Source organism: Sinohyriopsis cumingii, unplaced genomic scaffold (assembly GCF_028554795.1).
Source record: "Sinohyriopsis cumingii isolate HCF-2022 unplaced genomic scaffold, ASM2855479v2 utg001510l, whole genome shotgun sequence".
NCBI lineage: Eukaryota > Metazoa > Mollusca > Bivalvia > Unionida > Unionidae > Sinohyriopsis > Sinohyriopsis cumingii.
The window spans coordinates 2,046,390-2,190,568 of NW_028316007.1; the positions used below are offsets into that span (position 1 = coordinate 2,046,390).

At 35.3% G+C, this 144,179-nt stretch overlaps 3 protein-coding genes across 3 annotated transcripts in view; 1 reads left to right on the top strand and 2 right to left on the bottom strand.

Annotated features, from left to right (window-relative positions):
- Positions 1-4,043, bottom strand: part of LOC149772416 (sex peptide receptor-like) — a 6,494-nt gene extending 2,451 nt beyond the window's left edge. Inside the window, exon 1 of the mRNA XM_089947854.1 lies at positions 3,122-4,043. Within this exon, the coding sequence (XP_089803980.1) occupies positions 3,122-3,906 (785 nt within the window). The 5' untranslated portion in view covers positions 3,907-4,043. The remainder of the gene's footprint in view (positions 1-3,121) is intronic.
- Positions 4,044-25,380: 21,337 nt separating this feature from the next.
- Positions 25,381-86,277, bottom strand: LOC149772417 (telomeric repeat-binding factor 2-like). The gene is made up of 10 exons (XM_089947847.1): positions 86,121-86,277; positions 85,345-85,574; positions 79,780-79,869; positions 73,599-73,745; positions 70,267-70,355; positions 63,747-63,855; positions 50,010-50,136; positions 44,935-44,974; positions 34,221-34,351; positions 25,381-30,776 (listed from the first exon to the last, which is right to left on the bottom strand). Exons 1-10 carry the CDS (start codon positions 86,275-86,277, stop codon positions 30,508-30,510), a joined length of 1,389 nt encoding a protein of 462 aa, XP_089803973.1. The 3' UTR covers positions 25,381-30,507.
- Positions 86,278-112,434: 26,157 nt separating this feature from the next.
- On the top strand, positions 112,435-130,099 carry LOC149772418 (uncharacterized). Its single transcript, XM_089947870.1, has 3 exons — positions 112,435-113,371; positions 127,037-127,172; positions 129,104-130,099. Exons 1-3 carry the CDS (start codon positions 112,873-112,875, stop codon positions 129,366-129,368), a joined length of 900 nt encoding a protein of 299 aa, XP_089803996.1. The 5' UTR covers positions 112,435-112,872; the 3' UTR covers positions 129,369-130,099.
- Positions 130,100-144,179: the final 14,080 nt, after the last annotated feature.

The window sequence follows — 144,179 nt, forward strand, 5'->3', positions numbered from 1 at the left end:
TACTAGCAAGCTTTCTCACATACCCAAATTAGCCAAATACGAGACTAGAACTCACGCAGACAGAGGTGAGATGGCAGTGATCCGTAACGGAGAGCGCTTTAGACCACTCGGCCACTCGGGCCCCCCAAAATACCCGAATGTCAGACCCGATATCAAAGTTCATATCTCCAGTACTATGAAGTATTCCAATGAATCTAGATTATGGTTGGCTACTCAATTTCTTGCTGGGTATTATAATTTTGCATAGTGAATAAATGTGCATAGCATGTATTCAAAGGTCTGACTCGGACATACTTTTGATCCCGCTTATTGCATAATGTGTCTCTCATAAATAAAGTGTCAAGAGTCTCTGGGATTGTTGTATTACACGGTGTTAGAAATAAAGTACCATACGGTCATGGCCATTACAGAATATTTGGATTTCGTTGCGGCGTAAGCCTTACCAGAGGGTAGTTTATATTTTGGTTTACCCAACTGCTTATCGCGCAAAGAGCATGCAGTGAAAAACCCATATACCTCGGCTTCACTAGTAATTGATCTCTATCACAACCAGGGAATGTTACAAAGTAAATTCCCACTGTATTATCACAACGGATATTGTCAAGAAGCCGTCCACATTACGGAAGCAATCTTCAGATGTACGGGTATTTAAAATATAAAATTGTTTTCTTTCCGGTCATCTATTTAAGATCATATAATTGTTTTGTATACTTAATGTTACATAATTTATCCTAAATTTTACGGAGTCATAGCCTTGTCACACAACGCCATATTGTTCAATTGCCTATTGTCTGTTTCAAGTTAGCTATGTTTAAAACTGAACAGACTAAATTAGAGCATTCCTTGCGTGCATTAAAGGTTGAGTAATGTTCAAGTTCTAATAATCCAAGAACGTTATTCTTGTCAGACACAGATTCATGTACGAATGTGATTATAACAATAATCTCGTACAGTAGCTTTGATGATTAATTCGCCATGAGGGACCAACGGGCCGTCAGGGAATAAGAAGGTTCTTGAGGGGTTCTTCGGCACACTGGGAGGAACGGGTCATGTGTGGTTGCTCCTTGAAAATTAGACCGGAGCTCTGGAACCGGAAATACGCCGTGTTCATGAACTAGACGCTATGAGATACATATGATCCATTTTTAAAATTAATATTATTCAATATCAATATGGGAAAATCAATATTATTCAATATCAACATGGGAAAATCAATATTATTCAATATCAATATGGGCAAAATCAATAATTTAATATCGCTACTTGATTGAGTCAATTATACATACATTTATTTGCAGAGAAACATATACGTTGGTCATATTTTTATATAAATTCTATACCTTTGATCATCCTTATTAATGAATCATACATTGTACATACTTCGTGTATACATTCTATGCAATGAAGATCCATGTTGTCAGATCCTATATCATATGTTTGTATATAAATGCTATACATGTATCATTCATTGTGATAGTGATAGATCCATATATCAATCATATTTGTTTATAAGTTCCATCCGTCGATTCCAGTTTGATTGCTGGCTGATTGATCTGAATAGTTCCATTTAGGAACGATATCATTTACTTCTCTCTGTTGTTGAACTTATCATTCTGTTAAATCCATTGCTGGGCTTTATGCGGAAGAGTATGGTATAAGATTCATTCATCGTTCAATTACGTAAGAAATGAACATCCTACTCACGAAATTGCTTCAGTGTCTTCGCTAAAATCCAAGCCGGCTTCATCACGTTACTTAGTAACGGAAATGAGACTACCGAAATAAAATTGTGCAGTGATGCAGGTTTCATGTATGGAAAGCACAATCAGCAGTTAATAAATGTAAAAAAAATACAACAGTGGTCAACTGATAGCTGCAAGAGAAAAACCAAATTGAAAGTAAAACTGAACAATGCTATTAGTTGCGACGTAATCTTATTATTATCGAGTGACAGAGTAATCAAGATGGTTAGCACTGTCACAATAATTTGCAGAAATTTAGTGACTAATTTAATCTGGGGTTAAACCTTTTACATCACTACCAAGACAACAAAAAGCAGTATTCCTAACGACGACAGACAATCCATAACAATACGACAATAACTTGCAGGGGATATAAAAGAAGACCAAGTGATTAAAATTGTGTTGAGAAGAAATGTTATGATGACGGTATTTGTACTGTCAGATCTACCAACGCATGTTTTCTATCCAAACAAGTTTTGTCTCGATTATTCGACGTTGAAGTACACGTGGCAATTAAGAAACACAGACACGTATTTATCAAGAAATACCAATTATGATGACACGAATGGCTACGGGAGCTGCAATGCTTTATTTGTGAAAGAAATTATGTTCTTTCGAGACAAACTTCAAATACGTTGCCGAATCTCTAAAGCTGATACATGTTTTGATTACACCTTTCACCAAACATAAAAATAATAAACCCACATGCCAAGAAAAATAAAATGCTATATTCGGCAAGAATAGAAAAAAAGTTGTTGAATAGTCCTAAGTTCATGTTGTCCAATTAATCTTGCCATACTTGTGAATGTTCTACCCTTTGCATTTTATCAACCTATTCCTCTATTAACAGTCTCAAATCGTCTAAAGTCAGTTTAAGCCTGTTGATTGTACGACCAATAACAAACAGCAGCTAACGGACGACTAAAACGCTGCTTCTAAAAATGCACCAGAAACAATTCATGACAATTAAACTAAATGACTTCCGGCACACTAGTTGTCATTTACAGTTACGATTTTCTTTTGCCTCGGAATGAATAACAACATGATGAAGGCTCTGCGGCTTCCTTATCTTCCTACATTGCAATATGTCGCAGAAATCTGCCCTGAAAACCGAACTCATGCAACAATAAATTATAAATATACATGGGTATGATACGTACTTCACAAGCATGATGAAAATGCTGATTTTATTTGAAAATGTTCTTGTCAACAGTTCTGGAAAATGCGTCAAGTAAACAACCCAGAATATGGCGTAAGGAATTTCCACAACGCAAAATATTGTTACCACTGCCATTATCGCAATCGACACCCGATAAATTTCGTTTTCTTGGCGTTGATAGGATAACATTTGTTTTAACCCCTTCCTCACTAGGCTGTACGGAACATGTTCTCCTGCATGGCCTCCCAGTGAGATTATTCGAAAATGTTCTGCTCTTTTAAGTTTCAAAATTATTGCAGCATCCAGAAAGATCAATAATGGGCATGGAATGAACGCAACAATGCAGAGTTCGATCCAGATATGAATTTTCAGATATGAATCTAGATCGTCCATGAGACTCGGAAGCCTTCTGAATTCGCACACCTCAACGACTTCGTTTTCGCTGACTATAGAGGGAAGGAAAGCGATGGCAAAGTCAAATTCGAAGAAGGAGACAAAATTTATTGCAAAAGAAACTGTATACACTAGCAATATAACACATGTAGTTCTTGTTGTTGTAAACGTCACTCCAGCTTTCATCGGATTTGTAACACAGTACCATCGCATGAAGGCTAGAACGACCGAAAGCCAGATTGATGCCATGTTGGTTATCGATGGAATCACGTGGACGGTGTAGAAAAACATTCTGCACCAGTTGAACGGAACGAAATCAAAACATTTCTGAAAAGTATAGAAATTGATGAAGGCAGCCGCTGGAACCAATATTGTCAACGTGTCGGTGACTGCAATCGCGATCAGGACGTTATGCGTGGGAGAGCGCATATGTTTTCTGGTCAATATGAACACCACGATGGAGTTGGTGACGACGACAAATAAAGCCAGGAGCGGTACAATATATCCGAACACGGGAATAGCTATTCCGGGATCAAAAATGTCAGAGAGATGACCAATACGCACAGCAGCCAAACTTGAATTCTGTGTTGTCATAGTGCATGTTTGAACCATTATATCTTCTTTTTATTTTCCATTTTTTGTGTTCGATTATAATGAAAACAAGAAAATCAATTTCATCTAATTATTATCAGAATTCATGAACAATTTGCTGGTCCTGGAACTCGTTGAGTGTTCAATAAATCAAGGTAAGAAAAATAAATCATTGAGATTGTGACGATAGCGACGATGTAATGGAAACCACAAATACTGCAGTTGAACATCTTTGAAAATTCATCGGCGCAAAATTTCGGTATCCATAATCCATTTTCGAAACCATATCACATACAATGAACACTGGAAATTCTCATCATAGCAAACATATATTTGTAAAATGCCACACTGTCTCTTTCCCGATCTAAAATAAAGAAAACATCTGGCGGTTGTTTCAGTGAGTAGAGGTGAATACGTTTCTATGAAACAGGACTATATGACGTTTCATACACTGTCATAAGACTATTAAATGTTATATTTGTTCAACATCTGCAATCAATTGAACAATATAAATATTTTTTGTATAATGAATGCTGGTAACACATCTAATAAAGGCGAAACCCTGTCGGAAAAAACCTGTCCTAATGAATACAGTATCTTGTTTGTCAGATATTAACCTTATTTCGACGAAAAAGGCCACGCCATATAGAAAGATATTATTTGGGGCAAAAATCCAGTTTTTCGCAAAGTATGTTTTGCTGGACCATTCCACTAGAAAAATTTCCATCGAACAGAGCTTGCTGAGTAGCGAAATATCTGTATAAGTAATTTTATGAAAAGTAAGGAATCTGGCTTGGCGACGATTATGTTTATTCGCACGAAGAAAAAAAATCAAATTTAGATTACATGTATTTCTTTGGTACAGAAGTCCAATTATCTGCTTGGCACTTTCTTATATCCAACAGTTAATATAGGGAACTGGCGGTCTAATAACAGTCTACCGGACAGATAATATGGATAATTCCATACCAACAGTAATGAAAAGGAAACGAACTGACCGTCCATAAGAAATATTAGTTTCATTAAAATAAAATCGATATAACTATACTTGGATATAATCTAACGTAGTGGTCACAATTATTCAACGAAATTCACGAATTTTCTTTGATCCAACGCTTTGGGAACATGTTTTGATGACATCATAGCATTGTGATATTATGCTACACTTTCCTAAAGCGAGTGTGTCTCGACAGTACGAGTGATATCACACAGAATGATCATGAAGTCAAACGAAATTTACAGCAATTTCAGTCTCACTATGTGAGTTTAATTTGACTGAGTGTATGGCAGAGGTGAACCAAATTATCCACTTTTTCAATCGATGCACATGGAAGAACCAAGAAGCAAAACGTGGTAGAGAAAATTAGTCCAATCTCACAGAATATTTTGCCCAATCTCACATGCTGGCGCCTTGAAATATCACAACTACACTCCTCAAAACAACACGTCTGTCTATTTAGAATTGAAATGCTTGGAAAACAACATCAAATATACGTAAAGCCCGATATAGTTTTGTGACAGTCATATTTATGTCAGCCCTGTTAATGGAACTCAAAAACATTGTTAAGACAGAACCGCAATATTCTAGTCTTTAATATAGTATCGCATGACACCCATTTTGTATTTCTTGATTTAACAGTGAATCTAATTAATTTTCCCTCGTAATTCATGTCAACAAAACAGAAATTGTTTTGCCAAAAAATAAACGTTTACATTAATAATCTGATAGCAGATAAAACAATTCTGTTAATTTTACCCTCCGCCCCAAAATTAACTCCACATTTATGAAGGTTTATTGTATTACAATCTTCAAAACATCGAAGTTTATATTCCCCTATGATTAGTCCGACTGACTGTTTTCCAAAAATCAATTTACATGTTCCATTAGGAACTATTATCCCCCATTAGTGAATAATTTCTTTTAAGCAGTTACACTGAATCGATCAAGCTTGTTCCATGGATTACGTGCCATCATGCCACGGAATTTTCAAGGGAGTAGTACTTCTTTTGCACTGCTGGAAGGGTTAAAGACAATAGTAGTATTAAATCATATATTCTCCTCATTTGGCCCTTTAAAACCGAGAGTATGGTTCAGTCAGACATGAAGAGCGAGATCCATATATTTGTCCCAAGATAGAATGACAAATCGAGACATGCGCTGTTCATTCAATTTATGATTAGTGTAACCATATCCACTCGTTCAGTGATAATATGATGCTATATGTGAAATAAATAAGTAGATACATTGGCCAGTAAATCATCTGGCTTCTTTCAAATCAGGATTTTTTTACTTTCCGCACAATATAAGTTATACTATTATCAAGTAATATAGTGGATATAATGATATTTTTTTCTTTTCATTTACAAAAATGACAAATGAAAACAATAACGTTTTCTCTTCAGACTATTTATGGGCCCGAAATACCCCACCCCTAAAAAAGTAAAATAGTCAACCCCTTAAAGAAATATAGAAAAAAAGGGTTTGTAACTGGTGAAATTGCATTTTCACAACAGGAATTCGGTTGCTTAATGGCATGTGCATTTACAGTGGCACTTGTTTCTAATCTACGTATCATTTTAAGGTGGGAGAAAATTTCAAAGAACAATGCGCATCTTTACGAGACGTGAACGTTTCGCAATGTTTTTTTTTCTGGTCAAACATAATTATGTTCGCCCCAGATCACTGATATTTTCAAGACCGTGCAGTCTTTGGTTCTTGATACATTGACACAGCAAAGCTATGGCAGCATATACTATACAACTTTAAAGACTTACAGCTATACCGTATATGTAGGTAGGTTCTCTCCTGTACAGTGACAGGATTTTCGTTCTGTACGAGTTTTAATATCGTCTGACCTCTTGAAATACCTACAAGTATTGTTTTAAAAAGGTTGCCGTCGTTTAGACGAATCAATAATTGGCCGTTTTCCAACCCGCTGATACATATGGTATTGGCATAGTACCAGGATGTGTTTCTGAGAAAGGTCATTAGAATGTCTATACTTATTATCATCTTCTCAATCCAAGAGTAATGAACCGCTCCGCTTTTTTATCACCCGTGGCCTACCGTACTGAGATTTCCTCTTTTTTTTTTAGCGATTATGCATACACCTGTTTAACCAATCACTGCATATGCCAGTAGATGTTGTTCGCCACTGTGACCCAACATGCACTTTCATGCTCTTTGAATGAGCCAATCCAAGTTTCTATTCCAAACACGGTCACTTGTTGATTGATAAAACGGGCATTTTCAATACTGTTGTAGGAGATTGTAACATTGTGTTGTTAATGAAGAAATGTCATTTATGCGTACTCGTGAGAAACGAGTAGCACCCAGCACATGCAGCCACAGGTCACAAGAGTGCTTAGTAGTATCACCCGTGGTTTGCGGCGATATACATTTGTGTTGTGATGTGATTTGGATTTTTAACGTAGCTTTAACAATTTTTCAGTCATATTGCTACGATGTCTGCAATGTGGCAGTTTATAGTGATGTCTAGCACTGGGGCATCATGCCTCAGACATGTAACATGATGTCCCACCCAGTCACATTATCCTGACACCAGGCCGACCAGTCCTAACACTAACCTATTAATGCTGAGCGCCAAGCGAGGCAGCTGTTAGTACCATTTTTTGGTAAGTCTTTGGTATGACTCGGCCGGGGATCGAACCCACGACCTCCCGCATCCGAGGCGATATACATTTGTACAGAATGTCAGTAGTTATGTGTCATATTATTATCATTATACAGGTACCCATAGGTTTAGATGCTGGAGGCGATATGAGGTCATATAAGAAATCTTATGTTAAATTGGTCCATGTGTTTAACATGGGGATGGTCAAATGTATTTATATGATCGAAAGGTTAAACTTTGTATTTACAATTCAACACACAACATAGAGAATCCAGTACCTGCTTTTTGGTTACTGTCCAAACACATACCATTACATTTCAACGAAAACGGTAAGAAGTGTTGAAACACACGGTTTCACACACATAAACATACAAAACATCCTATCACAAACAATGGTAGGAGGTGTTTATAAACACACTACTATACATTTCATGCAAACATATTGTCACAAAGGTAGGTAAGTGTTTATGAAAACATTACTACACCCTTACATACAAACAAACATTATGACACGAAAGAAGCAAGAGGTGAAGCTCATTCTTACGTCTCTTCTGGCATCAACTGGATGACACAATCTTCGGAATTCCTTTGGATTGTCATCCACAAGAGATTTAGTCTGTCAAATAACTTTCTCTTCCTCTTCTCTCCTCTTCCCTATCCATCTTCTGCCACCCCTTCTCTGCCCACTCTGTTTTAAAATTATCCACTTCATAGGACATCACATTTTGCAGTATCTCTTTGACGATTCTAATGGAAGTCTTGTCTCTCTTCAAATGACTCTTATGGGAGTAACTATCAAATTCTCCTACCTACCAAGGAGGTGCCCCACTCTTTTCAGCAGACTTATGGTTATTTGCAATTAGCCCAGCTTGCAGTGTGATGCCATTCTTCGTGTAAGCACGAGTCAATTATAAAATGCATGATGGATCTAACGCTAATTTTGGATTATAGTCGCGCTCGACTAACTGACCATGTGCGACTGGTTAATGTATGTACAGCGTACGTCTTAAATAATCATCATACTGGTGTCAAGCACTCGCAAGACGCTTTTATGTGTGCACTGCACATTTCTCGATGGTCATGTCTGGAACAAAATTCCTTTACTGGAGTTATCTTTCTGGTATTGTTTCGTGGTTAGGAAAGTATAAATTTCATACACTTTTAACAGCTGGTATCCATGATTGAGAGCATAAAACAATTTTACACTCATTCATGTTCCTATCGAGTGCGTTTTTCATCCTTGTGACAACAGGGATGATATTGATTAAATGTTTCAGCAAATAAATGGCATAAAGGAAACGTCAGTTTTCCTTGGTAATGATATGGTAAGACAGGATGATAAAAGTAAGTTGGAGGTAAGACTTTGTATTTGATCAACCCTTCATGTTGATGAATATATTCCACATAAATATGTTCTGTCATCATACATTTTAGAGTGACCGGTAGGAAATTTAGCATATTAGCACACCCAAAGATGCAAAGAACACACATCAACATAAATGATTTATTCTCCTTGAGATTTGTCTATAGAGTATACGTGGTGTGCTGGTTCATCCTCCAAGCAAATTGTTGTGTGGATTCAAAGGCTTGATGTCACCACATCATAACTTAAACTCTGAGAAAGGGCTTTTCAGGTTTCGCTGAGTGAAGCAAGTGTCCATAAATATTCCTGGAAATGATAGATCATCTGGGGATTTTCTAACTCACAGCCACAGAAAGACTTCCAATTTTCTTGCATGCACTGTTTCCACTATGTTGTATCCATCTGGCTTCGCTTTCAAACAAGTAATGCAGTCAGTGCAAAGCTTTAGCAGAATATCAACATCTGACCGAGATGTAGGACTGAGGGGGTGGCTTGTTTATGGGCATGAACTTCTTTTGATACAAAGTTTTATTCCTCTTCCTCTTCTTTTCACTTTCTTCTTTCCTCTTTGTTGAGCTAATAAACATTTCTTCTGCTTCTTTCTCTTGCAAAAATTCCCCCGTTCTTCCTTTTATCTCTTTTTGAAATCATCCACCAATGATAGCGATGCTGATGGAGGCGAAGTTAGTACCACCATTGCAGCAAACATTCTTGCAGAGACGATAGAAAATCAGCCAAAGCTTTATTGTAGTCATCCTCTTCTGGAAGGAGAATAGTGCTTACAGATGCATTGGTAGTCATAGTCATCATATTATCACTCCAAGTGCACCCTGATACATTACTCTCATTAACTCAGCCATGGGTTTGGTACTCGAACTATGCTGCAATAGTAAACTGTAGGAATAGAGGTGCACATTCTGTCTTCTGATTGGAATTTGCCTGAATTTTGTAACATGCCTTTGGATTGGTGGAACACTTCATTCCATTTTGATCCGGTCATAGGTTATATATATATATATATATATATATATATATATATATATATATATATATATATATATATATATACACACACACACACACACACACAAGTATACTGTCCCAATGTTTCATCTATTCATAAAGCCAAATCAACATGTATGCCATATGTACCACTGTAGAATCTTCTGTGCTTGTTTCAAACATGCTGTTTAACCCAGATTACCTAGTCTATGTGAAGGCGATTATGAAGATCATGGACGTGGCTATCTGGAAGAGAACACTTTATGTGGAAAGGCAGGGATGTCTGAACAGGGTATGGTTGTATGTACCGGCAGTACGAAGAAGTTGGAGGAGAACAACATTGTAGTAGTGCTGCATGTGTTAACGAACTTTGGTTACCAATCCCAACAGCCCTTTTCAGGGCCACCTAGACCACTAGAAAGAGAGATACTAATCCTATTTGCCACAAGCATTTTTGTGTTTAATATGCAATGTACATATGTGTTTGTATGTGTCTGTATTCTTGACAAACTAAAACTTAAAACCTCCTTGACTCCTTCTCTCTTCTGTGTGAGTGTGTGCTTGTATTTAAGGGTACAGTACATGTATTGTGTATTAACACTTCCTACCATTGTGTCTGATAGTGTTTTTTATGTGTAAGGGTTTAGTAGTGTGTATAAACACTTCCTACCATTGTGTGCGATAGTATGTTTTGTATTTAAGGGTATAGAGAGTGTTAAAACACTTCCTACCATTGTGTGATAGTGTGTTTTATACATAAGGGTACAGTATTATGTATAAACACTTCCTACCATTGTGTGTGATAGTGTTTTGTGTGTAAGGGTACAGTATTATGTATAAACACTTCCTATCCTTGCGTGCCATAGTATGTTATGCATGATTGTTCGTGTCAACATTTCTTACCCTTTTCGCTGGATTGTAGCGGTGTATCTGTTTGACTATTAATCAAAAAGTAGGTAATGGATTGTATATGTGTGCTTGGATAGTAATCAAAAAAGTAGGTGATGGATTGTATGAGTCGTTTTTCTTGGATAGTAATAAAAAAAGTAGGTGATGGATTGTATATGTCGTGTTCTTGGATAGTAATAAAAAAGTAGTTGATGGTTTGTATATGTCATGTGCTTGGATAGTAATCAAACAAGTAGGTGATGAATTGTATGAGTCGTTTTTCTTGGATAGTAATCAAAAAAGTAGGTGATGGATTGTATATGTCGTGTGCTTGGATAGTAATCAAAAAAAGTAGGTGATGGATTGTATATGTCGTGTTCTTGGATAGTAATAAAAAAAGTAGGTGATGGTTTGTATATGTCGTGTGCTTGGATAGTAATCAAAAAAGTAGGATTGTATATGTCATGTGCTTGGATAGTAATCAAAAAAGTAGGTGATGGATTGTATATGTTGTGTGCTTGGATAGTAATCAAAAAAGTAGGTGATGGATTGTAAATGTCATGTTCTTGGATAATAATAAAAAAAGTAGGTGATGGATTGTATATGTCGTGTGCTTGGATAGTAATCAAAAAAGTAGGTGATGGATTGTATATGTTGTGTGCTTGGATAGTAATCAAACAAGTAGGTGATGGATTGTATATGTCGTGTGCTTGGATAGTAATCAAACAAGTAGGTGATGGATTGTATATGTTGTGTGCTTGGATAGTAATCAAAAAAGAAGGTGATGGATTGTATATGTTGTGTGCTTGGATAGTAATAAAAAAGTAGGTGATGGATTAAATATGTCGTGTGCTTGGATAGTACTCAAAAAAGTAGGTGATGGATTGTATATGTCGTGTGCTTGGATAGTAATCAAAATAGTAGGTGATGGATTGTATATGTTGTGTGCTTGGATAGTAATATAAAAGTAGGTGATGGATTGTATATGTGGTATGTTAGGTTGTACATACAAAAACTGTAAACCCTTTGGCCCTATAGCCACCTTTAAACCCATGATGCCATTCCCATGTTAAACCTATGGATCATTTTAACATAGGATTTCCTGTTTGACCTCATATTGCCTCCTGCATGTTAAACTATGGGGTCTACATGATTTTGATATGACCCCCAATACACTCATATAACTACTAATGGCAGTATTTGCAATATTATATATGCCGACTGAAAGACTTTCTGATGTAAGCAATAACAGAGCACCTCTAATATGCATTTTTAAAACATATAAACAAAGTGAAATATTAATTGCAAAGTCTAAGAATTTAGACAAAAGCTGGAAGCAGTGATTCCTCATGTTGATATTGAAATTCTATACAATATCAAGCTTGGCTTGCCCTCTAAGTCCTATTTAATTCACGTTTGCCTTGTTTTTTTTATTCATCCATCATGTTCTATTCCCAAATGACGAGCAGGTGAACAAAAGTAATCAATAAAAAAAAATCATTAAATTAATGTTATATCAATGGCTAGATGTACTTTAGCAATCATTAAACTAATGTTATATCAATGGCTAGATGTACTTTGGAAATCATCCAATTAATGTTATATCAATGGCTAGATGTACTTTGGAAATCATCCAATTAATGTTATATCATAGGCTAGGTGTACTTTAGCAATCATTAAACTAATGTTATATCAATGGCTAGATGTACTTTGGAAATCATCCAATTAATGTTATATCAATGGCTAGATGTACTTTGGCAATCATTAATGTTATATCAATGGCTAGATGTACTTTAGCAATCATTAAACTAATGTTATATCAATGGCTAGATGTACTTTGGAAATCATCCAATTAATGTTATATCAATGGCTAGATGTACTTTGGCAATCATTAATGTTATATCAATGGCTAGATGTACTTTAGCAATCATTAAACTAATGTTATATCAATGGCTAGATGTACTTTAGCAATCATCTAATTAATGTTATATCAAAGGCTAGATGTACTTTAGCAATCATTAAACTAATGTTATATCAATGGCTAGATGTACTTTGGAAATCATCCAATTAATGTTATATCATAGGCTAGGTGTACTTTGGCAATCACTAACTTAAAGTTATATCAATGGCTAGATATATTTTGCACATTATGCTTTCTCAAAATGAAAGTATTGTGAACTTTATGTTTATAGACCTGCCCCAAATTTAATAGTCCTTTACATAGGCATTACTAATGTATGGTTGACTGGAGATTACTGACCAATGGGTATAAATGACCTGGATCTTTGGTCAATGTATCTGGTCTTTAACTAAACACATTCCACATAAACCATTATTTTCTGATTAGATTACTATGATTATTATCTATAGGTGTTTTCATTACTTGAAATGCATGCCATCCACTTAGTCTGGTCTTAAAGCTTACTTTAGAACAAAAGCTACCATGTAAAATCCCTTTTTCTTCTTGAAACAATGACCATGACCTTTAACCCCATCAGGCTTCTTCCATACCATAAGTGCAAATCTACACACACTTGGCCTACATACCTTAATAGAACTTGCAAGTCATTATGTAAATAAATCTTCTTGCAGTCACTGTGTCCTAGACCTTTGACCTTTTGCTCCCCAAATCAAAATGTTTTCATTTCTTACCCAAAATGTAAGCCATTCACAATCATAGGTGAAGGTATAAGGTCAAGAACTGAAATTTTCTGCGGAAACTATTTCTTCAGCCAGAGGTCATGACCTTTGAACTTTTGATCCTAAATCAATATCATTCTTCCTATACTCCAAGTGCAAACTATATACAAAGTTTATTGCAGGTCTGTGATGTAGAACTAAATTTACTGTGCCCAAACAAGTCTTCAGTCACAGTGATCTTGGTGTTGGACCTTTGTACCCCCAAATTCAAAGGCTTCTTCCTTAACACAAGTGCAAGCCATACACAAATGTTTGATCTAGGTCAATGATATTTAATTACTGTTCCTGTTCTGAAACCATTTTCTTTTCTTTTAGCCACAGAGGCACTGACCCTTAATTTTTGACCCCCACAGTGATAGGCTTCTTCCTCACCCAAAGAATAAGCCATTCATAAAGCTTGGTACAAGTCTGTGATTTAGATCTACTATTATTACGTAAAAATTAATTATGTTCTTTCAGTGGCTTTGACTTTAGACCTTCAAATCAATAGGTTTCTTCCTTATCCCAATTGTATGTTATTTATGAAATCATTACAAGATGTACTCTGCCATATGGCAGACACATAAAAACTCATACTTGTAAATCATGTATAGGCATTACTCAACACCTCTTGAACAACAAAGTAAGAACACTGTTACTGGTGAACTTCAAAATGGGAGATAATCCAGCCTTGTATACAGCAGAATGAGTGACCGATGACTTAAACCTATTTAACCAATCATCACTTAGGTATGAAATAGTCCAGGCATTCTAAACATAGTTTTGCTAAATAATATGCAATGGGATTGAACAGAACTTCTTTCAAACGACAACGTCCTCTCTGCAATGACACACAGACTAATAAATGAGGGAAATGATGACACATAATACACCATAGTAAAAATATAAATCAATACAGGAACATTTTTTGAAAGAATTTGTGTACTAAATGATAATTTAAATCAATTAGTACCTTTAATATATCTCTGATTATAAGAAAAAATAATGTTTTTGTCATCTCAATATCATTACTTCACAATTACTGGGACATATAAGTAATTTCCAAGGTCTTGCATCTGTGCCAAAAAGTTTGGACAATACAAACTCAAATTTGATTCAATCTAGTAAATCTGTGATTCTCCAAGGCCTAAACTGCTAAACATCATAAAAGCTATTTTCCTGGAAAGACTGCAGTAATGTGAAAAAACTCAATTCTACGATTAATTTTCTGGTTTTTTTTATTGTTTTGTTTCTGTTCAGTTCATCGATTATTAAAAGTACAAATACTTGATGTTAAATGAAACTCAACAAAATATTTTATAAAACAAGGAACACAATAATCATAAACACAAGTTCTTCAAAAGGTCTGATGCTCTACTGGGAGAAAATAATTTCCAGTAATTTAAGATAAAACAATTTCTTTCTTTTGATTGCTACGTGTTGAAGCCATTTCTGCTGTTCTTCAGTTATAACATGATTTTCAGATTAGCTGTGATGAAAATACTGGGTGTCAGATAGCACTGTTTTCATTTAGAACAAAGTTGACATCATTCAAAATCTTTTGGTGACTACAAGATATTTGAGTCATGATGGTATCATTTTCATTTGGGACCAACTAGGTATCATAAGAAGTTTTGGTGGTGTTAATATAGCCATCATTTTGGCCATAGTGAGTGTTGGTCATTTTCCTTTAGGTCCAACTAGACACAATAAAAACACTACTGATGAAAATCCTATGTCCAATGGATTTCCATTTGAGAAGCTAAAACAAGATTTTCAATATGACCACATACTGGATGATGGATCAGCACCATTCTAATTTAGGATTAAGAAAACATTACAAGAAATCTTTAAGTGAAATACGCATGCTGGTATGGCCATTAATTTAATAGCAGTGATAACATTAGACATTAGATTGGCACCATTTTGATTTAGGACTAACAAGACATCATAAGAAGTCTTTTGGTGAAAACAAGATGTCAATATGAATTTGCATTCAGGAGAAGTCATAAACAGATTTTCATGATGGCGAATGTGGTGGCCATATTGGACCTCAAATTGGCACATTTTTTTATTTTGGACCAACTAGACATCATGAGAAGTCTTTCAGTGAAAACCCCATGGCAATATGACCATCCATTCTGGGTAAGCAGTGATAATAATATTTTCAAGATCAGCACCAATGGATCAACTAGACATCATAAGAAGTCTTTCAGTGAAAACCCCATGGTAATATGACCACCCATTCTGGGTAAGCAGCGATAATAATATCTTCAAGATCAGCACCATTGAATCAACTAGACATCATGATAAGTGTTTTAGTGAAAACTCCAAGTTGATATGACCATCCATTCAGGAGGTGTAGCAATAACAGATTTGAGGTGACCATACTGAATGTCCAAAAAGCACTGTTTTCAATCAGGACCAACTAGACTATGGATGAATGTGTGTATAGTTTCATGGCAATCCTTCAAGTTGTTTAGTATGAGTCACAATAACAAACTTGTGCTAACATATGGGCAGACAAAAGACCATTCATAAGCTCTTGATCATTGACTAGTAGAGTAAAACAAAGCATGTAATCATCAACAAAAAAAATTTAAAAACTTAAATATGTACTGAATTACATGGAAGTCAATTACAAAAACAAACCCATGACCACATGTGTGAACAAGTATCAAAATAAAATCAATAGTATATAAAGTCCAACATGTAAAGCTTGTATTTGACACTGCTCATGTATAACCTGTACTTGACCCTGCCCCTGTATAACCTGTACTTGACCCTGCCCCTGTATAACATGTACTTGACCCTGCCCCTGTATAACCTGTACTTGACCCTGCCCCTGTATAACCTGTACTTGACCTTGCCCCTGTATAACCTGTACTTGACCCTGCCCCTGTATAACCTGTACTTGACCCTGCCCCTGTATAACCTGTACTTGACCTTGCCCCTGTATAACATGTACCTGACCCTGCCCCTGTATACCATGTACTTGACCCTGTCCCTGTATAACCTGTACTTGACCCTGCCCATGTATAACATATACCTGCCCCTGCCCAATCTCAATTTCATATTGATAATCATAAAATACTGACATTCCATACATGATGAATTCCATGGAACCATTGAGCTCCAAAAGAAGGAGCAGCCACAGGATAACTCTGTTCAAAGAATGTGGAATTTTAAACTGTAAATTTTGAGTTTTTGAGCTGTGAAGTTTGAATTTTGAACAATGCATCTGGTTATATGAGCCACCCACACATATACAATACTGCATGACCTTTGGGTGTGAAGTATGTCTGAGAAAATGAGTTCATATTTTCCGATACAAATGCAGTAACCTTTTTATTATATACTCATTTTCTGATTCTACCTAAGGCTTAATTATAAAAATACCTAATCAACCAAAATCTAAAGTGCCTCCTACATGAGTGTACATGTTTTGTTTACAAAGTAGTTCCTAATATACAATACTAGTTTTAGGCACATGTGTCATGCATGTGCATGCAATATCAGTGTGTTCAGTATCATAAAATACTGCACAATTCTAACAATGTAAAGTTAACAAGACAAAAATGAACATATAAAAGCATATTTGCATTAAAGTGAATGTCTCACTACATTAGCTGTACACAAGATCAATATCATTTTACATATCATAATATCATGTTTTTTTCTTCTTCATTATTTTTGTCCATTTGTTTATTGTATTAGTATTGGTCTGTCTTTATAGAGACTTGTTACACATATTGTGACGAATGTTAAACAAATGATATTTACACAGATCAGAATTTTTACATGCATTGTGTGAGTACTATTTCAATCATTGGAACAAACAGACAGAATGAAGTTTCACTGATGGGATTGTTGTACAATGCATACAAAATAACAATCTCATTCAAACAAGTTTACTATTTGCATCAACAGACTAGAACAGAACAAAGCTGATTCAGCACTTTAGGACTCTGGTCTATAATACCAAACATATCAAAGTGAGATTAGCATACTCTGTGTCATGGACAGTATGGTAAAATACATTAGATTTGGTGTTTATATCAATACTTCTTGAGTATAAATTAAGCTAGAATTATATTCATAGAACACTAATGCTGCACCACCCTCTTTTGCTCAGCATATGCAAAGCCAATGGAACATGAAATGCTGATCACAATGACCTAATTTATATTGTTACTGCACTCACCAAGCTTCATCTAGTGTTGCACGAATCTAAAAAATACTCAAGAAACTGACCAAAACAGAACTTCACTAAGGCACTAAACCATGAAATATAGGTTGAAGTGTCCTAAATTTTATTCAGAAGGGTTGTACTGATCAAGAAATCAAAACACAAAGTTGTATGCATCTTTGTAAATTGTAGTATGGAATATGGGTCAGAGAGACTTAATTTTGACAGTTCAATGGCAATTTACTTAAAAAGATGCATCCACAAAAAAATCTGTATACATGTTGCCAACAGTTTTAAAGAAAATGATGTTATACTCAACAACATATGAACATAGCTGCATGGTTCTGGGGCTAATAATTCCCAGTTTAAATACATAACCAAGGTATGATAGATGGATGGATGGACTGACAAGGGTAGCAATGTATTGGTTGAGATTTCCCCAAATCTTTTCTTTGCAAGCGAATCAAGATGGACTCAGAAGTCTTCCAATTATAGTCCCTACACCAAAACAAGAACGGTCGGTATTGATGTTTTAGATGCCAGCAGTAGATGATGGGGCTAGTTATACAACCTAGAATTAAACTGTGTTGAAGTAATGACTACATATATACAGTAAACCTAATGCAAGAGCAGTATTTATCACTACCAATTTAGTTCCTGTTTCACACAATATTTAACAGTAAATTCTGTGTAAACCACTAACATTTAATTTTCTCTGAAAAAAGTACAAGTAAAAATGGAAAAGGCCAGAACTGTAAATACTGCTGATTAATTGGTGCCACCTGCAGAGGATTGGTGCCAATGATCAATGTGATTTCAAAATGTTACTGTACAAAATAGAATAATTATACACGCTATGAAACTATTTATTGTTAGTGTCCTGTTTTGTATGCAATTATTATTGTATAATTTACATGAAATTTCTTGAACAAGCGATTATCATTTAAACTGGGAGATAACGAAGATATGCAAAAGAAGATAAGTGAATTTTATGTTTTAATAGTACCTCCACCTAACTGAAAAGCATATACTGCCACGATTCTTTCACTGCAATGTATGGGAATGGACATTATTTTCAAGAAAATAAATAACATTTTTCTAAATAAAATATTTGTAAACAATAATACTTACCTGATTATAATACCTTACAGAACTACTACTGCCTCATAAATCCTGACTCCCCCCACCCCGGCAATAATGTTTTAGCTACAAAGCTCCAAGTTATTTGCCCACCTAGGTGACAGTTAGATAGTGATCTCTTGATATAGGGATTGGCGCCAAATCCCATGAATACTTCAGTTACCACTGGAGCGGGAGCTCTTTATACGGATGTTATTACAGGGTGGCTGGAATGTTGTATGTGCATTATTATCAGAACATTTTACTAGAAAAAATATAGGTTTTCCATCAAATATGTTACCCAATCATAATACCTTTGGAGAAGAGATAAGAGATGAATGGAATTACGTCTTCTTACCATGGAGAGGCCATCTCCAGTCCCTTGGTTATGTGCTTCTAGATTACCCAACTGGAACATAGACTCCATTTGTTGGCAAAGTGGCTTCAAATGGGAAAATCCAGCAGAAGACATTAACAAGCCTTGTCCTTCTGAAGCTGTCAAATGACCCGGGAAGGTAACCTGTTGTGCCATGGCTATTGGTCCTTTCTGGTTAGTTGAACCTTTAGAGAAGAAAGATCTCTGAAATAAAAGCTGGCAAACAGTGGACTCAAACTGCCATCTCAAGACATGGATAATGTCAGTTGGGTAACAGTTTCATTCAAAATGCAATGCCTGTGGCAACTGCCCTAAATTTGTGAGCTGAAATATGAAGAAAATTCATCTGATTTGGGATTATCTCCCTATATATTGACCAAATAAACCATTTTATCCAGGACAAGAGTGTCTGTGCTGATGAAAAGTCCTTAGCTCTCTGAGGGGTAAGAAGAGGTGTGATCTTGCTCGATACACTGGATAAAAAAGTCCTTTGAAGTACCACTTCAGAACTCACACTGGGTCTTGCAGACAACCTTGAGATGAAGTGTCCAGAGTGGAAAGTTTTTTCACAATAAAAAGTCTGATTCCCTGCAAATGGGAGCCTGTTTAGCAGCAGTTAAGGGGGCCATCTCAAATTATACTGTTCCATCCTGTTTGAATTGCAAGTAGTGCAGGTCAAATGATAAAGCATGCCTCTCTCTAATTCTGGCTGGCATCTGTATTGAAAGTAGGAAGCAGGTATTATATGGGAGGTGAACCAATGAAGTCTCTGAGAGCGGATCAAGCTTATTCAATCAGATTAAATTCCATGATTGATCAACTCTGGGCACAAAGCCAACACATTTGGACATATGAACTCAAAAATTTGAAATCAGATTGGATAGGTCTTGTTTGAGCTATCTTTCATGATGACAGCATGTTGAGGATCATGTAGCCATAGCCTTTTGTTGTGATTAGTGCCAACTTTTTCTCACCAAAGAGCCAAAGAAGAAAGTTTGCTATGGAAATATTGATGCAACCAGCAGCACAGTGTGTCCATGTTCAAGCCATTGTGCAAATATTCTCCTTTTTCCTTGTTTAATTCAGGTGGAGGGCTGTCTTGCTCAAGTGATTTTTTTTAAACACTTGATCTGCCTAGTGGTTAGAGCATCCGCCTCGGATGTGGGAGGTCTGGGTTTGATCTCTGGCTGAGTTTTAACAAAGACTTATAAAAATGGTACTAACAGCTGTCTAGCTTGGCACTGAGCATTAAGAGGTTAGTGTTAGGACTGGCCTGCCTGATGTCAGGATAATGTGACTGGGTGAGACATCGTGCTACATGTCTGCAGCATGATGCCCCGGTGCTAAACATCACTATAAACTGCCACACTGCAGACATCATAGTGATATGACTGAAAAAATGTTAAAGCTACGTTAAAAATCCAAATCACACACACACACACTCAAACACTTCATCTGAGCATAGTTTGTTCATGAGGGCTTGTTTAATATGACCCAGACATGAAGGTTCAACAACTCTGGATTGAGATGGAATGCTTGCTTGAGCAGATGAGGAAATATCTCTTTTTATGGAGATTTCAGCTTATATATTGATAAGTTGTTGATCCACAATTTTTCCCACATGAGTGAAGCAGTCAGGGTGAGGAAACACTCTGAATTTAGAAATCACATTCATAAACACGTGTTGGAGGGTAAGCGCATGTGTCCAAACCATTCCGATCTAAAGAAAGTTGTAGAATGTCAAGGTCTTCTTATCCAGGGCTGGAGACATCAGGGTTAGAATTTCTGCAATCCCCTTCTTGCAAATAGATCTGCCAGTGATTGATCACAGTAGGTAAACATTAAAGTAAAACCTGAGGGATGAAGAGACCATTCCGCAATCCCCTTCTTGCAAATAGATCTCACAGTAGGTAAACATTAAAGTAAAACCTGAGGGATGAAGAGACCATTCCGCAATCCCCTTCTTGCAAATAGATCTCACAGTAGGTAAACATTAAAGTAAAACCTGAGGGATGAAGAGACCATTCCGCTTGAATTAGTTAATACTGCTCGGACAGCAAGTTTACTAATACCTGTAGCTGGCCTGGAATTTGATGAATTTATCCATGGATATGTCATTAAAGACACCAACTTAAGAAATTCTCAAAGAAGAATGCAAAGGTCTGAGAACTTTGTTCCCCCTTACTTTCTATGATAATTCATTGGTGCAGATGTTGCACAAAAATGAGAACATCCTTCGATGCGGATTCTTCTGCAACCAATGGAATGCTTAGAGATGGCTTTCATCTCTAGAATATTGAAATGCAACAGACATTCCTGAGTAAGTCACTCACTGCCACTATCCTCCTGGATTGATGGAAGGAGATATCTAACCAAACCTTGAATCATTACAAACTGTCCACTCGGAGGTTATACCTGCATGGAGCCACACAATGTATGCCAAGTGAGGTTCTCCAATTCCTGAGATGGGAGGAACCTCACATGCATTGTTTGTTCCAAGCAGCAAAGTTTCAGCTGCCATTGGGACAACAGTATCATTGCCTCATAAATAGGCAGTGTAGGACAGTGATGTCTGCTGTCGCATTGATTAATCCCAGACGGCAAAGAACTCTCTGGCTGAGAGATGTTTTGTTGTAAAAATGAAGCTATTGGCTGCTCTGTGTCCTTTAGAGGAACAGGGCACTAAGTGGCCATAGAGTGGCATGAAACTATGATTTTACCATACCATATGTCTCCACCAACTGGATGTTTTGTATGTGTGCAGAGACGGAATATGTACATAAACAGTGTGATACAATTGGCCATGGAGCAAAGGTGTTGTAACTGTGGCACTATGGGTAGCCTGTGTCTTAAGAGTGCCAGTGTTCTGATGTTGGTACAGCATATAGGATGTTGATGAACATAAGCTGGCCCATAATTCAACATTATAGGCTAGATGGCTTTGTTACTGACCTCATGTGGTCTGATTCAGGTGACAGGGTCTGACAGTGACAGAACAGCTATTGGCTGCTCTGTGTCCATAACAGGAATAAGGTACTAAGTGGCCAAATAATGGCATGAAACCATCATGGTACTATATCATATGTCTCCACCAATTGAATATTTTGTATGTGTCTGGAGACGGTGTGTGTGTGTGTGTGTTTGTGTGTGTGTATGATTTGGATTTTTTATGTAGCTTTAATAATTTTTCAGTTATATTGGTGTGGTCTGCAGTGTAGCAGTTTATAGTGATGTCTAGCACTGGGGCATCATGCTGCAAGACATGTAGCATGATTTCCCACTCAGTCACATTATCCTGTCACCAAGCCAACCATTCTGAACACTAATGTCTTAACGTTGAGTGCCTAGCGAGGCAGCTGTTCGCAACATTTTTATAAGTCTTTTGGTATGTCTGAGCTGGGGTTTCGAACCCACAACCTCCCACATCCAAGGCAGATGCTCTAACCACAGAGCCACCAGAGCAGAGACGGAATATATAAGTAGTGTGACACAACTGGCCATGGAGCAAGGTGGGTGCATTGTGGCACTATGGGTAACTTGAGTCTTAAGAGTGCCAGTGCTCTGATGTTGGGACAGCATATAGTAAGGCTGACTAGGATTATTTCATTACTTTTTGTCTGTCTTGATTAATCTTATGATAATAGTGAACTTTTCATTTTTACCTGTTCACATCTGTATCTTTTTGCAAGCTATCTGCAGCATGAAATTCAGACAAGGTGTACTGTACCTACAATAGCTGTTTCAGTGACCGTTTCATGAAAGCTAGAACGTGTTTAAACATCGTTTAACATCTACGCTGACTTTTTTGGTGTAAACCCAACCTATTACACTCTATCTAAAGGTAAGGAAATCTTTAGTGAGTGTTTTGGTGTTGGAAAATTACACAAGTATTTACTCTATACATGCACCAATTTTACTTCAAACATCATTTTTCATTCAGAAATGTGAGAAAAAGAATCCTTCTTTATGCTTCATTGTAGGTTAGGTAAATTCCACCCCTGGGGTAAAGAATTTGCATTAAACTCTCAACAAAGCCTTGTGCCTGATACAAATTCTGATTCTCAGGTGCCATTTTCTTATTCTACACCAATGCATATGATTCAATTAATCTAAACCTTTGTCACTACTACACACTATGAGCTAAGCCAGTGTCTCTTTACACTGTATGAGCTAAACCAGTGTCTCTTCACACTGTATGAGCTAAACCAGTGTCTCTTCACACTGTATGGGCTAAACCAGTGTCTCTTTACACTGTATGAGCTAAACCAGTGTCTCTTCACACTGTATGAGCTAAACCAGTGTCTCTTTACACTGTATGAGCTAAACCAGTGTCTCTTCACATTGAATGAGCTAAACCAGTGTCTCTTCACACTGAGTGAGCTAAACCAGTGTCTCTTTACACTGTATGAGCTAAACCAGTGTCTCTTCACATTGAGTGAGCTAAGCCAGTGTCTCTTTACACTGAGTGAGCTAAACCAGTGTCTCTTTACACTGTATGAGCTAAACCAGTGTCTCTTCACACTGTATGAGCTAAACCAGTGTCTCTTCACACTGTATGAGCTAAACCAGTGTCTCCTCACACTGAATGAGCTAAACCAGTGTCTCTTCACACTGAATGAGCTAAACCAGTGTCTCTTCACACTGTATGAGCTAAACCAGTTGTCTCTTCACACTGAGCAAAACTTGTCTCATCACACTGTATGAGCTAAACCGGTCTCTCACACTGTATGAGCTAAACCAGTGTCTCTTCACACTGTATTATCTAAACCAGTGTCTCATCACACTGTATGAGCGAAACTTGTGTCTCATCACACTGTATGAGTAAAACCTGTCTCTTCACACTGTATGAGCTTAACCAGTGTCTCGTCACACTAAGCAAAACCCGTGTCTCATCACACTGTATGAGCAAAACCTGTGTCTCTTCACACTGTATGAGCTAAACCAGTGTCTCTGCACACTGAAAGCTGAATCTGTGTCTCATCACACTGCATGAACTAAACCAGTGTCTCTTCACACTATAGGAGATAAACCAGTGTCTCTTCACACTGTATGAGCTAAACCTGTACAGTAAATTTTGAATTACATAAAGCATCTTCAGTGAAATAAAGGAAAGAGGAAATCAATGAAGACTGACATACAGTAGCAGTCTAACTTGACCTGTTACCTAGTTATGACCCCAGTCTCATCATTTTGATTTGTAACTATCAAAGCTGTACTCTTTGAGTCTTGGTGTTATATCAAAGCTGTACTCTTTGAGTCTTGGTGTTATATCAAAGCTGTACTCTTGAGTCTTGGTGTTATATCAAAGTTGTACTCTTGAGTCTTGGTGTTATATCAAAGCTGTACTCTTTGAGTCTTGGTGTTATATCAAAGCTGTACTCTTGAGTCTTGGTGTTATATCAAAGCTGTACTCTAGAGTCTTGGTGTTATATCAAAGATGTACTCTTGAGTCTTGGTGTTATTTCAAAGATGTACTCTTGAGTCTTGTTATATCAAAGCTGTACTCTTGAGTCTTGTTGTTATATCAAAGCTGCACTCTTGAGTCTTGGTGTTATTTCAAAGCTGTACTCTTGAGTCTTGGTGTTATATCAAAGCTGTACTCTTGAGTCTTGGTGTTATATCAAAGCTGTACTCTTGAGTCTTGGTGTTAAATCAAAGCTGTACTCTTGAGTCTTGGTGTTAAGAGGCATATCATTTTCCCGGAGATGTATTTTGTTTTACAAATAAAGTGTATTTAGTGAATGGGAATGACTCCTGGTCAAAACTTTTTATTTCTTTTTAAATAAAGCTGTTATTTCTTTATTATTTAATATTTAGGTTAAAAACATCTTTTGATTAGCATTAATTGAGAATTATACAATAATAAAAATAATAATCATAATAATAATAATAATAAAAGATAATGATAAGAATCCATATTTATATTTATTTTGTTATTATGATTGCTACCATGATTGTTGTAAAGTGAATACAAAATGAATGCAGCCTTTGTCTGAATAATTCTCAATAATTACAGATAGTTGAACATTTAATTATTATTTATTGTTATTTTTCTTACTGATAATGATCCTATTTAAAAAGAAAATAATAGAAATAAAATTCTGAATGAATCTTATCACTTTTGTACTGGACAAGCGTTTCATTGCTTCTTATGGTAGCAGACACACATCAATTTTAAATATGTTGTGGTGAGATTTTTAAAAATGTTATCATCACCATCATCATTATCAACAACAAACAAGAATACAACTAAAAAGGATTTATTTCTGAAAGCAGCAACATACCCTCCCCCCTTCGCCAAAATTGTAAGGTCCATATTTCAGCCTTCCTCTCATTTGATGAAAACAGTTTCATACATTACAAAAGACTTCAGATGTGCCAAAAATAGAATAAATTTGATATCTGTACAAAAGGTTTATGTAAGAGGCCAAAAATCTTGGACCTCTCCTGAAAAAATAATTTTGTATTTTTAAAACCACTGAAAACTAATTAAGATGAAGTCAACAAAATAAAATAAACCAAATTAGAACATACTGCAAAATGGCAAGAAAATCTAAATAAGTGACCTATATTTCACTATAAAACAAATTTCTCCAATTTTATTTTTGCTAATTGGTGTAAGTAAGCTTTTTGTCAAAGGAGTTTTAAAAAAATGTGTAAAAAGATGGAATTACTTAAATGACCAAAAACCTAATCAAGATTATATACATGTGAATACAGCCTAATTATTGAACTTTATTTATCTACCTCAAGTTTTTCTTGTCAATCACAGTATCAAGCTTTTGTATTTTAAAAAAAATCGAGTTAAAAATTGTGCAGAGAAATTGAAAAACTGATGTAACTGCCTGAAAATCGAATCAGGTATCTATACAGTAATGCAAATAGCCCATCAGTTTTAATATGCCTACATTAAGTATTTTTTGCTCAACTGTGCTTACAAGATTCATGACACAAATGTCTAATTCCAAAAATTCCATAAATCTGTAGAACAAAAACCAATTTTTGTAAAAACAAGATTAAAAATTGTATAATGGTCTGTCAGTTTAATCAGGGTCAACTACATATTACTGCAAGTAAGCATACTAAATTTACCTTGTCCGTCTCAAGGCATATTTGATTTTAGTTACTTGAGAGGATTTGGTTAAACATCTAAGGAAAAAAAGTTCAATAATGGTAAAAATTTCAATAATGAGGTCACATTTTCCAGAACCTAATTAGGTTGTGGAACCCATCCAAAGTATGTAAATATCCAGTTTGATCTGGTTTGACTCATCAGACTTTAAAGTGCAATGGATAGAGGGATGGACAGATCAAAACGAATCTGTCTCCCTCCCTTGGGGGTGGATGAGACATAATAACAAAATTGCTTCAACTACTACTACTACTAATAATAATAACAATAACTGATATTGTTACTTCTAATGCTACTATTATAAGGATAATGCCAGATACAAAAATAATAATTACTACTATGAGCAATCAACAATAAAACCAGGGTCTCTATCTGGAGCCCACGTTCAATGTTTTGCTGTATAAACATACACCACTATGGAGATGGGCAATATGCCATACAATGCATTTTTCCTCTTTCATCTCACAACTGATCTAATAGGAGACAAATCTATTCTGATTCCAAGAGAGGCATCTGACAAATCTGTTGAGTATGTACAAAATGAATATTATCTTTCAAAGGCACTTTTGAAGTCCCTGAAGTACAACTATGTATTACTCATTCCACTGTGTAACAAAACTTTCCAGGTAATTCAAGATATGACCACTTTTTCCTTTTAACTATGAAATTTTTAAACCATCTTTGATATTCTTCAAGGATAACATGATATTCAAATCAGCTGCATGGTGAAAATATTGTATGTCAAATAGGCACCATTTTCATTTATGACATTGAAGGCATTACACAAAGTCTTTGGTGGAAAACCCATATTGATTTGACTTTCCAATTTTCTGGAGCAACAAGAACAAGATTCTCAAGATTGATGCCATTTTGGTCATATTCAATATCAGACTGGCACCATTTCCATTTAGTAGACATCAGAAGAAGTGTTTTAGTGAAAGCACAATGTCAACATGAGCAGCTATCTTATAAAAAATGCACATAATAAGATTTTCAAGACCACCACTGTGGCAGTCATTGCAAGAACACCATTGTGGCAGTCACTGCAAGACCACTACATTAGCAGGCATTTCATGAACACCACTGTGGCAGTCATTTCAAGACCACCACTGTGGCAATCATTTCAAGACCACCACTGTGGCAGTCATTTCAAGACCACCACTGTGACAATCATTTAAAGACCACCACTGTGGCAATCATTTCAAGACCATTACCATTGGCAGTCATTTCAAGATCACTACTGTGGCAGTCATTTCAAGGACACCACTGTTCTGTCAGGTGGAATATAAAGAAACTCCACATCCCTTTAGTGAGGAAATTCACCCCACATACATAAGTCCTGTGCATACTGTCCTCAAAATACTGGAGGATGGGTACCCCTAAAGATCTCAAATGTGTCACCTACTATCACCCTGGGAAAGGTTTTGGGAGCATAGGCAAGGTCAAACATTCAAAACTGAAATGTCTTTGTGCCCAAAAAATCAGAGGCATTCCTGTGAGATAGGAAAAAGGGGATGTGAAAAAACACATCAAGGAGATCTATTGTGACTGACCAGTGGGAAGACCTTTTGGCATTCCAGACTACGGCTGTCATCTCCATTTAAAGCATTCTTCCTGCACACTTTTGTTTAAAGCAGAAAGATCGATTCCAAACTGAAACATTCCACAAAGTTTTGGACACAAAAATGATCCAGGAGTAGAAACCCTGGCTTTGGTCTTTCATCTACCCTTTTGACTGCACCCTTCCATGGAGAAGGTGTTCACCTTTCCATTAGCTGAACCAGTTGGACTGGTGTAGGAGGAGAGTCTAACCATTCCTTCTGCTGCCTGGCAGATTCCTGACCACAGAAAATCTGTAGTGCAAGCTCTCAAACCTTTGCAGCAGAAGATCTGAGTGCGAGTGGGCTCCAGAAATCATTGAGACCAGAGAAAACACCAGTTTCATCAGGCTCAGAAAGTCTTGAGAAAGAAGTCAGTCAATTTCATTCACCACCTAATAATGCATCCTAGGTGGTTTGTCTTTGTATGACACCTGATCTGACACATGGGAAGAGCAGGCAACCATAAATGAGAGAAGGACCCAAACACAGCTGATTCTTCTGGGAATTAATTAGTGTCTGCTAGAGTGGAAAGAACATCATCCTTTCCAGTATCCCTCTCCAAAGAGGGTTATGTCAAATGTGTGTCATCATCATCTTGTAACTGTTCATAAGGGGTAATGGAACTACTTGTCCTCGGAAGTAAATGAGGTTGCTGATTATTTCTTGACACCTTTTATTTAGACAATGACAGACTGCCATTTCGTTTGTTGAATGAGGCCCTGTGACTGGGAAATGACCCATGCCTGGCAGAGTGGTGAAAATCTGACAGAAGAACCCACCTCGGATGTGTCTGAACAAGACTGCTGCTCTTCCCTATGATTGGGAATGCACAACTCGCTTATGTTGGTCACTGGTAATGTACTTATCTTGTCAGGCCACTGCTCATCCCTGTTGAGAAGGCATGACTCTCTCCTACTGAGAGAGTGCTGCTTGTCCCTTTCAAAATGGCACAACTGGCTCTCAGGTCTTTCCCCTCCAGTGGATCTCTCATTCACATACAATACTGGCATCAGATCAAGTTCATTGATCCTCAGTTCTTCTTTTGAACAGAGGGTCATCCTGAAACAACAAGATGGAACTGGGGCCTTTCTTCCTGCCCTGATAAGTGTGGTTGTGGCAACTTTCCTCCAAGTCCCACACATCACCTGACCAAAGTCAATCAGACTCCATCTGTGCATGCACAAGCAGTACATGATAGGGAGGTGAGGTCCGTGTTCCATGGGGTCTTGTTATGCTAACATTTACCCTCATCTAGAGGCATGTTATGGTCCTGAAAGAGAATAAATACAAAACAAGGAGAAAATAGAAAAGAGTAGACACTACCTACCCTGACACTAATTATAAGATGAAGAACAAAAGAAGCACTGAGCTAAATCCTTCATAATTGGAAGAAAACCACAGGAAAACACTCAAATATTGCAAGGACAGGAAAGAAAATGACTCAAAATACAAACGAATGACTGAAAATGTTTAACAATGAATTTTTTTAAATTCATTGGAAAGTCCTGACCTGGACTTGCATAATCAGTCTATTCACGCTGAAAGTGACTATGACCAAGGAATTAGACTTGGATCTTGTTCTTTTCAATTATGTGCCTTCATTTACAATAGAACTGGGGACTTAGCATCACAGGAAAGGAAATCAATGCAATAGTAGCACGTATTTAATTGATGTTATTAAAATCACAAATGAAATGAACAATAAAATAAACAATAATTAATGCAGCTGATCTCTCTGATAGTCTATTACACTAGTGTTCACCATACATCTGACCTTTAGTACAGTCAGAATATGATTTGATCAGCATTCAAGACTTTAAAAATCTAATTGAAAGAAACTTGAGATATATAAGAACATATCAAATTCTTGCTACTCTGGAGATGTGTGCAACTTCCTGAAGAAATAACAATGCCTTGAGTTAAGGGTAAATGTAATTGAAAATACAAGCTAAAAAACAACATAATTAAAACATCATTTTTGTACTGCATACAAAGTAAAATGAATGAACATGGAGATGTAGTTCTGCTGATAAAGTTGTCCTGGTCAACACAAAATTTATTTAAAATTCTGGTGGTGCTTGGTGTACCCAGAATTTAAACTTTTCAACAGTATATATGAAAGAAAACAGAAAATTTCTATAATGAAAATCAGTGGTTGATTTGCAACAATGCCAAAACTGCCATTACTGCCACCACTGGAACAGCAATATCTATGTCCATGGTTCATAAAACCCTGAGAAAAAAAATTTATGAGCTGCCTTGAAAACTCATTTAACTTCAAACATTCAAGCTGTTTTATCATGAAAAGTCCTTAAATAAGCTGAAAAGTTTGCACACAAAAAAAACCACTGAATTTATCTGATGGAATATAAAATTAATTTCACATATTGTCCAAAACTAATGAATGAAAAAAAAAATAGGATCAAATTTTGTGGCACTATTGACTTGCAACACCTGTAAGTAACAGTGGAAAAGCGGAAATGTTCAATTTCTCTAAGACAAAATATTCCTTGAAAAGACCCTGAAAAAACTCCAGGACTCTATGAACCATGTATATATAAGACAAGGGAGGAAAAAAAAAAAGAGTCAAAATCCAGAAAACTTTAATTGTCAAACTCTCCATTCATATCCATCACAATCATGTCAGATTGTCACTTTCTTTCCTTTTCTTTGCACTGCCCTGCTTCTCATGATCAAGCTCTTTAATTTTACCAGTTTTTTGAAGATTTCTCCATTTATCCTTCAAGTCCACACCAGACCTGTCAGTTTTCAAAACATTTCTAATTTCAGACCATTTGCCAACACCAATCCTGCAAACAGCATCATAGAATTCCCTTATTTCATCTTCGTTCCACTTTCTGCGCTTTCTGCTTGCTAAATGCATTTTAGATCCAGACACAGATGAAACTGAAAAAATATGGCACGTACATAAAAAATAAATGTACTAAACATACAGTGTCATTATATATACAAAGAGGATGCCATTTATTTCTTATATTAAGAATCAACTATAAGCACTATTAAAATCCTTTTGTTATGAAAGTAGTTTTCATATTCCATCAAGGTGTGCTGTAATTAGTGAATATAAATAATTAGTACTGTGCTGTAATTAGTGTATATCAATAATTAGTATTGTGCTGTAATTAGTGTATATCAATAATTAGTACTGTGCTGTAATTAGTGTATATCAATAATTAGTACTGTGCTGTAATTGGTGTATGTAAATAATTAGTACTGTGCTGTAATTAGTGTATATAGATAATGTATAATTAGTGCATGCGCGTGTGATTTGGATTTTTAATGTAGCATTGAAAAAATTTCAGTCATATCACTACGATGTCTGCAGTGTGACAGTTTATAGCGATGTCTAGCACTGGGGCATCATGCCACAGACATGTAGCATGATGTCCCACCCAGTCGCATTATCCTGACACTAGATCGACCAATCCTAACACTAACCTCTTAATGCTGAGCACCAAGCGAGGCAGAAGTTAGTACTATTTTTAGAAGTCTTTGTACGACTCAGCCGGACATCGAACCCACAACCTCCTGCATCCGATGCAGACGCTCTAACCACTAGGCTACTAGAATGGTCTTGTTTAATTAGTACTTGTACTTTAACCAAGAATTCTTACACAGTCTTGTTATTCCTTTGCATTAAAACTGTGTGGATAAAATCAAATGTGCTTTCTGGATTATTTTAATTTTAACAGGAATTACAATCATACACATTTGGGTTTTATCCAAGCTTTATGTAGATTATTAAATCTTAAATCACATCCAAAAATAAAACTGATGTAGTACCTTTATGATGTGATTTAACAGCTCTAATACAGTGGTGTCAATAAAATCACTTCAGTGAATTGCAGTTCCTAATATAACACAGGTACGATTGTGGATCCCGTTTTGGGGATAAATCAGTTTTCATAAGAATGATATTTCAGTAGTATAAGATATCTTCATTTATCAAACAGAACATATTTTATGACAACCTGATTGAGTTATCAATATATATATATATATGATGCACATTACAAATACAATGGCAAATAAGTCCTTTTAACTGCACTGGATCCAGCAGGGGGTCGTGTGCATGTAATAGATTAAGAAAAATGCACTTAAGTGACAAAGCAAGTCTTTGACTAGTCTAAGCAGTATAGATTCACAGGGTGTTTTGTTAAAGGAAAACACAAAACAGAGACAAGGTAATAAACACAAAGAAAGCACTTAAATTCCAAAAGTTTATATGACTACATCTGATGGAAGTACTGTCTGAAAATGTTTAATGTCACATCTGATTGGTTTCAACCTCACTGATATAATAGCAACCTAACTGGTACTGACTAAGCGAAGGAAAAACAGCACCATCTTTTTTATAAACGTAAAGTGGAATAACCATAGATATATTCAGGATAAGTCATTGTTTCTGTACTGACAGTAATCTCCATAACAATAATAATTCCTTCAAGAACTACAGAAACAAGCAGTAATTACATGCAAGAAGATAATAAATATAATGAATATAACAACTGAAAAAATGCATGATGTAAACAGATAATAATTTTATTCATATGTGGGTTCCCTTACGCAGTCTTCTCATTGTAAGCCACTTGGTTTCAGTGTTTTAAGATTCCTTTTTTCCTGGTTTTAGAATTCCAACTCCAGACAGTAAACCCTTACAGAAAATCCGGAGTGGAGCCCCTAAGGTGGCTGGGTGTCAACTATGACTTCCTTCTGGTAGCTCCTGCATCCATACTGGTGCCAAATGTCATGCTCAAGCATTCCTTTGGAGCCCACCAGACCCCACCAGCAAGGACGAAAAGGGGGATTCCTGACATCTAGGCAGCCCAGGATCTCCATACTCCACGTCCAGGCTTGTGCCCTGAAGAGGCCACTCCAACCTCACTTCTGAGTGAGGAAACAACATGGAAGCTGGCAGTCTACGAGTTATAAGTCCCATCTGATTGGCATTGGGAAGGAGTACCATGGGTCAGCTTTGATGGTGGGAGGGATCATCATGTCCCACTAGTTGACTACCGTCAGTAAGGTGTTGACCTGGCAATGTCTGCCTGCTCCATTGGGTGCCTGGAGCTCAGTGTATTGCTCACCAGACAAAAGAAACAAGAAACTAACAAAGACTGCAGCTCTTCAATTCTCAAGGTAGAACATACACACCATGTGCACAGGCATCTCTGACAACCTCAGAGAGGTGGACAACACCAGGCAGATGGCCATCATCAACAGAAAGCTCACCAGACAAATGTAAGCATAGCTACCCTCCAGGAAACCAGGCTTGCCTCCAGCAGCTCCCTCAGAGAGGAAAACTACACCTTCTTCTGGAAGGGTCGAGAACCTGAGGAGCCCCACCAGCACAGAGTGGGCTTTGCCATCAAAATCACCCTCCAGGCCTCAGTTGAGCCTCCCTCAAGGGGCACCGAGCACCTCTTGTCCATCTGCCTTGCCACTGATGGAGGTCCTGTCAACATCCTCAGTGTCTACGCCCCCACCCTCATGTCTTCAGAAGAGAAAGGATCAGTTCTAAGGTCAGGTGGATGAAAAGATCAAAGGATGCCACTATTCCTCCTTGGCGACTTTAATGCCAGAGTAGGTGTGGACAAGTCATGGCCTACCCGCCTTGGACATCATGGCACTGGAAAGACCAACGAAAACGGTCAGAGACTGCTGGAGCTGTGCACCTACCATGACCTGTGCATTACAAACACCTTCTTCAAGTGTATTCATATTATGTATTCATACTTTCAATATTAAACATACAAAGTATAATTTTTAAGTCAATTGCCTCCACCATTTTCGGCCTATGTACAATGCACCACTAATACACACTACTGGCTAGTTGGCATTACATACTAAGGGACACAACTGATGAAATCCAATATATGCTACTAGGACAAAGCATGAAAATATCTGTTCAATCCAACAAGGTTAGCGAAAGCACTTTAGCTACTTAAAAACTAGTTCTGCACCGTTTGTTATGTACACACACACACACAGACACAGACACACAAACACATGAAAAAAGAATGGGTACATGTTCATATATAGAAATAACATATAGAATCTGAACACTCAACAGGATACCAGTTATGTTCATCATATATTATTTCAAGCTTCATGATGAATGATGCTCTTCTGAGACATACATACATACATACATACATACATACATACACACATACGTACATACAAACATACATGCATACATGCATACATACTCAAACACACCTACATATATGTAATGTGGTAAATCTAATTATGTAGTAAAAGATACATCAGCTCAAGCTGGTTGACCACTGAGATGCAATATCTCAACCATTTAAATGTGATACCTACTGTCATCTCGATAATCACTTGAATTGCTGTCTGGGGAAATTGGCCTTTGCACAACTACAGGTGAAGAGGCCTTGTGTCTATCTTGTTGATTGGCATTTTTGCAGGCTCTGGGATGAGTCTTTGGTGAGAAACTGTAATACAGAGAGGATATGTGCATGGATTCTGTGAAGAATGGCTATACAGTCAAGCCTGTGTCAACAGTCACCTGAGTTCAGTGGTCACCTGGTCACAATGGCCATTAATTCCCCCCAGCAAATTTCCCATATAAATATCATGTAGTCAGCAGTCACCTGTCTTCTGTGGTCCATGGTCAGTGGTCATGTGTTTCTTAAAAAAGCAGTGGTTTCACCCTGCCTTCAGCAGTCCGGAGTCACTGAAGCATATCAACAGTGATGGCACCAAGTATGCAGATTAAACTGTCTTGTTTTATGAGCAAAAAGGCATGGTATACATAAAGGTATATTATGTGAATCAACGTTAAAACATTTCAAATTTCAGTCATACAGTAATGCAATGAAACCAAAAAAGAGGTTGACATGTCAGCTTTGAAAGCTTCGTCTGACCCTTCCCACCCAATTTTTGATGTATTTACATTTATGCTGGTGTTTAATTCCATCAGTCAATTTCCTATTTAAGAGTTGGAATTTGCCACTACTGTGTGGTGGTGGCATTGGGTAACCACTAGCCAGTGAACCTTGCAAACATAAATAATTTTACATCAAGTCATACTGCATGAAATTGATAAGAAAGTGATTTATTTTCTGAGAAATTCTGAGTATTATAATTGTTATATCTTTAATCTGCTGATAGATTAGAAGAAACTACAGCTATGATGAAATTTTACTTGGTACTTGCCATTTACGTTCCTTGTCACATGACCACACAACTCTCACAACTTACATGTACATGACATCATATGTCCAATAGTCACATGATATCAACAATAAACCCTTGTCCAATGTTGTACAAACATTTGAAAACCCTAAATGAAAGTCATGTAATGTTTGTAAAAGAATGAAAGGACACATAATTCTCAATAATATTTTATTCCAAGAACAATAACCAGAAACCTGTCGCTGTTGCAACAACTTCAAGAAAACTAGATTCATCAAGAATAGAGAGTGTGTCAACCATGTTTTTGTTGTAGCACATGAATACTGCACTGACATATTCTCTCTGCCTGATGAATCTGGCTTTGTGGTGGTGAATTCTAACTTATAGATAGGCAACTGATTCTGACCCAACACACCAATATAGATGTCCAAATATCAAAAATGAGGTGAGAATGGTTAGAGAAAATTCGCATTAATGTTTAGATGTTACTAATAATAGCCCCATGAAGCTTATTTACATCCCTTAATCATCAAGGTATACCAACAAAAGTTGACTGTTGTTTGATCTCAGTGAGTTTAAGCAACAGCCTAATCAATCAATTGTTTAGACAGTGAACACCTATTTTCATGCATAATTATTCCAAATTCCCTAACAAAAAGTCAGTTGCATGTTTCACAATTACAGGAAAGCTGTCAATTAGTAATTTTATTAAGGAAACATTTCTACTGATAATGAGATAAAAGCATTTGCATCTGAGAGAGAAATGTATAAATGAGTGCATGTACACAGTTGTAGTTTTCTTGATTTGCTAAATAGCTAAACTAAATACATGTATCTTGGTAGCATACTACTACTGCTAACTGTTAATAATAAAAGAATTGAAATGATAATGATAATTACTAGTAATCTTAATGCTATTTGTTTTATAGTACATAAATTGGTCTTGAACCAAGTTTGAGAGCTAAACCTGCTTTCAGCAGTTACCTGTCTACAAAAGCCACTTTGCCTTTTCCAATGGGTACCTGCTGTAGCCAGGTTTGACTGGATTTCATTGAGTGGTAAAAATACTTAAGTTTTACACTCATAAGTCAAGTTTTCATACTGTTTATAATGACAATGCCTTACTATGGTTTTCTCGTCCATCAAGTGTTTATTTTCTCATGTTCTGTGACAGCTACATAGTGTAAACATTACTGGTGATCACTACATTGTTGTTGTTGTTCTAGGGTTTAACGACATTTTTCGGCACAAGATAGGCTATACATGGCGGTCAGTATAACTGGTGGAGGAAGAACCCTGGAAAACCCAGGGAAGAACCACCGACCCACAAGAAGCTACTGGCAGGCTTTCCCACGTACCCACACTAGCCAAGCCTTGGACTCGAACCCACGCAGACAGATGTGAGATGGCAGTAATCCGGAACGGTGAGCGCTTTAGACCACTTGGCCACTTCAGGCCCCTCTACTGGTGACAAGAACATGGTGTAAACATCACTGATGATAGCTATGTAAACATTACAAGTGATAGCTATGTAATATAAACATATACCTATGTAGTGTAAGCATTAGTGGTGATAGCTATGTAGTGTAAGCATTAGTGGTGATAGCTATGTAGTGTAAGCATTAGTGGTGATAGCTATGTAGTGTAAGCATTAGAGGTGATAGCTATGTAGTGTAAGCATTAGTGGTCATAGCTATGTAGTGTAAGCATTAGTGTTGATAGCTATGTAGTGTAAGCATTAGTGTCGATAGCTATGTAGTGTAAGCATTAGTGTTGATAGCTATGTAGTGTAAGCATTAGTGTTGATAGCTATGTAGTGTAAGCATTAGTGTCGATAGCTATGTAGTGTAAGCATTAGTGTTGATAGCTATGTAGTGTAAGCATTAGTGTTGATAGCTATGTAGTGTAAGCATTAGTGGTGATAGCTATGTAGTGTAAGCATTAGTGTCGATAGCTATGTAGTGTAAGCATTAGTGTTGATAGCTATGTAGTGTAAGCATTAGTGTCGATAGCTATGTAGTGTAAGCATTAGTGTCGATAGCTATGTAGTGTAAACATTAGTGTCGATAGCTATGTAGTGTAAGCATTAGTGTCGATAGCTATGTAGTGTAAGCATTAGTGTCGATAGCTATGTAGTGTAAGCATTAGTGTTGATAGCTATGTAGTGTAAGCATTAGTGTCGATAGCTATGTAGTGTAAGTATTAGTGTTGATAGCTATGTAGTGTAAGCATTAGTGTTGATAGCTATGTAGTGTAAGCATTAGTGTCGATAGCTATGTAGTGTAAGCATTAGTGTTGATAGCTATGTAGTGTAAGCATTAGTGGTGATAGCTATGTAGTGTAAGCATTAGTGTTGATAGCTATGTAGTGTAAGCATTAGTGTTGATAGCTATGTAGTGTAAGCATTAGTGTTGATAGCTATGTAGTGTAAGCATTAGTGTTGATAGCTATGTAGTGTAAGCATTAGTGTTGATAGCTATGTAGTGTAAGCATTAGTGTTGATAGCTATGTAGTGTAAGCATTAGTGTTGATAGCTATGTAGTGTAAGTATTAGTGGTGATAGCTATGTAGTGTAAGCATTAGTGTTGATAGCTATGCAGAGTAAACATTAGCAGTGACAGCTACATAATGTAAGCACTACAGGTGATATATATGTAGTGTAAACATTACTGGTGATAAAAACATGGTGTAAACATACTGATGATAGCTATGTAAACATTACTGGTGATAGCTATATAGTGTATACACTACTGGTGATAGCTACATAGTGTAAATATTACTGATGATAGTTATGTAGTGTATACATTACTGGTGATAGCAATGTGAACATTACTGGTGATAGCAATGTAAACATTACTGGTGATAGCTACATAGTGTAAACATTACTGGTGATAGCTATGTAGTGTATACATTACTGATGATAGCTATGTAGTGTAAACATACTGATGATAGCTACATAGTGTAAACATTACTGGTGATAGCTATGTAGTGTATACATTACTGATGATAGCTATGTATTGTATACATTACTGATGATAGCAATGTAAACATTACTTGTGATAGCTACATAGTGTAACATTACTGGTGATAGCTATGTAGTGTATACATTACTGATGATAGCTATGTGGTGTAAACATTACTGGTGATAGCTACATAATGTAAACATACTGGTGATAACTATGTAGTGTATACATTACTGATGATAGCTATGTAGTGTAAACATTACTGGTGATAGCTACATAGTGTAAACATTACTGGTGATAGCTATGTAGTGTAAACATTACTGGTGATAGCTATGTAGTGTATACATTACTGATGATAGCTATGTATTGTATACATTACTGATGATAGCAATGTAAACATTACTGGTGAGAGCTACATAGTGTAAACATTACTGGTGATAGCTATGTAGTGTAAACATTACTGGTGATAGCTATGTAGTGTATACATTACTGGTGATAGCTACATAGTGTAAACATTACTGGTGATAGCTATGTAGTGTATACATTACTGATGATAGCTACATAGTGTAAACATTACTGGTGATAGCTATGTAGTGTAAACATTACTAGTGATAGCTATGTAGTGTATACATTACTGATGATAGCTACATAGTGTAAACATTACTGGTGATAGCTATGTAGTGTAAACATTACTGGTGATAGCTACATAGTGTAAACATTACTGGTGATAGCTATGTAGTGTATACATTACTGATGATAGCTATGTAGTGTAAACATTACTGGTGATAGCTACATAGTGTAAACATTACTGGTGATAGCTATGTAGTGTAAACATTACTGGTGATAGCTATGTAGTGTATACATTACTGATGATAGCTATGTATTGTATACATTACTGATGATAGCAATGTAAACATTACTGGTGAGAGCTACATAGCGTAAACATTACTGGTGATAGCTATGTAGTGTAAACATTACTGGTGATAGCTATGTAGTGTATACATTACTGGTGATAGCTACATAGTGTAAACATTACTGGTGATAGCTATGTAGTGTATACATTACTGATGATAGCTACATAGTGTAAACATTACTGGTGATAGCTATGTAGTGTAAACATTACTAGTGATAGCTATGTAGTGTATACATTACTGATGATAGCTACATAGTGTAAACATTACTGGTGATAGCTATGTAGTGTAAACATTACTGGTGATAGCTACATAGTGTAAACATTACTGGTGATAGCTATGTAGTGTATACATTACTGATGATAGCTATGTAGTGTAAACATTACTGGTGATAGCTACATAGTGTAAACATTACTGGTGATAGCTATGTAGTGTAAACATTACTGGTGATAGCTATGTAGTGTATACATTACTGATGATAGCTATGTATTGTATACATTACTGATGATAGCAATGTAAACATTACTGGTGAGAGCTACATAGTGTAAACATTACTGGTGATAGCTATATAGTGTAAACATTACTGGTGATAGCTATGTAGTGTATACATTACTGGTGATAGCTACATAGTGTAAACATACTGGTGATAGCTATGTAGTGTATACATTACTGATGATAGCTATGTATTGTATACATTACTGATGATAGCAATGTAAACATTACTGGTGAGAGCTACATAGTGTAAACATTACTGGTGATAGCTATGTAGTGTAAACATTACTGGTGGTAGCTATGTAGTGTATACATTACTGGTGATAGCTACATAGTGTAAACATTACTGGTGATAGCTATGTAGTGTATACATTACTGATGATAGCTACATAGTGTAAACATTACTGGTGATAGCTATGTAGTGTAAACATTACTAGTGATAGCTATGTAGTGTATACATTACTGATGATAGCTACATAGTGTAAACATTACTGGTGATAGCTATGTAGTGTAAACATTACTGGTGATAGCTACATAGTGTAAACATTACTGGTGATAGCTATGTAGTGTATACATTACTGATGATAGCAACATAGTGTAAACATTACTGGTGATAGCTATGTAGTGTAAACATTACTCGTGATAGCTATGTAGTGTATACATTACTGATGATAGCTATGTATTGTGAACATTACTGGTGATAGCTATGTAGTGTATACACTACTGTTTATAGCTCTAAAGTGTAAACATTACTGGTAATAACAATGTAGTGTATACATTACTGGTGATAGCTATGTATTGTATACATTACTGATGATAGCAATGTAAACATTACTGGTGATAGCTACATAATGTAAACATACTGGTGATAGCTATGTAGTGTATACATTACTGGTGATAGCTATATAGTGTAAATATTACTGGTGATAGCTATGTAGTTAATACACTACTTGTGATAGCTACATAGTGTAAACATTACTGGTGATAGCTATGTAGTGTATACATTACTGATGATAGCTATGTAGTGTAAACATTACTGGTGATAGCTACATAGTGTAAACATTACTGGTGATAGCTATGTAGTGTAAACATTACTGGTGATAGCTATGTAGTGTATACATTACTGATGATAGCTATGTATTGTATACATTACTGATGATAGCAATGTAAACATTACTGGTGAGAGCTACATAGTGTAAACATTACTGGTGATAGCTATGTAGTGTAAACATTACTGGTGATAGCTATGTAGTGTATACATTACTGGTGATAGCTACATAGTGTAAACATTACTGGTGATAGCTATGTAGTGTATACATTACTGATGATAGCTACATAGTGTAAACATTACTGGTGATAGCTATGTAGTGTAAACATTACTAGTGATAGCTATGTAGTGTATACATTACTGATGATAGCTACATAGTGTAAACATTACTGGTGATAGCTATGTAGTGTAAACATTACTGGTGATAGCTACATAGTGTAAACATTACTGGTGATAGCTATGTAGTGTATACATTACTGATGATAGCTATGTAGTGTAAACATTACTGGTGATAGCTACATAGTGTAAACATTACTGGTGATAGCTATGTAGTGTAAACATTACTGGTGATAGCTATGTAGTGTATACATTACTGATGATAGCTATGTATTGTATACATTACTGATGATAGCAATGTAAACATTACTGGTGAGAGCTACATAGTGTAAACATTACTGGTGATAGCTATGTAGTGTAAACATTACTGGTGATAGCTATGTAGTGTATACATTACTGGTGATAGCTACATAGTGTAAACATACTGGTGATAGCTATGTAGTGTATACATTACTGATGATAGCTATGTATTGTATACATTACTGATGATAGCAATGTAAACATTACTGGTGAGAGCTACATAGTGTAAACATTACTGGTGATAGCTATGTAGTGTAAACATTACTGGTGGTAGCTATGTAGTGTATACATTACTGGTGATAGCTACATAGTGTAAACATTACTGGTGATAGCTATGTAGTGTATACATTACTGATGATAGCTACATAGTGTAAACATTACTGGTGATAGCTATGTAGTGTAAACATTACTGGTGATAGCTACATAGTGTAAACATTACTGGTGATAGCTATGTAGTGTATACATTACTGATGATAGCAACATAGTGTAAACATTACTGGTGATAGCTATGTAGTGTAAACATTACTCGTGATAGCTATGTAGTGTATACATTACTGATGATAGCTATGTATTGTGAACATTACTGGTGATAGCTATGTAGTGTATACACTACTGTTTATAGCTCTAAAGTGTAAACATTACTGGTAATAACAATGTAGTGTATACATTACTGGTGATAGCTATGTATTGTATACATTACTGATGATAGCAATGTAAACATTACTGGTGATAGCTACATAGTGTAAACATACTGGTGATAGCTATGTAGTGTATACATTACTGGTGATAGCTATATAGTGTAAATATTACTGGTGATAGCTATGTAGTTAATACACTACTTGTGATAGCTATATAGTGTAAATATTACTGGTGATAGCTATGTAGTGTATACATTACTGGTGATAGCTACATAGTGTAAATATTACTGGTGATAGCTATGTAGTGTATACCTTACTGGTGATGGCTATGTAGCATATACACTACTGTTTATAGCTCTATAGTGTAAACGTTACTGGTGATAGCTATGTAGTGTAAACATTACTGGTGATAGCTATGTAGTGTAAACATTACTGGTGATAGCTGCATTGTTTAAACATTACTTATGATAGCTATGTAGTGTATACATTACTGGTGATAGCTATGTAGTGTAAACATTACTGGTGATAGCTATGTAGTGTATACATTACTGGTGATAGCTATGTAGTGTAAACATTACTGGTGATAGCTGCATCATTTAAACATTACTGGTGATAGCTATGTAGTGTATACATTACTGGTGATAGCTATGTAGTGTATACATTACTGATTATAGCTATGTAGTGTAAACATTACTGGTGATAGCTACATAGTGTAAACATTACTGGTGATAGCTATGTAGTGTATACACTACTGTTTATAGCTCTATAGTGTAAACATTACTGGTGATAGCAATGTAGTGTATACATTACTGGTGATAGCTACATAGTGTAAACATACTGGTGATAGCTATGTAGTGTATACATTACTGGTGATAGCTATATAATGTAAATATTACTGGTGATAGCTATGTAGTGTATACATTACTGGTGATAGCTACATAGTGTAAATGTTACTGGTGATAGCTATGTAGTGTATACATTACTGGTGATAGCTATTTAGCATATACACTACTGTTTATAGCTCTATAGTGTAAACATTACTGGTGATAGCTATGTAGTTAATACACTACTGGTGATAGCTACATAGTGTAAATATTACTGGTGATAGCTATGTAGTGTATACATTACTGATGATAGCTACATAGTGTAAACATTACTGGTGATAGCTATGTAGTGTAAACATTACTAGTGATAGCTATGTAGTGTATACATTACTGATGATAGCTACATAGTGTAAACATTACTGGTGATAGCTATGTAGTGTATACATTACTGGTGATAGCTATGTAGTGTAAACATTACTGGTGATAGCTATGCAGTGTAAACATTACTGGTGATAGCTATGTAGTGTAAACATTACTGGTGATAGCTATGTAGTGTAAACATTACTGGCGATAGCTGCATCATTTAAACATTACTTATGATAGCTATGTAGTGTATACATTACTGGTGATAGCTATGTAGTGTAAACATTACTGGTGATAGCTATGCAGTGTAAACATTACTGGTGATAGCTATGTAGTGTAAACATTACTGGCGATAGCTGCATCGTTTAAACATTACTTATGATAGCTATGTAGTGTATACATTACTGGTGATAGCTATGTAGTGTAAACATTACTGGTGATAGTTGCATCGTTTAAACATTACTGGTGAGAGCTATGTAGTGTATACATTACTGGTGATAGTAATGTAGTGTAAACCTTACTGGCGATAGCTGCATCATTTAAACATTACTTATGATAGCTATGTAGTGTATACATTACTGGTGATAGCTATGTAGTGTAAACATTACTGGTGATAGCTATGCAGTGTAAACATTACTGGTGACAGCTATGTAGTGTAAACATTACTGGTGATAGCTGCATCGTTTAAACATTACTTATGATAGCTATGTAGTGTATACATTACTGGGGATAGCTATGTAGTGTAAACATTACTGGTGATAGCTATGTAGTGTAAACATTACTGGTGATAGCTATGTAGTGTATACATTACTGGTGATAGCTGCATCATTTTAAGCATTACTGGCGACAGCTATGTAGTGTAAACATTACTGGTGATAGCTATGTAGTGTAAACATTACCGGTGATAGCTGTGTAGTGTAAACATTACTAATGATAGCTATGTTGTGTAAACATTACTAGTGATAGCTACGTAGTGTAAACATTACTAGTGATAGCAATGTATTTTGAATATTTGCAACTTTTATAAATAACAAACTACACAGTCTTGAACACTTTCAGCTGATGAGTTGACTCATTGATGATTGCTTAAATACATGACTTACGAGTCATACAATGATGACCAAGTTTACAGCTGGTTGCTATCCATAACTACAGTATTCAGAAACTGAGCCACAACTTTTGACTGGGAAAGCAGTGGATCTGTTGTTTCACCTGCATGGGGGATCAGAAGGATTTGTGCCCACAAAGTGACGAATCAAATAAGACTTGATCGTTGAAGTGAGCAATATACACATTTGAGTAATTGTTTCAAACTATCATTTGGATAGGAAATGTTCACATTACTATTTGAAGAATTATTTCAACTTATCATCTGGATAAGAAATGACTGCATTACTATTTGTGTAATGATCAATCTGTCTTTTAAATAGAATATTTCATGTTGCTGTTCATGTAATGTAAGCTGTCGCTTGAACTTGATTCTGACAATTAGACTTTCTGCTACAAGTCAGACATTTTGAATAATAAGTTCTACAGTCTATATTCCATAGACAATAAAACTGTTAGAGTACATTAAAAAAATGCAAGACTGGTTATTTTTGTTGTTGCTTGTTTTCCTTCTTGCAAACAAATCTGTGTCCCTTAACTAATCTTATCTCTTGTTCACTCCTGTGACAGATCTGTTGCTGATATCGAGCATTTTAACAGTAAAATCCCACTCAAAACAAAGGGAACATGTAACTACCTCAATTAGGTCATCTTAGGAATAAAAGTGAAAAAAATTCTTTTGAAGTTCATCAGTGACAAATTTACTCAATTCCCCTACTGCATCAATAATCTCAAAGGTGGAGAAAAATTGCAGAATTAGGATGATCACAAATCAGGAATTTAGAGTCTCTAAACAGCAGAGGACATTCAGTCTGAGGCAAGGCACTAAGCATGTGTCACTACCTTAAACTCTAACATTTGTGCAAACCTGGAGTAACTCACTTGAGCAAAAAATTACCTTGAGATTGCATTTCCTCCATTTTCTCTGACCCAAGAGCCTGCAAAAATTAGAAATCTCCTTTAATGTGTAAGACTGAGTAAATCCCATAACCTGAATTACCAGACAATAAATTTTCCAAGTCAGGCAAATCAAATTTTCCAAGTCACTAGTTCTTTATGTTTAAAAAGAATCAGGAAAATGAATATTTTTATGCTCTAATAACTTTATCTAATTTTATCTGCCTATCCATGCCCTCCTGGCATGATATATTCCACCATAATCCAATTATTCATTTGTATCCTGCATCACATGTACCAGTGGTAATTGATAACTGTTGCATGTGTGCACACACTATTACCGCCTGACTGCATAGTGACCAAATTATCAGCCAATCAAAACAAAGGTGGTATGATTAATTAGCAGAGTTTTAAATGACTTTGTTGTATTGTGTTTACTCAAATGCGATCCTTACAAATGAATCCCACTTTGATTTTAACCTGGTGAGTCAATCCAATTAAATTAATGAAAGGTAATTTACCAGCATTAGTGTCATTTTTCTTTACGAACTGATTAAATGGCAGTAATGATTCTTTAATCTTTGATTGATTATACAGAGGAGTAACTTCCACATCTCATGTTAATTTTGAAGTGAAATGTTTCTGCTAATCACGTAGCTGTTTCTGTTTTTATTTAATCAGGGTTTAACACCACATACAAATTGGGGTTAAATTATATGCAGTGTATCCCCCGGGGTGTAAATTAGAGGGTAAAATAAAAACCCTTGGTGTCAGAACTGGGGGTCAAATAGAAAATGTGGAGGTCAAAAATGTACTAACAAATTTTCATCTGACTCATACTTTTTCAGCTTGAAATAGGATATTGTAACTTGCACAACATACTCTCTCTTTCTCTCTCTCTCTCTAAACATACAAATAAACCAACATGCACAATTAACAAACAAATGCAATGTCCACTCAAAGAATGATTTGATCAGTTCATTTTTATTTTGAAGTCGTACTTTTAACAGTCTCCTTATAATCTTTTTGAAGCAATATTATAGACCAACACGTTACATACAAGCCAATACAAAAAACCAAATAAATCTTTTTAACCAAATGGCAGTGAATTTACTGCCTGTCATAAAATGTGTGCTATCATCAGTTTCATTGTACTTCATCCTAGAACACATTTATCCAAAACTCAAGGAGGCTAATGATGCAACTTCTTTCTAATAAGTTATATCTGATTTTTAATATCTTTCTTTAATTGCAGCAAAGTTAAAAACCAGCAAAATCTGCAATGACCCCCTGACTTTGTAATCCAAATAACGCATTTGTCCTGGCAAGTTTACTGATTTCCTTGTTGTGAAAGAATGTCTTGGGTTATAATGTATTCTCCAGACATCTTGTGGCAAACGAGGGCAGATTTTTTAAAATTCTTAAACCCTGTCACGAAAGGATTATTCACTTTTGCAGTCTTCGCAATCACGCGATCAGAAGTCACACCGGTAATCCTAATGGATGTGCCATATTCCAGTCAAGGGAATTAGTTTCTCCATTTTTCATTAAAGTCAGATCCACAGTTACTCTTTTGTGTTCTGCTTCTTTCACTTTCTTCACTAATGATTCTTAAAGCACAACGTTTTAATCTGGAGATCACTTTCTAGTGCAACAAGCACTGAGGTTAAACATCTAGATGACATCTTGCTAAGCCCAATGGAAATCGTGTGAGAGCTCGCAAGATATGGGGAAGCTACCCCATCATAACATTACCTGTGCTAGTCTGGTTCCTTGTTTTGTATGTTCCCTGCAATGCACTCTGTTATACGAACAGAGGAGTGCAACGCAGGGAGCAAACAAAGTGGGGAACCAGTCAATGCCTATGCTCGAAGTATACACGATGCCATCCCTCGTCCAATGCATTGGATATTAAATAAATCGCATTATGCAAATCATTTGCAACAAAAAATGCATGGCAACAAAATGTGTGCATCAATTTTTTCCAGCGTGTGTCCCTGATGCACAAATTTGGGAAACACCGCAGGTATTAACTGAAATTCACATACTACAATCTCTCTGGACCAGGAGTTCTAATTATGCATCAAATTTGCTATAAACAGGTAAGGCTGCAATGACACTTTTTTTAAAATTCCTGACTTCAGCAAGTCATTTTATTGTAAACTAGCAGTAAAGTATTGCAATTTGTCAGATTTTATCTTTATGCCTGCATGATAATAATGTAAAAATAGGCACAATATGAGGTACAGCAGAGATCTGAAAATAGCTGCTTACTACTAAATGACCAAGGTTGACATCCAGTTATTATATCACACTGCAACCAACACGGTATCAGCATCAGGTTGCTGCTTACTTATGAATTGATGCAATCAGCAACCACTTCTAATCTAAATCAGAGTGAATTGGAAAATGGTCAAGCATTATCAAAAATGGACAAAATGTATGTTACTATCAGATTAAAAGTAAGGCAAAGTGATATTTACCATGTGGATAAAATGAGTTTACTAAATTATTTCAGCAAGGAAGTTAATAACGAAGATTCAGAGAAAGGAAATTCATATGAAAGTGGTTTGGGGATGTAAGCTTACAACTGAGTGTAAATTAACTAATTCTTCAAAGATACATAAGCCAGACTCTGATGCAACATAAATGTTAAATATAATACTTCTAGGAGACTGAGAAATTTTCAGCTACATTGGGCTGATAGTTATCCTTGGCTTGAATTCACTGACTCAGAAGGGAAAATGTTTTGCAGTTATTGCAAGCAATATCTGAAACTGGCACAGGTTGGAAATTCATCCAGCATATTTGTCAATGGAACTAACAAATTCAGGATTGAAAAAATCAAGTCACATGACAACTCCGCAGTATCTGCATGACATTAGCCAGTATGTGCATGACACTAGCTAGTATGTGCATGACACTAGCCAGTATGTGCAAGATACTAGCCAGCATGTGTATGACACTAGCCAGCATGTGCATGACATTAGCCAGCATGTGCAAGACACTAGCTAGCATGTGTATGACACTGGCAGGTATGTGCATGACACTACCCAGTATGTGCATGACACTAGCTAGCATGTGTATGACACTAGCCAGCATGTGCAAGACACTAGCCAGCATGTGTATGACACTAGCCAGTATGTGCATGACACTAGGCAGCATGTGCAAGGCACTAGCCAGCATGTGTATGACACTAGCCAGTATGTGCATGACACTAGCAAGAATGTGCAAGATACTAGCCAGCATGTGCATGACACTAGCAGGTATGTGCAAGACACTAGCTAGCATGTGTATGCCACTAGCAGGTATGTGCATGACACTAACCAGTATGTGCATGACACTAGCTAGCATGTGTATGACACTAGCCAGCATGTGCAAGACACTAGCTAGCATGTGTATGACACTAGCCAGCATGTGTATGACACTAGCCAGTATGTGCATGACACTAGCAAGAATGTGCAAGATACTAGCCAGCATATGTGTGACACTAGCAGGTATGTGAATGACACTAGCCAGTATGTGCAAGACACTAGCCAGCATGTGTATGACTAGCCAGCATGTGCATGACACTAGCCAGTATATGCAAGACACTAGCCAGCATGTGTATGACACTAGCTAGCATGTGCATGACACTAGCCAGCATGTTTATGACACTAGTAGGTATGTGCATGACACTAGTCAGTATGTGCAAGACACTAGCCAGCATGTGCATGACACTAACCAGTATATGCAAGACACTAGCCAGCATGTGCATGACACTAGCCAGCATGTATATGAGACTAGTCAGCATGAGCATGACACTAGCCAGCATGTATATGACACTAGCCAGCATGTATATGACACTAGCCTGTATGTGCATAACACTAGCCAGTATATACAAGACACTAGCCAGCATGTGTATGACACTAGCTAGTATGTGCATGACACTAGCCAGCATGTATATGAGACTAGTCAGCATGAGCATGACACTAGCCAGCACATATATGACACTAGCCAGTATGTGCATGACACTAGCCTTTTTTTAAAAATGGAAATACTGTGTGCACTTCAGGAGAACAACCGTGTTGAACTATGTGCTAATTATAAGAACAGATTCAGGGCAAGTGACTTTGTTGTACAAGTTGATGAAGTCTTGAGAAGTTAAGGAATGTTTAAATTGGAGAAAATTCCTTTCCATTCTTTGCTGATGGAAGTACTAATGCCTCTGTATTGAAGCATAACATAGTTTTTATTAGATACCTGGACAGTGGAAAACTGAGAACCTCTCATTTAAGACAAACAATAACTTCAGCCCATGTTTGAAAAATTAAATTAAAAAAAACCACAACATTGTTTGATCTTTCTATGGAGTAAAGCACTTGCATCTTATCAAATACTGACAAGTGATTTTAAATTTTGGGACATGTGAAAAGCTAAGTGAGACAAGTGAATTTTCTGAAACTACTTGTTCAAAGTGGGTGGAGAAAAAAAATTCAACCCTGATATGACAGCATGTAATCATTTAACAGACATCTTTATCATGGTCCTATGTCTTACAAATCTGCTGCACAATTACACAATGCTCTTTATCATGGTCCTATGTCTTACACAATTACACAACAGACATCTTTATCATGGACCTATGTCTTACACAATTACACAACAGACATCTTTATCATGGTCCTATGTCTTACACAACATACTTGCTCTTTATCATGGTCCTATGTCTTACAAAATTACACAATTACACAATGCTCTTTATCATGGTCCTACGTCTTACAAAAGTACACAATTACACAATGCTCTAAATTGTTAAAATAATCAGAAAATAGGTATATAGTATCCGTAACCTATTCTGAAGCATTAACCTATTTTAACATGTAAAGTCTAATACAATAATACAAATATGAAATACATTAATTTACACAGGTACATTCTCTAGCTAATAGCATAAATATCAGAAATAAATATGAAAATTCAGATTCATTCCTTATATGTTTATAAATTCTGTAAAATTTGATAAATTCAACCAACAAAAAAAATTATCATACGTGTATATAGGATAGTTATGATTCAGCTTTGCATAAAACTTACCAGTGTACACAGATCTGTCTGGTGTTTTGAAAACACTGGTAATTGCTACTTTGGTAGGTGTAGGGCTGTGTGGCAGTTTCTCACATGTATTTGATTTGCTGATTGTTGACTGTATGTCACTTAGAGTCTATAAAAGAGAACTGGAATTTTAGAATCAAAAACTTAAACTGTTGCTTTCATGATAAATGAAATCCTATAAGCAAAATTAAGTAATCATCCACATTTACACAAACACAAAAATTCATTTATTTCTTTCTGTCTGAATGAGCATTTTATCCAGTCAAGAATACAAGCTATATTAATTTCTTTCTGATAATTTTGATGACTACAAATTTCCTCAAACAAGGCTGAAGCTACAAATACAAAACAGTTTAAAAATACTGCAACTTCTTAGGCACAACTGACAATGCTGAATAAACCCTGCAAACTACGTTAGAGTGACTCAATTTTGATACATATGGTTATCCCATTATTCAACCACACTCAAACTTAATGGCAACAGGTGAATAGATATTGTGATATAGCCCTGATAAATAAAACTTGGCAATCAGTCATTTTGGGTGTGTAACATACCTTCATCTATGACCCCATACTTTGTCTCAACAATGTATTGAGATAAGATACAGCATGATGAGGGATGAGAGAAGGACAAATATACTGTCATTGAAAATTTTTATAAACATACACTCACTTTTTTTCTCAATCTTTGGATGGGTGGTAGTTACAAAATGTATTATATGATAATCAACACTTTCAGGCAAGAACAAGAGGTCCAAGTGGGCATGAAATATTTCACTTGGCTGACATCTGCCTAGTAGCCAGAGTAACTGACCTTGAAATCTGGGTCATTAAGGTGATTTATGTTGAATGGTATTGACTGCACGTTATCAAAACAACTGTGTTAAGGTTTCTCTAGTGTTTATATTTTTATTTGATTTCATCATCATTTATTCCATTTTGAAAGGTCTCCATACCTGAATGCCAAAGTTGGTCCAATTCTGCTAAGCAATTTTTTTAAGATAATTATTTCTCTATTTTTAGTCATTGCAGCTATATCTGAAGGCAGATCAGTAACATCTGTATTAAATGTTACAATCTTCACACTAGGATACGTTTGGTCAAATCCTGAAAAGCAGCCGGTTTGAAGTTTTTTCTTCCATTTTTAGCACAGCGGCCTCAAAGCCATCTACCCCTTGTAAAAATCATGTGCAAATTGGTAAGGTGCGTTTGTTAAAATTATGCTGCAGCAACCACACACCAGGAGGACTGGAAATGTAAAGCCATACTATGGAAAGCTGAAAATCAAATTCCTTCAAGGCCTTATCAAGGTAAAACCATCGACCAATTTTGCTTGAAACACACCAGTTCTTGGTAAGTTACATAAACCAAAACTTTGGGAGAATGCTGGAAACTGATTTGTTCATGGTCTTATCAATAGACAGCTAGATATCAAATTTAGCTGACTTCCACTTATTCCCAGTATCTTGCAGAAACCAAATTGCTGATGAACAAACAGACAGATAGCCAGCCAAAAGGGCATGCAAAAAGACAACATAATTATTATAAGACTCTGCCTACTTTATCAAGCTTGACACTAACACTTATCACTGCCAAACTGCAAAAATTGCAAACTTTGAAAATGTTGAGATCCCAACTAATCTGTTTAAAGTCTGACATTCTATTGCTTCAGTGGATTGGAATATCAAATTGCAACTGGAAAAAAAAAGAAAAACTTAAACATATTGTTCTCAACTGCTCGAGGAATTCAATGTAGTGTCTAACGAGGTTATGACCAAACTGATTTCTTGATTAAGTCAATGATGAAATTGTAGGTCACTAAGACCTACCTTCTGAAGAATAGAAGATATTTAGTGACCGACATGCATCTGCACATAAAAGTGTATAACTCGGTGAACAAAAGATCATACTTCACTGCCTTTAATTGAAATAAAACTTAAAGATGTAAAAAGATGTGTCACAGTTAGGGCTGTTCAAGTAAAACATATACCCACAGGGGGAATGCACTTTCAAATTCAACCAACCCACAACAAAAGCAATTTTTAAAAAATTATGATCCACTATCAGATACGTTTTATTAGAAAAACACTGCCCCCTACAGAAGCATATTTTTAAAAACAATTTCTGGCTATGGGTTAGATAAACACTGCCTCCTACAGAAGCATTTTTTTAAATACATAATTTCTGGCTATGGGTTAGAAAAACACTACCCCCTACAGAGGCTTATTTTTTTAAACATAATTTCTGGCTATGGGTTGGTGGGTGGCAGAAGCAATTTTAATATTGGGTAGGGGACAGAAGTGATTTAAATGACAGCTGACTGGACGTAATCTACTGAATTCTTATAGATCATATAATCTACTGCATATTTTTATTTGTATTCATTCATTTAAATCAATCTTTTATCCTCTAGTTTGTTTGTCTGTCAGACATGTATGTCTGATACTGTGAAATCAAAAAATTTCTTGGTGGCTTACTATTTGTAGATGTAATTGATCAGACCCTTAATACCTACTAATTTATTGTAGATGTCATTGATCAGACCCTTAATACTTACTAATTTATTGTAGTTGTCATTGATCAGACCCTTAATACCTACTAATTTATTGTAGTCGTCATTGATTAGTCCCTTAATACCTACTAATTTATTGTAGTTGTCATTGATCAGACCCTTAATACCTACTAATTTATTGTAGATGTCATTGTTCAGACCCTAAATACCTACTAATTTATTGTAGATGTCATTGTTCAGACCCTAAATACCTACTAATTTATTGTAGATGTCATTGATCAGACCCTTAATACCTACTAATTTATTGTAGATGTCATTGATTAGTCCCTTAATACCTACTAATTTATTGTAGATGTCATTGATTAGTCCCTTAATACATACTAATTTATTTGTAGATGTCATTGATCAGACCCTTAATACCTACTAATTTATTGTAGATGTCATGATCAGACCCTTAATACCTACTAATTTACTGTAGATGTCATTGTTCAGACCCTAAATACCTATTAATTTATTGTAGATGTCATTGATTAGTCCCTTAATACCTACTAATTTATTGTAGATGTCATTGATCAGACCCTTAATACCTACTAATTTATTGTAGATGTCATTGATTAGTCCCTTAATACCTACTAATTTATTTGTAGATGTCATTGATCAGACCCTTAATACCTACTAATTTACTGTAGATGTCATGATCAGACCCTTAATACCTATTAATTTATTGTAGATGTCATTGATCAGACCCTTAATACCTACTAATTTATTGACGATGTTATTGATCAGACCCTTAATACCTACTAATTTATTGTAGATGTCATTGATCAGACCCTTAATACCTACTAATTTATTGTAGATGTCATTGATCAGACCCTTAATACCTACTAATTTATTGTAGATGTTATGATCAGACCCTTAATACCTACTAATTTATTGTAGATGTCATTCATCAGACCCTTAATACCTACTAATTTATTGTAGATGTCATTGATCAGACCCTTAATACCTACTAATTTATTGTAGATGTCATTGATCAGACCCTTAATACCTACTAATTTATTGTAGATGTCATTGATCAGACCCTTAATACCTACTAAATTATTGTAGATGTTATGATCAGACCCTTAATACCTACTAATTTATTGTAGATGTCATTGATCAGACCCTTAATACCTACTAAATTATTACAGAGGTCATGATCAGACCCTTAATACCTACTAATTTATTGTAGATGTCATTGATCAGTCCCTTAATACCTACTAACTTATTGTAGATGTCATTGTTCAGACCCTTAATACCTACTAATTTATTGTAGTTGTCATTGATCAGACCCTTAATACCTACTAATTTATTGATGATGTTATTGATCACATCTTTAATACCTACTAATTTATTGTAGTTGTCATTGTTCAGACCCTAAATACCTACTAATTTATTGTAGATGTCATTCATCAGACCCTTAATACCTACTAATTTATTGTAGATGTCATTGATCAGACCCTTAATACCTACTAATTTATTGTAGATATGATTGATTAGTCCCTTAATACCTACTAATTTATTGTAGATGTCATTGATCAGACCCTTAATACCTACTAATTTATTGTAGATGTCATTGATCAGACCCTTAATACCTACTAAATTATTGTAGATGTTATGATCAGACCCTTAATACCTACTAATTTATTGTAGATGTCATTGATCAGACCCTTAATACCTACTAATTTATTACAGAGGTCATGATCAGACCCTTAATACCTACTAATTTATTGTAGATGTCATTGATCAGACCCTTAATACCTACTAATTTATTGTAGATGTCATTGATTAGTCCCTTAATACCTACTAATTTATTGTAGATGTCATTGTTCAGACCCTAAATACCTACTAATTTATTGTAGATGTCATTGTTCAGACCCTAAATACCTACTAATTTATTGTAGATGTCATTGATCAGACCCTTAATACCTACTAATTTATTGTAGATGTCATTGATTAGTCCCTTAATACCTACCAATTTATTGTAGATGTCATTGATTAGTCCCTTAATACATACTAATTTATTTGTAGATGTCATTGATCAGACCCTTAATACCTACTAATTTATTGTAGATGTCATGATCAGATCCTTAATACCTACTAATTTACTGTAGATGTCATTGTTCAGACCCTAAATACCTACTAATTTATTGTAGATGTCATTGATTAGTCCCTTAATACCTACTAATTTATTGTAGATGTCATTGATCAGACCCTTAATACCTACTAATTTATTGTAGATGTCATTGATTAGTCCCTTAATACCAACTAATTTATTTGTAGATGTCATTGATCAGACCCTTAATACCTACTAATTTACTGTAGATGTCATGATCAGACCCTTAATACCTATTAATTTATTATAGATGTCATTGATCAGACCCTTAATACCTACTAATTTATTGACGATGTTATTGATCAGACCCTTAATACCTACTAATTTATTGTAGATGTCATTGATCAGTCCCTGAATACCTACTAACTTATTGTAGATGTCATTGTTCAGACCCTAAATACCTACTAATTTATTGTAGATGTTATTGATCAGACCCTTAATACCTACTAATTTATTGTAGTTGTCATTGATCAGACCCTTAATACATACTAATTTATTGTAGACGTCATTGTTCAGACCCTAAATACCTACTAATTTATTGCAGATGTTATTGATCAGACCCTTAATACCTACTAATTTATTGTAGATGTCACTGATTAGTCCCTTAATACCTACTAATTTATTGTAGATGTCATTGATTAGTCCCTTAATACCTACTAATTTATTTGTAGATGTCATTGATCAGACCCTTAATACCTACTAATTTATTGACGATGTTATTGATCAGACCTTTAATACCTACTAATTTATTGCAGATGTCATTGATCAGACCCTTAATACCTACTAATTTATTGACGATGTTATTGATCAGACCCTTAATACCTACTAATTTATTGACGATGTCATTGATCAGACCCTTAATACCTACTAATTTATTGTAGATGTCATTGATCAGACACTTAATACCTACTAATTTATTGTAGATGTCATTGATCAGACCCTTAATACCTACTAAATTATTGTAGATGTTATGATCAGACCCTTAATACCTACTAATTTATTGTAGATGTCATTGATCAGACCCTTAATACCTACTAATTTATTACAGAGGTCATTGATAAGACCCTTAATACCTACTAATTTATTGTAGATGTCATGATCAGACCCTTAATACCTACTAATTTATTGTAGATGTCATTGATCAGTCCCTTAATACCTACTAACTTATTGTAGATGTCATTGATCAGACCCTAAATACCTACTAATTTATTGTAGTTGTCATTGATCAGACCCTTAATACATACTAATTTATTGTAGATGTCATTCATCAGACCCTTAATACATACTGATTTATTGTAGATGTCATTGATCAGACCCTTAATACATACTAATTTATTGTAGATGTCATTGATCAGACCTTTAATACATACTAATTTATTATAGATGTCATTGATCAGACCCTAAATACCTACTAATTTATTGTAGATGTCATGATCAGACCCTTAATACCTATTCATTTATTGTAGATGTTATTGATCAGACCCTTAATACCTACTAATTTATTATAGATGATATTGATCAGACCCTTAATACCTACTAATTTATTGTAGATGTCACTGATCAGACCCTTAATACCTACTAATTTATTGTAGATGTCATTGATCAGACCCTTAATACCTACTAATTTATTGTCGATGTCATTGATCAGACCCTTAATACCTACTAATTTATTGTAGATGTTATGATCAGACCCTTAATACCTACTAATTTATTGTAGATGTCATTGTTCAGACCCTAAATACCTACTAATTTATTGTAGATGTCATTGATCAGACCCTTAATATCTACTAATTTATTGTAGTTGTCATTGATCAGACCCTTAATACATACTAATTTATTGTAGATGTCATTGTTCAGACCCTAAATACCTACTAATTTATTGTAGATGTTATTGATCAGACCCTTAGTACCTACTAATCTATTGTAGATGTCATTGATCAGACCCTTAATACCTACTAATGTCCATGAATACAGATTTTATAATAGGTATTTCTATTCTAATACAGAAATCATGAATTTGTATCCTTACTAAACTGTGTGTTTACTAAAGTCATCACTATGTTTTGCTATTTTTCTTTGTTCTCAGGCATGCTGCGTTTGATTAGAATAATAGTTAAATCTTGTATTGCTTTAAATGTGTGGTCAGGTGCTATGATTCTGTGGGTTTCTTTTTCAATAAATATTTTGGTAAACTGACATGATTTGTCAGAAAAACATTAATGCCTGTTGAAGTGATGTTGCATTATTTCTCCCTATTTGTACACTATATCATTTTTTGTAAGAACATATATTTCAGTTACCCACTTCTTATTTTTATGCCTTGTTGCAAGACTAATATAAAATTCAAAAAAAGAAATATAGCAAGTCAAACATTTTATATCAAATTAGATTTTTAAAAATGGATGAAAGTCAATGAATCATTTTTTCCCAGAGTAATCATTAAATCAATGTCATTGCAGTTAACTGTATTGTCAGTAGCATCATCATCATCACCGATGGCCTTGCAGTAACATCCTGCACTTTCAATCTAGTTGTTGCAGGTTCTATTTCCCACTTCTTGTCTTGTGATTACTTGCCTCCAATGTGTAAATGAGAATGTTGCCAGTTACTTGTGGAAGGTCAGAGGTTCTACTTAAGTGGTGTTTGATACCTCAAAAGTACTTGGATTTTCTTCAGCAATAAAACTGGCTGCATATATAGATTCTCTTGATCTGAAAATGGTGTAAAGGCCATAATGATCTACCAAAACCTGAGGTCTCATGTCTAAATGTCTTTGGCTGTTGGAGATGAACATCAAATCAACAGAGGCTCCATGTGGCCATGGATACTAAGCTGTTTGCCTTTACAGATCACTTGCACAGCTCATCTGTCAGCGTGAGTTTTTATCACAGATCAACCAATTTGGGTTGGTGGTCTTTCGGGGTTCTTCCTCCACCTAACATATTGGTTGCAATGTAATGCCTATCATGTATTGAAATATGGCATTAAAACCCAACCCAAAACAAACCAAATTAAATCAACCAACTAATCAATAGTCGCAACAGCAATAAAAGGTGCCACAGCTGTACAAGTTTATCAATTTTGACTCTAGTAATTTTTGTAGACCTTTGAATATTGTCAGTTATGCCTTTCTGACAGTTACCTAAAAGTCATCGTCAGTTGCTACAAAAGGATTTTTCATGGTGAGCATATGAGATGGAGAAGTCTTGAGCAATCCTGGATCACATGCTGCCGAAAAGTTTACATTTTAGCTCACTTAAAGTTTCTCTAACAATGTCCATTGTTCCAACCAGAACTGTTATAACTTATTCAAGCTATATTCACCGATATCTGGAGATGTGCATGTGTAATAAATATTTTTAACAGACAACGTATGAGAATACATCAATGTTTTTTAATGATGCATTTCAATTGAGCAACAACCAGAATCAACAGAACAAGAAATGAAATTGTTCACATTTCTCAGGCAGAAGTATAATCATAATCTGCCAAAAGATTTTTCAATCTTTAAATTTGCCAAATGTTTTTCCAACCATATTGTTTCAGAGGACATAATCACCAGAGTGGACAAGAAAGACAACAGATAGAATCACCAAACCAGAAGGTTAAAATTGATTTGATACATCTTTTCCAGTAGCTAAATTAACATTGGTTTAGTTAACTGTACAGCCTTTGTTGTCTTCCCTTTGATGTAATTTCTTAATTTCTTACTGAAACTGAGAAAATAATCTTGCACACATCCAAAAAGAGGCAAACTTCTACTCATTATTGTTTTTATTATACTTCTCCATTCCAGCCTGTTCTTATGATCTTGTCCCACTCCCAAATACTGTTTGTCTTGTTTATGATATGTATCTAAATTTGTCACTTACTTTTCCTACTACCGGTACTATACTAATTGCCTGTGAATATGCATATCAATGTGAAATGCAACAAAGTGACCAAATCCAAGATAGAAAACCTCTACATTTCTGGATGTATTCTGCTTGGATTCCATGTTCCTGCAGAAAACTTAAGAGTTAGGGACTCACTAAACTAATTCAATCCCCAATGTAAACCTGTGCAAACACCATGATATTTAAAATTCAACAACTTCAAATTTCTGAGTGCTAATGATCAAATTTGTATCAGTATAGACACATCTATGACAACAGCTTTTGTGAAAAGAAAACCATAACAGCCACACAATTTTCTGGATCTACACAAGTTTGAAATGTGTGCATTCAATACTAAACCAAAGAGTCAGGTGCTGATTTCAGTAATGAGTCTTCCAAATTCATGTGTGTTTTATAAGGACAACTGGGTGGGATTTCAGATTTACAACAGAACACTTTTGATGGTGATACAAATTCAATGTTTAATAACGAACGACTTGAATGAGTAATTAATTATGATTAATATGTGCATGTATATGATCCAAATATTGGATCAATTAACATAAAACGCATGAACTTAGTAATGAAAATACGAATCAATGGCTTTACACAGTACAAGCATAAGGAGTGAATAATCCACAATGATTTCACAATGAAAGAATGATGTGTTTTACTCAGATAGTAAAGAAATGTAGTATTTTACTCATACAGTAAAATGTATTCACTCAAAAAGTGAAATTATGTAAACAAAAAGGGACAGATATACAAATTATCTTTACAGTCCCAAAAACACACTGGGTTTTACAAACCCAAAAATAAGCCCACGGCTAAAAGATTGCAGGTATGGAGTTACACTCCGCCACCAGCACACTTGGCTACCAGTCACACTGGCCAATCAAGCCATCAGTATTCCAGGTCGGTCATTCAAGCAGTCAGCGCCCACCAATCTCGATCAACAAGGCCCAATCTCCTGCTACTCGACTAGCAACACTGTTTATTCAGGTCTATGGCTGCAATGGTTCAGCTTTACAGCTGCATTAGTCAACTTCTAGGGTCGACTCCGATCACTCTGATAACTGATCACTCTGGTCAGCTCTACAGCTGACCACTCTGGTCACTTGGGTCAGTCCAACCACTCCGATCACTCTGGTCAGTCTGACAACTCCGATCACTCGGATCAGCTGAAAATACATCTAACACTGTTTACTATGCATGACACGGGCATATACGATAAAAGGTAATGACATTATATATGTTAAGTTAAAAAGATTACATTATCGGCGCAATAATTACAAACCACCAAACAGGATCAAAAGTTAACCTAACAGTGACCGAGAAGACTCTATGATACAAATCCCTGGCTAAGTCTCAATCCAGAATATAAAATATCTGCATTAAACTACACAGACCGACGCTACATAGTAAACATTCAAAAATAAACGTGGTAGTACAATAGTTATAGATGATACACAAGAAATTAATAATTCACATACCTCTACAGCTGAAGATGTGCAAGTCCTTAAAGTAGACCGCTCACTGACAAGACGTTCCGTAATGTGAAGATTTAATCTTACGGTGAGGCACAGACGAAGTCGTCATACATTGTCTATGTGCTGGAAGCATTTGGTTTTTCCCATTGAAAGCACTTCGCACGTACAGCATAGGATGAACCGAACTCACTATTTCAAAATATTGTACAATATACATAAATCACCCTTGGGTATCACTGTACACAAAAAGCAAAACCTGAGTATATGTATTTAATAAATAAAAGTATTTATACAATTCCATGACATCTGTAAAGGGACGGAAATTATGTTAATAAAATAATGTACCTGATTTTTTTTCAGTTACAAGTAGAACAAGTTCTCAAGATTCTTTTCACTAAATCTTACTTTTATTATCAACCAATCAGGGACAATCAAACCCATATAAATTCTCTATTTATCTTCACTGATTAATAGTATGGTTCTCATTCTTTCATATCTGTGGTAATAGGAGTCTTCAACGACTTTCAATGGCTGTATGCCTTTCTCGACCATGCTGACTGGACACACTGTAAGATAATGTTCAAGTAACAGAAATACCATGGGATAACCAGAGACCAATAAAATTAAATAACCTGATCAAGTTATCTCCCCTGCAGGGATACTGCCAGGATTTCAGGATTTAATCTAAGTTTTGTGTGCATGTGATCTCGAATGAGGAAGTGATGGTGGGAGGAACAGCCATTGTTCAATATCTTCCTAACACTTAAATATCTGTCACTCTTTCTTACTGTTCTTACTGTTCCACTCTGTTAAGGCTCTAATGAAATCAAAATACTCAAAGAGATGTCATCTCTAGTTGTATAGCAATTATTACTGTGGTGTCACTGGGCATGGTCACATTTTGTGGGGGGGTCTTGGTCAGGATGGCAGAAAGACCATAGGCTTACACCGTATTTGACTGCTAATTATGATGTTGTCAAAAGAATTATAACTCTTCTAACAATTCAGTCAGACTGGGATAATATACTTGATTCATTGTCAATGAACGGGTTCTAAAATTGATGAGCTTATTTTGGATCTATGTTGCTCCATCTTTTTCAAGATTTTAATATACCAAAGGTGAAATTAGTACAGTTGCATCCTAAATTATTATCAAGGCTACTTCAAATGTTATTTAATGTGAGACTTTAATGCCAGAATGCATAGCTGCAATGATTTTGGGGTTAAAAGAAGAATTTCTTCTCAGACAACTCAATTTAGTGCAGATTTCATTGTTTTTAATGATACTGTGAGAATTCTTGATATGTAAAAATTGCAAAAGAAATGAACAAAATTAGATCAGGAAATTAATACCACTGGGAAAATACTGGTAGGAATATGCAGGAATAATTATATCATTACTTAAATGGAATATGTGGTGACAATATGAGTGCTGGTTCTGCAACATTGCGAAATACATCTTGTACAACTTTTCTGTTGTTTCTAACAACACTCTGTAATATGGCAATAATTTCTGCACACATGACGTTGACCCACTTTTTGCTTTAGTCCATTGTTAATTAATAGGTTTATATTTTACAACAAAACTAAGCATATCTTACCTTTTGACAATAATACATGATTACAAATATTTGGATTGCAAGAAAATAGAAGTTACAATTTTATTAAAAGTATTGGTACCAGTAAAACTAAAGGAGATGGTAAAAAAGAATCAGGATGAACAGACTAGTGGTGTAGTAAAGAATCCATATATGAGAATGACATCAAGTATTTTTTCATCTATTTCATCATTAGTTAATGACACTGCTTCAAAATGTTGTGTACTACATACTAGTAATCCAATCTGTAATACTGTACAAATACCAAATGATAGCTTGGAACTAACTGCCAAAAGGTCTGCAGTAAATATCACCATGCTCAAAATATACAAAGGAATAACCAAACACAAACAGAACAAATTTTATCCATCTTGCTTGGAGTTTACACAGTTCAGTCAGTCTCTTATGTTTAATGTCATTTAATTTTTGCACATAGAGAGCATGTACTTCATTTGGTCATACATCTGCATGTTATGAAGTTAGTCTCGTTATTCTTTTGTTGCCATAGTGGTTCTGCCAACTAGAGATCTACACACACTTAATTATGTTGTATGCGGATTCTCTGATGATCCCTATGAATATTAATCTGTTGATTGTTTCTGAATTTAATATGATCCTCCTCCTCTGTGTACATATAGTATTCTGTACTGAGGACTCCCTTTCATTGACTGCTGTCTGACAAGGCATATGCATAACTAGCTTGAACAAGTTATCTGTTCTTTATGGTTGTACAATTTTCCACATCTCATAGGTATGGCCCCAAAGGTATTCTCTCATGGATATCTGTGTTCCAAAAAGAAACATTTTCACTAACACGAACTCTGCCAAAGTTTCATTTCCCAGAACCAGCGCTTTGCTGCCTCTTGTGCCAGATTTCTTCTCTTCCATAAATGCTGTATTAGGGTTTTAAGTCCAACATTCCCATGATCACTTGTTCAGACATGGATATCTTCAATAAATATGCTCTTTTTATGCTGAATGTTTGGAGAAAAGAAACTAAAATTGCACTGAACTTTTAAATTAACTGTATTTAGGATTGGTAGTTTTGAAATAACGCTGCACAGTAGGTTAGGCCTAACCAGCATCCTGTCCATCCAACATAGGACTTGCACTCAGCATCAATGCTGGGCTCAAAATAACACACTGGTATTTCCAGTGACATTTTCCCAATGTCCATCAGACTGATATACGTGAAATTCATTGTCATCATAGCTATCACCAGCCAGTATTTGCCCACTTAAAACATCATCTTAAGTCAAACCATGTTGTGATTAAGCTATTTTGGTTTTCTGAGTGGCCATAATTTGAAACACGCATTTGTAAACTTCCATGATGAAAGTAAGGTGAAAACTACCATGAAATGCTAGTTTCAGGGCCCAATGAACCAATCAAATTTAGTTTAACAGCCATTCATCTCGAACCAAAGTATCCAGCTATTTTAACATTTCCTTCCTGAAACTGAATGTTGCATCAAGCACTGCAAGACCTTTACTGGCAGCACAAATTATGTTGCAACATGCACTTTTAAAGTTAAGAGTTTAATTTAAAAAAACTGCATACTGTGCAAAGCACGTTTTATATCCGCAATGTTGACATAATTTGCAGGAGGCATATCACTGCTTTAAAAGTAGGCGAGTTTGGACAAATTTGGTGCACTCGTGTGTACTGGCATCATTTCTGACCCAATGTTTTATTCATGTGACTTAAACTGCTAGGAGGGGGTTGGATGTGATTTTAAATATATATTTGTTTTTTTTTCTGACAACCCCACCAGCAATTTCTCATTTTGTTAACACAACCCACAACAGAAGTGATTTTCCTAACCAACATTCCACTGTCAGAATCAAAATAGTTTGAAACACAACCTGCTACAGAATTTTTTTTGACGTGCCGTCCCCCGGGTTTTACTGGAACAGCCCGTACCTACATTTTATAGGAAATCTTGTATTCGCTTGTAAAAGCAAGGTGCCCCCCTTCTATCAACACTGTTTGAACTTGTAAGACAGTATGTCATTCACAAACTTCTAACAGTAGCAGAAAAAAGTAAAAAAAACAACAAAACAAAATATACACCAAAAACATCATGCACCTGTTTTCTCGCAGCATCTAGTCCCGATGTGGATGGAAGAACATCCTGATCTCTGATTTTTCTAATTCCCATCACTTCCACATTCTTCAGAACTGAGGAAGCATACTTCCTGAAAGGTTAAAATAAAGAAGTGATGAGGGACAAATTATAAAAAGACAAAATTGTCCATCTAACAGAGATGCTTTTGGTCATGTGGGCAATTACAAACCATAATGAATTTTTCACAGGTTAAAGATAAATAACTGAGCTGAAATATTTCCAAATTTCAACTATGTTTCTCAGTGTTTGCATTCTCAAATCATTTCATGTTTATACACCTATTCCAAGCTAGATAATATAAAATAGTTGAAACAAAAGTTTCAAGCAAATAATATTTTGACTTTGTGCTTTATGGAGTCCATAAAAGTGTTGGTCAGACAACATCCCAGAAGTTACACTTAAAGCCAGGACAAAAGCTTACACTTAAAGCCTGGACAAAAGCTTACACTTAAAGCCAGGACAAAAGCTTACACTTAAAGCCTGGACAAAAGCTTACACTTAAAGCCAGGACAAAAGCTTACACTTAAAACCTGGACAAAAGCTTACACTTAAAGCCTGGACAAAAACTTACACTTAAAGCCTTTACAAAAGCTTACACTTAAAGCCAGGACAAAAGCTTACACTTAAAGCCAGGACAAAAGCTTACACTTAAAGCCTGGACAAAAGCTTACACTTAAAGCCAGGACAAAAGCTTACACTTAAAGCCTGGACAAAAGCTTACACTTAAAGCCTGGACAAAAGCTTACACTTACAGCCTGGACAAAAGCTTACACTTAAAGCCTGGACAAAAGCTTACACTTAAAGCCTGGACAAAAGCTTACACTAAAAGCCAGGACAAAAGCTTACACTTAAAGCCTGGACAAAAGCTTACACTTAAAGCCTGGACAAAAGCTTACACTTAAAGCCTGGACAAAAGCCGTGTCGTTAATGTTGTAAAAGCAATGACAATGAAAGAGAAAGTCATTCTGAGACAGAAATGCCCAATGAAGAATATTATCATGCAGGATAAACATTAGCTGACTCTCTTTACAAAAATGCCCCATCTCTTAAGTGTACATCTTTCAAGACATCTGTTACGCAGCAAAAGCTGGACAAAGGAGAGGACCATCCAGGAATTTAATAAATGATATTTCTCCAATAATACTTACCTGATCATATTACATTCTCTCCAACATCCAAGTGCAGCCCTCCTGGAAAGATAGGTTTTTCCTCTCTTTTTTTTTTTTGTATTGACAAAGGGAAGCAGCTCTTACAGATTAGCTCCCCTATCTATCCCATTTGGTGGCTACTGTTAAACAGTTTAAACCAATATTTCTTCAGCAAAAAACCTTTATGAATGTTCGGATTGAAGGGGAAAACTTGGAGGATGATGTGATGCGATCATTTTAATTATAATCAGAGAACATTAATTTATCAACAAACTTCATCTTCCAGTGCATTACCTGATCATATTCCATTAGGAGAATAGGTATTAGGAGGACGAATTGCTAAGTAACCTACCTCTACCCATGTTACCCAGTAGAAGCGTAACTGCTATACTAAAAGGACGATCCTACTTCTCCTAATTTTAGTTTAGCATGAGACAATTTGTTTATACGTGTGAGAGGGATCCTGGTGGGATTTCACACTCAATTTTTGTCACACCATCAAAGTTTTCTAGGCAAATCCTTGGAAAGTGGCAAATTTATGTATGGGTCTATTGTTGTACTCTCATAAATGAGGGTTGGTCACCATCTGAGCAGTTACCACTAACCCAATCAGAATCAGTTCTCTCAGTGATGCCACGTCATGTAACTGGAAATTAGAGAAGACAGACTGGCATGCCAGTCAGCGGATTCCCAAATTAAGACATTACATTCAAGACTTAGCTTATGTAAACTGCCGTATTTAATGAAATGAAATCTTCATTAGTGTACCTGACCCTGTGTGTTTACAAAGCAAGCTGATTTAATGATTCCCTTTAGCCAAATGGCCAGCATGGGGTTATATCCTGTATTTGCAAAGACAGCAGTAGGGATAGTCCTTTACAGCTGATATATACATGTGTATCAGACATCAGAGAGTATAAACAGTAACAGCTGGGTCCTACATCTTTGCATCTCTTGACTGATTGATCAATGAATAGTTATTATTCACAAACTAGTGACAGCAACCTGTTCTTGGGATGGAACCAGGTTGTGTCATTAGAATGACTGAACCATGAGAATGGGCATGTGTGCCTTGATGTTGGAGCAAGCTACAAAAGATGTGTTGTTAGAGGATACCACGATTCCTTACTCTGTTGATGCACCCTTGCAATGCTAGGTATACAGCCTTCATTTCTAGGTTATGTCAACCGATGATTCAGATGGGGTCGAAAGTCCCTGAAGAATTTTGCCCTCTGGTTCTAAATGATCACCCCAACTGAAATCTGACGTGTCAGTGAAAAGATAGGAGTGAGGTTCAGGTGCATGCATGGGATCCAATAACGAATCTGCCCTGATTCATCCACCACTGCAAATGGAGATGAAATGCTGGTCCTATGAACAGCAGTGTAAATCAAGAATTTCTGTGAGGTTTCAAGAAGGATGTAGTGTAGAGATCACATATGAAGGCATTCTTATAGAACCAAATCAGCAGTGGCATTCAAGGTTACCAGAAGGGACAGGTACAGTCAAGTAGACAAAGTTTTTGCTCATAGTGTTTCTAACAGAGCCAGTGGCACTCTAAGTTCTCATTTATGAGGAAATTCATCCCCATGTAAATGAAGTCTTGAGACGGAGTGAGTTCAGATTTCCTTAGGTTGGGCAAAAGGCCCAATTGAGTTACCATTGACCAACAGCGGTACATATCCTGATGAAGGGACTGGATATGAACATTGTGGATCAGCCAGTAGTCAAAATACTGGAGAACTGGTATTCCCAGTAACCAGAGGTATCCTACCAGTATTATATAAATCAGGTGAAAACTCTAGCTACAGAAGAAATTCCAAACAGTAGGACCCAGCATGGAAAAACTCCCTGGTCTAAGCGAAACCGGAGATATATATAGTAAGGAGGAAAAATGGGGATGTGTAGGTAGGCATCCTTGAGATCAATAGAGACTGCCCAATCGGACAGACAAAACACATTCCAGATAGAGGAGGTGGTCTTCAGCTTAAAAGGTTCTTCCAGAAGGAACCAATTTAAAAGGAAGAGGTCAATTATAATGCGAAACTTTTCTTGGTGACCAGGAAGATAGAATAGAAGGCAGGTGACTGATCTTTCAGGACCCTCTCAACTGCCCCTTTCTGTTAAAGGATGTGCACTTCCTCCCTCAGTTTTGCCAGACTGGATTGGAGAAGAAAGATGGGGGTCCTGGATAGAGGAGATAGTTCCCGAAAACTGGAGTCAGGACCCCTTATTCATTATTGAAAGGACCCAACCATCATCAGTGATGCTTGACCAGGCCTTGGGAAAGTGGCATAGGCAAACTCCAATGGGAATGCCTGGGAGAGGGATGTGTGGCAAGAGAGTCTCTAGGGTTGTCCCCCACCCCTCCTTTGGGAAACAAAGGGGGCTGTGAAAACTGTCTCCTTCCTTTCCAGGTTCATCGGGCACATCCGTTTTTAGGTATCTGCGAGCCAGATGGCTGAGGAGGAGGTCCATTTTGATGTTGCATATTGGACTGGGGCTGTGTCTGCTTGAAGAACTTTGCAGAAGGCCCTTGAGGATGATTCACATTGACATGCTTCCTGGCCTACTGCGATGGGCCAGGAATGGATGCGAAGGATCTATATTGATGATCCAACAAGTCTTGAGATGCCACTGTAGGAACGAGGCCTCCAAACTGACTCTCAGTTTCATGCTGATCAGCCCTAAGATGTCTTTACTGTGATCGAGTACCTCTGAGGAGTCCAAAGCAATGTCACAGTGGATGACAAGAAGTTCTGCTGATAAAGCCATAAAAACTGAAAGTGCATGACAAGATGTCTTGGTCACAGCTTCTGTCACTGAAGGGTGGCTGGGTTCAAGGATGCTTCTCTCTCAGCAAACTAAAAGAAGCAGCTGAGAAGAGGCCAGCATGTGAAGCTATGGTGACAAGCATTTGGATTTTCTGTTTCATAGTTTCAATGTATTTTACAGAAAGATGTGCCCAGGCTCCACCTGAAAATCCCACCTTGGCCACAACAGCAACAAGCTTGGGAGATTTTTGGTACCACTTTGTGGAATGTACCCTATAGCTGGCAGAAGAGATCAAGGGTCGCAATGTTGAGAAGCCCACTCTCGACATCATCAATTAATATTTTAGCTTTTCAAAAAAACCTCACAGCAATTTCCTCAATCACAGAAGAACGATGAAGGAGGAGGCAGTCTGGCTGGGGTTGAGGCCCCCCCCCCAAGATCTTTTCCAGACTGGAAAGGATCTTTTTGGACTATGTGGCAGGTTTTGGGCACAAGTCAGGGGGTAAGAGGCAAGAGACTTCCTTTATTGCCTTCTCGACCATGCCTCTTCTTCCACACTGAAACTGAGATGAAGGAGCAAGTGTAAGAGCAGGCATCACTTGAGCTTCCTCCATGTCGAACTCATTAGAGTCTACCACAGTGGAGACAGCATCATTGAGGACATCCTGAGTTGGAGAGTGTGTAGGTGTCACTAAGTAACTAGGAGGTGAAGAGGGTATAGGAAAACTCTGCGTTAGTTCCTTACTGCAACACAGTGAGATGGGGCTAAAGGAATGGAATGAGCTGGATAGAGATGAGACCGTCATTCAGTCCTGGAAGAAGTGACACATCTAGCCTTCCAAATGCTTTCCATCTGGTGATAAGGTGATTGCAGGACATGAGCCACAGTAACACCTCTGTTATGAGGACAAGATCCAAAAGTCCAAGGGAGCAAACATGACCAAGGCCCCTGAGGTGGAAGGCCCACATCCCATAGGGATTTACTGGGATAATAAGAAAGGGGGGGATACCAATCCGATCCCCTAGCCTAGTTTGAGCCTGCTGGTTAGACTTTCATTGTTCACAATGAGGTGGTAGAATGTGGAACTCAGTCCGAACCCTGTCCCCATACTGTGAGGCCTTAGTGTGATGATAGCGGATAAAAAATTATCAAATGATGCATCATTAACAAAGGTGTGGTGCTGATCCTCCCAGTGGGAGGATGCAACACACTACCTCTGATAGGATGGTGGTAGTGCATCTCCTCCTCGATGGAGGCGGTGACACACTATGAGAAAAGCGGTGCATCCACATCCTCAAAGGAGGCAGTGACATGCTATGGTATAGGTGGTGCATATCCTCAATGGGAGGCAGCAACATGCCATGAGATGAGCTGTGCAAATCCTCTATGGGACACATGGCCACACATTCCCACAGAGAGATATAAAACCTAGGGATGTGGACCTATATAGAGTAAATAAATTAAAATATTTATAATGCTGCATATAACTCACCTTGTCTGTATATACCGTGTACAGATTACTACTGTGATCTGTATAGACGTAGTAAGCAGTAGCATAAATTTACGTCTTTTTCCGTATAAGAAAGAGTTCTCATTGTTTTATAAAACTTTTACTGAAAAATGAAAGTATACATACATACAATAACATTGTGAAAAAAATTCAACACACTGAATCAAATATCAGTATATCTATATAGATATGATATATGACGTGGTTCCTGCGGTGTCAATCTAGACTGAAGAATACCAGTACACAGCATCTAGTGAGCAAGCTGTTATTATTCCTTGCATAAATGACTTACATAGTACCCAGATATAAAATAATTTTGATAGTGTTTCCGACCCTTGCGGGTGTACAAAAAGTAATCACAAGAGCCTGGAGGAACCAACATCTGATAGAAACGGTTACCACATAAAGATTTACAAAAAAAAACGAAAGCTAATGTAACATCAATAGAGATAATTATTGTAGAGGCCATGCTGCAATTGGGGTTAAAAAAAACAGGCAAATTTCCTCCAGTGTTTGCCAAATTCTGATCACATCAATGTCCTTGAAAAAGATTAGCTAACTATTTTGCACATAACATACGAAGGACAAATTAAGTGGCATCAGGAACTGCATCATACTGACAATTCCTCACTCTAAGGGAGGATGTATGCACATCAAATGGACGGTGAGTTCTTTTTGGCACAAAAAAGAAAGCTAAACAATAGCTATGGGTATGATATTTTTTATCTTTGGTAGGCTAGATCTATAAGGTATCAAATGTACTGCTAAGATATTATGATCATGAAGATGAAAGACAGTTGTGATGGTAATATCTCAAGGCATGTGGCATCTGTTCCAGATGAATTCAGCCCATCAACTTCCAATGCTGATTTTAATTTAACTTATACCAACCCCCAACATTTCACAATAAGTATATCCATGGAATCAGAAAATGTAGACATGGACCCACCAATTATCTGTTAAATAAGTCCAACCATTGGTTAACAAATCTGTAACATCATTACTAATTATACAAAGCAGATATAATAGATTCATTTTTCTAGAGACCTTGCTTGAGTTTCCTGTGAAGAATTGTTTCTATTGCTCTCAACTGATGTGAATGGTGCTTCTGAGAATTCTATAAATGACTCTGCCACCTGAAATAAGATAAGGGACACATTACAAATTTGTGGTCTTAAGAAATTTAGTGTGGTTGCCATCTAATGATTATATATATATATATATATATATCAGTATTGTACACAGGATTCCCAGAGTAGGGGACTGTGGTGTCCCTAGCCCTCCAAATATGTGGGACACATCACATTGTAAAGGCACAAATGAAAACTGTGGTACATATAAGTTTTGCCACCTTAACACTGTCATATTTCCCTTGAAAACTTACGAAAAGCATTTCATCATGTTAGACATGAAAACATGTCTGAGTACCTCATTACCATAAAGTAAGCGGCAGCTAAGAATTTTTGTGCTCCAGATCTTGATCTCATTTAAGTTCAGTGTTCACTCTTTATCTTCCAGCTTTTACTATAATAAATACCTGTTTTCTTAATTACTTTTCTTTTCAAAGTAATAAATCATTAATTAAATAACAAATTATGTAATTGCATAAATTAGTCTCTCTTATAAATAAATCAGCCCCTGAATAAATCAAATTTTCCTTGCTAGAGATGTGACTTTACCCTTGAAAATATGTTAAATTAGTGGTGATCAAAGACTTTAGCAACTCAGCCTATCACCACAAACATGAAAAGCAGTGCTGTACTTTGATGGTAAAGGATAATAATTGCCATCTTACAGGTTATCATCTTTCGTGATTTTGACCATTGCTAGCATCAACAAAATGAGAATGGACATTCACTAAAGAAAACGTGTAGTCTTATTTCCTTTTCTGACAATTAAAAATGGCAGGCTAGGTTTAATTATGCCTGCTAATACTATACAACATCTCCTATTGCAGGCTTGGTGGGAATCATGCCTGCTAAAAGCACTGTAACATCAAAATTATCTGCTATATCAGGCTGGATAGAAATCATGCCTGCTAATACTATGACAACAACATCATCTGCTATTTCAGGCTAGGTGGGAATCATGCCTGCTAATAACACTGTAACACCAAAATTATTTGCTATATCAGGCTGGGTGATGAATATAGTCACTAATTCAAACCACAGAACTTACATGCAGCAGTTTTTATATCAGCAACATTTGATGCAATTCCCAATTATTAGAAATTTATATAATAACTTGAAAATGATATCTGGTAGATCAATGTGATCTACTTTTGCCAATGATCAGTAATGCTCCTCAAAAAGAACCACAGTGACCCAGTTCAAGGACAGTTGATACAACAGTATCCAAAACAGGAATGAATGTACAAAACAAAAGACGATCACTGAAGCAAAAATATCCGGTTACTATGACCTATTTTTGACAGATACGTATTCTAATCCTCAAGATCAATGCATAAATTAGATTTCATGACTACATCCAGCTATATAAATAAAACAACAAAGTGTTTGTAAAACATTTACAACTGCACTCCTGTTGATTGACGCACCCTAAATCTTTTTAAAATTCCTTTTTAAATTATATCTGGTTTTAACAACACAGTTGTAAACTCTGATCATACATGGATTCACACAGACTGATAAAAAAAACCAGGAATGAGTTATTTGTTTATCAAATCCCTATTTATACACATTTTCACTTGACCTATATAATTTCAGGATGTGAATCATTCCAATGGAAAAACCCAGTCATATGGTAATTAAGACTGACCTTGAACTCAAATGGCATGAAAACATTATGTTTACAACATACATTCATGCACAAACGTTAAGCACACAATACGTTTTACATAACTTAACTGATACAAAACCTTAACACAATCCCTGACACCTAAAAATGAGTAGCATATTTTTCAGCCTATTATGTGATGTGGAGTATAAGTCACACTCATTAATTTTGTAAATTTTCTATCCTAGACTTTGTCAGGTTTGCTTATAACTTCCAGTTTCATTAATATTAATGGTATCATTGTATGATATTTTGGATCGATTGGCTAACTGATGCAAATGTGTTTTTCTCCCAGTTTTGTTTTGAAAAGAGTGAAGTTTCAGGGAGACTGTAATCTGTATTGTTCAGTTACCTGGGAAGTGTGATCTTCCTCACATACAAGGGCACTTCTATATTCCATGATCAACTGACACCTCTGAATAAACCGTTCAGTTTTGTTTTAATTATGATGTCTGTTGTCATAAGAACCAGATGACCATGCAGTGTTATCTACATCATAATTAAATATGCAGAGAGGTTTGATCAGGTTATTAAAGTTGACACCCAACTGAGGCCAAAAGTCGACAGATGAGATCAAATCAGTGAGAGTACCGATAGTCAAATTACTAAGCTATCCACAGGGAAACCAGAATTGTATGTAAAATTAACAATAATAATAATAATAATAATAATAATGAGGACTTTGTATAGCGCCTAATCTTTAGAAGCTCTAAGCACTTTACACCATTAGACAACATATATAAGATAAAAAACATATAATGATATGATTACAAAAACAAACACTATGAAATTAGAAAATACTGACGGAAAAATAGAGAAAAATCAGATAAAAAGAATAAATAAAATACTTCTTCTGATAATTACTTAATATATCTATGAAATGCTACAGCAAACTTACTAACATTCATTATTTAAATCCAGAGATGAGAAAGGGCATCGTTTCTTGTGTTTTTGTATTCACCTTTGATCATAAAACTTGTAACTGACATGGATTTAATGAGAATAATTGCTGATTATCAAAAGCCAATATCAGTGTTTAAACAGTCAATATGCTTGTATTGTAGTCAGAGACCAAAGACCAATCCCTCAATTATAATCAAAGAAAGATGCCAAAATAAAAGCTTGTTAAGAATGAATATGGGTAATGTGTTGACATTACATACATTTTTTAAGCTGAGATGCAAAACCAAACATAGATCATTGATGATCTACAAGTAGTCCATTTCTACTGCGAATTTGAACCCATATTATGGTCATTTTGCTGTGAATATACAACAGCATTGTGAATATATGATAATGCCTAATATATGATAATGCCTAATATATGATAATGCCTAATATATGATAATGCCTAATCATATTTTATAAATAATAATTGAACATTTGAGTCATTAACAGGGATTACATCCTTTTATAGGATCAATCCGTGAAAAAAAGGATCCCGTAAGCACTGGAAAATCTAATATCTATGGACCAGTGGCTAAAATGTGATCGGGAGAAATAAGAACAAACAATGTGCTTTGCATGTGTACAGTATCCTATACTAGTTGAGACCATAAGTACAAACAAAAGTTCTTCATTACCTTGTAAATGTAAGGAATGTCAAACTGCCTGTAGATTTTCTCTAGATACATGGCAAGACTGTTGACAAAGAACTGGTAGGTGTAATCTTTTAAATACTGGTGTTTTGGATTCTTAGACCGTATGACATCTCTGACAACTGCATAGATCTGAAATTAATCAGAAAAGACATCGCAGTGATACGAAACACATAAGTTTTATGGTAAAAAGACTGCTACGCACAGCATCTAGAATATTTATTTAGACTCACACAGGATTTTACCATTCACTAAGTGTTGAAGAAGGTCATATGCCTCATGCAACTGATATATGTTGACACAAAATAACACATAATCGAAACTATTTTGACTCACACAGGATTTTGCCATTCACTAAGTGTTGAAGAAAGTCATATGCCTCATACAACTGATATATGTTGACACAAAATAACACATGACCAAAACTGCATTTTGATATGCACAGGATTTTGCCATTCAAAAGTGTTGAAGGTCATATGCCTCATACAATTTATATATGTTGACACAAAATAACACATGACCAAAACTGTATTTTGATATGCACAGGATTTTGCCATTCAAAAGTGTTGAAGGTCATATGCCACATGCAATTTATATATGTTGACACAAAATAACACATAACCAAAAATGTGCACATTGAAAATATATTAGGTCTAATCTGTGCCAAATTTATTTAAAATAACACACCACCGTCTCATTATCTTTTTAAGTAGCTGGCACAAATTCAATTTTTACAGAGCTGGGTTAATACAACAATATTTATACAAACTTTTACAGTGTTATAAAAGTAGACAGCTGCAGGGTTCAATCTAGGCTGCATTTTTGGCCTCAGCAGTGCAAACAAATCATAGATGACTCAAATATGAAAGACAAATCCACACTGCACACTGTCAAAATAATCTGCATAAATTTTGCATGACTCTGTGCCCTTCATATTGCTGGTTTTGACTTCACCTTAATACCTGAAATGTTCATTATGCAGGTGTGCAGTTGGCTTACAGAAACTGTAGGGAGTTTAGACAGACTGGTTAAACTTCATGTTGCTGACTTCATATTTCAAAAAGCACTAAACAATAGTCTATCTTATTATGTGCCAATGTGCATCTTCAAAAGAGATGTTTTGTGAATATATTGGCATCATGGAAATGTGCCTGAATTAAAATAAATCAAAGTGATGCTATCTAACAGAAATTATATTGAGATGTTTCCCCTTCTTCATGCAGTCTACCATGGAAATCGAATGAAATGAACTTCTGATAAATTAAATAAAGGCAGCACTGGGGACATGGCTTGCTATGATCATGGTGAGAATGCCATCACAGTCAAAATTAAAATAGGCCTTGCACAGGAGAAAGACAGTACAAAAAAATTACCAATTTTTAAAAAATAATAGCACTAGACAGAAAAACACATTAAGTCTCATTTGTGTATCATCACACATTTCCTCTGTAAAATGATTTATAAAACAATTTGCCGGGGCCCCGAGTGGCTGAGTGGTCTAAAGCGCTCTCCGTTACGGATCATTGCCATCTCACCTCTATCTGCGCCAGTTTGAGTCTCAGATTCAGCCAATGTGGATATGCGAGAAAGCTTGCCAGTAGCTTCTCATGGGTCGGTGGTTCTTTCCGGGGTTTTCCCGGTTTCTTCCTTCACCATTAATACTGGCCGCCATGTATAGCCTATCGTGTGCTGAAAAATGGCGTTAAACCCAACAACAACAACAACAACAAACAATTTGCCAAAGTAAACAGAATACATTGGTCATGAGAAATGACTGCAGTATACCATAAGAATAAAGTACCCTGGGTAAATCTGATTCAATGTAAGGGTTGGAGTAATGTGTTACTTATCCACAGTATACTCTTTCACAAGTCATCATAAACATCTGAATTTGCTGTGAATCGAAGGGTGGGCAGTCCTATTAACTGAATGTGGGAGACTGCAAATAAAGATACGACTCAAATGAAGAGATATTTTTTAATTTTAACTTAAAATAAATTGCAATGTGAGAAATCACTAAAACAAAATCAATTTTAAAATAATGTTTTAAAAGATTTTTAAAAAAACATAAAATACTGACCCATAAAAACCTGATCTGGCCTATTTAGAAAATATAAATTGGCCATTAAGCACATATCCATGAATTCTAGATTGCACAATGCAGCTATAATGTTAAAAGTTTTGGAAAAATAAAAGGTTTAAAAATGGTGCCAAGGTGACAGCACTGTCCACATGGGTTTGAATCTTAACTGTGGTAAAGTTTATTCAGAAATGCATAAATCACCTAGGGTTCACACAAGCCATTATACAGTTATATTCCCAGGAACGTCAGTTTTGTGCATTTGGTCCCATGGAAGCCTGTCAACTAGTCTTCAACTAGTTCACTTTTCATCTTTGAATGAAACCAAACAAATGACAGCTGATTCTATGTTCTAAAGAAATTGCAGTTTAGTAAAATATTCTCACCTAGTAAACATAATGCCAGTGACAGGTCTGGTGATGTTGTGATAATCCATACCATAACTGATAGGCCTTGTGATGTAATAATCCATACCATGATAATGCCAATGATAGGCCTGGTGATATTGTGATGATCCATACCATAACTGATAGGCCTAGTGATGTTGTGATAATCCATACCGTAACTGATAGGCCTGGTGATGTTGTGATAATCCATACCATAACAACAATAGGCCTAGTGATGTTGTGATAATCCATACCATGATAATGCCAATGATAGGCCTAGTGATGCTGTGATGATCCATACCATAACTGATAGGCCTAGTGATGTTGTGATAATCCATACCATAAATGATAGGCCTGGTGATGTGATAATCCATACCATAACAACAATAGGCCTAGTGATGTTGTAATAATCCATACCATGATAATGCCAATGATAGGCCTGGTGATGTTGTGATGATCCATACCATAACTGATAGGCCTAGTGATGTTGTAATAAGCCATACCATAACAACAATAGGCCTAGTGATGTTGTAATAATCCATACCATGATAATGCCAATGATAGGCCTAGTGATGTTGTGATAACCCATACCATAAATGATAGGCCTGGTGATGTTGTGATAATCCATACCATAACAACAATAGGCCTAGTGATGTTGTAATAATCCATACCATGATAATGCCAATGATAGGCCTGGTGATGTTGTGATGATCCATACCATAACTGATAGGCCCAGTGATGTTGTAATAATCCATACCATAACTGATAGGCCTGGTGATGTTGTAATAATCCATACCATAAATGATAGGCCTGGTGATGTTGTAATAATCCATACCATAACTGATAGGCCTAGTGATGTTGTGATAATCCATACCATAAATGATAGGCCTAGTGATGTTGTGATAATCCACACCATAACAACAATAGGCCTAGTGATGTTGTGATAATCCACACCATAACAACAATAGGCCTAGTGATGTTGTGATAATCCATACTGTAACTGATAGGCCTAGTGATGTTGTGATAATCCATACCATAACTGATAGGCCTAGTGATGTTGTGATAATCCATACCATAAATGATAGGCCTAGTGATGTTGTGATAATCCATACCATAACAACAATAGCCCTAGTGATGTTGTGATAATCCATACCATAACTGATAGGCCTAGTGATGTTGTGATAATCCATACCGTAACTGATAGGCCTAGTGATGTTGTGATAATCCATACCATAACTGATAGGCCTAGTGATGTTGTGATAATCCATATTGTAACTGATAGGCCTAGTGATGTTGTAATAATCCATACCATAAATGATAGGCCTAGTGATGTTGTGATGATCCATACCATAACTGATAGGCCTAGTGATGTTGTGATAATCCATACCGTAACTGATAGGCCTAGTGATGTTGTAATAATCCATACCATAACTGATAGGCCTGGTGATGTTGTGATAATCCATACCATAACAACAATAGGCTTAGTGATGTTGTAATAATCCATACCACAACTGATAGGCCTGGTGATGTTGTGATAATCCATACCATAACAACAATAGGCCTAGTGATGTTGTGATAATCCATACCATAAATGATAGGCCTGGTGATGTTGTGATAATCCATACCATAACAACAATAGGCCTCATGATGTTGTAATAATCCATACCATGATAATGCTAATGATAGGCCTGGTGATGTTGTGATGATCCATACCATAACTGATAGGCCTAGTGATGTTGTAATAATCCATACCATAACTGATAGGCCCAGTGATGTTGTGATAATCCATACCATAACAACAATAGGCCTAGTGATGTTGTAATAATCCATACCATAAATGATAGGCCTAGTGATGTTGTGATAATCCATACCATAACAACAATAGGCCTAGTGATGTTGTAATAATCCATACCATAACAACAATAGGCCTAGTGATGTTGTAATAATCCATACCATGATAATGCCAGTGATAGGCCTGGTGATGTTGTGATGATCCATACCATAACTGATAGGCCTAGTGATGTTGTAATAATCCATTCCATGATAATGCTAATGATAGGCCTGGTGATGTTGTGATGATTCGTACCATGATAATTCCATTGATGGGCTTTGTGATGATCCATACCATGATAATGCTAATGATAGGCCTGGTGATGTTGAAGGAGTGACGGTCATCACAGTAGCAGTGATGAATATGAAGATGATAATAGTGAGACAAAGAATCATACAAACACTTACCTTGCTTTAAAAAGTTGGCAACATTCATACATGCCAACCCCTAGAGAGGTAAAAGCATAAGTATTGCTGATATAAGTGACAAAAAAACATAATCTGATCATAAAATGTCTAATCTATCTATTGCATGCCATAATTACAGGAAGCAGTCTTTCACTTTACCCTCATTTGTGCTCCAGAGACCCCCAAATATTTAATCTGACCCTCAGTTTTGATAGCAAAATTTGTGTTTTTTTACTCAATCTAATCCCCAATTTGCACCCCTATGGGATACAATGAGGAAGCTATGTGAAAAATGTACACTAACCTGGATCTGCAGCTTGTTAAAATTATTTCATAAATGTTCGAACTCCATGTAGATTAGTAACAAATTGTGTATAGAATGTAAACACAATTTATTTATATACAACACTCACTTTAACTAGTTTACATGTCTAACATTCGCTAAATGAATATCAAGTCCACAAATTGTGCAAATGCTATTGATTTGTCCTTTTATCAATCTGATATATTTTGAAGTTTGTAAAGATCCCTCTCCTCTAACATTTTTAAACAGATAACATCCATGAGTCACAGTGATTTAGCTTGTATTGTTTAATATCTGATGCATTATAGAGTATAGACTGGTCTACTACCTATGTATGTAGATCACCTTGTACTGAATCTGTAAGACAAGTTTTCAAACTGAATAAACCAGTCTGATGTCTTAGCAATGTGCCTTATACAGCTGCTATAAATAGAAAATAAGTAAAGTACATGTAGATTTTGGATGGACAAATGTACTGTAATGCAGTAGTCTTCCTTTTTAGAATATTTTCAAATTTATATGATGTGTAGGATAAAAGACATGATAATTACACTTATAGGTACAACTTTTGATTGCTTCATTTTTATTTTTTTAATGTAAATATAAATAAAGCACAACCCATATGCAGGCAAGCATTAGGCATAATTAGGTGAAAAAAAGCATAGTAATGGTTGGCATATATGCATATTGGACAACAGATCAGCGCCATTTTCATTCAGGACCAAAAGAAGTCTAATGGTGAAAACCCCGTGTCAATATGATTTTCTGTTCAACATCAGCAGTAACATGGTTTTTTACCACTCTGGTAGTCTAAGTGGTTCAAGTGTCTGCCTCAGATGCGGGAGGTCATGAGTTCGAACTCCAACTGAGTCATGCCAAAGACTTATAAGTTTATATTTGACATCAAACTATTTTCTTTTAGCACCAACCCAACATTATAAGAATTGGAGTGGGGGGGGGGGCAGGATCCCATGTTGATACAACCATCCATTCAGAAGTAGAGATAAGATTTTCAAGATGTCTGCTAGAGTGCTCATACTGGATGTCTGAGTGGCACTATTTTCATTTACAACTGAAAGCTTAACTCTATTTCTTCTATTACAGTTGAGGTCTTTTTCTCCTATTTCTGCACATACAATTATTAAAATTCATACTTACATTGTCATTTCTCTCTTCCTTTGGCCACTGTCTTTCATAAATCTCTTTAGCGGTCTTGAAGTCATTTTGACGGCAGCACACAAATACAGCCTAACAATTAAATAACAATGGTTACCATGTATATCTCACAATTAAGAATGCAAGACTGTCTAAACGAAAAATAAAACAGGCAAAGTTACAAGACTGTTGTGAAATGACTGCTGACAGTCACTCAACGTTAAACTCTATAGCTGCTCATGAAAACAGGTGGCCACGCGAGAGCAAGCAAGTTTTCTAGAAGCATCCCAGGAAATGCTCACCCCAAATATCTCAAAATAAACACATGAAAAAAAATGAAATATCATTCATGCTTGGGAACCTTTCTTCTAAAAATTAAGTAATTTTTACAAGTGATTTTTCTTTAACAATGTATGCTAACTGAGAAATAGGTGAATAGGTGGAAAAATGAGAACATACAGTGCAAATATTTACTCCCCCCCAACACTAGCAAAAATATTATATTCTGAATTCCAGCAATATGTTACAACTCCATAAATAATGCCATCCTCATAGCCTAACTGTCATTTTCATACAGTTTTAGCTGCAAACCACTCAATTAAAGTAGAAATTCTTCATGAATTTGAAATATACAATATTTGCATAAACTCCTCATTTTTGGTTAATGTGTACCAATTTTTAAAAAAATGAAATGCATCAAGGATTTTAAAAATGCACTAAAGAGTAATATCATTCATTAATCTAATTTTTCTAACTTGACTATTACCAGAGGGTGCCTAATACTGCCATCTTGCTTGCGTTTGTTTGAAGAAAAAAAAAAAAGTTTCAGCATAAAACAATGAGCCTGCTTGCTGTCCTTTTCTGGTTACTGGGATAAAGTCCATTTTCAGTGAAACATGAAGGGTAATCAGCTTTAATATTTCTCCAACAAAAACTTAACCGAATAAAAAGACCAAGCAATTTAACATGTAAATGGGTTCAAATGGATATAAAGCCCAAAGTTCATTTGTATAATTATTCAGCACTCATGTTAAAATTATAACTTTATGAATGAATTCTTTTTTATATCCTTGATGCTTTTCATTTATAAAATGGTAGAGGGGTACCAGAGATCTCGATAGGATTTTAAAACTAGGAGTCCAGGATTCCCATTTTGGTAAAAATAGGAGGCCCACCATCAAAAGTTGCAGTCCCTTCTTTCCTACAGAATCAACACAGACGTGAGTGCATCTATTTTTTGATGGAGAGGTTTTCCTAATGTAATCACTCACTATGATATAGCTTCATTACAACAGTCCATTGACAGGATCGCAAACTTATGGTTTATTTATTTGTATACATACTTGTAGAAATTTTAAGCAAATAAATAGTATCTGATTTGCAGTCTTTTCCCGTATTTTCGCAAATATGTGTAAAGTCACAAAACAGCTTAGACTTTAAAGCACATCTCGCGAATTCCACAACATAGCATTGTCCCATACGTTTCTGACCTACATAATTTGTATTTTAAAGTTAAATCTTAAATAAAATAATACGTAGGCTTTGGTTTCAATGATTTGTTGTTTTTTTTTTCTGAATATATCTGCACCATGATTTAAGAAAACAGACTATCTAATAAACTGGTACATCCCAGACTTAGCGAAGTCTGCCATTATTTCCCGTTAGGCCTACTGGTTCACTTATAGTTTCAAACTAATTTTATGACGATATAGTGTACAAGAGTCAGTTAATATATATATCCAGATCACTGATTCTGACCTTAAAACACGTTTGTATGTTTTATCATCAAAGGATATCATGCAGGAAATTGATAGTTGCTACCTTACTCGGAAAAGGGTTAATGGTCAATCAGCTATCAAAACATAATGCTTGTGAATGGGCAAGAGTTTGTTTGTCAACGTATAAAAACTATGCCTAGCTACTGATGCCTTGATGAATACATTTCGTTACAACACTAGAACTAGGGCTCAGGTGAGGGGCATTTAAAAAAAAAATTGGTATGGTTAGTCAATGTACTGCTTAAAAAATCACAGGGCGAAGTCGTTTTCGCTTTCCTAATGGAAGAAGGAGAAGTTTACGTTTTCTGGCGACTTGTCACCCACTTACGAATGGCATTTTGTGTAAGTCTCAACATGTCTTGATTCTGAGGTCACGTGCACTGCTTATTCCGCTACATTCAAAAATGAACACAATAACGAAAGCTAAAGTTGTTTATTTGATGTACTTTTATAAATTACTACACGTACATCTCTGGGTCTTTCTGCCTCTGAATTCAATCACTGTAGATATCAGTGCATTTTTCCACCCGGCCACCAGTCAAAGTCTTTGAACTTACCGCCCAGCTATTGCATCATGTTCTTTTTTTATGTACTCTTATAAAATGGCAACATGTATGCATCAAGGGGTCTTTCAGTCACTGAATTCTGTCATTGTAAATATCAGCACAGCTATTTGATCAACACATTTTCCCACAAAGCAGGTGGCTGAAGCAGGACTGGCAAGTCTTTGAATTTTGCTGCACACCTATTACATGCATACGGAGGACTCCCGCCTCAGTGATTTTCTGCGTCCCAGATCAAAAATTGGCATCCACATACATGTAATTAAGCGTTTCCGAGATCTCTGGGTACAAACAAATGGCAGGGTAAGCAAATACTATACTACAACCTGAAACATCTGAAGTATGGACTCCTTAAGTCCATGAGACATATAAAGCATTAGATAAATGGACACTAACTTTAAATGAATGAGCTTGTTTTATATCAAATCTTCAAATTCTAGAGTGAACATATGGAATTATTATGTTACATTGTATGTTATCCTTGAGGACTACTTGATACTGAAAACACCTGTCAATGACAAGTAACTATACTGAATGTCAAGTAAATAAAACAACAGAATTCTTGCAAAAAAATCCAACTCAAAATATTGACATCATCATGTCACAGATCATGTCATGGATAATGTCATAAACAGAAATAACAAGGACAATGACAAGAAGTTACTAACCACAATACTAATGATAACATCCTGTGCTCCAAGTATTTATCAAACTTTAGCAGCCATAGGGTGACCAACTTGAAGATTCGAGTGACCATTTTAAATAGTTGGTTACCATGCTTGAACAAGTTGGTCACCTTAGACCTAATAACAGAAACTGATGGGAACCTGTAAATAATTATTACCATCACATCGTTTCCTTACACTGATCATTTTAAATACATTTTATTGTTTTAATTCATTTTGTTAACCACATTTTACAATTGTATGAAATCATGATCTTGAAATCTGAGACACTGTAAGAATATGAATTACAGATACAAGCGACTGAGATCAGAATTAACAAATTTAAAATACAATATGTGTAAGTGTTATTATTCGTTTCGTATTTGATGAATTACTTCAGTGCACCACTTCACTGCATCCTCTGTAATAGAGAAAACTGAAGACTAGATTTCAATCTCAATCTCACAGTAACATGGAGAAATCAAATTGATTGCAGTAGTTCTTAAAGAAGCATTTATCCAAGAAATTGATTACACTGTACAGCTGTGAATTTTACTCTACTTGAAATGCAAAAACACGTATGAAGAATTTGTTTAATTTTTTTCTAGAGGAAGAACTGAACTTCTGGCACATAATTGATGTCACCCACACGATCCTCAGGAGGCAACATGCTATCTACACTAATCAACCTATCATGTTTTCATAAAATCTGAGTGGTGTAGAGGTAACAAGCTTGACTGTAATTGCCACAAAATATTAAATCAGCAGTCTGACCCTCACAGTGTTATTTTTGTTTATAATTTATATAAATAAGTTTCTTTTATTTTATCCTTCAGTGAGTTATACTAGCATCTCTTGCATTATTTTTATTTGTCTTTCCTGAACATGACATAGCTTTTTTGAATAAAAAATAAACCATTATCAATCCAATGATCTGAATTTGTTTTAGAAAACTATAAGCAATTTGTTTTTAAATACTATTTCAAATGGCTGCTTGAATTTGTCATTTCCTAGGCCATTCTTGTATATCATTCCACTGTTTTCTAAAGCTGATTAGTGCAATTCTTTTGCTCATGACCATTCTTCTATGTGCAAGACCGACAGACAGAAACTATAAGAATCACCATATAGAGAAGAAAAACTGGAGGTGATGAAGCATTTTGAAGTCTATCCTTCACCTCCAATGTTCAGTTACTGGGATTTTTGGGTCATATACATATCATTTTTTACCTTTAAACTTAAAATGTACATGCATTATGAATATGTGGATCGCTTAAATTAGGCTAGATGGTTGATCACAGTCCGACCATCAAATCAAATTACAAACAAAAAGCTTGAAATTGGTATGATTGGGGGAAAAAACAATAATATAGCATGAATTTCAATAGAAACAAAATCAAGATCTGTTTCCTGATTATATCAACCACTGAATATACAGGAGCTGAAGGAATAAATACCTTGTGTTTAAAAATAAAAAATGACATAATGTTAAATTCTACTAGGTTATGCCATATTAATGATGTTGATAATAAAATCATGGGTAGTTGTAGCAGTGTGAACTAGAACAAATATAATTTTTTCTTTATTCCATCCATTCTAGAGACATATTTTTCACACAAAATAAGAAACCAGTGCTTGTTCATTCATAGTCTTAACAATAAATGTAGCAAATCTTTTATCCTATGTTGGTGAAGTAATAAAACCTTGTGATATATGTTAAACAAGTGCCACACACAATATCATGTACAGTTCTTGTGCTCCACCCATATAAATTCACAAAAATATGTAAACTTTTCGGATCAATCATTATTAGGAATATTTTATGAATTATTAACAACATAAAGTAAGCTTTTCCCTCGAATGATGCATGAAAAAAACAGCTTTCATCTCTGCTTGTTTTGAACATTTTTAATTCTTCTCAATACACATTATCAACATCTGGCTATTATTAATGTACAAAGTGCATGCCTTGCCTTTTTGTGAACAAAATGATCAATTAATACATAAATGGGGGGAGGGTAACTCTGGCAAGCATCTGACAGCAAATCAGTGCTAAAAATAAACATGAGTAAAATGTTTTAAGAAGAGAGAGGGACATTTTTAAAGATGAGTAAAATGTTTTGAGAAAAGAGGGACATATTTAAGGATAAGTAAAATGTTTTGAGAAGAGAGAGGGACATCTTTCATCTACATAAGTTTCATCTAGGTTCTGATTATGGGCTGAATTGGCTCTTAAAGTACCTACCCGTTTTATTTGCCCAGCAGAATACAGAGAGCTTAACAAAGGAGTTTTCTCTCCAATGAAGCAGAATTCTGCAGTTTCATAAATCAAAATAACATTAGGTTGTGAATGAAATTGCTCCTGCCAAATGTTTGTTTTTTTATAGGAAAAGACATGGGATATACCTGTCATCAGAAAGCACTGATTTCATTTTCTAGTTACCACATTATGATTCTGAAGGTATCCACTTGACCATTTGCTTTTATCAATTCTGATTTATAGTTGCAAATTCTACCATGTTAGTCAGAACCTGAACCAAAATCCATGGGAGAGACTTGTACCTCAGCTTTTATTGATGGGATTTTAGATCTTCCTTCTTCTGCTAACTCATCTTCCTCAATAATAAGACATCGGAAAACATTCAGCATGTCTTCCAGGACTGTAAGGTCACTGTTGAGGGAGTACTGTATATGGTAATCCTCCCCATCAACCAGTCGACACAATATCATCAACAGTCTCACTTTCTGACTGACATACTTTCTTGCCTTCAAGAACGGTCTGCAGATTACACCTGTGTGTAGAGTAGAAAAAAGTGAACAAGAATATCAGAAAAAGACATGAAGGGACGTAACTGTTTCAACAGACGGATACCTATTTTTAACTTATCATTTTCTATAATGAACTTAATTAAATAATTTCATGCAGATATATCTCAATGAAAGGTTCAAGTTTGCTAGGCCAGCTAGTAAGCGGTTACCCCATGCCGACACCAATGGTGCTGGCAAATTCCAACTTTTTGATAGGGATTGAACTCTGACCCTACACCCCAACATAAATGTCCAAATATCAAAAATGGGGTAACAAGGGTTAGAAGAAACTCGGACGAAAACAGATTTAAGTCGACACTGTTTGAAAAAAAAAAAATCATAAAAAGTACAATTTCTGACATTTTCATAGAATAAACTTTTATATGCTTCTTTCAAATAGCATTACGTGTGTACAAATTTCGATTGAGTTATCTTTCAAATAAAAAAAAAATGATTAGTCCATTCTAGTCTTACAAAGTAGCAGTTACTGTATATTACAAGGGAAGATGGTGTTGTAATCGTGTAGTTACCCTGTATTAAGTCTCTAAGATTCTGTTTGTCTACACTTCGTGATTCATGAAATTCCAACCATGCAGTGCGACAAGCCCAATCAAGAATCCATGTGTTCAAAAGACAGCTGATTTTAGAATGTTTCTGGTCTATTTCGACATTATCCTGACCCGCCATTTTCAAACAAAATTAGTTTTTGTTATTTTCACGAAGAAAATTCCGTATACATATTAGAACAGCGTACGGTGCAGGCGTCGATCCGGAAGTCATTCAGTCATTCAGTAACTGCCATTACCGAACAGGCCATTTATTTATTTATTTATCTATTTATTCACTACAAAAATTAATAAATTAGCTATCTATGTTGATCATAAATATGTATTTAACAGTTTTGTGTGTGTGTGTGTGTGATAAAATTATACTCTTATGGACAGAACATTTCTGAACATATGAACACACTTTTTGTATATAATATCGTACTAAAATAACGTGGTCCCGTTTAAATATTATGACAATGTGCTGGCAGGCATATTTACTCACACTCAATAATGAGTGTTGTTCTAAAATTTAATAGTAAAATAGTTTAACCCAAATATATTAAATGTTCTGCACCTCAAATGTCATCAATAAACTTTTTTTTTGAGGGTTCTCTCTCCTTTTTGATCTTCTCAGACCACTTAGGGAGGCCCTCCTGCCCTGTATGTTATGATTTGCTATTTTTTGTATGTTTTGCTATTGTGTTATTGATTTATGAATTGTTTTTTGTTTATTTTTAGGATTTTATGTATTCATATTTTTTAATGTAATCGTCTTTGCTAAACCAGCTTTCGATTTCCAATCTTTTTTCCTCCTCCTCTTGTTGCTGTCTTCTTTGTTCTTTTCTTTTATTTTTCGTCATTTCTCTGAGCGCTTTCCGTACATCTGGGCTTGTTGTTCGTTGCTCATTTTCAGTAGTTTTTGTTATTTGTGATGCTTCCTGTCTTTCTTCTTCTTCTCTTATCCTCAGATATGGATGTTCGTGTGGATCTAAGTTTCTTTTTGTTATATCTGATATTTGGGTTACTCGAGTTTTCTGGATTTGTTGTAATTGGAAGATTGTGATCTCTTCCTGTAATGAATCTTCTCTTAGACTCTTTGTATAAAGATGCTCATCTTGCAGTTGTTTTGCAGTTTCTACACCTTGCTGTAATGACTTGGTTTCATGTTGCTGTTGTGATTGTATTGGTCCTTGTAGGCTTTGTAAAGTTTGTTGTTGTTGGTTCCTTTGTTGTTGTTGTTTTCTGGTTTCAAAATCTTGTTGGCTTGGTGTGTTTTTTTTGTTGTTGACTTATTTCTTCTTGTATTTGGAATAGTTGTTTCTGTTGTTGTTTCTTTGTATCTATTGTCGTCTGTGCGTCTTTATTTTTGGTGTTGTTGTTGTTGGATTTTCTGCCCTTGTTTTGTGTTTGCAGTTTCTTTCTGTAGTGACTTTTTCCTTTCCTGTCGCTCTATATTTCCTTGCTTCTGTTGAGGATGTAATTGGTTTATCCTTTGTTTTTTAGCTGCTTGTATAGGTACTATCTGTTCTTTTTGTTGTTTGGTACCTTGTTGGTTGTTTTCTACCTGTATTTGTATCCGTTGTTGCTGTAGCTGCTTATAATGTCCTTGTCCGTTCCCATCCTGTGATATTTGTTGTTGTTGGTGCTGCATCTTTTCTGTCGCTATTTGTCTGCTGGATGTGTTTGTTGTTGGTGTTGTCGTTGTTGGTACCCTTTCTTCTTGATTTTGGGGACATTTAAATGGTGTGTGACCTATTTTTCCACATCTATTGCATGTACGGTCATATATGCATCCTTTGTACCAAGACTCGGCTAGGAAACCGAACATGTAGAAAGCTCTCTTGATCTTCTTCATATCGCTTTTTTCGATTTCCAGTATTCGTGTTCCGTCTAGTATTGTTTTTGTCTCTATAGTTCTATTCCGTGCTGAGATTACTGGAATATGAAATTTTTCCTCAAAACGTTTAACTATTTCGTCTATTGGAATTTCAGGTGGGATGTCGGTCACATGTAGTTCTCCTATTCGTTTTTTTTATTTCTCTTAGCAGGGATGCTGGTTCTTTTACTGTCACTTTTTCTTTCCCAGTAAACATCTCTCCATATGGCAAAATCGGTGTCTTCCCTTTCGGTCTTACGGTGTAACCTTTGTATCCGTTAAGGTTTATGGAGTACACTCTGTTCGTACATTCTGGATGTGCTATCTTCATTGCTATCATTACCGAAGTAATACTAGGTATTTTATCCATTTGTATGTGCCTCATATCTATCTCTTGTGTACCTTCTCTATATGTGCATTGTAGGTAGCTTCCTTCATGCGTATCTATCCTTTTCAGCTTAAAGAATTTCTCTAGTTGTTTCACTTCTCTTCTGATCGCCATATTGTCTCGTGTTTCACGTGCTCTGGTTTCGCTTGCTTGACTTTCCATGGTATATTTCCTTTATATTTGTATTTTTGATATATGTAGATTCTGTCCTTGTTGAGACTTGGAGTCAGTGCATCTATTTCACGTAGTGGACAGTAAAGATATTCCTGTTGTGGGTCCCAGGATCTCTAAACTGTTTGCTTTGTTCGCTCCATTGCTAAAACTGACTGTACTTCTCAACAAGGAGTGTAACGTTTCATCTATCATCTAATCGTCACAATATAGGGAAGTACGTTTTCATTGTGACATCACCACGCGCGACATTCAATCCAGTTTGTAATGGATCACACCCTTTAGGTTGACTTCGTCCAAAAATATCCACGTACTTTAACCTTGAGTTTTGCGATATGTGTTTCTCGGGGCATGTAAATAATGACCTTCCATAGGAATATGGATTTACAAGAATCCATAATTTAATGAATAATTGCCTTTTACAGATAGGTGTCATCAAATTATAAACGATTACACCCATTACGGAAATATCGGTCACGTCTACCATATAGCACCTACTTGCATATATCAAATATCTGCATAAAATACCCAGATCCTTTACTTCCTAATTATTGCAATATTTGACCAATTTTATATGTATATATTATATTTTGTTATTCTCCATATTTACATGGTGCTATGTATATTTATATTTTTTTTCAACTCCTGGTACGTGGTTTTATTTACATTTTTAATTTTTTTATTTATGGTTGCAAATTGTACAGAATATTTTAGATCTTTCTACCTGACATAAGGTCTGTTAAGAGCATACAATTACATAAGATCTGTGAATAGATGCTTAAAATAGCTGTTAATAATTTTAATAATAATAATAATAATACAGAACAACACCTTTGGATTAATTTCTCATTGGCTGATGGGGTTTGGACGGTTCTAGAAGAATTCAGTGACTTCCCATTGGTTGTGCTAGGTCATATGAATAGTTTTTTCTAGACAAATTGAGTAGTAAGATATGTCACGCAGGCTATACTGTAAATATAGTCGTAATATATGGTGTATATAAGGAGAGAACTGAGCAATTAGATTCATTCCTATTTTGGGGGTCATTCTCGTTTTTTACGTTCCTGTTGTAAATCTGCAGACGCGTTTTGTGTTGTAGTTAGATAGTATTCGAGAGGAAAACATTTGGTTGGACTGTTCAGAAGAAACAGAAAGTTCTCATTATTTGGACTATAATATTATTCTGGAACTACTGTGATTTATTCGAAAGAGTTCTGAACGACGCCATCTTTAACGATTCGATTTTTGGCGGACCATTACATTTCCGGGTTTGAATTTTATACCTAACTTTTCATTCATATGGGCTTTTATAGAACTTTTTCAGGACCGTTTTGCATTCGCTTCATAATATTGTAAGTTCCTCTCACATTTTCATTGTAACTTTTAAAATTTTAAATTATTTGTCAAGTTGGACAAAACTTGTTGGTTTTGCTTCTTGCTGTTACAAAGATTACGTCCATAGAGTAGCACACGATCATATGTCACAATATTGTTTCTGTGATGCAAATAATAGATCTGATTTATAAATATATGGCTTAGAGATCAATGACTTTTCACCCCGGACTGCGTTAGGAGCCTATACGTTTGTTTCTTTATTTTTTTATGTTTTTTTTTATTATATCCCGCACTTAATACAGAGGCCAAGGACCAGATGGAGCCAAATGCAATGTTCAAAGCAGTTTGGAAAAAGGGTTTCCGCCTAATGGTTAATAAAGTGCATTTTTTTTTTAACACATAACCCGGTTCTACCAACGACCGTTTTTCCACACACTTTCGCCAAGAGCCTGAGCCAAAAAGTGTTCGCCCCTACATAGCAACAAGTCTAGAAGCCATACAAACGTTTCGTCCAGCGCACAAATTTAAGTTTGGTAGCTAGAAGAGCCCAGATTTGCTGGTCCTTCCAACATATGGACATTTTCTACTGGACACTAGTAGTGCCAAACACAACACAAGCATGCCATACATGGTAGTGCTCACAACGCGCTAAAACCTTGCCACACATATTCTACTCGAAAACAATATCGTTTCCAAAATCTCAAAGGCTCAATATTTGGCTGTCCACGACGGGTGCACACATCTACGTCCACGTGAGGAGATTCCAGTAATTGTCGACGCCATCTTCGTCTTTGACAACTTCTTTACAGCGAAATCCGCATTTTCTGCACTTTCGGGGACGAAGACGATACCAAGCGAGTTGTAAGCTGGATCCAGATGGCATCTGGTTAATTTTTAGGAGAAAACTCAGGCGACACTTCGCGCGAAAACACTGAGGCCACATCGTGCTCGCCGTGATCATAAACGCTACATGCGCAACCGCTAGACCACGCATTCCACTCCACAGTGCTTGTTCTTTAATGTTATTTCAACTATCTTCATTGATTGTGGAGACATTGATTGTGGAGATATTGATTGTGGAGATATTGATTGTGGAGACATTGATTGTGGAGATATTGATTTTGGAGACATTGATTGTGGAGACATTGATTGTGGAGATATTGATTGTGGAGACATTGATTGTGGAGATATTGATTGTGGAGACATTGATTGTGGAGACATTGATTGTGGAGATATTGATTGTGGAGACATTGATTGTGGAGATATTGATTTTGGAGACATTGATTGTGGAGATATTGATTGTGGAGACATTGATTGTGGAGACATTGATTGTGGAGATATTGATTGTGGAGATATTGATACTGGAGCCCAGCAGATGTCATGCATATAGATACCAACTATCTCGGAATGATATTCACTTCCTTTAGCCATGGCCTTCCAGACGTTACAATTATAAATAGAGGTGCGAATCACGTAAACGACATCACAACCGACAACGACGCCACCTCCGCATAGACGATTACAATAAAGCACTCACTATTACACATCACAAGGACAAAATGACTTTAGCAGAGTCACTTTAATAAAATAAATAATAGGGACCAAGGGAGAGGAATCCCACCCTGGGACTTAATAGTCCTAAGGTGGGAATACTATCCTAACTTCGAAGCAAGGGAGGACAGAAACCAGGCCATGGGGAGGAAGGATATCCACCCAAGCTTCTTATTGGGATAAACAAAACTCTATGATTTGGTGAACAAAACAGAGATCAACCCAGACTAAATTACAATTATTTTATTATTTATTATTTTTATTCCAACACAAAAACATATAACTCCAATAGGTTAGACAGGGAAAAAGCACACCAAATATCACTTTGGGAAAACCAGGGTGTCACTTCTAAGTTCTAACCAGCGATATATACTGGGATGGGGCTAATATGTGTCAATAAGGGGCTGTCATATCATCAGCAAATTTCAGACATTACAACATGAACAGCATGGGCTCAATATTTTACAACGGTCATTTTTGTCACAGTATTGATGTTTTTATGAAAAAGTTAATTTCTATGATACGGATTATGACCGTTGCCGGTGTCATTTTTCTAGATAAAATTTCGACCTGGTGGTCAATATTCTGTATAAGTTCTTTTTTATCTGTGAGGAGTCATATTATCATAGGCTTTTATGAAAAAGTCAATTTTCTATTGCATTAATTTTGACCGGGGGTAATTTTTCTACATAACAAATTTGACCGGGGCAAGGGGCACTATTCTATGGGGGTCAATTTCCTTCATTACACCAGTGCATTATGCGACGGCAGGTATGGGTTTGTGCAATTTCTAGGAGTAATCAGTAGAACAAACAAAATAAACCCTGATCAGCAGGCACCGTATACAACGACAGATCTGGATCTGTGTTGTTTGCAGTCTGACTAGCGAGTACATACGGTAATGTTTCAGATTATACTCTATATTAGAGGATGTTTTTAGTGAAATAATGCCTTGCTGCAGACCGAAACAAGTACTCTATATTTAAGTCTTTTGATGGACGAAATTTTCGGGTTGGCTATTCTGGCAAGGAGCCAAAACCGAATCCTATCAGGTGATAACTGCTATTTCTTGCACTTGTCGAAGTGGCCTGGTTTGTTTAATCATTTTCAGATTGTCCTAATTCTGGATCATTTAGCTGTTGTCGACACGGACTTTTAATGCTATCGTATTGCTGTACAGATTTCGAGAGTACCAGAAATGATTGGTATAGGTCTTTCATATTAATATAAATAATTTTAGATGTAAATGAAAGCCATGGCATATATATCTTTAAGTGATATATGCCATGAATTTAATGCTTTTCTGACATAATGTAAGAAAATTCTGTAAATACTATTTTGCCCCCCCCCCCCCCAAATCGTTATTTACATTTTGGTCTATATGAACTATAATTAGCTTAAACACAGGAATGAAAAGTTTGTCGAGGCTAAACTATATTCGACGTGGTACTGCGCACACCTCTCCAAAGTGAGATGACGCTGTCGCTTGATAAAAACAAGTGTTCTGTTTGTAAACTAGCTTAATTACCCGTCCCAGGACGGGAATAACAAAAAAGTGAATTTATTATATTAAAAAATTTGGTTCGCGAGTTTAAAAGAAAGTTTGAACATAAAATTACGCACCCCCCCCCCAAAAAAAAGTATTAAAATTAGAAAAAAATTGGGATGCCGCCGCGAGTTTTTAACTCGCTACCTCTTGTTTGGCATTCGGGGCACGTAGTAAAAAGACACATATGGGTGTTTATGTGTAAGACAAATCGTGTTGATAACATACAATGCTTGCTAATACGTTTGCTGACATTTGCACAAATAAGTAATTATTTTAACGTATAAACACTACTCTGTTGTTTTATATTATAGTGAGGTTCCTATTATATCGTTTGGTATCTATTAGGCTTTAAGATAGAAAATCAAACCTATGTAAGCCAGGGTCTGACTGATATCAAATAATCTTTAAAATCTATGAAAGATTATATCAACAGTCAACGCCCTGACACACTTTGTACGCGCTATACTTTTAATTTAATTTCCATTTCTATTGTCTTGTAAAAATCATGTCATCTCCATCCTCGAAGGTTATCGGCAAGATGTAGCTTGTATTTACAACATAAACACTGAAGAAGAACGAAAATCGAGCACTGATGAACAGTTGGGGAAACATGAAATTATGCACTTAAGGTAGAATGGTTCCTAATTAGAAATCGGAACTAATTATAAGGTCCTATTTTATGCACGTATAACGTGCGGTCAGAACTACATACATTTACGGTGTATGCAACATTCAACAATTTGTCATGTAGAGGACCATGTAATGACAACAAGGTGCCAAACACTAATAAACGCAAAGTCATGGACTTTCCTGATTTTGATACTTGAAGAGCAAGTAAAAGTACCTGGACTACGTGACGTGAGACACTTATTAATTTGTAAACAAACTTCTATTTTTTCCAGAAAAATGAACTCTTGACAAAAATCCGGATATCTGTTTTGCGTTTTAGTTAGTCCTGTAACTGATGTTATGATAAGAATTCTATCAATTGTGCCTTAACACTTGATAAGTCAAGTTGTTAAATGTTATGTCCAGATTGGGGCTGAATTTTTATTTTGCTGTAGTTCCGGTCGCGCTAAAATTGATCTGGCTCTGCGTGTATAAACTGTATCCGCGAAAAATGAAGGGAAACACATGCAACCAAACAAATGCATGTGTTTAGCTCTTGCAGCCCTTCAGATCCTAAATTCTTTTCTATCACTTTCCGAGAACTGAACTCGTAGAAGTAAGGCTTAGTTTTCATTATTTTACATGCAGATCCACAATGGTAAAGCAGAGAAAAGGCAATATTTATCTGAAATAAAAGAAAAACATATATATCGATTTGCATTTGATGTTGCATCTTTGTACCAAATCTTTTGTATGTATGAATGTATGTATGTATGTATGTATGTATGTATGTATGTATGTATGTGTCGGAAAATCATTACACACTAATCTCTGTGTTAGCGAGATCTTTTACTAGCGATGCGAAATATGTATGTATGCATACCAGGGGCAGATAATACTTGCACGAACTTGTGTAAAGATCATGCTTTTACACACAGTTATTCATAAACAATGCAATTTAAATTTATAACAAAAACGTAGACGGGACTTTTTGAGTTATGGTCAATTCCAAAATAAGTTTAGACAGAGAACTTCATAATTTACCTTTTATATTGATTTTATGTGATAGAATAACTCAGAATGATAATTACTGATTCAGAGATTGTCACGTAAATCCCGAGAAGAACTTGGTCCTGTCCGTGCGTCCGTCCGTGACTGTTTGATTGGGTGCATATATTGTAATGTCTGATAACTACTATAACACCGTCTAAGCAGGAAACTTTCAAATAAACATTATGATTGATACAGGTATGTAAATGTGCATGGCAGTCGTCGATTTTCCATCTTCCCTTTAGAAGAAATGACCAAGAAAATGAATATTGCTCATGATTGAATCTTGATCTAGTGAAATAGCAGGAAAACTTGACTTTTTTAAAATGAAATCTTCTTTTGAGGTAGATCTCGCAAACAGATTTTTCCGCGTTGTCTGGTTATTGGGGCGGTAATATTTTTGAAACATAGCGGAAATGCGGACGAATGATGCAAAAGGGGGATATTTTTTTTATTTAAATTTGGTCGACATCAACATTGCTAAACTGGGCATGGTCATTATTCGATTTCTTCGACTTGGTGTAACTACTCCTTAATTTTCTTTCTAAAGTGGCTTAGTATATTTAAAAAGAAGGAACATCTGAGCCGTTAGTTACATAAAACAAATACAAAAAATAAAAATGACGGATATCTTGATTTTTATACAGCTTCTACCGATTTTGTCGCTGATTTTCTTTATATAGTAATTTATTTAATTGCTGCGAATAAGCTTAATGTCTTCTTTTTAGTACAAAACGTGTGAGACCACCATGATGAAGTTCTCCACATTTTATAATCAATGAAAGCATACAATTTGTTACTAGTCCCCCCCCCCCCGCCACTCAGTGTAACATTGTATGCTTAAATAGCAAAAGAAAACAAAATGGAAATAAAAAATAAAAACAAACAATAAGCGCTTGTACTTTGTATCAGTGACCTTGAATATTCTTCTTGTCTTTTTTTTTTTTGTCTACCTTTATTTGTTATACCTATTCTAATTATTTATTTAGTTAGTTATTTTAATAGTGGCAGATTTTGTAATCCCCAACTTTGTCGAAAAAATCTATTACTATTAAATTCCAGTGCGTATAATCTGGGCAAGAGTGAATGCCAAGAACTAAACTACAGTGAGGTGGCTGTTACTTCATTGTCAGCAAGTAGATATAACTTACGTCCCATAAATCTATCATCTGGATTCTTTCAGTAATTGAAACCGTATTAATCCTTTTTTCTATCTATCCCACGAGATGCGGCATAAAGCCTTATCAAGATGCATGCACGAGTTAATGGTTGGGCAATGCTAGACCGCGACTATCGTATTACTGTGTGAGTGACGCAAACGGAATCGAACGGCGCCTTTGAGTACCTTCGTCGTATTCGAATATACTCTGGAACTTTGTCTTGAGGGGATACCAGTAATTAGTAGCACGTGCAACACGTGTAATACGGCATACAAGAGGAAGTTATATACAGTCTGTATTTCCGTTGCGACGTCTCTGCCTTTCTTGTCTCCTACAATTTCTGCTTCGCGTCCTAAATAGTTCTCGTCAAATCATGTTAAAGAAAGTCAAACTTTACATACGCTTCATTTGCTCCTAACATAGTTAGATAGATTAAGATTTCAGCGAAGTTTATCTAGAATTTCATTCCGACTGTAACTGTAGAAATCGCAGGTGCAAATTAAAAGGTGCCTATTGAAGCAGTTTATCGCATAGAGCGTGTTCATCTACACCATTTACCGTGCAAATGTTGGTGTTTTCTTGCGAAACAGTCGCAATGATTCGTTCCCGTCGCGATTGAATAACATTTTTCGATCGGAATTTGCTCAGGGTAAAACAGCCTTTCTTTTATCCTTATTTACAAAGTAAACAACTTTACAAGCCTATTAGTCATTAGTTTTACCCGCGATTCACACAAAATAAAAGCCTCAATGCTGACTCTTAAATAGGGTGTTAAAGAATTCATAGAATTAGAGTATGATATTGTGTGTACGGTGTGAATGCAATAGAGCAAGGTGCTGAAATGAACAGTACACGCCATAATTAAATGTTTACGTGTAATTTTCTCACATATAATACTCCTAATCTCTCCTTGTATTCCCGTCTCTAATGTCATATATGACCATGCCAGAATAAACATCGTTTGCCAATTAGATTACGCCACCTACCTTATGTGTTGATTTGGGAACTATTCCTAATCGAACCAGATCTCGAAATGCTGGTCTATGATTGTTTGTCCTGGGTGCATTCAAAGAATAATAAATTACCCCCTTACTGTATAAGTTTGTATTTATTCGCGAATTATTGTACATTAGATTCCGTTCCAATGATATCATTTTCATTCAAAATGTATTCTCTCTCTCTCTCTCTCTCTCTCTCTCTCTCTCTCTCTCTCAAATGATCTTCATCCTCAGTTTCACAATCACCATCTTTAACATTATCATTAACAGTAGTGCCACCGCCATCTTCATCATCATCATCATCATCATCATCATCATTTACAGTAGTACCACCGCCATCTTTATCATAATAATTAACAGTAGTACTACGGCCATCTTTATCATCAGCATTAACAGTAGTACCGCCGCCATCTTCATCATCATCATTAACAGTAGTACCACCGCCATCTTCATCATCATCATTAGGTGGCGCTATACAGTTTCGCATTTTGCATAGGGTTAGGAATTTAAAGAAAAAGAATGTCCCCGGATTTCCTCACTGGTTATACTGGCTATTTAAAAAAGACCTTGTATATCTTAGGTATAATGCAAAGAACCTTTAATTCCCTTTATTTTGGTGTATGATTGATGGGTGTACTATGGGTTATAGAGTATACAGCTTGGCCTTACTTCAAATGTGCACCTTTCAAAAAAGTGCTAGCTCTACTTGGTCATTTTCACTTCCTGAACTTCAGAGGTCAGTTGTATAAAAAAGAGCCGATAACTTTTTTTACATTTTATATATTTGGTAATTCATTCATTGCACTTTCAGAAGCTGGTATTGTCTAGTCTGGCAAAATTCATTTTCCCTATTTTAATAGCTGCTATGTATAGTGTACTTTAGACTAATTCAGACTGATTTTTTAACACAAGGGAGCAGTCATTTTAGTTAGCAGTGTGCTTAAATCGTGTAAAATTTCCAAAAGTACAATATCCAAAAGAAATATCATCCACATTACATTAATGTAGCATAGAGATATGCAAACATTCTCTCCACTGTGCATGTTTTAAATGCGAACTACTTCACCTTACATACGTCACTCTCTCAAAAGTACATATTATCTGGTGAGCGCCACCTTAACAGTAGTACCACCGCCATCTTCATCATCATCATTGACAGTAGTACCACCGCCATCTTTACAATCATCATTAACAGTAGTACCACCGCCATCTTCATCATCATCATTAACAGTAGTACCACCGCCATCTTTATCATCATAATTAACAGTAGTACCACCGTCATCTTTATCATAATCATTAACAGTAATACCACCGCCATCTTTACAATCATCATTAACAGTAGTACTACCGCCATCTTTACAATCATCATTAACAGTAGTACCACCGTCATCTTTATCATAATCAGTAACAGTAGTACCACCGCCATCTTCATCATCATCATTAACAGTAATACCACAGCCATCTTTACAATCATCATTAACAGTAGTACCACCGTCATCTTTATCATCATAATTAACAGTAGTACCACCGTCATCTTTATCATAATCATTAACAGTAATACCACCGCCATCTTTACAATCATCATTAACAATAGTACCACCGCCATCTTTACAATCATCATTAACAGTAGTACCACCGTCATCTTTATCATAATCATTAACAGTAGTACCACCGCCATCTTCATCATCATCATTAATAGTAATACCACCTCCATCTTTATCATCGTCATTAACAGTAGTACCACCGCCATCTTTACAATCATCATTAACAGTAGTACCACCGCCATCTTTACAATCATCATTAACAGTAGTACCACCGTCATCTTTATCATAATCATTAACAGTAGTACCACCGCCATCTTTACAATCATCATTAACAGTAGTACCACCGTCATCTTTATCATAATCATTAACAGTAGTACCACCGCCATCTTTACAATCATCATTAACAGTAGTACCACCGCCATCTTTGTCATAATCATTAACAGTAGTACCACCGCCATCTTTATCACAATCATTAACAGTAGTACCACCGCCATCTTTATCATCATCATTAACTTCAATACCACCGCCATCTTTATCATAATCATTAACAGTAGTACCAGCGCCATCTTTATCATCATCATTAATAGTAATACCACCGCCATCTTTATCATAATCATTAACAGTTGTACCAGCGCCATCTTTATAATCATCATTAACAGTAGTACCACCGCCATCTTTACAATCATCATTAACAGTAGTACCACCGTCATCTTTATCATAATCATCAACAGTAGTACCACCGCCATCTTTACAATCATCATTAACAGTAATACCAGCGCCATCTTTACAATCATCATTAACAGTAGTACCAGCGCCATCTTTGCAATCATCATTAACAGTAGTACCAGCGCCATCTTTACAATCATCATTAACAGTAGTACCACCGCCAGCAGCAACATATTATTATTATTTGATAATAAAGATAAAAATAAATAAAACTGAAACGAATCTTTTGGTTGTTATTATAAATGTTGGGACTGCACTAAATATTTCTCCTAGTTAGCGTCAAGAGGCAGCACAGGATTTTCAAACAACCGACCATTCATTTTAAGGGTGGTTGGGGTGGAGTTGGATTATTCTTCGAGCCCGATTTGAATTTATTTTTTAAACTAATATGATGAATATAATATTTTTCTGTCAGTCAGATCAAGACTATTTTACTCAAGCTAATTGAGGGAAGGAAATTGTTTTAAAAAAATTGTTTTAAAAAAAACCTAAGTAACCAAGTCCCTCCACCCAATAAGTATCGACAATACATTTATTCCACAGAACCGCGATCCTATTGTACTGTTTCTAATATTACTAATTTTATAACAGTTCCGAAGAAAATTTGTATCAGTCTCTGGTAAACCACGTGATGATAAATGATCTCTGAAAACATCCATTTTATGGAATTAGAAGCCAACCATAATTTCATTCAGACCGCTCCGGTGGCCTAGTGGTTAGAGCGTCCGCCTCGGAAGCGGGAGGTCGTGGGTTCGAATCCCGGCCGAGTCATACCAAAGACTTACAAAAATGGTACTAACGGCTGCCTCGCTAGGCGCTCAGCATTAAGAGGTTAGTGTTAGGACTGGTTGACCTGGTGTCAGGATAATGTGAATGGGTGGGACATCATACTACATGTCTGCAGCATGATGTCCCAGTGCTAGACATCACTATAAACTGCCACACTGCAGACATCGTAGCAATATGACTGAATTTTTTTTAAAGCTACGTTAAAAATCCTAATCACACAAACACATAATTTCACTCAAACACCTCTACATGTAATAAACGTTTCTTGACATAGCTACATTATACAATACACTGACAAAAACTTGCGGTACATTTTAGGAGAGAAAAAGAGAATGATTGTCGTTCGAGATAGCATGCTTAACCATAACTAGCACAGTGAAATATACAATAAAGACAACATACATACATCCATCCATCCATCCATCCATCCATCCATCCATCAATACATCCATCCATACATACTTACATATACACATACTTGCATGCATAAATATATACTATATAGACAACCATAAATAGACGGACGGATGTATACTCCTACCGCCAATTACCAATTTTATAGAGAGTGTTGGTGGGTTACGGGCTTGACATGTCGCTCTGTATTTATAAATCATGTCAATGTTTTGTTGATATAAATGCATTTTACGACATTAAAGTTGGAATTATGTAAATGAATGAAGTAATAACATACCAGAATTTAACTCCTCTTTATTCACACGCAAACATCGTGGGTCGGTGGTTCTTCCCGGAGATTTCCTGGGTTCTTCCTCCACCATTAATACTGGCCGCCATGCATAGCCTATCGTGTGCTGAAAAATGGCGTTAGACCCCACAACAACAACACAACAACACGCAAACAGTTTTAATCAGTTCCGTCAGTCCGGTTCTATGGGGTACCCTAAAATACGGCACAATAATTGAGCCGCATAGAACCTGACCGGAACTTTTAGTGCCATCTTTAACCTATACATGGTTCGTTTTAAATTAAGAAAAGCCGTTAACTCTTGCTTGAGAAATGCAGGTAATTTTGTCAATTAATTGAATAAAAGATGCTTGGTGACCTTATGTGCGAAAACAATTCCTGCTGTAGGCAAAATATTGTCAATTTCCCTTGTACTACTGAGCAATAAGTCATAGTGCGCACAATAGTATAAGTCACGCGAACATAGAAAGAAGGTGTATTGGTTCGATTCATATATATTTTCCTTTAAACAATAATATTAATAATGTTACAATACTAATTTAGATTAATGAATTCTAAAGTTACCACTCTAAATTAAATTGTCTCTCATTAATTCAAGCTGACGAAGTTCAAATTTGGTCAATAAAGAAAGAATGATCAGGACACAAATTTAGCTTTTATAAAAATGTTCACAGAAATTAATTCCTGATAACACAGACTGTTAATAGCAAGAAGAATTAAAAAGATTATGTCAGTGCATGCAAATTAAATTTTATTAACGCTTTGTTTGTCTATTTGTGTAGGGAAGGGGTCGGGTGTAGGCTAAAACAAAAAAATAGTGCACTAGTTTTAGAAAAACATTTCCAAAGTTTTAGTTACACGATGAAATCTAAATGTCATAAATATGTTACATAGAAATACAGATATGCAATTGTTTTTTTTTCTGCTTAGTTCGTACATACATTGCTAGCAGTCCATTTGCGAGCTCTTGAGAGTTAAAGAAAACGAAACTTCTTGTTACAAACCGATTTTATTAAATATAAAATGTGTAGAAATGTCAGTATTTACCGAAGATTTACATTTTATTGTTCTTATAAGGGATACTTTTTATTGATTTCTTTCCACTCTTATGTTACGTATTTAGAGTGAAAACAATAAGCATTGAAAATATAACAAATAATTTATTTCACTGGAAAAACTCTGTAAAAATGAAAAAATAAGAACTTACGGTTTTAAGAATCAAATCCAAAAATAATCCAAGAATAATCCTCGAATTAAATTTCAGAAGCCCTAACAATGATATGTTCTAATGAATTCAAGTTCGAGTCCCGACGAAAACTCCAAGATGGAAGGCGATGACGTATACTGTATCCTTTTGTGGTGTTGTAAAATCAACAGTTCTGTGTTATTCACAAACAATAATTCGGTGTTTGAATTTCCCAATACAATTTTAACGAAATGTCTTTGTCCAAAAATTCTGTATGAGCACTCGAATTTTTCCAGGAAAACAATTATCCTTAAGAATCCAAATAATTCGAATAAACATTGAAATGTAATTCCCCAAACTGGTCATAAACAAATGAACACCTTGACATCAAGTGTTTTAAGCCCAGACTGAGAAAAATCTCTACAAACAATGATATACAGTAACTCGAAACGCAAAACAAATTCCTGGATGAGGATCACCTTTCCAGAACCTTCGAGAAGTATTTACGTAGTCCCAGTATGACCTTGATAAAAACCAATCATTTTACTCTAAGAATAGGATATACAAAAAAGTTGTTTACTTCTCTGAATGATTTCTAAGCAAAGGTCGGGAACTAGGTCAGCTTTAGGTGTTTACAACTGAAGAGTCAAGGTCAAACTATTTTCTGAAAAAATATCGAGTTTCTAGTAAACAAAACTACATTATTTTGACATGTAATGAAATTAAACATAAAAAGATTTTAAAACTTACAAACAATTAAGTTAAATCAAATATAAATTAAATCAAATATACATAACACCGCAATCGACCAAAGTACGGGTGCACAGAATGATGCCATGAAACTCTGTGAAAGAAGGAATTGTCCGTACCTCTGACGCTGTTTATCGCGTTTATGCGGCAGTCGGTTGAAATTGACTGTAAGACTGGGTAGATGATATAACTTATGTACATTTCAATTCATTTAAGTATATTCATTCAATGAATATGTGAAAACAATGAGCTTTATTTTAATCTGAAAAAGTAAAGTAAAATTTGCAAATACAATTTTTGTGGTCCTTATTAAAGACATGTATGCTGAAATATCCTATCATATATAAATGCGTGTAAGCTTTAAGGTAAGCGGCTAAAAAAAAATCCTGATTAATAGAAAGTCTCCATGGATGATGTCAATAGTTCACTAGATTATGTCAATAGTTCACTAGTTCACTAGATGATGTCAGTAGTTCACTGGATAAAAACGTGTTTTGACTTAAATATAGAAACGAATATCTACTACAGAGAATGAAATTGCATCTATTTCATAAAGGCATTCAATTTGTATCAATATTTGATTATTTTTTACCACTCATACTTCAAAGTGTGCTATATGACATACGGAGAGAAAAAAAGCTCATTATTGTCAAATGTCAGGTTTGGCTAATGGACCTTTACGATGTAAATTTCAACACTGACGAGAAATTCCGTGCTATATTTTATATTATGTTTTTCTTTCAGATTAGCTTCCAAATGAACTCTGTTGCATACGGAATATATTTTTAAACAAAAATAGAAGTCTAGTGCATGATTCTGTCCGTTAGGTTGCGCTTTCCACAATGTATCGTACAAAAATTGAAGATTGTAAGAAATAAGGTTGTAAGAAATACAAATAAATGGAGGATTTGCTCAAATAACTTACACGTGCTTTTCAGTAAGATTGGGGCAAGAGGAATGGGCTGGGTGGGTGGTCAGGAGCAGGAACAGATACAAAAGTAATACTGTAAGGATCACGTCTGCATTGTTATTATGATACTAAAAACAGGAGGAAGTAAAGGCGTCAACATAAAAAGTGGGCGTGGGACAAAAATAAAGAAGAAAATTTGGATCATAAATTTGAATTTATATGCGTCCGGAACAAAATGAATATCGGCAGAACCATCATACTAATTTTAATAAATACTACGACATTGAGTTGATGAAGAACTATTAAACCTAAATTGGCATGGACAATTAATAAAACGTCATTCTTTGAGGATGTATAATGTTCAGTTCCCTAGCTCTGTCTTAATTTTATCACACGACTACTGTCTAGACCATACCGATCTCGAAAATGAGAAAAGAAATCTAACCTTTTTTGGAATACTATAGGTAAACGTTCAGTTTTAGATGATTGGCACCACGTTTAACACCCTCCTTTCCTTTCAACAAATTGTTAAGTAATTGAGAGAACCGGTGTCAACGCTATTTTAAGACCATTATCCCAGCGACTTTGTTCCAACAAGTACAAACTTTCAAAGGTAAAGATAAAATATCGACGGTAGTTTTATCTGGTGGAAGAAGAGAAAAATCTTACAAACACGTTTTTAAATAAGTATGTTAATTTGTGCTCCCCCGCTCGCTATTAACGCGCTAGATAGTAACGTGAGATAGTATCGGGAAACCCGGTTATGAGGTCGATATTAATTGAGCGAATTGCATGCAATAAATCGGTGGTATAAGCAAATTGTGTAGTAATCGAGAGATTGAATTGGTTTTCTTTCGTCGATACCGTTGTACACAATAAAATCACAATTTTATGAGTTGATATTATACATTTTGATGCGGTGCTGCGAGAAAACTTCCACGGAAATGTCGAAATGTTACTTTACGTACAGCATTTAGAAAAGATGACATGAAAGTAATAAAGACGTATAACATAAAATGCGAAACAGTTATGCATATTTAATTTACGAGAAATATTGATAGTGTAGTGTGACCACTCTTGCAATTTTGCATATTTTCCTACAGTTGGCAGAATTTTCGCCGAAAGTGCTGATTTGTTGGGAAAATGACAATTTGTGGCTTGTTTTCATCAATCTTGCAATTTATTTTAACAGATGATTTTTCTTCTCGCCTTCTGTAAATCTATAGAAAAGTGCAATCTTTGAATAATTTACTATGATTGACCAAATGTTGATATGACATTATTTATTCCTCACGTGCGATGATAATTTTATATTCGACAGGTAAGAACGGGTTCCATTCAAAACAGTGGTATACAACTTAGTATATCAGTATCGTTCACACATAACTACACACACACACACACACACACACACACACACACACACATACATATATAAGCACGCACGGACGCACACACAGACAGACATAAACAAAACTACATATGTGTTTTGTTGCAAGAGGGCAGGAAGAAAGAAGATTGCGACCGTCAGGCAGAAACGTGTATTTCTACGCTACATCAAGTGAGTTCTTTCTCCAGACTCGGAACAAACACTTGTGTGTTTTTTTTTATTTATTACTTATCCCCTTGTTATTCACACATTCGTTAAACTTTTTTAATGTATACTTTAACAAAAATGAATGAGACATTTGTCGTTTTATGTCGTTCACTTCATTTGCATCAGTGTTGAAAGTTTCAACAAGACTGTAGTAAGATGGAATTCTAAATCTGCGACACATTCAAAACAGTTGGTGCTCTCTATAATACATTTACCTTTATGTTACAAATGTTTGTCAGTTTTATCCTCAGATTTACACTCAAATTCGATTCCTTGGTAATTTTAATAAATAAATTGTAAGTCTCTTCACTTAAACTTGCTCCTTACAAAATATAATCCCGGAGACTTGAGTGGAGCTGTGTTGGGTATTTTAAATGATACGTTATGGAACGTCTCTTGGGAATCAAATAAACATGGAATCAAACTTTCCTCGAAACGTCGGGCATTTCTAACAATGCCTTGAATCTTGAGATGACTCTCTGAGTCTTTCTTAATTTGTCAATATTTTTTAAAAATGTCAATACAAGATTTTAGCGGCAACGTAAATTCTTTGTTTCTCTCTCAAACATACACAAACACTCACACATACATACATACATACATACATACATACATACATACATACATACATATACGTGGGCCCCGAGCGGCCGAGTGGTCTAAAGCGCTCACCGTTCCGGATCACTGCCATCTCACCTCTGTCTACGTGGGTTCGTGTCCAAGGCTCGGCTAACGTGGGTACGTGGGAAAGCCTGCCAGTAGCTTCTCGTGGGTCGGTGGTTCTTCCCTGGGTTTTCCAGGGTTCTTCCTCCACCAGCTATACTGGCCGCCATGTATAGCCTATCTTGTGCTGAAAAATGGCGTTAAACCCTAGAACAACAACAACAACAATACACGCGACTGATGTCACTTTGCACACCAGCTTCATCTGAGAACCAATTGTCAAACATTCAGTCCAAAATATTGTTGTCCATTTCAGCTAACTCTAATTTTTCGGCCTAGATACTGTGAAATGTACAAAAACCTCTATTGATAAAGTTCAATGGCTATGGGACGCACATACATAATTGCCGTTGAGGCTGCTGCACAAGCACTACTAGTTTACGTTCCAAAGTTTACGTTGCACAGGCTGTCTCACGATTTACAAGATTATCGGGTAATTACTCCAATCGAAAATGAACCAGGTAAATATGCTGTGAAGCTTCTCTCGAACGTACGCCCATGACCGCTCTGGTGGCTTAAGTGGTTTGAGCGTCCGCCTCGGATGCAAGAGGTCGCGGATTCGAACCCCGACCGAGTCATACCAAAGAAAAAAAAATATGGTACTAACAGCTGCTAGTGTTAGGACTGGTAGGCCTGGTATCAAGATAATATGACTAGGTAGGATATGATGCCCCATGTCTGCGGCATCATGCCCCAGTGCATCACTATGAACTGCCACATTAAAGACATCATCGTGATATTAATCAAATCGTTAAAACTACATTAAAAATACACACACACACACACACACACACACGTCCGTCAATCATATGTACACTAAACCAAGTAGGCACCTCTGATTTTAAGGTGGACATTGTCTTCGGTGTGTACTTGATTATGCTCTTAATCCAATTCACCAGGCAAAAGGATGTGTAAAAATTGTCATAATTGTGTTTGGGTCTTTTACTAAAACCTTTAACAATGCAATCGACAAGCTTTTGCATCAATCCTTGAGAAGCTGAAAAAATACACCAACCCAGGTTCAGGATGGATTCTCGCAGATAGGTTTAAGTTAAACTTCATTTTTCTCCTTATATGTCTTTCTGTGGACTGAGCTACATTCCAACACCATCCGTTTTCCGCCGCGAGCAGTGATAAAAGTCAAAACAACGACAACTAGTGTTTTGAATGGGCAATTGTTTCCAAGATGTATCCCGCATACGATAACATAGACAGCATCGAAACACACACACACACACACACCGCGAGCACATGGGCGAACTCGAATTTGGTAACAGTGAATTCCCTTTGCAGGTTAACGACTCAATGTTGATATGTGTTATTTGTAACAAAGGCCTTCAACCGATTAGACTACCCACCATGACAGGCTTGCGTTATAGTATTGATCTCTTATTGTTTAGCAATATGTACGGTACAGTGGTGCTGTATCATCAAGGGTGAATAATAGACTATTTTCTTGACAATTATTTATTACTGGATTTATAAAGTTGTTGGAACTTCATGACACAGATTTGTTGAAAAGAATACTATTTATTTGTGATTGTATGTCAAGTGAGGATAGGCCATACTTATTCACGCGTGTTCAGTTGTAACTAGAAAACTTCCAGAAATAACTCTAGCCTCGTTTTTGTGCATGGGTAGAAAATTCATAGGTGTATATTAGAGATTGTATATCACGTTATTTGATATAAGGTTTTTACTGTTATAATGCCCCGGTTTAAATTTCCACTAGAAATTCCTACCTAATACCTATTCCAAAGCCTTTGTTACAATGTTCCATAGTTGCGAAGTCTAACTGTATAAAGCATTTGATTTTTGTGTTCCGTCTGAGAAAATTTGCTGGATTATGACGTTTTTATTAAATTACGCGCTGGAGAAAGATAAGCAACGGCGACAGGTGCTTGAAAAACCGATAGCCTGACGAGAATGGGCCCCAATAATTTAAATTAGATGGCCCCGTCTCTAAATTAAGTGAAGTGCCCATTGGGCTTGTAAAGAACAATCTAATTGCTGATTAAACTTTTGATCGCGTTGATTAAATGCGGCATTGTATTTTCAAGCTGTTGAAAGATTAGTAAATTATCATGTATTTCCATGTATGTCACCTGCCCTTATGAAGCTCGGTTTGATAGCATGCATCTATCGATAACTATAAACGTTGAATACAAAGCGAAGCATATAACTATGAGCAGGGTGAGTTTGCATGGGTTACCTTTAATTAGTGCTCACTTGGCTTAACTTACGTGCAATTCTCCCGGAGAAAAGCCCCCCCCCCCCATCCTTTTCAGGTCAGCTACCGCATACACCGCTTTAAAGATCAAACGCTTTTTACAATCAACATATTTTTTTTAACAAAGAAAAAGGTATTTTACGCGTTCATTGCATGCATTGCAGAAACCAACCATAATTCGTTTTTGGATAAACTAAAAGTGTCTGATGCCGATAAATATATTTTGTGCACAAGTCAGTGCTTCGAAACAGTGCTGCATTTGTTTGGTGAATGTACTGTGGCAAACAGAATGTGAAATGATGTGTCCAACGAATTTGAAATAAAGTGAGTACAAATATAATGCCAACTGCAAAAACTGCTACATTCAGATTTACACGTACATGTGAAATATATGAACTATCTTGGCAACAACTATCATTAGTTATATTTGTGTACGGATCTGTTACTGTTCGAGGGTGTCTTCGAGATACAGCCATGCTGGTGTTCGTGCTTGATCCTGAGCATTACTTCACATCACCGGGAATTGCATGGGACGCACTGCTGTGAAAACCAAGATCGATTTGGAACTCCTCACCTATATTGATCAACAATTGTTTTTCGAACGTAGTATTCGCAACAAGATGTCCATGGCGAGTTACCGTTGCGCTTGCTTGAACAATCCTCTCTTGGAAGGATACAACCCGGTTACCCCAAACTGTTAAAATATTTATCTTTGACGTAATGAAGTTGCATGGTTCGGCGATGATTTAGACCATGCCACTAGACTTGTTCACGTGGATCGATACCGCAGATATAAGCAAACACGTACACATACAAGAGCACAGCAGTAAAAGCGAACACGGATGATTCTTTAATGTTGACCTGGAGTATCGAGACAAATTGTGCAACATCCACAATGATTATCAGCTGGTCTCAGAAAGGCTATCGATGCCCCGTGAGCGCTTATCCAAGTACTAGTGAGAAATCGTTGAAAATTCCAGACACATTTTTACAGAAAGCGTCAAGACGTAATTGTATATCCGCTTTAACGACTTATAATTCTTCACACATGTCGACGAACCATAACGGCTCAGTACCACAATGATGTCCACCTTCTAAGTCCGAGCGAAATTGCTTCTGATTGGTTCTGAGGTGGCTATACGCCACTCTCGACAGTTTTCTGCCGAACCGAGTCAGCGGGTCATAACCCGATCGCGCATGTGTTTTCGTTATTCAACGATTCTATGGCCAACCAAAACCCCGTCACCCATTCGCGAGATCGCTCTAGAATCCTGGCATTCGGAGTCGCAATTATTGCGCGTACCAATGCCCGAATAATCGCTTCGCAAGTATATGGTTGAATTGTTTTGACTTGATGTGCGCCGGGATGTACACGACGCACCAGTACATGATGTTGGATCGGAAATAATATTTGCCTTAGTCCACCTGCATAAACCGTGGTGATGTGAATGTCCCGCATAAGCGACAGTTGTTGACTCTTTGGACGTCAGCTGCTCGGCTTCGTTTTATCTTTTAGCAACATCAACGACGGTTTGCGTATATTTGCATGTGCATTCGTGTACCCGATCATATGGAAGAAACAAAAGATTATCCTGGTGAACTATGTTCAGCTTTCATAGATCAAACCATCTGCTGTAAATATATGTCAGGGCAGGTCAATAACTCATCTAAAACACTAGTTTGGCAACCCACACTAAAGCGATGTGGTATGTAACATTTTCCACGTTTGCTAAATTTTCAACGACTGCTTTGCCCTTCCAATAACGGTTATGATTGTAGGATATGGTGGTCAGTTTAGTATCCATGCTTGTTTGTTATGTTACGGTTTACCTCCAATGAGCGGACTTTGACCGTGAGTGGCTTCGCCTCCAAATGCAATCTTCGCCTTCATACCTGCATTGATGATCCATCTGGCGATTCTTTCTCCTGGTGTAGTATCAGTTGCATTCACGTCTTGGATGAGATCCACATGGGCGTGTTGACGTGCAAATATATCACTTTATGCTTTGTACGGGAACATGCAGAATCGGCACGGTTTAAGTGTTCGTCTCTAGGCTTCGGTCGACTGTTGGAGCCTAGTCGTGTATCCAGTCATGTTCCATGCACGCAGTTAGGTATCCACGGATGTGCTATTCGCCAGGATATTTACTCCACGGTACCATTGGTTGCCTTGTTAGCACGTTAGCTATTTCACGGACAAAGTTATTTTCGATCCTCTTCGTTTAGGCCTATGGAGCTGGAAGTGAAACGGTTTTGCCGTCTGACCACGAATTAAAATTTGTTTACTGCACATCCGGCTCTACCATTATATGTTTCAACCCGGGTTGAATTCGTGGTATATAATCGTCAATGGCATCGCACACAGTATGAAGGCACGATTGAGTTATACAGCAATTGACATTTAACATGACATCTAGAAAGAAAAACGATTTCACCCTCATCGACTTTTCTGCGTCGGTGAAACCTCGACGGCCTAAACATGGCGACATGTTTTCAAACTGATCATTGGCCCATCCTAATCCATGAAAACCCAATGTTGTTGAATTTGATCATAAGATCGTTAACGTGGGATCTCCTGTACGTGATTCCTCTATCTGCATTGGTAGACGTCACAATGGTCAGGGAACCAACGTTTGCACCGCTGATCAGACCAACAAAAGAGATGTTATAATCGACGGCTACAACTGCAGAACAGGTGGTAGCGATGAATGGAAAAGAAAAGAATCTGAGTACCATTGTAAAGACGGACATACGCATAAAATAGTTTTAAAAAGCTAAGAGGGAATTCGCCGTGGCGATCTAGCGTGTGCCAGTACGATTATCAATTAATCTATTTATTGACATGAGAAAGGGCTTCCTGATCTCTGTGTGTGTGTGTGTGTGTGTTGCTTATTCGTTATATATCTAGTAATTTCAATCACACGTGATAAGCTTTGCTTCGACATCTTTTAATTGTTTACAAATTATTTTTCTGCACTTACCATTTTTGAATGGATACCGTGGTATGTGTTTCTGTATTCGAACTATCTGTTTTTATGGGACAAGTCATTCTTACATATTCATTATATTCACCTAAATTCCCAAACTACAAATAAATGTGACTTATCCCAGTGTGTCAATTTGTGATTGTAACGGTCTTTTGTTTGGAGATGAACTAATATCAGTGCGATAATCCCTTTTTCCGAATCCAATGTCTTTTACAATTTCTTACATGTATACCTTACAGTGTCTTTTCTAACTGATTGCATGTACATTCTTACACGTTTATAATAAGTGTCTACCAGATGCAAAGACTGTTATACCGCTGTAGGATAAATATTATAGACCAGGTGGATGCAGACTAGAATTTTCTTCAATTATGATGTGCAATTTTAGGTTCTACTCTATATATTCTTAATTGCTACCACGGCATTTAGTTTTTATCCAGCTCAAGATATGAAAGAATAAATCAATTTTATATTAATTGAAGTAATTTAATATCACTGATCAAACACGACCTATCTTTAATTGGGATATTGTTCATAAATTGTACACAAAGATTATTGTTCACTACAAACATGCTGCCAATGGACATTGGTTGGAAGTCACACTAAAAATGAATTTGGGATTCGGGTTACCTGTTTAGTACTCTATTATGTGTTTAAATGTACTTTTTATTATTTTTCATCGACATTGTTGTCACTAAAGTTGTTGAATGGAACGAAATAAACCCATTTTGTGAAAGTAATTTTCACGAAAACTATGGACATCTAACTTAAGTGGCTTTACCTATGAAGAACTGTATCGAAAATTAAACCTTTTAATACCAGAGGCTAAGCTATAAAAATGGATCTATAATATGTTGGAGGTAGTTTTGATTAACCTTTCTGAGAAAGTAGACTTCAATTAGATTTTGAAAAATAATTGAACCCACAAAATTGAATTAAAGTCATGCTTTAATCTTCGTTAAGTTTTCTTTCGTGCGTATTACGGAAGGGATATGTGTAAAAAAAAACTACACCGATTTGCGGCTTTATTCAAAGGATGATAAGGAAATAATTGAATAAAGAAACAAATTGCTTCTCTTGATATATACAGGATAAGGTGCGGGAGAAAAGAGAAAAATTGACGTGATAAATTGATAAAAACTAAATTAAGTGTTATAGCCATAAATCTTCTTAATTTGTTATTGACTTTCCTTTCTCTGCAATTATATTTTCTTTAGATTGGCACCTTTACAGTTGCTAATTCAACACGCCCCGTTACGATCACGCTAATGACAGCGAAGACGTGAAAGAGAAAATTAACGATTGGCTAGGAACGGAAGTGAACAGCCAATGGAGTGACGAGTAGCGTATAATTGTACTTGACAATGTCAAATAGCCCGCAGTAGTGTCTAACGCTAAAGTGGGCTGTTTACAATTCGGAGATACTTATCTGATTAAGAATAATAGTGTAGATGCTTAACTTATTCAAAGGATAAGTGCAGCCTATAGAAACTGACCGGTGTCAGAGGAAATTGGAAAGGACACCGAAAGATTTAATTTATATTTACACATAATTAAGTGGACAGTCGATGCCATATAAATAGAGGTTACCATCAAATTTGATTCATTCAGTTTGATTTTAACATTTGAATGATGTAAATATTGTGGGAAAAAAATTCCAATGGCAAAGTGATTCTTATTGTTACAGAATTTTAAATCCTTTTTGCTCTTAATTTAGAGCGAATCCCGAAACTAATTGGGAATTTCATTTATTCGTCACTTGGATAGAAAAGGGATTTTTTTTAATGCATATTTGACAGAAAGACAATGATTTTTTCGAAATCATAAAATAAATTTTGTCTTGGTATCAGATGATAATTTGCAATTGAATTGTGCGGACCTAGCATAAAGTACCTGGTAGAGATGATGATGCAAACTGGAACAGTGTCTCAAATGTTTTCCGTGCCGAACACCATGTGGCCATTGCCTTATCCAATGAAGCCATATGAACTGACTATCCACCCAGCATTTCTGTCCTCCGCTTATCGGGGACTACCCGTGCAATACGGACCCCATACGAACAGAGGAAGCAAAAAGTCACCAGAAACCTATTCTCTAGATTCAATTCAATACGACCCGCTGCCTCTTACAAAAACAATGAAGACAAAATCGGACACTTTTACAATAGATGCAATTTTAAATCGTCCGAAAACAGCAGATATGATGTCTTACTCAGAAACAGAAGACAAATTCTTGGCAGCCTATGGCACGGACCAGTGCAATGTTTTGAAACACAGAGAACGAAGAGTTCAAGAAACTGGGCATCCATACTTAAGACAGGACAACTACGAGGGAAAGAACTCTTACAGAGGGCACTTATCCCCACCACATTTTAAACAGATCTCTCAAGATTTAGACAAAGGTAGATTTGTATTTCCTCTTCGCCGTCTATCTATCTCTCTATCTGTATGTCTGTCTGTCTGTCTGTCATTCTCTCCATTCTCCATATTCTCGGATACGGGCGATACATTTAAATGATATGCGAAGAAAGAAAAGAGAATTACAGAGAAAAGTAAGAATATAAAAACACAAATTAAGTTCCTGTCACAGTAAACTTTTCTAGGACTACTTGATTCAGCAATTTGTCGAATCCTTTGTAAAAAATATGTTGGCTTGAATAAATTTCAAAATTACCTTCTTTACAAAAGAATTTTTTTGTTTCCCCGAGAAATTAAAATTTGTTATCAAATTTTGGTAGCGTTAAAGTAATTAACAAAACATTGTGATACTAATATATATATATATATGATACCATGTCTGATATAAGTCGAGATGTGTTATCGTGCTGCTTATTCGTTGAGTCAAAGACACTTTGCTGTTATCACGACATAAAAGCGATCATGTACTATATAAAAGCGATCCTGTCAGAGATATAACTATATAGTTAACAACTAACCGAAGTTACATGCTAGTAACGAGAAAATAATGACTACAACAGATTGCTTGCGGGGACATTTTTGATAGCCTTGCATTTATGTGTTACAACACAACACCGTTTGATTTTGTTACACTCGGGTCAACACCATTACTATTTTCGCAAACTCATTCATATTATATAGATTGCGATGTAACATTGAAGGTATATGTATTATTATTCAAAAGATTTTGCTTTGCTAATTTCATATTATATCGCCATGTGCAACTTTGGTACAGTTTGGTACACCGAGAAGCTTACACATATTTGGATTTTTAAAGATTTACAAAGAACCAAAACTTTTAATTCATATATATATATATATATATATATATATATATATATATATATATATATATATATATATATATATATATATATATATATATATATATATATATATATATATATATATATAAGTGTGTGTGTGTGTGAAGTTTATTAGTTTTCTCTTAAAAACAAACACTGGTTCATTAAATGTATGGACGGTCATAGTGAAATATAAATAGTGGTAAATAGTGATGTTTTTTTCTTTCATTTATTTGTTTAGTAATACATAAATTTGTTGAGCGAAGTTCACTGTCTTAGTTTATTAACCTGGCTGTTCATTACCTGTCCGTCCATCCGTATGTCTTGATAAACCTCAACTCTCTAGAATGATACTTTAGAAAACGATTGTGAATTTTCTTTCTTGTTAATATTATCTTCAGTTATATCAACTTCCTTTTATATCATTTTTCTTCTGTTGAACTGTATGTTTGTTCCTCTTCTTACTTTCATAGAGTGTAGTTTAACTAAACAGTGGAAGAAAACAGTTACAGCATGTGTGTATATTTTTTACAAAAATAGTTCATTCGTTAAAATCCAATTATTTCTGCTTACAAGTTTAGTTCTTGAGTGTATCATTACAATGTTACACAGATTTGCCCAAACTGTAATTGAAATTGCCCTTCATTCTATTGTTCAGTGGAATTTACTTCTTGTCTGTGTACACTTACGCTGAATTACCCATTTCCTGTGGCGAAGTTAATAGAGTTAACTGTATTAGCAATATTCCACCCCAGTCGAGTCTACAATATCACTTTGGCTTTCTTTAGGAGATAAAATGAGTACTTCCTTTTTGACAACTCTCGAGACTGCACTCTGATGCCCCAGACCGTCAATTTTATTTATTTTCAAGATCGTTGTGTCGGTCCTAAGTTCGAGGCCAGACTTAGTGGCTATAAAGTTTAAATATACATCCAAACACGATTTACTTCAGGTAGAAATTATACAAAATGTTTTAATTTAATGCCTTTCGATGCAATTATGAGATTTGAAAATTAAGCTACACTTTTCATTCAACAAAATTCAGTAAAATACATGGTCAAGCGAGATAAATTAGGTTCGGAAGGATACACAAACGAAATATTGTACATATGTCAATCAGTGATAAAAAAAGAAAGCATAAAATAAGTCTCCTGACCATTGCGTAAGACAATAACTTGATACCAATGTAAAATGTATAATGGCAAACGTTTTCTGTTTTAAATTTATCCTTTCTATTCATTTGTGGGAACATTGTTGCTTGCACGTAAGTCATGCTGTATAAGTTAAACAGTGATATCGACAATCAAATGGGACAAGTATTGTTTACCTGAAAATGGAATTGTCAAAACCTATCAAAAAACCCATAACCTCTATCTATTTAAATCAGCAAAAAGAAACATATTTACTGGCAAACGATTTACTTATTTTGATAAATAAATGTTATATATTTTATAAATAAGTGATATAAATACGAGTTTATAAGATTCATAAATAAGTGTTATAAATATTTGTTGTCAGTTTGATAACTAAGTTTTAAAAAGTATTAAGTGGTATCGTATACAATTTTGTTCGAAATACAAGGAGACGGCTAGATCTCAGCAATTGTTAGTACGGTGAAAAGCAATTGATAGTACGGTGAAAAGCATATTCATTTTTATTTTGAACATAGAATAAATCAATTCTAAATTTCTACCTTCGTTTTAATTCTAAATTCGTGTATTTCAAAACGAAATCTAGCTGATTGTAACTTCTTAGTGGGAGTGAAACTCTGTTATTTATTAACACTATCGGAAGCGAAAAAATTAAGTTTCTCAGAGTAAATAGGTCAATTTCAGCTGTAGAATTTTCTTCCTAAATGCTTTATCAAAACTTAAAATGGGCAATTTTATGAGATACACTGCGTAAATGACGTTCCTTTGATATTATTTTTCTTTTTCTTTATCCAAATATTTATTAATTTTACAAAACAAAAACGAGGCATGATTAAAACTTTTTTCTTCCTTTTAAAAATCTAAATATCTATATAAAGAAAATAGAAAAATATCATTTGAAAATCTCGCCTTTGGTTTGGCTGTATGATTTTCCCACATATTTACACTAATCAAGTAAACTAGATTATTCAGTGCATTTGTGCACTTCATTTTTATATACTTATAAGTGAATAAAATAAAAATCGCAAAAGTACCCGTTCTCAAGTTTACAAATCAGGGATTTACAGATTTTAAGTTATCGGTAAAAGATGCAATTACTAATCTGTTAGAAAGTTAACCAAGTTTTAAACTCTCAATCTTTCATCTCTCTAAGTCTATTTGGAAAATTGTATTATCATAATATATCATTGACCCTTTTTTCTATAATGATTGAATCAAAGATTTTATCCTCTATATTCTATCTTGTTAAATCGAAAATTACTCTTACGCCAAAGAGGTGTATATTTCTTTATACACTGCTTTGGTAATTTACTAAAAGCTTTCCTCTGTAATTCACCGTTTTGTATTTTAATTCAATGACTTCTTTAATAATGTTTGTGAATGAATATGAACTCAACAACAAACATGGCATATTTCAACAATTTCCTCCAAATTGACATTTATTGCAGCTATAATGAAGATACCTGTAAAAGATATTCTATTCGCTCATTTAAATAAACATACTCAGGTCCTCCCTTATTCACATTGGAGTACCATCAGAGTCATTGAGAGATCTAAACGTATTTCAATACCCTTACATAAAGAAAATGATAGATGCAAGGGTTCGTGTGCAATAACATTTAATTAGTTCTCAAAAACGTAAATCAAACGCAAAAATAAAAAATAAAAAGCAGGACTTGAACAATAGTAGATATATGAGTCAAAAGAAAACTGAGAACCATTCTTAAAGACTGAGATTTTTACTCTCGCCTTCGTTGACATCCCCCATGCTTATAATTTAATGATTTAGTTTCAGTTGTAAAAAAGTACTGAAATTATATTAATTAATCTCAACCCAAAGAAGATAATAGAGAAAATGAATAGAAAGTTTGGCAAGTTTGATCTAATTTTGTACCATACAAGTTTAGAGACCCGAGGATTAAATTGCAAAAGTTGTAGAAACGTTATGACAGTCTGCTTATGCGTCTGAGTAAAAATTCTCTCTCTCTCTCTCTCTCTCTCTCTCTCTCTCCTTTTGTCAGTCATTGTACAGAAATACAATGTTTACAGATTATAAGCAGTTTATGTCAACCTTTTATCAACTACATTTGTATGGTTTTGTGTAATATAAAAATTATTAATTTGAGTCTTTGTTTTAAGAGATTTTTTAAAAAAATATCTGGACTCAAAACTGTATGGAGAATTTGTGGATTTAATAATTAACATTCTCAATAAATAAGAGATGATTGAACTCGACATGCAGTTTATTATTATTCTGAAACAGAATTACTACATCGCTTATTATAACCATAACTGTTTTTCATCGACGTCTACCTTAATGCAAACCAATCACGGCTTATTTCATTCAAAGGGTTGTCAATAGAAGATAGTGCGAACATGAAAACGTCCGTTGTCGTCAACGAGGCGGCGTCGTCAACTCAATGCTAGGTCTTTTGTTTTTCTTTCTTTATATATGCCCAATCTGATTAAATCAGATCTCCAATGTCTACGTGAAAATCTGACAGAAATTGCTTAGGGGCTATGTTCTGGTGTTCTATGTTATTATCGTAATCGCTAATTTTATCAACCAATCAGATGAAGTTCTATATCCTCACGTTTGGGAGACTGAGCAGTATGACTCAAGAGCGTCAGTGTGCCGATCGATTTGATTCAATTTCAGATTTCTGAAAGCTGCATTTCCATTGGCTAATTCAAAGGTCACCAGAAAATAACCCAAAAGCGGTCACTGTCAGATCTTCACGTAGGACAGTGCAGATATTATATTAACTCATTAATCCCTTGAGATTTTTGTCGTTTTCACCTGAAATGCGAGCATGAAACACATTTTGGGGGTAGGTTCTGAATACATCCAGACAAGTCTGCGTCCAAGAGATTTCAGTTAAGCCTGATGTCTAGTTGTGTTAAAAACGTCTTTTTCATTGCCTGTTTCGCTCGCGCATGTGCACAATGATAAAAGTCAGATTTATTCTTGCTTATTGCTCATTTTCGTGTCCTGGCCACTTTTTACTTGAAATCCCCAACTTATCCTACTTTTTGCAAAGGTGTCGCCTGTCTGCGTGCAGTTCAGATACCGGTCTGCCTTAGATCAGAGGCCAAAAAATCTAAAATCGGGACACAAAATCCGATTCCGAAAACGGACTAAATTTTGGTGTAAACAACTCGAGTTATAAAAGATGCGTTTTTCCTTCTGTATTATTTAATGCGAGAAGAAAGTCCAGTTATTAGGTATCCTTGTAAAGCTATGTTTGTCTATTTGTCTGTAATAATACCCATTTTGGGTAGTATCTTAAATGACCTTGACGCTACAGAACTTATAAGTAAGGTACTCCCGCCTGACACAAACACCGTGGTGCTATGGGGTTAATGTAATGAGTTAATCAGATTGATGCATACTCACAACCCCAAATCTTTCGGTAGAACTTTGATGAAAATTTTAACACTTTAAGTTTAGAAATTGGGAACTGCGTTCTTTTGATCGAATTGAATCCCATCGCAAGGAGAAGGTCTTAGGGGTGGCCATGTAATAATCATCAGAAAGACAGTGTTCCGTGAAACCCTTGTGAGCAAGCTCAGGAAACTGCAATGATAAGCACAATCCTGAAACATTATTTAAAATGAAACTGGTACCATCCGAAAAAGTATTACAATTTTTCATGATTTTCTGAACCGTATTTAAAATAGTTCGGTCTAATCAAGTCTGGTGTTTACGGCACAACAACACAGAACGATTATTCAATTGGAATAAAATGCCTTGGTCAGGGACATAAGTGGCTGGAATTTTCCAAGAATCTTGTATGTTTTGGATAACTCGGCCTATTTTGACGACATGCACTTTTATGTCGTCAGCTGTGCTTTACTATCCGAATTTCTTCCTTTTTCATGTGTAAGATCTCGCTTTGTGGGTATTTTGTATATAATATATGCACCGTACAATCGATCATGTAAGATTAAAATAATCACGATTCGCTTTATGCAAACATTTACATGAGCACCGTTAAAAGAAACGGAAGCCTGGGAGCCCCGAGTGGCCGAGTGGTCTAAAGCGCTCTCCGTCACGGATCAATGCCATCTCACCTCTGTCTGCGTGTGTTTGAGTCTCTGGCTCGGCAAATGTGGATATGTGAGAAAGCTTGCCAGTAGCTTCTCGTGGGTCGGTGGTTCTTTCTTGGGTTTTCCCGGGTTCTTCCCCCACCATTAATACTGCCCGCTATGTATAGCCTATCTTGTGCTGAAAAATGGCGTTAAACCCTATAACGATACATATATATATATATATATATATATATATATATATATATATATATATATATATATATATATATATATATATATTATGCAGATCTGCTTCTCATTATCATTAAGCAAAGGAGACTGATGAAAGACTGGTTCCAATATTTAAACAGTCTTGGGTGGCTACGATTGAGAAGACAAATTTTATGGAACTCGTTTGATTGCTTATTTTCGACTTCCTCTGTCTGAAAGTTAATTTGCAAATTGTTTGACAAAGAGTGTGCTCTTGTCTGATTTACGCCGTGTTAGCAGACACAGACCAGAAATTCACCGCCCCATCTACGGTGGAGTACCACCCCAGAGAAGTATATAAATAATTTGACACTTTCTAATTAAGTAGCACATCTGACTTATTTAACAAGATCTCTGAATATCATGGCCAGCAATCTCTCTCCTGCATTCTGATATACTCAGCTGATAAAAGCGTAATAGAAGAGAGGTCACGAATGACGAATTAGGCATCCAATATTAAACGGAAATCTACTGGTTTCGTTGGTATGGTGTTTTACGGCACAGCAGCACTAGTAGGTTATTAAGTGCCGAGGCAATTGGAGTAAAGTAGTTAGTTCAATTATGCACCAATGACGAATCAAATGGTATGATTCGAATTAACACACATTTTTCTTACGATCTCGGAACGCTGACCACTGAACCACAGTAGCTCCTGCCTCCATTAGTTTTCTCATAAAACATGTGGGAGGGCGCATCCGACCTATATTACATCGCTTATCCCGTAGGGGGTTCGATGAGAGGGACCATGCACGCAATGGATTACGAATGCAGACAACATAGTGGGAGTCCGATTAAAAACCCACATTTAATTTTCATCTGTTGGTGTGTAGTCAGATCAAAACATTTTGGTAAATGTATTCGCTAAGAGTATTTATTTTTAAAATAAATTACTTAATGGGTTAGGTAAACCGAGCAATTCCGACATTTGACTTTACTTTATTTTGCGAATATGTCTTGATAGATTCAATATGAGGTTGTAGTATTTTTAATGTTTGATGATGGCAATTTTTTTGTCTTCTGCCAGCTCCATATTGACAGGTTATTGTTTCTTATATTGAAACACTTTTTTAATTTCTGGGATCCGCTCACATTTCAGCAAAGCATCATAAAAGATGGGTCTAACAATAAGTATAGCGTTTGACGCATTTTTTTTTCCACTTAAATTTCTCCGACTTTATGAAGCATCATCTTAGCAACCGTTCTGGCGCCGTAGTCTCGATCTTCTTGAGCACGGAACTCAAGCAAAAGTTCACAGTCCAAAAACCTTTGACAGTCTGTAACTTTAGTAAGTATAAAAAGGCAGACATTTCTAAACATGAGTCCTTCTGCTAGAAGGAACCGTGTTGACTCAGTGCTTAGCGTGCCGTACTCGTGAACGAAGTGTGAGAGTTCGAATCCTAGCGTCAGATCAGATAGAGTCGGCTACCGGATGTATCCTCGGGCAAGGCACTTAAATATCCAGGCACTAAATAACCTATTTATGTTGCTGTACCGCTTCGACTCCAAGCATCAAATATGCGAAGGAGGGTGGGGTGGTGTAGGTATGCATTGTGTGCGTCAGTTTCGTATAAACACATACACAATATGCACGAGATATGGGTGATGTACTCAGCTGTGTAATCTAAAATGAAATATAGTAAATATACATATTTATGTTAATCTTCACTGGGTAATGGGTTCTTACAGATGACGATTTTAAGTGTGTCCTTGATGTAGCCAGTAATGTGTTAAAAGTGCCGTTAACCGCAACGACCAACATGTATAATACTATCAATTACAGTAACATAGTATCGGCCACTAACCGTATCACAAGGTCAATATAATTGACCGTACCACAAAAATTACTATAGGTGTTTAAGGAATGTATAGATAAAGCAAAAATGAAATAATGTATGAAAGCAATATATATATATATATATATATATATATATATATATATATATATATATATATATATATATATATATATATATATATATATATATATATATATATATGAACATGTGCCGGATAATTTATAGCAAAATTAGTTCATGTATCAGAAGATAAGAAAAATATCCGGTGTTGCATCATGTAAAAAAAACACATGAACTACTTTTTCTATGTATTATCCGGTACATGGACAGAATTCATTTTTTCCTATATTTTACTTGTGTACGGAACAGGATTTCAGACGAAATAAACAATATTCAGCAAAAGAAGGAATAAAGCATTGATATTTTTCTAATCCTCTGTTACATTAACTAATCTCCACTCTCTCTCTCTCTCTCTCTCTCTCTCTCTCTCTCTCTCTCTCTCTCTATATATATATATATATATATATATATATATATATATATATATATATATATATATATATATATATATATATATATATATATATATATATATATGTATGTATGTATGTATGTGTGTGTGTACAAAAAGAGATTCGGCTATCATAGTATTTTATTGTTTGATTATTACTGTGATAAACGGAAGATAACATGACAGTTGAATATGTTCTAAGATACTTTCTTACATCAAAAAAAAAATGTTCACTTAAAATTTGAAAATGTGTGTGTTGGCTGAAACTATACTAACATTGTTAAATGTCCATCACATCTTCATGATGACTGTCCGATTGACTTTGACCACTGACTTTGACCATAATCATACTCTACGCATGTACGGTGTAAGCAACCGCATTAGTCATATATAAATGGGGGGAAATGAAGGAAAGGAAGGAAAAGCATGGATGAAAACATAATTGTTCTTGCGTTATATTTTAAAATGACTGCTTTTACGTGATTGCTTTGGGCATTTAGTGACTGGCGATTTTCACAAACATTTGTTTTTTTAATATATTTTCATTACTATTAATTTTTTCTTATGTTCTTGTTATACTAGAACATGACATTATGCACAAATAATCTTAAAAGGACGTTTTTACTTCTTTCTAAATCCTGTTTTCAGTTTATCTGCTTTTATATACTAAATGTAAGCGAAAGCGAAACTCGGTATCAAAAACAGCAAAATTCAAAGATCATAAACAGAAACAAAGCAAACTCATATAAGATAACAGTATCAATCAATATATATTAGTTCATAGATCTATTAATCACGTCTATTTTAAGAGAAATTCAATAATAATAATAATATAAAAAAATAAGGACAATTATTCACAGAACATGATGCAACAAGTCTTCCTCTAAGAGACTACTGATTTTTAACTACACAAAATACGCATTGATAATTTAATTCTTGCTTTATTTACTGAATTGTCAAAAGTAAATTTACAAAAATGGTATTTTATTGATTTAAATAGCGTGAAATGCACATTTAATTTATTAACTTGCTTTTATTGAAATAACTATTCAACTATTCCTGAGAAAGTAAATTTTCAGGAGTGAATTGCAATTCGGTGTATTATGTTTTCAAACCGAAGTCTGTTCATTTGGCGAAGGTACACAACAATTTTTGTCTTTGATTCAAATTATACCTATAGCAAACTTATTTCTTTTGAATTTTAAATTGAATTAAAACCACAAAGAGCAAGTTTACTTTCGTAGAATAGCATCAATTGGTCTATTGACTTCCAATGATTATACGGTTCAAATTTTGACATTGAGAAACTTGAGATGTATGCATTAAATCGTTTTGTATTTTATACAGTCTGTTCTAAAGTAAATTTTAAGTTATTTTGGACAGCTTTTGCGACACATTTGAATTTTATTGGAGGGAATAAGTATTGATCGGGGGGAGGGGTTGGAATGTATAGTTCATCACAAAGTGTGTAATTTTCGGGAACGAAAGATTTAAAAGAGCCACAAAATACCTCTATGGGAGTATATTATGAAAATGAATAATAAATAATTGCTCACCATTATATCAATACTTCTCGACGGCGATGAAAGGTACCTTAACTATTCTACCAGTCAATGGGGTGTATTTTGTCAATTGAAATAAATGGACAGTTCAAAACCTGTTCATTTTTATGTTTACTTGCTAGGTTAAAATACCACATCACCAGCCGGGAATTGAGCTGGAACGTCACTAAAAATAAACAGATCATTAGGGTTTATTGTACCGCTGTTTTAAAGTCGACGGTAATTTGATGTCATGTACCTGATTTTCAGTTTTTGTGACAGGTACGTGAGAACATTCCGGATGTGTATTATTTATTCGGCCTCGGAGGCGGTTTTTAGTTGCTACCTTAATGGAAAACGGATAATGAGCAACCAATATTGAAAAGTGAATAGGGGACAGTATACACTAATTGGTGCCTAAAATTTCAATATTAATTCTCCATTATCCATTAAATCTCTCTTAATTATGCACTGATGGGTCGAAAAATTTATCGATTTGAATGAAAAAGCAATTTGTCACGGTTCCGGAAAGGTTGTTGAATTAAATGCAATTAAGGAACAGGCATAATTATGTTACGAATTTTAATTTAAAACATGAAAGGGAAGTAAAATTTAATTAAAAACAGACATACACATTTAATGACAATTTTTATCAAATTTTTTAAAAAGAATTTATTATGCAAACACAAAATTATCACTTTTAAAGCCGTCATGATTACAATCTAGACGTTCAATAAGGAGGTCCAGATCGGTGAAAAGAAATGAATAAAAGGAGGTTTTGCGCTTGTCTGTATGACGTCCAATTGCGACACTCAGCTAACAATGATCGTGATACTGTCCTATTTAATTATAAATGAAATTAGAAGAATATTAGATGTTTCCATGTAACACTTTCTAAAAAGTAATATCTAATCATCCTTTCACATGTATAATTCGCTTGTCCATTCGCCATACTTATGTGTACGTGTGTGTGTGTGTGTGTGTGAGAGAGAGAGAGAGAGAGAGAGAGAGAGAGAGATGACATCATGATAAACAAAGGAGAGAAATGACATCATGATAAACCAAGGATTCATTTCTCTGATTCCCTCAATTCTAAATAAATTATTCAAACTTGGGTAAAATATTTGAGAAAACATTAACAATACACATTTTCTATGACAAGATAATTTTCTTTAGTTCATGGCTTATCATGCTAATCTTACCAGCAATTGGCAGTTAATCTGCACTACATATTGCCTAGCAATATGGACATTTTCGGCCTAATCTAATCTGAAAGTAACAAAGCTTCGTTGCTGTTAAAAAAACATGTAAACTATATTAAATGGAAACTACGTTGTTAAATATTCAGATTCAAAATCAATCCTCGTTGTTTTAACTTTAGTTTTAACTTTTGTTTTGTATCAGATGATGTTTCAATAACGTTTGTTGTTTGCCAGTAATAACATAAGATACTTCGTAAATAATTACTTTGTTCTCTTGTACGAAAAAACAAACCGAATCTATAATATGGCGACAGTCGTACCTTTTTTTTAGTGTGAGTGTATGTAAGTCGTTTTTCCTTTCTCGGGCTATTAAGTTGTGACGGCATAACAAAGTTGCAAAAAGTGAATTAATATTTTTGAAAAGTTAATATTTCACTTGCAGAGAAGAGGATATTACAAATAAAATATTTTCATATATTTTGTCCTGCACGAGTCCAAATAAATTTGTATGTATATTCATCAATTTCAAATTAGCTATTGTTAGGTTTTGTTGCCACAAAATCGCATACATAAATAAAATTACTGATTTTTCTTGTCACTTTTTAAATCGGTTTTTGAATGTAATAGGCTGTATTTATTGTGACATTTTCATAAGAAGAATCGATTATGTTTATTCCTAGCGTTTTCATTAGTCATCCAAAGTAACGAGTATGTTTATTCCTAGCGTTTACAATAGTCGTCCAAAGTAACGAGTATGTGTATTCCTAGCGTTTTCATTAGTCATCCAAAGTAACGAGTATGTTTATTGCTAGTGTGTCAATAGTCATCCAAAAGTAACGAGTATGTTTATTCCTAGCGTTTTCAATAGTCATCCAAAGTAACGAGCATGTTTATTCCTAGCGTTTTCATTAGTCATCCAAAGTAACGAGTATGTTTATTGCTAGTGTGTCAATAGTCATCCAAAAGTAACGTGTATGTTTATTCCTAGCGTTTTCATTAGTCATCCAAAGTAACGAGCATGTTTATTCCTAGCGTTTTCATTAGTCATCCAAAGTAACGAGTATGTTTATTGCTAGTGTGTCAATAGTCATCCAAAAGTAACGTGTATGTTTATTCCTAGCGTTTTCATTAGTCATCCAAAGTAACGAGCATGTTTATTCCTAGCGTTTTCATTAGTCATCCAAAGTAACGAGTATGTTTATTGCTAGTGTGTCAATAGTCATCCAAAAGTAACGAGTATGTTTATTCCTAGCGTTTTCAATAGTCATCCAAAGCTTAAATATTTCCATCAGAGAGTTTTTATGAATTGCAATAATGAAAAATTCTTTATGGATGCTGCCGATAAATAACAATAATAATGTGTGTGTGTGTGTGTGTGTGTGTGTGTGTGTGTGTGATTTGGAATTTTAACGTAGCTGTAAAACATTTTCAGTCATATCGCTACGATGTCTGCGGTGTGGCAGTTTATAGTGATGTCTAGCACTGGGGCATGATGCCGCAGACATGTAGCATGACGTCCCAACCAGTCCTATTATCCTGACACCAAACCGACCAGTCCTAATACTAACCTCTTAATGCTGAACATTAAGCTAACAGCGAGGCAGCTGTTAGTACCATTTTTATAAGTCTTGGTATGACTCGGCCGGGGTTCGAACCAGAGACTTCTCGCATCTGAGACAGACACTCTAACACTTTAGGCAGTTAATGTAAAGTTACAGGTTTATTATTTTCAGCTGCAGAGGTTAGGGACGAATTGATACCCACTCATTTCTTTATTTAAATCTCAGGTGGAAATGTATATGTCATTCTTCCTTAACGCAGATAAACAAACTGTAGAAACGGAACACGCAAAAACGGATACTGTATACATGATTTCAATGTCTGTGCGGCACACCGGCGTAACTTTGTTTTGGTGAAAATGTAACGACTATAGTGTACAACATTGTCTAACTTTCCTAACTGCTTTCATATCTGGTTTTATTATGCAAATCACGTAGTATATTGTTCTATTTAGAATTATTGCATTAGTTGTATTAAATCTGTTACAGTCCAGATAAATTTAAAGAATGACGAAGTATTCACGTAGCTAAACACTATCATGTAGAAACCTTCACATAGTATATGAAAGTTCCTTTTTCTCCTGTGCTCTCTGTCTCTTCCTCTTTATATATATATATATATATATATATATATATATATATATATATATATATATATATATATATATATATATATATATATATATATATATATATATATATATATATATATATATATATAATATTTATTTATTTATTTCAGATAAACAAGAAAAGAAAACTTCAGATGGATGGAAAAGTTCCAAGGGTAAAAGGGTACGGACCATTTTCACACCGGAACAACTTGAGAGGCTGGAAGCGGAATTTGAGAGACAACAGTACATGGTTGGAACAGAAAGGTGAATATTTCTTCGTCTTTAAATTCTTACTTTGTTTTATAACCTCCAAAATCTTTCCTTTTTTCAAAATGCGGCAATGATGTTATATGTTTGATCGTCCGTCTGCCTCGTTTCCGTTTTTGCACCATCATGGGGAATCATAGCACTAGTGGCATTATACTTGCCCACTCACTGACAGAATCTGAAATAGGTGCCTCTTTCACCTTCAGTCCAAACAGCACCATAAAGTATTAACAAACTTAAATGTTTAGACTGAAGGAAAGAATATGGTAACAGTCTGTAGAGCTCCAATAGAAACCTAAAACTGTCCTTACAATTTTTATGAAAATCTATATATTTTTTTAACTCTCGGTACATGACTGTGTCGATTTTGATGTGTAATTTTTCTTTATGATTGTAAATTGGAATGATTATCTATAATGAGGCTATTAGATAAATAATTTTTGAACACGTGTATAAAATTCTCTTGTAAGATATTAAGGGTGTGGGATGAGTAGGATCTATAAATAGGTGTTTACGTATGATTTTACGATGATTAATAATAATAATAATAATAATAATAATAATAATAATAATAATAATAATAATAAATCTGTTTACTAAGTGGGGTCGTTTCCCATTGGATAAGTCGATCGGACGGATTCTTAGACGAATTAAGCTATTTCTCATTGGATGTGTTAGGTCATGTTGGTTCTTTTACGATGTGGGATATTTGCAAAGTGTAAATAACGAGTAGGTACAAAATGCGTTTTCGCCCATTACACTTTTTGAGTCATATGTAGGGCTCTGTATTATTTTAGTTCTTATATCCTATGTTGTTGTTGTAACACCAATTTACTAGTTTACTGGTGTATTTAATGATATGTTTAGACATTATTTGAGAGGAAACATTTGTTTGGATTATTTACTGGAATTACAAAGCCGTAATTGGACTAAAATATTATACTGCGACTGTTGTCAATTATTCAAATGCGTTCTAGACAATTCCTTTTTGATGTATCAGAACTGTTGGCAGACCAGTACATTTGGGGATGTGAAATTCTTTCGAACATTCGATTCCTTTGGACTTGAATATAACTATTCATGATTATTTTCGATTCAATTCATTTTTCATTTTAAAGCTTCGATATTTTAATTATTTGTTAAGTTTTACAAACCTTGCTGCATTTGATTGTTTCTGCTACTCGGTTTTTTGACTACGATGTGCAGTGTGGTAGTTTATAGTGATGTCTAGCACTGGGGCATTATGCCGCAGACATATGTTACCATGTCCACCCACTCACATTATCTTGACAACAAACCAACCAGTTCTAACACTAACCTCTTAATGCTGAGCGAAAAGTGTGACAGTACCATTTTTATAAGTCTTTGGTATGACTCGCCTGGGGTTTGAACCTGCGACCTACCGCATTCTAGGCGGACACTCTAACTACTTAGGCCACAATGTATGTATGTATGTATGTATGTATGTATGTATGTATGTATGTATGTATGTATGTATGTATGTATGGATAGATGGATGTATTATATGTATCTATGGATGGATGGATGGATGGACGGACGGACGGACGGACGGATGGATGGATGGATGGATGAATGGATGAATGGATGTATATATATATGTTTGTATGTATGGGTGGATGGATGGATGGATGGATGATGGATGGATCGATGGATCGATGTATGTATGTATGTATGGATGGATGGATGCATGGATGGATGGATGGATGGATTGTATGCATGTATGGATGGATGGATGGATGGATGGATTGGATGGATGGATTGTATGTATGTATGTATCAGCAATTCATAAAGTGATCGGTTTTGAAACACAGCGTCACTTTTGAAGTTTGCTCTTCTTTTTGGTCGTATGTACTGCACGGTGTGTGCATTTTATACCTGTTGTACAGCTGGATTTGTCAATTTTTCAGGTTTTATTTGGCGTCGTCCCTGAACTTGACAGAAGCACAAGTTAAAGTGTGGTTTCAGAACAGACGAATAAAATGGCGAAAGCAACACCTGGAACAGCAGCAGGCGAAGCTAAAATCCATAAATCTTTACAAGGACGTAGAATCGGATGAGAGCGACGCGGAAAGTGACACGGATAAAGAACAAAACATGGAAACCCTAACCAGCAGCAGCGCTACCCTTCAAAATCCCTTTACAAGTCCCAAAGAAATGCGTTACACGCAGTGAACTAGTTTGCGCGAAATTGTCAACCTTTACCAAGATGCAATAACACAAATTGTTCGCAGCAATTGGAACTATGGACAAATTGAAGAGTCACCTTACATTCATGCTTCACTTTATCTACAATTAGTTTTGCAATCGCTGATGTCAAATTTGCAAAGGAGAACACAAAACCAAGTAAATGTACTTTGAAAGGATCGCGAATAATTGTGTGTAAATGAGTATTGACAAGTGATGTTCAGAAGTTAAAACAAAAGACCAGTCTGTAGAAATGTCAGTCTGTTTTGTACTTGACAGCATTTTGAAATGGAATCTTTTTTAAACATTCAGTGAACAGTATGCGGTAGAAACAGCAAGTCTGGTAATAACACGTTGATGAAAAGTAAAGAAAATCTATAATTGGACCATAACTGACTCATTTCCTACCCACTGAATATTATGTAAGGTTCTTTTACTATAATTGTGCTATGTTTATTATGTTTTGTAATATTGTGTTAATAGGCGTACTATCTCAAACTAGAGATAGTATACAACGTTACAGAACAAGCAAATTAGTGATATTTAAGAGTTTATATGTTGTGTTTTTGTGTATATTAGACGTAAATAAAAATACATATACATTACTGTTATTGCTTTGTCCTGAAAACAACATTGAAATACATAAAGTTATGGAGGAAGGATGATCACTGGGGAAAAAGTCGGGTTACTTCATTCAGATATTTCAAGCAGGTATTGTATACACATATTTGAAATTAATTAAAATAGTTGACCATCGTTTGTCTTTGTTTTAAATGTCTATACTTTCTTCTTCTCACCCGCTATGAAAGATTTAGATGTTCCAAGACCAACAATGTTATAATTGTAGCACCTCATAATCGCGTAGGTCTCACAATGTTATAATTGTAGCACCTCATAATCGCGTAGGTCTCACAATGTTATAATTGTAGCACCTCATAATCGCGTAGGTCTCACAATGTTATAATTGTAGCACCTCATAATCGCGTAGGTCTCACAATGTTATAATTGTAGCACCTCATAATCGCGTAGGTCTCACACAACTGAATTCGCCATATTTCATCATATATTATTCTGATATTAAAACAACAACAAAAAATCTTCAAAAAAATTCTAACTAGTATATTAAAAAAAATACTTTTCAAGGACAATAAATGGCAGATGGAAAAAAATATGAAGTGCAGTGAATTAAAAAATTAATTACCTCTCGTATTAGTCTAGAGTCAAAGCTGAAGTTAAATATAGCACCAGCAGTACCTTGTACGGAATACTGGAACAATATATCTCCATCAATTAGCTCAACAGCATCACAGAAAACTATGTCACAATCAAGCAGAATAAGAAAGCAGAATTAGCATTATTTTTGACCGCGTGACACACTATAAAAATGTATGCACTTTGTTCTTTCATTCATATTTGAAGGGCCACGTAACAAAATAGAAACAAACATGTTCCAGTAATAATGTGATGCATGCAAATCATACAATATTCAAGCTAACGTGTGTATAATTTACTGAAATTCAAACCAATCACAGCTATGTCAGTGTTTTTCTTTTCTTTCTTCACTAGGTAAATGTAATTTAGGGCCCTTTGAAAGAGTCAAACTGCAGTAGTCCAATTCTTATAATATCTCCTATATTTGTATAATTGATTCCCTCCTCCCCCTCTCTCTTTCCACACACACAGAGACACTCACTCTCTCTCTCTCTCTCTCTCTCTCACACACACACACACACACACACACACACACACATATATATATATATATATATATATATATATATATATATATATATATATATATATATATATATATATATATATATATATATATATAGAGAGAGAGAGAGAGAGAGAGAGAGAGAGAGAGAGAGAGAGAGAGATACGTGTATATATATGTAAGAAAGAAAAAAGAAAGAAGGAAGAATAACACGATACGTAAGGGAGTACATTTATTTGCATCCGATACATGTTAAGAATGTTAAAATAAGCAATTGTGTACTTTAGTACGTAGAAGACAAAATAAATGTGTTAAATGTAGCTACTTCAACACGGATAATAGCACGTAACCAAAGTACAATTTATCTCATACGGAAGCACTTTTAGGGCATTTACTATACGTTTGGATATATAAACATTGCTTGTCTATCTATATAGTTTAATTTGCATTTCAAATTATGTCGACAAAACCATTATAAAATTTCTCAGGAATCTTCTCGCCCGCAGAATTCGAATTTGATTTGTAAATTTGTATTATATTCGTCTCGACTGCAGTGCGAATTGGCCCAGGAAAACCTAATAAAATGGATTAAAATCGTAATACATTTATTCTGATGCCAACCACAACATTTATGAAGAGGAAATAAGACAATTTCTTTTAATATCATTCAGTTCCAAACCGTAATCAGGTCCCGCTTTGACAAACACGATTCGCATTATTGAGATAAATTACCACAAAATGAAGATTTCAGCAAGACAAAATGGCGTGATGCCAAGGGTTTATTCTTTAAAGCGACCAAATGAAAGCAAAACGTGAATCCTCATTTATTTCGCAGCTCTTCGTATCCAAAGTTGATGTATTACCCACTGCATTTTTTTGCAATAATTGACCAGGCACAAGAGTATTATTCTTATAATGCGACCCGTATCACTCTGCAACGTCCATTTAACTGTGTCCTTCCGCCAAGCTGGTGATAGGCGTACTGCAGCTTGACAGCGTTCGGTATGGGAGACGCTTTATTTGATTCGATGACAGCATGCCTAAAATAATTAGAATTACACCTCACTTGAAGAAACAAGCTATAAAAGACGATGGATTAGTATGGGTTTAATTAAATGATTATTGTTTTCGATGGCATTCAAATAAAAGACATGCCAGCAAAGAAACCACGACGGCATAAAAACGCGGTGAAGATGGGGCATTATTACCATCTTATTTGCATATTTCTTGACTTTTTGTTGACTTAATAGAGGCGGCGAGTATTTTGAGCTGTTGCAATGCTTACGGTCCATAGTCCTGTTCAGTGCGGGCATACACTAGTGTTCATGATTACAATAATAGAAGTTTGATTTGAATATTTGATTTGGGTTGAGACAGATATAATATCGAATGCATATAAATTATCAAGGCAGTCACATTATTCAATTAAATATTTGGGCAAATATATTGTTCTCATGTATTTGCCATTTTCTTTTCTTCTTCCTAGTAGTAGTATGGACAATAAACTCTCGAATTAAGTAACACAATTCAAATTGCATCTTTAGTTCACAGATAAGTTAATTAGAGGCAGATTATACACATTCAGAGAAGAAGTGTGCTTTGTTTTGTTTTCTTAGCAACAGTCAAAAGATAAACCAGGCTTATGTTATTTGATTCGAGCTGATGAAGAATGAACCATATTAAACCAGTCAATGAGGAAAAGTTATTGTATATGTTGGCTTAAGACATGGTTTTTCTTAAAAATGGCCATGACCGATGGACAATTGAGCCATTGAATTGTGAAAATGTATTCAAATTGCGTTTTAGAAAGCTACAAACATGACGTTTTCGGGGAAGCATTAGTTGCATCAGAATGTTCATGGATTGGTCAGATTTGCATTGACCGGTTTGCATTGTATAGTTCTATAAAAATTAGTCATTCAGTTTAATACATTATTAGTATTAACTACACACACCCTTGAATCAGACTGGTTTTGTTTATACGCTAATTTCATGACCGAATGTTTAAACTCGTGGGAATATAAAAAAGTATCGAAAAATACACTTAAACACTTTGTTATTTGTAAATCTTTCCACGACCAAACTTGGAAATAAAGCAAAACGCCTTCTTTTTTTAAAAACAAAAACAAAACAAATTGATTCATCTCTTCTCGTATTAAATTTAAATGACACAGATGTTGTTCACCATGATAAAAAAAATATAGTAAATATTGATTCTGGCTGTGTAGTCGTTAGCTTCAGTTAGCGTTTTGTAATGACATTTCTTGCAAGATTACGAGATTAAAAACCGAGAAGTTATTAAAAAAGGTAAAAGTTTTTGTATCAAATAGAATGTAATAAAAGTTAACCTAGGCAATCTTTGACAGGAAACGAAAAGGTCAGCCTCGTGAGATTTTTGTATGCAATATCAATCATATTTTATACCTCTTTGAAACTGATATAATTTTACGAATTCCTTGGTTACAAAAATTATTTTTAAAAATTATTTTACAAATACGGAGAATTAATAAAATAGAGATTATAACATTATTCGAATGGTTATTCGTGATTGCCTACAAATATTTAAGCAAACTAGGACAACATGGCAAATGTACAAAGTACAGGCTTCCTCAGTCTGGGCATGTACGTTGTAATTATATTACATACATTAGTGTTATTCTTAATCGGAATTGGCTAAACATGTATTTGTGAAATTGGAAAACTTTAGGGGGGTTTTCTTTTCTTTAATCTCTGAAAATCTCCAAAGAAAATTTACTAAAATCGTATCAAGATGTCGAGAAGTAAATAAACACAATTTATTTAAGCAATTAGTTGAAGACGTCTGGAGAACTGATAATTTGTTTCAAGTCAGATATTTTTGGTAAAATTTAAATCATTTTGAAAATCGTGATTCCACTCCTGGAAAGTTTAGAAAGTTTTTGCTAATACTGTGCCAATAAAAGAAGCCGAAGCTGAATTTTTTCGATATCACAAATTGCCTCCAATGTGTTTTATCTCCAAAGTTCGAGGGATGTCTCGGTTTCAGAATCAGCACTCTGATTAAAATCAAGATCTCTGACCGTCATAAAGGAGATCTGACAGGCACTCTTATTATTGCACGTTCTGTAGTCCTTTGGAACTCCTTGCCCACTTACTTTTAGTAGCTTATTAGACAAGGCCTTGCATTTCGTGTAAGCGAGAGATGTAGCGATATGTTTTGACTGCCGCTTTTCACTTTTCAGCAGCATGAAGGCTATACTTGCATTGGTGAATGAAAAAGGTCAACAGAACTTGTCCTCGTCATAGTGCCCGTCATATTTACTTAATGGTAAGTAGACCTCAGTTTTAATCAGATTCTCGGTTGTTGCGGAATACTCCCTTACTATGATTATCTAGTAATAGGAGTTTAAGTCGCATGTTTGTTTGCAAACTGCTCCTCAGATGACGTCATAAACTACGTCACTGCCTGCATAAGGTTCCACTCTACAGTTTATTCGTAATTTTGAAAGAGAGACTTGTATAAGATGAATTCGTTTGCAATTGCAATATGTACAGTGGAGAGAATGTTGGTATACCTCTGTGCTCCTTTCAAATGATGTGACTGAAATTTCGAAACAAGGAGAATAAAATGTTCTTTTAACAATGCCTATGATATCAATAGTATCCTTTCTAATAGCCAAGAATGCCTGTTAGGAAAATCTTTTTCTTTATATATCAACTAAACTTTAGAGCAGAACATAAATCGTGTCATTGGAGTCAGCCTCGTTTTGAACGCTATCTCGGCAATATTAGTAATGACTTTATTTTGCGAAAGATTAATAAATGCACCATGACAGCATCATAACTGCTAGCTTATGAATTATCTTTTCATTTTCATCCGTTATCATGAAAAAATTATTTCTCCCGAGCAAGGTTAAATAGAGGAAAAGAATTCTTTCATGTTTCTAACCGACATTCAACTTGGTGACGGCTTCGTTTTTCAAGCTTGTCCGCACCGTTTTCCAACTAAGGCACTGTGAGGCGTATTGTGTTGGAATACGTCCGAAACGCCGCATACACTTCTTTACAATTTATCATCAAGTTATGACATATACTACTAGCGGCCTCTCTTTGCATTTATATATATATATATATATATATATATATATATATATATATATATATATATATATATATATATATATATATATATATATATATATATATATATATATATATATATATATATATATATATATATATATATATATATATATATATATATATATATATGTATATATATGTATATATATGTATATATATATATGTATATATATATATATGTATATATATATGATATATATATATATATATATATATATATATATATATATATATATATATATATATGTATATATATATATATGTATATATGTATATATATATATATATATATATATATATATATATATATATATATATATATATATATATATATATATATATATATATATATATATATATATATATATATATATATATATATATATATATATATATATATATTATGTTGACATCTGATTATCATAATATTATGTTAAACTTAGTAGTATAATATAACCTCTCTCTCACAATCGCTATTTATCAGTGTTCAAAATCTATTTTCAATTGAAAGTTCTTTTGAAGACAAAGTAGCTCATATCTGCATGCCCAATGACCATGGAGAGGATATCGAGATCGATTTTAGCCCGATTCATTTGGCGGGAATCAAAACAAGTATTCACCATTGAAATTTGTATTTAATGTACTCAGCAATGTTGCGAATAATTTATTATTATTATTATTATTATTATTATTATTATTATTATTATTATTATTATTAGTTGTAGTAGTAGTAGTAGTAGTCAAAATAGTAGTAGTAGTAGTAGTTGTTGTTGTTGTCTGTCAACTATGATAATAACTAATTAAATACAATACTTGACCCATTCATCAGAGCATGGTTAAAACAAAATATTACGGCATAGAAATGCAGATGTAGCCTTTAACAGGTTGTTAAAATGGAGTACGCACAGGTGTCCGTTTAATTTTGAGATTATTTAGTAATCGTTGCTACGAGACGTACTCTTGTCAATACCTGTGGGTTTTATATAGTTCGTGCGTTTGTTTATCTTTCATTAAATACCACTCTATCTGAGGTTCTGTCATATGCAACAGTGCTGTGGATCAAAGACGAGGAGTGAAACGACGTATATGTTATTGGAATGAACCCATCCTCTATCAATAGAGGATATTTTTTCCTATGTTTTAACCGGATACATTTCATCGTGTGATAACAAATATGATATTTTAACGAGCAGCAAGGCGACGATTGAGAATATATAGTTTGTGGTACCACATAATGAAATATACCCAGTATTAACTGGCAAAATAAAATTTTCTTTTTTATTGTATACCATAACTTGCTACAAAATAGAAGTTTAGTAGATTAAACTCACTTTTTGGTATAACACGCTCATCCCCACCCCCTTTTATTAAATTCATCTCACTTTCATTTCCTGATCATATAAATCGGGGTGCACAACGGGGACGTCATTTCAACTTTTTCGGGTGTGTGTGTGTGTGGCTAAACTTGATGGGGGGGGGGAGCAAAGCTTGACGGGCTTGTTAATTTTCGTATATAGGCAACAGTAATTTTATATTTTTGCACCCCTGATATAAATAAATATACGTGACATAAGAAAGCAGTAGGACTGGGTTAACCTAATCTGTATCAGTAAAGTACATTTTTGTTATTTTGCAAACTCGCTACCATGTCTGAATAAAAATGTATGTCCATTTCAGCAATGCATCGCAATAATTTCCATGTGTGAATCGTAAGGTAGTTTATATTTATTCGTTCTTTGCTCTCAAAGTATTCGTTTTTGTAGTTGCAGGTACAACTTTTGTAGGCATACACAATCAAGCGTCGCATGTCATAATTTCACATGTGAAAATACAGGAATGAAAAATATAATTTGTACGGCTTTGTTTTATCTACCTCTTCCTTCGTGTTTTAATTTCCTTCTTTCTTTCATTATAAATCATATAACACTTCATCGCGTAGTTCGAAATGGAGACTCTTCATACAAGTTTAGAATTCACTCCCATTAGGTTTTCTATATGAATATTTGACGCTGACTTTAATGTACGACATCTGATTGAACATCTTTCATTACCTTATAATCTAAAGCACATTTGTATATATTGGAATGCACCAACCTTTGATTTAATAAAGAATCTGTTGAAAGGTTCAAAGAATTCCGTCCATCTGGTCAGGTGGAACCGAGATACCCATGTTCTGGAACGTTTCATCATCTCCAATATAGTATCATGGCAAAGCGAATTGAATAAAGGGATATTTGCTTGGTCCGAATGAATAACGGATATATTTCATAGAGTGGGAGAAAATACTATAGCTTTTCACCCGAAGATGAAATTTATCCGTTATTCACTCAGAACATGCAAATTGTTCTGTTTATTTTATGCTTTAAACGCATTGGTTTTCAAGAGTGTATATAGCAGATGTCTTACCATAATATATAATATCAGCTGTGCACTCTGTTGTCTGCTGCCTACCTGCGCAAAAATGTAAATAGTTCCACTTCAGACGGATATTATTTGCCAGATATATATTACTAGATAATTTATTAGATATTTCCTTAATAACAATCCACTACTTTCGATGAAAGCAATAATTACTAATATAAAAATTATCCCCAAATTGTTTATCAATTTGCATTTCCTTTTTGTACTAGCAAACAAATAATAGTTAAAATACCAAATAAATTCATCCGAGGCTTAATCAACAAGACTTCGTTCCAACAGGCATGAAAAAATGACTGTAAGAAGAAGTTTTGTGGTAAATCGAAACAAAAAACGAAACGATAGTTGCAGCAAAAGCACCCCACCCCCAACAAACTAACGAACAAACGAACATTTAGTGAGACTCTAAGTTTATTTTAGATACTGTCGGTATCACTAGAAAGATTGCATCTCCATTTCCATAGTACTAAAGACGTTCTTGTGGCTGGAGTAAGCACATATAATTACAGCTAATTATCAAATTTATTTCCTTTGGAATATCAACTAATTCATGTAGAAGCACCTGGAATGAGCTTTCTTTACAAAGTTTATGTGTATTAAAAAAGTTAAATTATATTTTTACGATCGTTCTAAAATTTCTGACTTGGCAATTGCTTTTGTTATGGCTTTCTTAAGCTATAATGATTGAAGAAATCGGAAGAAATAGATAAACAGGAAATGATACCATCCGATCAGAATATATGTGCTTACATATTTTCACTTTTTCCCTCCCTCCTCTTTCCAACTCTCCATCCCCTTCTCTGTTAGTTGAAAGTTTGACCTTATGGTCACTCTCTTTTATGTTTTCATTTCTGTGTATGTTATGTACTGATCGTTGAAGAAGACTTGCTTTATGTCAAAACAAAGCAAAAGCTTTTTCATTTTCTTTTACCAGCACCGTTTTCCAACTTTTATGTTATTATATATTTGTGATGTTGATTTGTATTCTTATTTTGTTTTCTTTGGAACTTCATGTAGCAAAAGGTTGGAACAAGTCCAGTGTTACGACAAGACAAACCAACGAGTACAGGGGGGTATAAATCAAATATATTTAAGAGAGAGAGTGTGTAGCCCCTTTTGTCTGGTGAAAGATTAATGTGCAGTTGTTTATTGTTTTTATTTTGTTTTCTTGTATTTTGTGTTTTGTTTTGTTTTGTTTATTTTTGGAGGGGCTTGGATCGTTGGGTATGTCTTTAAATCCAATCCTATACAGACGCTCTCCATCAGAAGTTGCAAATCGTAATTTGAAAAGAACTTCAATTATCCCAACGGTCATAAAGTGGTCAGTTTTAAACACCAAAAACTTATCTAACAATGATTTATTTCACCCAATTTCACCCTTTTCAAACATAACAAGAAGTCATTGGATGCGTAAACGAATACAAATTAGTTCTAAATGGAAGGTAATCAATCCCATTTAGCAAGTTAATTTCCCTTAAGTAATATGGCGCAAGAAAGAGATGGCCAGTCTGATATGATTTATCAGGAATGTGACCAGTGGTCAGCGATCATTGAGAAAGAAACAATATGATACAGCACATTTAACATCAATACACACATCGCACCTGTGTCAAATTGGCTTCATTCAAGTAACCCTTTGAAGTCTATGAGATCTTCTGGGGATATATATATATATATATATATATATATATATATATATATATATATATATATATATATATGTTTGTGTGTATGTGTGTGTGTTTGCGTGTGTGTGTGTTCTTCGTGTAATTAAGATGCTAAGAAAATATGACGTACAGATGTGTGCACTACAGGAAATAATGTTTTGCTTTCCTATTATCCGCTTGCGACCATATGCACATGTCTTTCGGATGAACATTTGGAAGCTTAACTTGGAAGAAACTCTTTAACAACATGCTCATGCCTTGCTCTGCTGGGAAACGGACTAAAGATGCTTAGATTAAGTGACCCTCCCGTTTTGCCGGACTGTTTCAGACGACAATGAAACTGTTTTCCCTCACTTTTCATCATGGAATCAATCTACTTGGGCGTATTAATTTGTTGAGTAAGCAAGTTTGCTTGACATTGAAATCGTGATTTCACTCTTGGCTGAATTTGGGAAGCATTTTAAATCAAAGTGGCAGGTCGATGGGTGGGCCATAGAGAGTTAATCGGTTTGTAGAAATAGCGTATTCAGACGTATATTTCCATGCATGCCAGGATGACTATCTCTGGCAATTCCTCTCCATCACCAAACCGACCTTGTTCAAGTAGTGTTATAACAACTTCACAATACATAAACGATCTACGTCAATAAGAAATGAAATAATGTATTTTAATATTCCGTCATATTTCTTTCTCTCATCGAATAACGTATTTTAGAACATTCTTGAGCTGTATTTTGTTTTTGTATTTCTAACGTTCTCAATTATATCGAATTGTCTCACTTTGCATGCAGCATTTCAGTAGCATAGTTTAAAAATTTCATCCCCCCCCCCCTCCAACCTTAAAACAGTTAATCAGATTTCACAAACAAATATTTTAGGTGCATTTGTTGTTGATGTTTTGTCCAAATAATGTAACACACAGTTGTCCAAATAATGTAATACACAGTTGTCCAAATAATGTAATACACAGTTGTCCAAATAATGTAATACACAGTTGTCCAAATAATGTAATATACAGTTCATGATGTATGAAAGCAACACAGAATTGTATAAGACGTCTTGAATTGCTTAAATGGTACTTGGAAAACAATAACATGCATCAACCATTTTTTAAATTCATATCAAGTAAAAATGTCCCAAATAAACTTGAATTGGTGGATCGAAATGTACTATAAACAGTAATGGAAATACTGTGTTTGTCACATTCAGCGAAAGACACGAAGCTTTCAGGGAAAGTAAACAGTTCATTACTTCAGGCAGTCGGAAGGAAGGGCCCAACATTGATTACCTAAAGCAGTCGGATGGGTCAAACATCAATTAATATAATGACTAACATATTGAGTTCTTTCACATCATAGTTCTGAAACTCGATGAACAATTTTCAGACCTTGCAAGTCAAGGCTCACAATACATAAATATAGCTAAAATAAAGTTGAAATTCTGTAATAACTTTAAGATCAAATATGATGCAATGTTTGTTAGAAATGAAATAACGTTTACACCATGTCAGTACGGGATGATATCATAGGCAATGAAATGGTCCAAGGACTTGGCGTGTCCGCGCCGGTAGCCTAAGTGGTTAGATGCGGGAGATCACGGGTTCGAACCTCGGCCGAGTCATACCAGAGAATTATAAAAATGGTACAAGCAGCTGTTTCGCTTGTCATTCAGTATTAAGAGGTTAGTGTTAGGACTGGTCAGCCTGGTGCCAGGATAATGTGACTGGGTGAGACATCATGCTACGTGTCTGCGGCATGATGCACCAGTGCTAGACATCACTATAAACTGCTACAATGCAAAACTCGTAGCGATATGACTGAAAATTGTTAAAGTTACGTTAAAAATCCAAATCACACACACACACACACACACACACACACACTCACTCACTCTCTCTCAAATACAATTAGAACATTCTGTATATGTAGCTAAATAGGTTGTTACATATGTACCGTTATTTCTACATTTGATTAATATCTTGTCCTTTCCGATTCTAGGGCTAGCCATGTACAGATTATTCGTTTTTCAAGACTGACATCATTATGATTGAGACGCTGTGCGTCGTTAATGTAGTCGAAACGGAACTGACCAAAGTTATCAGTGTTGTCAATATTCATTCAGTGTCGTTCTTATTCACAGACTCGTGCAAATCTAGCTCGAAGAGACAAAACTATGAAACACAAACAAGAATGATATCAAAATATTGTACTTGGTGAAATATCCTCAGTGTGTAGAACTTATTTTATCTCACGTGTCGTTGTCAAACGATCCCAGAGCAATACTAGACACAACACAGAAAATCTCAACGCAAGTGTGTCAAATTAGAAACGCCGATACAGTTTTGATGCACATGCACGGCACTATGCACCCGTCCTATGTAAATAGTTTCACCTTCTCAATTCAGAACACGCTGGATCCTTCACAAACAAGACAAATGTAGGTCTATCGTTAAATGCATCCCAAAACTACTAATTCGATGCTTGCACAGTATTCATGCCTCCCGATGGCAGAGCATAGATATTGGCTGAATGGATAAAATATCGATGGACTTTTAAAACTTGAATTGCTGCTCTGGTCAAGATATGTCGTGTGTACAATATCTTTGGAAACAATTCATTACGATTGATGGTATTAGCAACAATATATTACGCTTTGTGCTATTGGAAACACTATATTACGTTTTATGTTCTTGGCAACAATATATTACGCTTCATGGTATTGACAACAGTACATTACGCTTTATGGAATTGACAATAGTACATTGCGCTTATGGTATTGTCTAATAAATGTTTATCTATTAATGGGGGAAGCTTTAACACTGCATTATTATGAATTATTACATAATGCATACAAAATCTGCGTGGTTTAAGATTATTGGATATTTCATGAATTGGAAAGAATATCTGTCAATTGAGCAATATATACATCTATGTTTGGAATATAAGTATACGTATGATTACATTTTGACCCAACATTATTGTAATAATAACAATAGTCCGATATATCAGCCCGCAAACCGTTATTGATATTGACTGACTGTTTAATGGATTAACTCGTCTATTCTTTTTACTATGAAATCCTATGAAGACACGCTTGTCAAAACACGTCGGTATACATTTTAGACACTTAACGGTGTATCTCGCGGCTTTTGAGTTACCGTCTTCTTTCCGCAATATGTTTAGAGTATTTCCAGATCAAATCCTGTGTTTGACAATTTGTCAATGTACGTGGAATAACAAAGCCATACCCACTGTTGCCATCTCGAATTTCGTGACCTTTCTTTTTTAACAATAAAATTGGAACAGGGCTTGTCTTGGAATGCAGAGCTTTTGCTGTCTTCTTTGAGAAACTGCAAGACTACAAATACCGAATCGTCTAGATTTGTCCGTGAGTACTTTGACGACGGAGAAAATTAAGAAGGATTTTTGGTTTTTCTTGGGGGTTTTTATTAGCTACTTTTGCATTGACAAATTAACTGATACTTCAACCACAATAAAATATGTTACTCGGAAATATTATATCAATAGTGTATTTAATATACTTGATGGAAAACAGAATGAGGATATTTGTGCGAATTTGTGGGCGAAGCTGCAGAAAATAAATATGTTAGTATGATTTGTCCTTTTTGTATTAGTGTGGCGCGAATTTGAGAAAAGGTTGTGAAATTGGATTGAGAAAAATTACTTTTATACCCTTGATATAATTATTACTATAATCATATGCAATATATTAGATTATTAATTTAATGTAACGAAACATATCACCAATAAATTAGTAATATGAAATATGTAGATAATACCTTATATTCCTACCTTTTTTATGAAACTGATAGGAATGCTGATATTTACATCTTAAAACCTTACTAGTGCTATGTTAAATAAGACAATAACGATTCATACTTTTAAAACTTTTCTACTAATTAAATTTTGAAATAAATTTATTTCAAATTAATTTTGAATTTGATAAATAAACACTACGAATGTTTTACACATAATTAGGATTAATATTAAAACACGTAAGTTATTATGGGTTATGATATTAGATAGCAGACCCACTATGGTGATCTAATGGAATTAACATTAAATATGACCCGTTGGAAATGTTTTGAATTTAACATTAAGCGTGATCAGATGAGGATTAGTGTGAATTTAACATTAGGTATGACCCTATGGGAATCTATTGGAGTTTAACATTAAATATGACCCAATGGGAATCTATTGGAATTTAACGTTAAATATGACCCAGTGGGAATCTATTGGAATTTAACATTAAATATGACCCAATGGGAATCTATTGGAATTTAACATTAAATATGACCCAATGGGAATCTATTGGAATTTAACATTAAATATGACCCAATGGGAATCTATTGGAATTTAACATTAAATATGACCCAATGGGAATCTATTGGAATTTAACATTAAATATGACCCAATGGGAATCTATTGGAATTAAACATTAAATATGACCCCATGGGAATCTATTGGAATTTAACATTAAATATGACCCAATGGGAATCTATTGGAATTTAACATTAAATATGACCCAATGGAAATCTATTGGAATTTAACATTAAATATGACCCCATGGGAAGCTATTGGAATTTAACATTAAATATGACCCATGGGAAGCTATTGGAATTTAACATTAAATATGACCCAATGGGAGTCTATTGGAATTTAACATTAAATATGACCCAATGGGAGTCTATTGGAATTTAACATTAAATATGACCCAATAGGAATCTATTGGAATTTAACATTAAATATGACCCCATGGGAAGCTATTGGAATTTAACATTAAATATGACCCAATGGGAAGCTATTGGAATTTAACATTAAATATGACCCAATGGGAGTCTATTGGAATTTAACA

Coding starts and splice junctions, on each gene's coding strand:
- LOC149772418 (XM_089947870.1), top strand. CDS start 112,873: ATGATGATGCAAACTGGAACAGTGTCTCAAATGTTTTCCGTGCCGAAC. Junction 113,372..127,036: donor CTCTCAAGATTTAGACAAAG/GTAGATTTGTAT, acceptor TATTTATTTCAG/ATAAACAAGAAAAGAAAACT. Junction 127,173..129,103: donor TACATGGTTGGAACAGAAAG/GTGAATATTTCT, acceptor TCAATTTTTCAG/GTTTTATTTGGCGTCGTCCC.
- LOC149772417 (XM_089947847.1), bottom strand. CDS start 86,277: ATGGCGGGTCAGGATAATGTCGAAATAGACCAGAAACATTCTAAAATC. Junction 34,352..44,934: donor GGAGGAAATGCAATCTCAAG/GTAATTTTTTGC, acceptor TCTGTATTACAG/TTTCTCACCAAAGACTCATC. Junction 30,777..34,220: donor AAGTGATTATCGAGATGACA/GTAGGTATCACA, acceptor ATATTTTTTCAG/TTTCATCTGTGTCTGGATCT.